We start from the raw sequence: 144,179 nt of genomic DNA, 5'->3' as shown, positions 1-144,179 counted from the left end.
GTCTCCTCCCTTCCTAAGGTCATTCAGCTACCTAGGATAGGGGGGGGATGGATTGATCAGAGAGTGGAGTTCTCGAGGCTCCCGAACCAGTGCTTCATATGCAGGCAGGTCGGTCATCTGGCCAAGGCCTGCCCTCGCAGGAGACCTCGACCCTCACCACAGCAGCAGGCCCCTGATGGCCCGCCCACTGATGCGGCACGGCAGGCTGCCTCCGGGACACCTGCTCAGGCCACAGAGACCTCGGAGTGGCAGCCTGGACAGGGGCGCCGCCGAGGGAGACAGCCACAGCAGCACGCCTAGAGACCGCTGCAGTAGCAGCCACAGTCTCAGCCTCACTGGGTTTCCGTGAGGAACAGCTTTGCTCCCCTCCAGGAGGAGACACCTGCAGCGACGACTGAGGACCAGGAGATGCCAGCACCCCCTCTTCGCACCCCCACCCCCACCCCCACCCCCACCCCCGTCTCCTCCCACCGCCTCGCTTCCACCTTCGCCTCCTCCCGTCCCCGCTCCGGTTTCGGCAGCGGCTCCCTCTCCACCCCCCTCGCCCCCCCCCTCCTCCCCCCCCTCCTGCCTCGCCTTCCCGGGAGACCCTGGCAGTCCCTTGGCGTTCGCCCGCAGTCCGGAGGGCGCTGAGCACCGACCTCGCTCGCGCACCACAGAGGAGACCTACCATGCCGATTCGGGCTTCACGGATATCATCTATCCGCAGTCGACTGAGTCGCCTCGGTGTTAGACAGCGATCGGAGGCTTTCGATTACGCCTTCACTCGGCTTTTTGGAGCAGAGGGCCCCCATGAGCCAGCACCCATTCGAGTTCATGTAGTGATACCTCCGGCCCGCGGGGAGGAGGCACTTGATTCAGCGGTGGCCTTCTCGTTCCCTCTATGTGGCCCTTGCTACCGGGAGTGGACTCTAGAGCTCGCTCTTAGCACTTTGAAGACTCAGGCAGTTGAGTTTTCTCATCATGTGAGCGATCTGGAGGTGACAGATGTGATAGGCTGGCTCTGGGAGTTGGCTCATTTTTTCTTGGATCCCGGGAGTGTGGATGCCTCTGGGATTCGTCATTTGGTCGTGCGTATAGTGGCTGACTTAGCACGCGACCCTGGATATGTATGTATACACGAGGTTGCTCTGTCAGAGCGGGAGGCAGTCGCCATGGGCCACAGCCACTGGCGCCTGATCCGTGATTCTTGCAGTACACCGGGTGGGCAGATTTGCAGTCGCTCGGATGGGGACTACTCTCCATCCAAGCCGCTTGCGAAGGCCCGCCGCACGGCTGAGACAGTTTTGCATGTCACTGAGGATCACTGATGCATGGCAGCATGGGGCCTTCTCCCGCTCTCAGGACAGTCTTAGTTTCTCTCGGTAGGATCGCCGACAGGGAGGGACTAATCTATCACGGATTGATCGCTTTTATGTGGGCGACTGGTTAGGGGAGCGAGGGGGCTCCGTCGGCATTCTCGCTGGCACCTCATTTTCAGATCATGCGCCAGTTATCCTGACATTGGAGGAGAGGACACGGGAGCCCAGCTTGCAGTTGAGGATCCCAGAGAGGGTACTTACAGATCCCCGTCTCGCTGAGGACATTGAGAGGATCTGGCATGATAGTCAGTGCTCTGTCAGGATGCAGCAGGCCAGTGTGCCCAGGGACTCATCGAGCTTAGCTCTTTTCTGCACGCTGCAGCTCTGACACGGCTGGGAGAGATTCGCGAGCGGGAGCATCGGCTGAGACGCAGCCTTGCTTCGCTACAGCACCTGCAGGAGCAGCAGCCTGCATGTGAGTGGGTGGCGTCACAGCTGAGCCAGGCACGCCAGGAGGTTAGAGAGGCAGAGGAGCAGAGACATGAGTTTTACTATCGTCGTCAGGCCTCTCAGTGGACGTAGCTTGGTGATAGACTGACTGGGGAGTTTTTTGAGATCACTGGACCCCGCCATGCTCGGGCAGGAGTCCGTCAGCTTGGTAGACCGGATGGTTCGGTAGCTATTGAGCCCGGGGAGATCAGAGCCATTGCCACTGCATTTTATAGAGACCTGCTTTCAGCGGAGCCAGCCACTGAGGACAGAGATGCTTGCAGACAGACTGTGTGGGCCCATGTGCAGAGGAGGGTCACAGATCGTATGCGTACAGTTCTTGGTGCGCCTCTTTCAGAGATTGAGCTTGCCGAGGCCTTGAGGGTCCTGCCGCGACATAGTTGCCCAGGGGAGGACGGACTGACGCCGGCCTTTTTTATGCGCTATTGGGACCTTTTGGGGCCAGTCCTCCGCAGGGGCTTTCAGTATGTTTTGGACACTGGGGTGATGCCACAGAGCTTTTCAGAGGGCTTGATCTTTCTTATCCCCTAGGGGGAGGGAGTATCAGATGATATTCGGCATTGGAGGCCTATTACGATTCTCAACACTGTCTACAAGGTCTTGGCAAAGGCCTTGAGTTTGAGAATCCAGCCCTTTTTGGGGGAGTTGATTCATGCTACCCAGACAGGGTTCATCAAGGAGCGCAGTATCCTTGACAACATCTTTACTTTCTGGGAGGCGACGGCCCGAGCTAGATTTCTTGGCGAGGACTTGGTCGTGATGCTTCTCGATTTTGAGAAGGCATACGATAGAGTTGATTGGAGTTTCTTAGAGGGCACTATGCTTCGCCTGGGCTTTGAGCCAGGATGGATCAGAGGGGTGGCGGCTTTGTATTCCACAGCTCGTAGCCAGGTTTTGATTGCAGGAGGACGGGGGCCGAGTTTTGAGCTGGTCAGATCAGTCCGGCAGGGGTGTCCCCTCGCCCCTTTTCTTTTTCTCTTCTTTGCGGAGGCTATGAGCATGTATTTGACGGCAGAGGAGGTTGGTTTGAGAGGACTCCAGCTCCCAGTCCGGGGGGGAGGACCTGCTCGATGCTGAGTTTGCAGACGACATGGGCTTATTTTTGCATGGCCAAGAGGCAAATCTTCTTCGGGTAGAGCAGTCGCTCCAGGTTTTTAGTGCAGCTTCGGGAGCATTGATCAATTGGCGCAAGACAGTGGCCTTTTGGATCAGTAGTGCTCCCACTCCGGCATGGAGCCCGGACCCCGGTTTTAGATGGATTCCTCCTGGCACAGCAGTGCGGTATTTGGGATGCCAGATTGGACTGGATTTGTCACCTAAGCAGCAGATTGCCCCGCTTCTTCTGAGCATTCGGAAGAAGCTTTTGTATTGGAGTACAGCTCGACTATCCTTGGCTGGGAGGGTGGTGGTGGCAAATAGGGTGCTGCTAGCGACCATGTGGTACATTACGTCTTGCTGGATCTTCTCGAGCTCTTGCATCAGCCAGGTACAGAGGCTGATCAGGAACTTTCTTTGGTCTGGGCGGGACGGTCAGCGAGTCCGGGCAAAGGTTGCATGGGCAGTTATTACACTTCCGCTGGCTCAAGGAGGCTTGGGTATTATAGATCCAGTCGATCAGAGTAGAGCCTTATTGGGGAAGCTTATTGTTCGGGGGCTGCTTCCAGGCGCTGAGCCTTGGAAAGAGCTTCTCTTGCAGCGGCTGCAAGCTCGGGCTCCCCCAGCAGGGGGCACTTGGGCACCAGAGATTCGCTGGATCTTCATAGAGATGAGGAGGACAGGCCTCAGTAGAGGATGGGAGGACAGATTTGCTTTGAGTATCCTGAGAGCTTGGGAGCTGCTGAGATCGGGGCTCTCTCAGCGACCTCCTTCTTGTGTTGAGGAGCGGGCCAGACAGCCGCTCATCTGGAGCCCAGCGGTTCGCATAGAGCAGGGTCATATGCTGGGTTCTCGGCCTCGTCTAGCCTGGGGACCTTTAGCGGCAGGCCCAGCACGCAGTTTTGGAGACTGGCAGACCTTCTACAGTCTCCCAGAGGAGATCCAGGTGGAGAGGCTGAGTCTCTTCAGAGGGGGGATGATATTCAGGAGGCACTCACAGAGGAGTGGTTCACGCCTTTCGAACCAGTGGCCCCACGGTGGATGGGAGCCTTTACTCAGTTGGAGATCCTGATTGCTGTCAGAGCTTGCACTGAGGATGGCAGATGCCTCTACTATGAAATTCAAGATGAGGGCAGACTTCAGAGAGTGGAGGTGGAGTCGCCTTTGGTTGCAGAGTGCACCTTTCAGAGGATACAGGTAGTGGCCGCCGCTTCTCGGAAGTGGCATATTGACCCCGACCCTGTTGATGTGCTCCCGGATTGGCGCATATGGGCATATGCAGCGCGCCCCTTGGCCCGGCTACAGTGGGACCCAAGGGAGTACGAGTGGCATGATCCTTATGCATCCCTTGAGGCGCTCCCAGGTGCTATGAATGAAGGACACTGATCTGGCAAGAGCCTCTACTACGATTGGTGGTGCTCCCATCTCGGCTCGGATAATCTCATGGGGTACCGAGGCCTTAGCCCGAATCATCCTGGAGATCATGGACACAAGTGGTCTCTCCATCGATCTCCATCCATCGTATGTGCGTCCTGATCAATTGTGACGATCTAGGCTAGGCCCCCAGATCTGTACTCCATGTAGCATAGCCGATGTGACCAGCGTATCAAAAAGCCACAGCTTAGTGTGTGGCTCCTGAAACTATACGTGTGAGCACATCCTCTCTAGACCTCCTAGTGCTGCATATCCTCTAGTCAATCTGGCCTCTGCTGCCCCCCTCATGGAAAATGTGGGCCCAGTGAACACCACTCCAAGATATGTGTATGAGTCAACATACTCCATTGTCTCCTCCCCATATGTGAAAATAGGCGCTGATCTCCAGACCCACTGAGCTGTAGTGTTAAACACCATAACCTTGGTCTTACCAAGGTTAACTGAGAGCCCATTGTCCTGTGCATAAGCATGTAAAGTATCCAAGTGCCTCTGTATACCCTCTGGTGAGTCTGCTATAAGCACAATATCATCAGCATATAAGAGCAGAGGTATCCAAGTGCCAGCCAACTGGGCTCCTATGTCTCCTCGTGTCCAAATATAATTAGAGATCTCATCAATGTGTAGTCCAAATAGAGTCGGAGAGAGCGGGCAGCCCTGTTTTACCCCTATAGTGGAGTGTACTGGCTGGGAGAGACCCTCTGAAGTCCGCACCTGCCCAACTACTGTATCATAAAGTGCCATAATACCCCAAATGAATGGAACCCCCAAGTCTTGCAGCCTGCGCATTGTGTCGAAGGCCTTGCGGAAATCCACAAAGCCACAGTAGATCCTCCTCCCATGTGCTCTGCCCTCCTCAATGATAGCCCTGAGGGTAAAGATATGATCCAAAGTAGAGAATCTCCTCCTGAAACCGGCCTGTCCCTGAGCTCGGACCCCTTGTCTCTTTGCCCATCTGCTCAACTCATGCTCAAGAGTAGAGGCATATAGCTTGGCCAGCAAGTGACCAATCATAATGTTGCGGTAGTTAGTCGGCAGGCTCGGATCTCCAGACTTGAGTACCAGCACAATCGTGGAAGTACTCCAAGTCCCAGGAAACCCCTCACACATGGCTCTATTAAACATGAGAGCTAGCAAGTCTGCAATCATATCTCTAGCATGTATGAAATGCTCGGCTACAATGCCCTCATGATCCTGTGCCCTCCCTGTATGCAATCTGTTGATGGTCCTCCTTACCATCTCTGCTATGAAGAAGGTAGAAGTGGTTGGACAAGGGTCTGGAGGGTTTGGTAGTGGTGGCTGCTCTGGTATTGTGTAGAGGGAGGCTGCATACTCGCCCCATGTATCTGGAGAGGTAATGGCCGGTGCACTCTTAGCAATCTCCAGGCCTCCCCAAAATCCTGACTCAAAAACAACTGATAGATATCTCTCTCCAGCCGAGCTAAGAATGCTCTCTTCTTCCGCCGAATGAGGGATCGGAAGATGATGCGTGACTGCTATATGTAGTAACACCTGTGGCCACCTCTCTCTGTAGCCGGGCTCTGAGCTCCCTACAGTCATCATCATACCAACTATTCTGGGGCATGCTCCCAGGACGTGGTCGTACTGTGGGCTGCGTGTGTGGGAAGGCCGTCGCTGCAGCTGTATGTAAAGCCTATGTCAGGATTTGTGTGAGCTCTGCTAATGGCCTGTGTGGATCCTCTGCACTCAACAAGCTGTAGATCTCTGCGGTGTATACTCCATCAGTCTCTCTACAGAAGGTATATCTCGGGTGATAGGAGGACTGCCCAACTTGGTGGGTACTGTAGTGGAAATCCACCGTAAAGGAGAGAAGTGCATGATCCACCGTAACTCCGATGGGCCTGGGGCCAATCGCAAAATCCTGGATACTCGGGATGAAGGTTGGCGAGGCTAAAACATAATCCACTGTGCTAGCCCCATGTCTGTGTGGAAAGCAAGTAAAGCCACTGGCAAGTGGATACCTCTCTAGGCCATTTAAAATGGCCAGCCCATGTGCAGTCCCCATCTCCAAGAGGTATCTCCCATACTCAGCACACTCCACCTCATCCTGTGATCTCCGGGTCAAACACATCTCCTCCACATCTCTCTCTCTCAACATCTCCTCCGAAGTGTGAAAGAAGGAGGTTCGGTACTGAGTCGTTCGAGCATTAAAGTCCCCAAGTATGATAACATCTCCCTCCCTGGAGAACTCCCATATGTCCTTATCTAGAATCATATATCGAGATTGCCCCTTGGGTGCTGCATAATGAGATGTGCTGGGTGGGAAGTAACATATAGCAATGTATAGGGGTCTACCCTCACTCTGACCCACATGTACCTCGCACTCTCATCACGGCGCATAACATGGATGAGTGGCTGAAGCTCCTCTCTAAAAAGAACTGCAACTCCTCCGGATCCGCGACCACCATGCTTCGAACGGGCCTCCTGTCTACAAGTCGTCTCCATCTGTATCCCGCCACTCTCGGTAATGTGTTGCCTGGGGCCTGATGTGTCTCTGAGTAGAAGATGATGTCCCTATCTCTGAAGCTATCCTCAAAGGCCCCCACATCCAGTCTCAATGCTCCATTGCAGTTCCATACTGCAAGTCTTAGACTGGTCCCATAGGTCTTGCACCGTCAGGTGGTGCGTCTCTCTAGTATCACCACTCTGCCTCCTCTATAAAATGCTAGCTTCCCTTTTTCTCTGGCTGCCCTAATCTCGGCATGCACTCCCTCATATGTGCTAGCTGTGCCAAGGTGAGGTCATCTCCTAAAAAGATGCCCGTTTTCTTAAGGGCGGAGCGCTTGGCCAAGAAATCGTTCTTGGCCTCCAAGGTGGGAAAGCGTAAAATGAGAGCTCTCTCCTCCATTCTTGTCTTTCTTGCCCACTCTCCAAGCCCCCGTGTGTGTAGGCCTCGAAATGCCCATGCGTGTGTATAAATCTTTGGCTTCCTCCTCTACATTGTCACCGTCCTTAAGCCCCGTAATCCGCACATTAAGTTCCCTTATCTTTCTTCTTTGTTCCTCCTCAATGGTTAGGTTGATAATCTTCGAGGTAGATGTGCTTTCGGCCTCCTTGTTCTTACCTTTCTTGACCACTTCTATCCATTTCTCCGCTTTATCTACTTGCTTTTGCGTCTTCGTGAGCACCTCCACCCACGAGGAGGTCTCCCGGGCTTTCGTTTCTTCTCCCTCTTGAAGTGTTCTCACTTGGGCCTTGATGGTGTTCAGCTCCTCCATCATGACGGGCTGAATTTCACCTTCCTCGAGCTTATGTTGAGCACATGCTTCTTCTATCTCTATCTTGAGATTTGCGATCTCTGCATCTTGGGCTGCTATCTGCGCTTCAAGCTTCTTGACTTTGTCAAGAAGGCTCCGGTTGACCATATTAATTGCATTGTCCATCTCTTTCTTGTGTTGTTGGATGGCTGCCTTGATCAGGTCTTCAATGTCCATCCTCTCCATCTTGTCTTGGGCTGAAAAAGGCTGGTTTCGGGTTAAAAATTAATTAACCCTTGGCCATAGGAAGAGCTCTGTGCTTGTCTTGAGCGCTTCCCACAGAGAGAGAGGCCAGAGGGGGCTGTTGCGAAGAGAGAGAAAGATAGGCAGTAGGCGGGGGAGAGAGAGAGAGAAAGAGAGTTATGTTGCTGCCTTGGGGGCCTGAGCAAGGGTGGGTGGGTGCGTGGGTGGGGAAAGGGGAAAGAGGGGCGAGTCAGCAGGCGGGAGAGGGAGGCGACCTAGGTTCGAAGCGAGAGAGGGAGGCGACAGAGGTCAGCAGGCGGGAGTTTTCTTTTGACTTTGTACACCCACTTTGTGCCAATTACATGCTTGCCTTTAGGCAATTCCACAAGATCCCATGTATTATTCTTCATGATAGAAGAAATTTCAGCTTGCATAGCTTGCAACCAATGCTCATTCTCATGTGCTTCTTCATAAGAAGAAGGCTCTTCTGAATCAAAGAGACCACCCATTGCGAATGCAGACTCCCCACGATGTACATTCAAGGCATGGCTGGAACTAGCCCTTGTTCTACCTGTGAGTGGAGCTGCAAGTTTGCTCTCTTGCAAAGTTTTCAGCAACCATCTTGGCACTGACTTGGCTGTGTCTATGGCTGTTTGCTCTTCCCTGACAAGATCTTCCACTTCTTCCACAGAAGGGGGCTGAATGGCTGTCTGATGGTACTATTGACAGGTACAAAGCAAGACTTGTGGCTAAAGGCTACTCCCAGAAAAAGGGAATAGATTATGAAGAGACTTTTGCTCCTACTTCGAGAATGACCACAATAAGATCAGTGATTGCATTGGCTGCCCATAAAAGATGGAAAGTGCATCAATTGGATATCAAAACTGCATTCTTAAATGGGGATTTACAGGAGGAAGTATATGTAAATCAGCCCATTGGTTTTGTAGTTCCTGGTGAGGAACATAAAGTATGCAGGTTGCACAAAGCATTGTATGGGTTAAAACAAGCTCCAAGAGCTTGGTATGATAAGATACATGCTCATCTAACTAGCCAAGGTTTTGAGAATAGTTCAGCTGAAAGCACATTGTATGTGAAGAAAACCGATGCCGATATTCTCATAGTCATCTTGTATGTAGATGACATGCTCATTACAGGTACAAGCAAAGCACAAATTTCAGATTTCAAAGCTGATTTGAAAGCTGAATTTGATATGTCAGATTTGGGGCCTTTACACTACTATCTCGGCATACAGTTTATGCATACAGATGATGGCATTGTTATGCAGCAAACTAAGTACATAAAAAATTTGCTAAAAAGGTTTCACATGGATGAATGTAAGCCCATTTCTACTCCGGTAGAACCAGGTGTACGGCTTACTATGCATGATATTGGAGAGCCTTTTGAGGCTGGCCTTTATAGCCAGGCAGTGGGATGCCTCATTTACTTGTGTAACACGAGGCCAGACATATCTTTTGGGGTGTCTTTGTTGAGCAAATTCATGCACAGCCCAGGCACAAAGCATTGGCAAGCAGTCAAACGCATTTTTCGATATCTTAAGGGTACCCTGGATCTTGGTTTGTTCTATCCCAGGGGGGGCAGCTTGCAGCTTTATGCATATAGTGATTCAGATTGGGCTGGTGATTACGATACCAGGCAATCCACTAGTGGGAATTGTTTTTTTCTTGGCAGCTCATGCATATCTTGGTTGAGTAAAAAGCAACCCACTGTTGCTACATCTACTTGTGAGGCTGAGTACAGGGCAGTCTTTACAGCTACAGTAGATTGTGTATGGTTGAGGAGACTATTGGCTGATCTTCGTGAGTGTCAGCAGACACCCACCACCATTCTCACTGATAGCCAGAGTGCTATGGCTGTGGCACGAAATCCAGTATTTCATGCACGTACCAAGCACATAGAGATTCATTATCACTATGTCAGAGAGAGGCTACATGCAGGGGAGATCAGTTTATCTTATTGCCCTACACAGGATAATGTTGCAGATCTATTCACAAAGGCTTTATCTCGAGAAAAGTTTGAAGCTTTCCGCAAAGCTTTGGGCTTACTCTCATACAGAGAGTGATCTGCTACCTTGTACAGGTTCACACTTCCACTACAGGGGGGATTTGTAGGCATATGCTCACTTATAGTAGTGCTATGTGTGAACAGGGCTTAACCAAGGGCACTTTTTCTCTTTTGCAATCCTTTTTCTACATTCACTGATGTAGTGTCCAGGCTTATGGCAGTAGTGACATTTGCCCTTCTTTTTGGGCTTGTTTGCATCCCCTTTGTCAGACTTTTCACCACTAGAAGAGGGCTGTCCATGACCAGCCTTGCTAGACTGTTGTCCCCCATGCTTAAAGCTCTTTGCTTTACCCTTATCCTTGGCTGTAAATGCCTTTTCTCCACCACGGTTGCTCGATATGTTTGCTCTTGTTTGCTCTTCCTGCAAGAGTAAACCCACGAGCTCTTCAAAAGTGACGGGATCACCACCTCCTCTCATCGAGAGGTTGAGAGAGGTGTGAAAGCCCAAGTAGGAAGGCGGTAAAGAATGAAGAGTGTTGGTGACCATCTGTCTGTCTGGGATAACCTCATCAATGTTGAGCAATTGTTCTTGCAAATCTTTCACTTTGGTGAGATGATCTGCCATGGAGTCACCCTCATCCATAGAAAGAAGATCCAATTGCCTTTTCAAGTAGGCAACTCTTGCCTCGTTGCGTACCTGATACATTGCTTCCAATGTGTCCCATGCAAGCTTCGATGTCTTGCATGAACGAATGTGCGGAATAATAGTCCTTTTCACTGAAAGGGCTATCAATGACATAGCCTGTGCATCTCTAGAGTCCCATCTCTTCTGCTCTTGTGTGGGAGCAGGATCTGCATCAGGAGCTCTTTGAGCACCTCCCCTTTGAGGCGTGGCTGGCTGAATGGTATGTGGGCGTGTGTCATCACCACACACGATGCCCCAAAGCCCTTTGGCTACCAGCAAATTACGGATCATAAAACTCCAGAGGGAGTAATTAGATCCATCCAGCTTGTCCTCCTGGGTGAGCACACCAAATACATCTGTAGCATTCTGTGCCATGTCAACAAAGTATAACTGCAAGCAAACCAAGCACCAATGTGCACTGCCAGGCAACCAAATGTCCTGAGCAAATGTATGCCTGCAAATCAAAGCAAGTGTAAACCTGCACCAAATTGTCCAATTACACTCAATGTGTATACTTACGCGACAAATCGCAGCTGTAATGCCCAATTACATGCTCCAATCAGAAAATCCCCAATTTGTATGCACTCCAATCGCTTCAATGTGCATCTAATTGGCCAATTTTCACAAAAGCCCCAAATTTCTGTAAATGTAAGAGCTCCAATTTGCCAATTTTGACCTTAATTTTGAAAACCCCCAAATTTCTGCAAATAAGAGAGGTTCAATTTGCTGATTTTGACCTCAATTTCAAAAACCCCCAAATTTCATCTGCAATTTTCTTTTCAATCTGATTGCACAGTATTTGTTGTCTGCAAAATCGCCATATGACCTGCACTGCAATGGCTGCAGATTTTGTATTTGGATTTGATAAAAAATTTTGACAGAGAAATACCTCCAGGCAAGGGCAGCAGGCTTGGAGCAGACAAAATAGGAGGAAGTCGTTGCAGGTGGAAGTCGTTGCAGGTGGCGAGCAGGCGGAATGTTGAGTGAAGCAATGTTGGGTAGTCGAGGTGGTTTGCAGGTGTCGTGCGGGCAGAACGGTGGAAGCAGCACGGCGCTTAGGCGTCGGGAAATCAGCACGGCGTTGATGATGACGGGGCCCAGCTGCAGGTGTCGAGCGAGCAAACACCCGCCTGCAGCTTGTCAAGGCTGGTGCGAACAGCAGAGTCGACTGGAGTCGGGCAGGGTGTGCCGGCTGGCTGGGACCAGCGCGGATGCCTGAAGTCGACTGTTGGAGGATGGACGGCGGCCGGAGCAGAAATGTCGAGCGCTGGGGAAACGCCGGTGCCTTGAGTCGACGATTGAGCAGACGGGCGCTGAAACGGAGTCGGCCTGAACGGAGCCGGTCAGGAGCGACGGAGTCGTCTGCCGGCGGCTACTTCGACGGAGTGCAGGGCGACGACTGGGACGTCGACGGAACGGAGGGGCGACGGGCCTGTGCCAGTCGTCGACGGAACGGAACGACGACGGCTGTAGCGTTGACGGAGCTGGCCGGCGCCGGCTGCAGAGGAAGCGCCGCCTGTGAGGCTGGGCGGAGGAGGTGGGCTCCCCACTAGTGCCGCCCGTCTCTGGCGGCCGGACGGTGGAGCAACTGGACGGAACCGGCGGACGGAAACACAGCAGCGACGGAATCTGACGGACGGAAAAACGCAGGCGACGGAATATGGCAGCCTGCGGACGGAATTTCACAGAAATTTTTCCAGCAATAGTTCTCCAAGGCCAGCTCCCAGCTCTGATACCAAATGTTGGGTGTTGGACTCACACACTCACACACACAAACCTGCACTTTAGGGTTAGGTGCAAGGTTGAGAAGCTCACACACAGAAATGAGAGAGAGAGAGAGAGAGAGCCAAAAGTGTGGTATCCACAAAATGCAAGTCAACTCTTGCATGTGTGCCACATCCATATAATATAGAAGTACAAAATATTATATGTTGAGTGTCCTTTCACACTTGATGTCCAAGGGGAAAAACCACATGGGAAAAAGTGCCCTTGGTTAAGCCCTGTTCACACATAGCACTACTATAAGTGAGCATATGCCTACAGAGGCGACCCAGGTTCGAAGCGAGAGAGGGAGGCGACAGAGGTCAGCAGGCGGGAGGGAGGCGACCCAGGTTCGAAGCGAGAGAGAAACGGGAGAGGGCGGCGAGCAGGGGCGAAGGCAGCGGCTACGCACAGAGGCGCGAAGCGAAGCCGGCGGTGAGCGGGGGCGAAGGCAGCGGCTACGCACAGAGACGCGAAGCGAACAGGGAACAACGGAGAGAGAGAGAGAGAGAGAGAGAGAGAGAGAGAGAGAGTAGTCATGCGCCGCCTTCCACAATTAAGAGAGAAAGAAAGAAAGATATATTAAGCGTCTACTAAAGACCCAATGGGCCTATGAGACCAAAGTGATACAATAATGTCCATGGCATATCTCATCATGGAATGGAAAATAAAACAGAAAGAAAACATAAACATAGCTATCTCATTGGGGTGATATACCACTCTCCAAAATATCAAGCATGGGGCTAATGAGTATGGCTGAGAGGTCTCCCTCAGCTATGTCACGTGGAAAGGTAGCTCGATGGTGGTGGAGCATGTCTTGGATCTGGAGCTGATGAGGTGATCATGGCCGACACGGGGGTCGAGGGTGTCGGGCAGAGGCTCGGTCCGAGGTAACTCCTCTCTGGTGAGGTAGGTCCAGACCAGCACGTGGAGGGTCCACAAGATCCACTCTGTCGGTGTCCTCCACGTCTTGGGTCCGGAAGAAACTGGTGATGGTTGGCTGGTGAGGGAGGGGGCGGGGTGGTTGGGGCCGAGGCTCTCTCAAGAAGGCAGGAGGGAGGCAACCCAGGTTCGAAGCGAGAGAGGGAGGCGACAGAGGTCAGCAGGCGGGAGGGAGGCGACCCAGGTTCGAAGAGAGAGAGAAACGGGAGAGAGGGCGGCGAGCAGGGGCGAAGGCAGCGGCTACGCACAGAGGCGCGAAGCGAAGCCGGCGGCGAGCGGGGGCGAAGGCAGCGGCTACGCACAGAGACGCGAAGCGAACAGGGAACAGCGAAGAGAGAGAGAGAGAGAGAGAGAGAGAGAGAGAGAGAGAGAGAGAGAGAGAGAGAGAGAGAGAGAGAGAGAGAGAGAGAGAGAGAGAGAGAGAGAGAGAGAGAGAGAGAGAGAGAGAGAGAAATGAAATGAAATGAAATGATATATTAACGTCTTCAAAAGGCCAAAATGACCTATGAGACCAAAAAGGTTACAACAATTGGTGGATCTGATACAATGTCTGTGTAAGGAAAGCTAAAAACAACTAAACAACTAACTGAAACTGAAACAACTGAGGAAAAGTACGGTACCAGGAACGCCTAATGGATAACATCTAGGAGGAAAACTCCAGCAACAAAGGTAAGCATCATACACATCACTATCCAAAGATGTCTCTCATCGGTCGATGGCGGATATCCTCAATGTCCTCCATGGTGAGTACTCTGACTGGACGTCTCCCATGCCGTGCTAGTATGATCCTGATCCTCTGTTGTAGTCTCCGCCGGTGTCGAGATGGGCCTCTCATCTTGGGGCGCCTGGACCGCCCCAGCTCTATAGCCCGATCAATCAGTGTACCTCTGGTGCGGCTGTACTCTGGGGCTAGCTGCAATGCCTGCTGACCTGACTGCTCAAGAGAGAGAGTAGTCATGCGTCGCCTTCCACAATTAAGAGAGAAAGAAAGAAAGATATATTAAGCGTCTACTAAAGACCCAATGTGCCTATGAGACCAAAGTGATACAATAATGTCCATGGCATATCTCATCATGGAATGGAAAATAAAACAGAAAGAAAACATAAACATAGCTATCTCATTGGGGTGATACAAAACTGTCCATGGAAACTCATCATGGAATACTAAGAACATAAAAACATGGGAGCAACGTCAGCTCCGTGTAGATGGTATACCACTCTCCAAAATATCAAGCATGGGGCTGATGAGTATGGCTGAGAGGTCTCCCTCAGCTATGTCACGTGGAAAGGTAGCTCGATGGTGGTGGAGCATGTCCTGGATCTGGAGCTGATGAGGTGATCATGGCCGACGCCGAGGTCGAGGGTGTTGGGTAGAGGCTCGGTCCGAGGTAACTCCTCTCTGGTGAGGTAGGTCCAGACCAGCACGTGGAGGGTCCACAAGATCCACTATGTCGGTGCCCTCCACGTCTTGGGTCCGGAAGAAACTGGTGATGGTTGGCTGGCGAGGGAGGGGGCGGGGTGGCTGGGGCCGAGGCTCTCTCAAGAAGGTGTCCGTGTGTCTGCAGAGCTCCAGCAGGAAGAGGCCCAGGCAACGTTGGTCCTGGAAGTCAATGATCCTGGAGAGTGGACCGAATCCCTCATGAAATAGACAGTGAAACCTCCCGCGGATCTCATAGTATATTGGGCAGCGGCATATGTAATGCTCCTCCGTCTCAACCTCTGTGTGGCATAGTCGGTAGATCCTCTCCTCTCTGGGTCTCCGTCTGAGCTTCTTGGCTTTGAAGATGCGCTCAGCTCTACCTGTATCCACTCTAAGACGGTGGGATGAAACCCGTATCTGGCCAATTGCAATCCGCATGGCATGGGACATGTGAACAACTACTAGTCAAAATGGGGTACATGAGTACATGGATACATGAATACATGAATACATGAATATGGGGGAGTACAAAAGTGACAGTGAGTACAACAGTATATGGTTGGAGTGGTAATCATCCTAGGAGCTCTAGCATGGGTCTCTGCCGGATGGCCTGGATATCTGACATAGTGAGATGTCTGGTAAGACGAGTCCGATGCCTCGCAATGATGCTTTGAATCCTCCGGTGTAGGCACGGTCTCCAATGTGAGGATCTGCGAACCCTCGAGCGTCTAGATCTGCCCAATTGGATAGCTCTCTCAACTAGAGTCCCACGGGGTGCCCATTGTTGGGCTGTCGGCTGTGTGTCCTCCCGGGTAGTCCCTCTAAAGAAGTCAATAATCTGTCTCTGTGTGGACTCCCTACCAGTCGGGCGTCTGCTCCTGATAATGGACTCTCTGAGCTTGCGGATCTCCAGGAGATAAAAACCCAAGCATCGCTGATCACAATAGTCCATGACTATAGCTAGTGGTCCAAATCCCTCTCTGAAAAGGCAATGGTAGCGCCCTCGAATCTCATAATATGCTGTGCAGCGACAGATGTAGTGCTCCTCCGTCTCTGGCTCTATCCAAGAAATCTGACAAATCCGGTCCCCTGGAGGTATGCCTCTAAATCTGCCTGTCTCTATCTCTAACTGATGTGAAGAGGTGTGGATCTGCCCAATGGCGCACCTCAATCCATGAGACAGATGGGTATCCATGTAGCTCGGTCTAAGTATAAAGCCATCCTCAGTGGTGCGGAGAAGATAGTCCTTATTGGATAGTGAGACAGCATATGGACCACATGATGTAGCCACAACTTGATGGCATTCTTGTCGTCTAGAGGTGAAAATGCCTATTGGATCCTTCAATCCTACCCTCCTGTGAAGGGATGTAAAAGAATGGCTAGAAGGAATCTCGGAACCACACGTTAAACTAGAACATGAGCCAGAGGTTGAGACCTCACAAAAATTAAGAGAAGAGGGTAATGATCCTAAATTCATAAAAATCCTAACCAACCACTTTGGGGAATTACTACAAAAACAATGATATAAATGTGGCCATTCCTATCTACCACAAATCCTAGATGGTGGAGCAGGAGTGAACATTATCATCAAGAAAATGCTAGGAAAAATGGGGCAAATTGACCTTAGAATAAACAGACCTTGTCATAAACATGGCCAATACAACATCTACAAGAGCCATGGGAGTTTTACAATGTACTCAATTGAAAATCTTTTTGTTTTGCTATCATCACATTTGTTGTGATGAACTTCTTATGCCAACCAGATTCTTATGATGTCATACTTGGCAGATCTTTCATGAGGGAGGCTAGGTTGGGCTTTAGATCAAATATATTTACAAAAAGATGCCCAAGTCCTAAAGTTGGATTTACAAACTTTGAAGACTTACTCTATGGAGGGTAACCTCTTTTGAAATGAGTTTGTCATCCCATTAGTCGCACTACATCAGCACTACATTAGACTTACTCTATGGAGGGTAACCTCTTTTGAAATGAGTTTGTAATCCCGCACTACATCAGCACAGGTGTGCAAACAAAAAAATGTTCCAAACAAGGTTAAGGAGGAGGACATGAGGTATGCATCAATCCCATGTCCATCTTTTAGTGAAAATTGGATGCACATTTTGTCAACAATCATTGTATTCCCTAGTTGAGTAACCAAGTATATGGATTGGGATGCAATGAAGCACAATCCTTCGACTAACTAGGGGGACCTTGCATTAGTCCAAAAAAACTTTGATACAAATTCTAGTCTACCTATGGTGATGGCCATTTTTCATAATGATATTTATCTTATAAATTATATAGCCATGTATACTTATGCTTGACAACCCGTAAAACTTAAGTTTACCCCATGGTGTAGAGTACTAATGAACTCTAAAATTTTAGACGAGAGCGAAGACATGCTTGAGCTCTTTATGACTCCTAACCTTTCCTCCATCCTCACCAATTTTGAAACTCTCATTTACTCTTCCACGTCCTCTGGACCGTCAGCCTTTCCATACTTTCTCATCAGAGCTTCTCTCAATTTGCTCCAACTTCCTCTATCAGCATCAATTGCCTCATACTCAAACCAATCCAAGGCTGCATTCTCTAGCAGCAACAAACTCACCAGTTTCAACTTGTAAGCACCATCATCTATGTTGCTCCTCAAGGTAACCAACTCAACACTCCTCAGAAACACATTATCCCTTCTCACCTTTGAACACATCATACCATTGGCCTTGAGTTGAGCTTGTGGATTCCAACCTACTGACCAAAGCCCTTAATAAAAGCCTTCTAATCCTCAGTGGGGGCGCGAAACGATGTGTGGTGGCTGGGTGATTCTCTATATAGCACCATCAGGCACACAAGAAGAAGACACTATGGGATCGTAACATGGGGACACCAAAAACCCAGCTCCAAGGGCATCTATCAGAGTTGCACCTATCCCCAGCCTCCTCCTGACAACTTCGGACACCTCTAAACCCTCCCAACCTCCCTGTCTAGTCCAACAAATGCCTTCAGATGTCTTCCCAGGTTAGCACTCAACTCCAGCAACATCGACCTTCCACCTTCTAGCCTCTCTTGACTCCAGCTGACCAAAATCACTCCCTATTGATGTAGAACAGTCTGTTTTTGCCTCTGAATGGCTTTACTTGTTCCTATTCCAAGGTCCTATAAGATCCTCTACAATCCTCCAAGGTCAACTAACTTCACATCCACATCCCCAGTGCCTTCCGGACACTCTACCAACCCTCTTATGATCCCTTTCTAACTGATGCAAACTAAATTCTGCCTCAAAAATATGATGCAGAACTGGCTGACTAAGAACCCTCAACAAAAATATGATGCAGAACTGGCTGACTCAGAACCCTCAAACAACAAGAATAGAATCTTCTCCCACTTGTCCTTTGACGCCCTTAAATCCTTTGGCAGCTCTAAACTTGCAAGGATATCACAATACAAGCCCTCTATTGATGACTACAACTGACACACAGTTGCCTCCGAACGCCTATACCCGACCAAATAACTAAAATGACCTAGCTGATGCAGATTCTCTTTCCTATGTGTCAGTTGACACCTCTAGATCCTCAGACCACTCACACCACTCAAGGATCCAACCTTATAAGCACTTAGCTGACAACAACTGACTCATGGGGGCTGCCCCACAGAAACCCCATCAAACCACAAAGCCTTATGACTGTTGTCGGCTAACCTCTAACAGACTTCAAACACTCAACTGGGACTCAGGATCACTCTTCCCAAACTCAAACAAACTAGGACAAGCCCAATGTATCATTAGCTAATCATTCTGATGTTTAATTGACACATAATAGACTTTGTACCTTCACTCCTCAACTAATACAAACAGAGTCAAAACTGACTCATAACTAGCTCACCAGTCTTTAGATTAACACATATAGATTCACCACCATCATCATGAACTCAATCAAACACACTCAATCATCTCAACCAAAATATCAAAACAAAAAATGAGACCCAAACCATGTCTGCTTTAGATAGATCAAAATCACTTCACTGTCTCAAAAACAACCCTGAGACCTGGGTTCAAAAATGAAAGAACAAAACATCATAAAGCTCATGGATCCTCCACAGATAGATCCCGACGACAAACAGATTTAAATTTTCATCTTCAGTAGCCAACAATCGGAGAAGAAACTCATGAAGAGAAAAGAAAACTACAGAAGACACACTTTACTACAGCCACTTCACCTAGTGGCCTTTGAAGCCCACCCCCCTTTGCGTCTGTCGCTCGAAAATCATCTCTCTTGGCCTTCATAGAGCTGTCATTGCCTTGATTTTCTTCCAAAATCCTACGTCGCCTGTCTTCCATGATCGACCACACTATTTTTGTTTTTATTTTAGTGCACCTACGCTTTATCCTTTTAGCCATGCGCCATCTTTGCCACCTGGATTTCTTCTCACACCATCTTATGTGCCTTAGATTCACCTATGCATCATGCTTAGGAGGGGCTCATTTTGCTCCTCACAACGTGTATGTGATCTTGATAGGTAATATAAGCCCAAAATGGGGACTAGATGCTATGTTCAAAAGACCACTTTTGAAAATGTGGAATTACTGGAAGGACCATTATTTAGTTAGGTGGGGACACTTGTAATTGATGATAGCCCATACAAAGGCTTCCTGAGTTCTCAAGAGAATTTTCGTGGTTGGGAGGATAGTCCTTATTGTTTGATGATAGCCCATACAAAGGATTCCTAAGCCCTCAAGAGAATTACATCTATAAGCTTTAATGTTGAAAGCAAGAATGATCTTTTAAGTGAGGATCTTTTGCAATATCTTTATCGTCTAAATATGGCCAAAGATCTTCATGAAGTTATAAGGTTTAAAAAATTATGATCAAGAAGGTGTGCAAATTAATAATAATTACTTTCAACATGTGAGATCAAAGAATGGGAGGAGTTCAACACACATATACACTAAGCAAGTGGAAGATGAAATCTCATGCTCTTTACTCGGATACTAGGATGGTATTTTCAAACATAAAAAGCGGGACCTTTGGTAAAGGTGAAGGTAGAGATTCCTTTACATAGATGGAAGTAATGAGGAGATAGCCTTGAACCCAATGGTTATCTCTCATAAAAGGTGGATTGAGAAGATGCTAATGAGAGGGAGAAGCCTACAATTAAACATATTTAAGCAAGCAACCATCTAGTATACAAGAATCTAACACACTACAAGCAAGCAAGAGTAGAGAAGAGCGAGAGCTCACAAGTATTTTTATTATAAGGGTATGAATGTGTATTTTATTATAAGGGTATGAATGTGTATTTCTCAAAGTTAAAAAAAAACTTATATACTAGCTAGTGTTAACACTTGGCCGGTCATAACTTAAAAATAGTCCTGAGCTACTAGTCCTAGCCTTAAGCAAGTATATACACAAAGTTTATCACTTCCCCATTTTGCATTAAGGTCGGGGGAAGATTGCTTTATAAAGTCCAGCATGGGCATGCAAGAATCTAACACATACAAGCAAGAAATAGTAGAGAAGAGGGAGAGCTCACGTATTCCATTACAAGGGAACAAATGTGTATTGCTCTAAGTCAGAAATAGCTTATATATTGGCTAGTGTTAACACTTGGGCAGTCTTAAAAATAGTTCTAAGCCATTGGTTCTAGCCTTAAGCAAGTATATATACAAAGTTTTTATCACTTTTCCATTTTGCATTAAGGTCAAGGTAAGGTTGCTTTTTAAAGTTTGGCATCGACTTATAAGAATTGGGATTCTGTTACATGTAGGTAAGATGGCAAAGCACCTTACGGCGGCAGTAGGTATGTAGGTAAAACCATGTTAAGGTCAAGGAAGGCTACTTTATAAAGTCTAGCACTGACTTATAAGAGTTGGGATTCTGTTACATGTAGGTAAGATGATGAAGCACCTTACGATATGTATGTAGGTAAAACCATGTTAACCTGTGAAGTGGTTAACATACCCCCCTTCCTAATGCATTATCATAGAGAGGGCTAAGAAGACAAGACCAATCCATATGCTTTGATATCTATTATAATCGGTGTGATGAGAAAAGTCCACATGCTTCGGGATCTATTAGTGTGATCAGAAAAGTCCACATGCTTCGGGATCTATTATAATCAGTGTGATGAGATCAGTGTGATGAGATCAGTCCACATGCTTTGGGTATCTATTATAATCAGTGTGATGAGATCAATCCACATGCTTTGGGGTCTATTAGAGATAGGATTTGGTTGGCTATTGAGTTAGGATTCATGTCGAGGTTGCATGTGGTGTAATGTGGGTGAAAAAATGTTTGATGTGAGACCTCATCTCTAGATTTGTGAGCTAGTTGGGCCCATATTAAAAGGAAGGAGGGCCCATGGCAAGATTCATGTGTTAAGGCCACCTTCATTTAATTAGAATTTAATTAGCAATGCTCAGTGGTGGTTGTGAATGGTTTGCATGGTAAGTTATAATTCCCAAATCTCATTAGGAAACTATAGACTAGGTGGTTCTTCTTTGTTGCGCATCCTCTTGAAGTGCTCTAAGCCATCAAGCAAAACTTTAAAAGAACAAAACTAACCTCTACTGTAAAAGTTGCTCTATCTTGCCATCAACTATTGCTTCCGCCGTTGTGCATACTCCCCAGATTTTCGACACCAAGGAGAGAGCTACATTGGTTTTCCATCTGTCATCGAGGACATACCACTAGCGAATTTCCAATTTTAAGAGCTCATTACAATGGTAACTATAGCTTTTATGGGCGTTATGGTCACGAAGCTCGAGATTGCCGAGCATGCCTACAGGCTATTGCCAATACAACGAGACTACAACTAGCATTACCAGCACAGTAAATAAACGCTAACCCTCAGTCCTATAAACAAATCAAGTAATGATTGAACATCCCATGTAACAACTCATACCAAAGGGCATGCACCCAATGCGCCATTACCTCCACTAGTCTTAGGACCGCAACCACCTCCACTAAGGGTGACACCTCTTAATCAAGTAAGCTTAAAGGAGCCTATTAATTACCAATAATATATGAGGTGGATGTCAAACCCACCCCCCACTTCTTTGAGGATCCCACAAAGCTTTGTCCTCGGCTGCTATGGATAGGAGAGGGGGAGTGATGCCAGTTTATCAACTTGCTGCAATGGGAAGGAGCCGGGACATTAACACCACAACTAGAAGAATGTCTCTTCAATGTTGACATTTTTAAGGTCACCATCGAGTTTCAGAATGCCCTCTGTAGTTTTCTCAACCCAACCACGTGATACCCTCAAACATGCCATCGGCTACTTGTAACCATTGTAGCACAGATCATTGGATTAAGGACTGCCCCAATAAGATTGTGGGGTGACAAGTCCATAAACGAGATGCATCATCACACCCCTAAACATGATTGGGATAAGTAATCAAACTCAAAGGCAGATCCTAAAAAATCCTAGATCACACACCTTTGAATGCTATATCACCAAGCCCAAAACCAACATGTTCTTGAGTAACGATAGGTGGCCTCGATAGCAGAATCTAAGAAGAAGAAGGGAAATAGGAGAAAAAGGTCAGTTAATAATGGAAAAATGAAGGAAACCATAAAGACAAATCTTGGGATGCCTCAAGAGCCAGTCTTTATTAGGAACCTAGATTAGGACTTGGACTCCTTGGACACCAGGGCCGATTCTAAATAGGGTAGGGAAATACCTTCAAAAACTAAGATCACAGGAAAGGAGACCCCATGGGAGCATGTAATTCCTGAAACTAGATCACACATGACAAAACTTGACCCTCATAAAAGGAGATTGAGCAACTCCAAGAATTTAGTGATTTAGTTACGAAAACACAAGAGGAGCTTGAACCAAAACCCAAGCAAGTGAGAGTCTCACATACTATACACCCTAGTGCCTTAATGTCTACTATACTGAGATTCACAAACATCTAGATGTGCCGCGAGTGTCATCATGGAAGAGACCGAGGCCTCCACCTCTCATAGTTTGATCCATGATTGGTTCACGACGGACAACTACAATATGGAAACCCTAAGCCCATCTCGAAGATGGATTTTCTAATCTCACCGACACCTATTTATGGAAAGGAGGTCATGTATGCACCACTAAATATCCCCAAATTGTTAAACTTTATGAGGACTTTATGGCCTCACAAACCACTACAACTATAATCACCCAATTGAGTGGATATCCCAAATTGTTTGAAGCGATGAGATCTCTCCTTAATGGAGAACTCAATGTCGGATTACCACCATTGCTGACATGCATAAGGCACGTCCCCAATATATAGTGGAGACACCTCAAGTTGTACCTGAATCAATAGTCCTAGTGGAAGAAGAAAATACCAAATCTATGGTTAAAATTCCACTTAACAAACTAGGACAATACTTTGAATGTGATGAGTCTAACTAACGCACTACTACCAGTCACCACTAAGGGCATCATAGTAATGGGAGTCCTAGATGGTGGTGCAAGAGTGAGCATAATCACCAAGAAATGCTGGGAGAAGATGGCCAAGCCACATCTAGAAGTCTCAAACATCATTGTCAAAATGTTTGATGGGACTATTACCAAACCTATTAGGATGCTACAAGATTTAAAGATCAAGGTTCTCAAACATCAAGTTAAACATACCTTCATTGTTATGGACTTTTACAAACAACCCAAATCATATGAAATGATCTTAGGATGCCCGTTCATAAGAGAGGCAAAGATGGTACATGACTGGTCTAAGAGAATCATCAGGGTTGATCCTGTGAGACTGGCCGCGTACATCCATTGGGTAGTGGAGGGCTCTTTGAAAACTGTTCACACACAACCACTTATTCAACCCCATTGCAATATTGCTATACTTGTAGAGAAGAGACTGATGCAGGGAAGGATCTATCCCACAAGGATGATGACAAAAAAGCTATTAAGCCTAAAGATGATCTAAATTGGATACATATGATGGCAACAATCGCTAGCTGGGGAACCAATGGATCTACATGGGTTACACTTGATGGTGAGGAGCTCCCTAAGGTTGTGCCACTACGAATGATTTGTGCTCTATCTTTTGATACCGAGGGGATTGGATATAGTGAGCTTGAGTCCACATGGGATGACTCAAACTCAAGCATCAATAGTGGTGAGGAGTCAGAAACAGAGATTGAAAGTGACACCAACTCCTCAGTCACTACAAGAAAAATAGAGCTGACAACATCAAAAGAAACTATAGGGAGTAGCTCCAAATGTGATACGGATTTCCAATCTGAAGAAAGGGATGAAGTGCTTTATTAAGACGCTGTCTTAGGGAGGATGAATACTTATATATCATCGAACAAGAACACCAAGAGGTAGCTGGTGGACACTTCGCATGCAATGTTACGACTAGAAAAATACTCCAATCAAGCTATTGGTGGCCCATGCTCTTCAAATATTGTGCACTATTTTTCAAAGGATGCCAATGTTGTGCAAAGCCATAGAAGAAGGACATGATGCCACTACATCCTGTTAGAGTTAGCTAACCTTTTGAAAAATGGGGCTTAGATTTCATTGGCCCTATTAGACCTATTGCACGTGGCACACAAGTATGTTTCATCATTGTTGCCACAGATTATGTAACCAAATGGGCTGAAGCAAGAGCTTCACAAAAAGCAGATGCCATGGCGACTGCTAAGTTTCTCGATGAGAACATCATTACCCGCTTTGGTTGTCCTTTTAAGCTGGTGAGTGACCAAGGAACGATGTAATAAAAATTCCCACCACAACGTTCATGATCTCAAATTGCAAGTCCATACCTTACTACCCGCAAGTAAATTGACCCTAGTCTCTACACACTACCACTTTGGTGAAACCATCTCTAGCTATTATCTAGCCTCATAATGCTTAGTGATTATTACAAGTCTCTTTTTATCTTTTTAATTTTTTTAAATAAGATGATAAAAATAGAAAAGTTAGGCACCACCCTGCAGAGACCCAAGCAATGGCCCCAGAGACCTCATATAAGAGCACCTAAGAACCGCTAAGTACCTCTATAGCGATGGTTTTTTTAAAGCCCTTTATTGATAGATTTTTAACCACAAGGTCCCATCCCATGGAGATCAAGGCTACAGTCCCAAGTCTCCATTACTAAGAGCCAAAAGTCCTAACTAAATCGCAAATGGTGATTGTGTGTGTGTGTGTGTGTGTTGGGTATTTTTGGTTTGTTGTTTGTTTTTTATTTACACTAGTTTCACTTTCACAATTCATCTAGAAGGCTCTATTCTAACTAAAGAGGGCACACTAAGGAAGGTGTACTTGGCATACTCCTTTGGTATACTTTAAGGTCAATCTCAAAAAGGAGACCAAATCCTTAATGGTTATCCAAGTAATAACTAGAAAAGTGATAGACAAGTCTCATAGAACTATGCAAGCAAGCACTCAAACAAACACTAAATGGAGAATCATAAAAAATATTGAAATTGAAAACAATAGCAATAGTTGAGAATTGGTTAAGAATACACCTACAAGTGGGAAAATCTGGTCCATATCGAGGTTGCACTTCCATTGTAAGCTATAAATATGGATCTATTCTACGTGATTGCACCTCAACAACTTGTAAGTCAAACTCATCTAGCAAGCTCATCTCATCACATGACCATAGCTTCTCCGATTCGACATCACTAGGTTGATTTTCCCCCTCACTTGGGTTTTCTTCTAGTATATATGTCTTCTCTAGTAGTCAAGGCAATAGTTTGAGTGCATCCTCATTGTGACATGGCATGGGTAGTATAGGTAAGTGACCTAAGTAGCTACCACGAGAGCTAAGGTGTCTAGGAAATCACCCACCATGGTCTAGAAGGAATAAGGAGTCAGTAACACCATTCCATAGAATGATGGTATAAGTCCCATAAGTTCTATCCCTCCTCCCCTACACTACAAGCTCTTCTTATGCATTTCTCACTTGATAGGGTCCTCCCACTAGGTCAACTACACTCACTTTATTGTGTCGTTGTGGTGTCTCTCCTACCACAGACTACAATACACATCCTATAATGCCAGCATAAGTAGGACGTGCATAACATGCGACACTCACAAGTAAAACATGGTGCAAGGGGATGAAACTGTAGGTAAAACAAGTCCACAAAGGTGGCTCCACAACATCGCTCCCTTAGTGGTGCATAAAACTAGGGTGAGTAGGTCTAGAAAGGAGAAATACTTAGCTTTCCTTGATAGTACCACTCCAAGCAATCTGGGTCTAGAATAGGGTCACTCGTATCGATCCACAAAAAGTCCATGCTCATGGCCTATAGTCACAACAGAGTCGTACTTCATTCTCTTATTTGACATGTGCTCTCTCTCATCATCTTTTTTTTTAATGGTTAGTCGGATTTTTAGCATGTGTATAGTTGCTATTTTGCTGTACACTATTGGTGCAAGTTATATTGTCATGGGTTAGCTTTTTCCAATAGGGTCCCCCTTGATATGGACATGAACTTTATCGGGCAGCAAAATGTGGAGAGTAAAAGTAATGGTATTAGCATAAGTATCCCCTTCCTACTTTCTATCATACCTCGACCTCGCGGAAGGTATTGTAGGTTTTTTGTAACCATCCCTTCCAACTGTGCTCAGTGTTTGTTGGCTAGGAGCGCCCTTTGTTACTTGTCGTGGCATGTCAATTTCTAGTTTTAATAGCAGTAAAGTGCTCTCATAAGATCAGATGGAGCTTATGGGTTCTCCCTTATAGATGAGCAATGGAGTTGACATTTACGAGACGGCAAGGCAATTTGTACGCAATGGAGTTGACATTTGCGAGATGGCAAGGCAATTTGTACTTGAGTAGTGGGTCGCTCTAGGGAAACCAATGGGGTTGGTTGGGGCTTGGATAGCCAACAATGGTTTTGTAACATTTTGTGATGTAGAAGCTTCACCACATCAATCACCATGTCTTGTGTGATACGATTTCTCTTTGGGATCCAGACTTGTTTGGGCGTTGGTGGTGAAGGTTCTTTTATAATCGTTTTTCCTTTGTTGGCATTTGAGCTATTGAAGCCTTTATCCATCACTAATGAGGAGATTTGGGAATTTGTAAGTAGCAACAGTGAAATTAGTGGTATACATTTATGTTTTGGTATCCAAATACAATGGTTACCCTTGTAGTAGCCTTGAGCTTTTAATAAGCTTTTGGTTATCCATTTTGAGGTAGCTTGTAATTTGCACTTCTTGAGCTGATTATTATGTTGAGGGCCACTTGGCTTCATTGGTTGAGGTGTACAAATGGATAAATTTTGGGAACCGATTTCAAGGTAGATTTGGGTTGCCACATTTTTGTAGTTCATTGTATCTAGCCATCCTTTTGACGTGCAGGTGTTTGGCTTGTGGGGGTAAAAGAATAAGGATTTTCTTGAACAGTGGACACCAAAGTGGAGGGGGTTTCCTTGGATTTTGTGGAAGTTGAAGCTTCCTTCTCATTGCAGCTCTTGATAATAGTGAGAAGTGGCAGGGGTTGAGTAGAATGTTCAGCCATGGCTTCACCCACAGGAGACACATCCTGTCGACCAGTTAGTTATACATCCAGCACTTTCATCCATGTGCGACCAAGTATTACTGGTTCAAGTAATGTTCTTATAGGCATAACTAGAAAGTCTACCACTAGGTACTTGTTTGCCATCATAGTATGTCTCTATTTGTAGTAGCCCAAGAACCTTGGTATTCCTACCATGGATACCTTTCACTTTTAAAGAGGTATCTACGACTTGAGGTTTTTCAAACTGGTTCCATGCATTGAAGGAAATTCGATTGTGACTAGCCCTTATATCAAGTGATGCATTATAAAGGACTTTACCATAAGGGCTAGGCAATTGAGTGGATGCTTGTAGAGGTGCTATGTGCTCCTCTGTGTCCCTGAGTAGCATGTAGATGGGTTTTCATTTAGCATCATTGGATTAGTTTAGCGGCATGTAGAGGGATGTTCATCTAGCATTACATAAAAGAAAAATCCCTTACATAAGCATGCTAGTGTGTTTCTATTGGCCAAAAGGGTGGATCACTAATCGAAATGAAGGGGTTATGAATTGCCAACTATCTCCTCTAGCTTGCAAAATATTTCCATCAAACTGGCAAATTGTGGATAGCACATGACCTTGCTTTGATGTGTGCGTGAGGGAACATTGTTTCGAGGCAAGGACATACACTAAGGATGTTTACATACTTGTCACCCACATCTTATGTGAGAGTGGGCTATAGATATTCTCACCAATGCTAGAAAGAAGGGTCGTAAATGAAATTAAGAAATGGGCCACAGTTTTTTCATAGTGCTTTTTTTAAAGGAAGAAGATTGTAGGTATAAGACTAGCATTTACAACATATATATTTTCAACAAAAACCGATGATTTAATCGGTTAAGAACAATCACATTCCTACCAACGGAAGTTGTATTGTGTGTTCAAACCCTGCCCAACTTCCGGCGGTTATTTGGATGTACATATCCCTATGTGTGTAAGTGTAGGTGATTTGGTAGCCCACCCAAAAAAAAAGAGAGAGAGAAAAAGAAAAAGAACAATCACACACCTAACCTCAAGGGCGTTTCCAGGACCGGTAGTTCTGCCCACTATAAATAATGTGGGCGAAGGTAAGACGGTCTTGACAAAACCCAAGTGCAGGGTGAAATCCTGGTTACAAAAGCACAGGAAGGGCGAGATGCCCTTTTCAGTGGTACTACTATATATAAACCTATAACTATATCAGTCTGCCTTATTATTCGAAGCTCTACTCCCTCTGTGTTTTGTTGGGCGGGGAGGCCAAGGGTCTCAAGATGGTCTACTACTTCAAGGCGCGCCCAGAGGTGGGCGATTATGTCATCTACATGGGCCTTGACAAGTTTGAGAACGAGGATCTTATCAAGTATGGCATCCCGGAAGATATCTGGTGAGTGCCCAACGTTCACATACATGTTATTGTAATGATCCCTTGCTTTTAATTAATCTTCGCCTTGCCCACGATGTTTTTATAGCGATCCCTTGCTAATCTTGAACATGTCTCTGATGCTCTGAGTGAAGACCCTAATTTGTACAACAAACAAATGACCTCAGAGCTTGGATTCAAAAGACAATGGTAATCGATGGCATTACATCCGTCATGCACCATGATTTCTGGTGGGTTCATTGGGTTCCATGCCTTACTGATGGATGTCATAACCTTTGGCCTTACCATTCTTTAGAGTCTATGGGGGGGACTGCTTGGCTATGGAAAGGAGTGTTATTGTACGTAAACTTGCATTATGGCAGTAAACTTTAGGGGGACTCTGTGGATCCAAGGGAGTCACAGTTGTTTGGAGGGGAGTGGTGTTTAAACTGCAGAGCAAGAGTTACGGTGCCTTGAGGAGAAGAAGAACACGTCAAATAGGATGTGGTGCCAATGGGGTGAATTTGCATTCATGTTTGGATCTAAAAAATTCCTTAATTGGTTTGCATATTAGTAGACATGCAGAATTCTTTTGAAGTCTTCATTTAAGCTGTGGCCACTTGGTTTATTTGAGTTCTTTCTAGCTGACGCCATGCAATTTGTCTAACCAGCTATTTTATGTGTTGGTATGTGTGTTTATCATTGTGTGCGTGCCTGTGCATTCTTTAGGGCTAGCCTTTATCATGGTTGACTGTGCTGGAGATTCGATAGAAACTTAGTTTGATGGTTTATCAATGAAGATTTGTCTACTTCTGTGTCATATTCACATATTCTCACATGGTATCAGAGCCTCGTCGGCTCTCCTGCTCGGCATTAGACTTCACATCTGAGCCTTGTTGTCTCCTGCTCGGCTTTGGGCTTTGCATCCAGGGGGTGTTGGAATGGATTCTTGCCCTTTTGCTTCTCACGCTGCCATGTAGTAGTGTAATATCCCATAGTGGTTTGGGGTCTAATTATAGGGCTAAATAGCCCTTGGTCTCCGCTCATCCCCCACCTTTATGGTGGTTTCATGGGACCTGGCCGGTTGTTGGCCTCTGTCCGCGCGTTGCGCCTCCATTGTATGTGTGGTACTATGCGATTCTGCGTTCTTTCATCGGTAGCTCTCATTGATACGCTAAAAGATGTCAAGACTCGGAGGCAACGTTTTCACATGTCACAAAACCATGTCAGAATACACGGCATTTGTACGGTTCACGGGTAGGCGTCCCTTGCCCGTGAACTGGACACATCATAGCATGCAGTTACGCGAAAACAAGTCACGCGAAATTAGTTTCAAGCAAGCAGAGATGCATGCACGTGCATCATGCAATGGATATACCTCTCGTTCATAGAGCTTGCAAATAGCAAGTCTTCCCGAGCACTGAATTGGCTTAGTTGAAAACCTAAACTAGGATCCCTGACACTGGCTTCCACGTCCTGGCCACACTATGGGTTACACTGTTGGGATATATCAGAGCTTGTATGTGTGAACAGTCCCTTTAATGGCTGCAAGTGTGCTTTAGAGTATTCGCGTGTGAACCACCTCTTATAGGTGGATAAGCTCGCATTTAATAAGGGTCCAAGGGTTTGGTATATTGAAAGGGCTATATATGCAAAGGCCTTGAACTTCATTTTAGCCTCTATCAATCAACCTTCGAACTGCATCATCACCTCAGTCAACGGCGGCTACTCATCAGTCGGCTTAGATGTTCAACAATCACTACCCCAACTAGTGCGTTGCTCAACAACTCGACCACATTGCCTCTTTCGTCGATTCTTCTTTTTTAATTTTATTTTTTTTGCTAGTTGGTGCTCGTCAAACTGTTGCGTTGCATTAAGCATTTATATTAAGGCTTGCTAAGCCTTAATCTAATAAGGCTTTAATAAGCCATATTAAACGGCCAGCCTTCCTATTCGTTTTCTCCGTTGTCCGTTTGACACCGGCACCAGTTAGCCAGCATTATCATCGCCATCAACATCTCGGCCATGTTAGTAGGCACCAACGCTATGTTTGAGGTGAACCCCAACTATCACAAATTTGGGGTTTTTGTGAAATAAGGAAAAAAAAATTCAACATCTTGTAACCACAAAAATTTGGGGCATTTTTTATTTTCAACAAAATTAGCAAAATCGGTAAAAATTGAAGCTCCCACACTTAAAAAAAATTGGGTGTTTCTCTTTACATCAGAGAAATCGACCTAATTGAAGCCTGCAATAGCGAGAAAAATTAGGGCTTTTGTAAAAATCAACTCTCTACATCGACATTGAAGTCCTTGCAACAACATTATGGCTTTTAGCATTATGGCTCTATCAACCACTGCAATTGACAGGTTCTCTGGTGTTGGGTTCCCTACCTGGCATACCAAGATGTAGCTTCTCTTGATGAAGGAGGGTGTCTATCTTGTGCTAGATGCACGACAGAAGATCTCTATCACATTAGCAAATCTCTAGAGATTCCTCTCATCCCCCAAAAGGTATAATAATATGTCATGAGCAAACATCAAGCAAATCCTCCTGTGAGCGGATAACAAAGTGCAGCCTCTGTAAACCGGGCAGAGAGGAAACTGCTTATGGCCTTGGCTCTACAAACAAAAAAAGGAAGGGCATAAGAGGGAGCTCTATCGTACCAAACGAGAAAGTGTTAGCAGTCATCTCTTGTCTGTATATTTACACCAGGGCCTCTGTTGTGGGTGTGCTTGCCCGATTTAGGTGTTTTCTCATTTTTTCACACTCTCCATATTTTTTTTCTTGGTGTGGAGGGTTGTACGATTGCTCTACTGCCCCGAGGCTTTCCCGTGTATGTTGGCTGACTGTCCACTGCTGGCTGATAGGTGTCTACTGCTAGTTGACTGGAGGGAGCAGGTCGTGGGCAGTTATGATGGTTGTCGATTGTTTTTCAGCAGGCCGACTGGCTGCCTGGGGCCATATAAAATGGCCCCTTGCCCCCCACACTCTACATCTTGTATTTCGGGATTTTCTTGTGTATATAGCAAAGTTATACGTTTCTCTCTCTCTCTCTCTCTCTCTCTCTCTCTCTCTCTCTCTCTTAAATTAAAGGTGAACTTACAACCTTATAAAATTAAAGGTTAGAAAGGAAAGCTATTAAACCAACAAGTGCAATACACTTACCACCTGTTCACACGCAACAAAACTCATCAGAAGACACAGCAAACTTCACGACTCACTAGCAGGCGTCCTCGCTCAGTATGTGGCACGTCAAGCAGGCAAACACAAGAATACAAGTCATGCGAAAACAGTTTCAAACATGCAAAACATGAGTGCATGTGCAAATAGTATCATGGACATATCTCCCGTTCATGGAACAAGTACAAAACATCTGTCGGGCACAAAAATGGCACGACAGAAAACATAAATCCTGGTCTTTCTATGGAGTGATAGTCCCATAGGTAAAACACAGTTCCAGGCACGAGCCTCCCTATGGAGTGACAGTCCCATAGGCAAGACACGGCACAAATACTGGCTCTTCCATGGCGTGACAATCCCATGGATAGAAAGAACACAGTCCAGGTCATACACGGGTGGCACCAGTCTGGCTCCCGTCCATACAACACCATCCTGCTAACACACGGGTGTCACGAGTTTGGCTCCCGTCCATGTTAAGCAAAAATACTGGCCTCGTCACATGAGACACCGGCCTGGCCTCAAGTGAACAAGACACAAATCTGGAGATGGATCAAATGGTCGGCCTGTTGGTGACATCCCCCCGGGCTTCTAAAGAGTCGTCCTCAACTGAAAAGCCTCAAGATATGCCTGCAACAACTGTGGGTAGTCAATAAAATAATCCTCATTTACCTACTTTGCATCAATGGACAAATAATTCTTGAACTTCACAAGGTATCTCCTGGAAAGATTTCCTGCAGGTAGCTTTCGCTCCTTGTGAAAGACAATCTGTTCTGGCTGGAGGATCTCCTCAAGCTCATCAATCTCTGGCGGATCTTCTGTGACAGGCTCGTCAGGATCTGGCCCCACATATTTCCAAAAAAGACTCACATGAAATGCATTGTGAATCTTCCAATGACTAGGTAAAGCAAGCCTGTATGACACTTCATTGATCTTTTGAATCACCTTGAAGGGTCCATAATAGCGAGGAGAAAACTTAGGATATGATCCTTCTTGTCCTGGCCTCTTCCGAAGCCTGGCCTTCTCAAATTTCAGCAAAACCCAATCACCTTCTTTGACTTGCATGTCCCTTCTATGCTTGTCAGCAGCCATTTTATACTTATCTTGAGACCTTGCAATGGCTGTCCGCACTTGAGCAAAGGCTACATCGAAGTCACGAACATATTCATCAGCTGCAAAAATCTCATCCTTTGTACGAAGGATGGGTGGCAAAACCACTCTGCCATAAATAATCTCAAACGGGGACTTTCCCGTGGAGGCATGGATCGTATTGTTGTAGGCAAACTCAACAAGTGGAAGATACTTCTCCCATGCAGTCTTTTGATCTGCCACAGAACACTGCAACAAATCCAAGACGACTGAATTTGCAGCGTCACTTTGGCCATCCGTTTGAGGATGATAAGCTGATGAAAACTCAGGTTTAGTACCCATGTTATCAAATGAAGCCCTCCAAAAGAGGTTGGTAGTCCTGGGATCTCTATCCCCAACAATGGATTTAGGCATACCATGATGCTTGAAGATATTAGCAAGAAAAAGCTTTACCATATGATCAACTTTAATGGTTTTCTTGACGGGCAAGAAATGAGCTTGCTTGCTAAACCTGTCCACAATGGTCCAAATAGCATTATTCCCATGCTGGTATCAAGGCAAGTCCATAATAAAATCCATAGTAATACTTTCCCGAGGTTGCGAGGGGATAGGCAATGGCTGAAGCAAACCTGGAGGTTTTTGCCTGTCAAATTTCACCTTTTGGCAAGTAATACATGCACGTACATAAGCCTCAATGTCTTTACGCATGCTTGGCCAAAAGAAATATCTCTCAATCATGCGTGTAGTGGGCATGATACCTCTATGACTAGCATAAGGTGGAGCGTGACATTCCTCCATAACCTTTGGACGTAAATCCTTTACGACACATAGGCAATTATCCTTCATAAGATAACCCTCGTTGATAACATAAGAGGCATGTGAGTGACCAGCCATCAAATCAGTCCATATATGGCAAAAATCAGCATCCAAATGATACAAATCTCGCATAGCAGATAAGCATCCAAATGATACAAATCTCGCATAGCAGATAAGTCCCCATGAGAGGCCGCTGAGACTGCAGCCACATAAGGCCTCTTGGATAATGCATCGGCCACCACATTTTTCTTTCTCGGAGTATGCACAATCTGAAAATGAAACATGGAAAGAAAGTTTGCCATTCTCATCTCCTTCTCCGAAAGCTTTGTTTGAGATAGAAAGTATCTCAAGCTTTGATGATCTGTCTTGACTACAAATTCAGCCCCAAGAAGATAATGTTTCCATGTCTTTAAGGCATGAATTACAGCCAAGAGCTCTTTCTCATAGATATCCATATGAAGCTCAGCATCATGCAAACGACGGCTCTCGTATGCAAGTTGCAACTGCATGCTCTTCTCGATTTAGGACAGCCCCTATACAATCGCCACAAGCATCATATTCTACTACGAATGACCTTTGGAAGTCAGGAACAATCAATACAGGTCCACATATGATAGCATGCTTGAGTTGCAAGAAAGCATCCTGTTCTTTTGAAGTCCATTTGAAAGTGGTTTTCTTCTTTGTGAGATCATGTAGAGGGGTGGCTATCATAGCAAAATGCCTTATGAAACGCCTATAATATAAACATAATCCCAGAAAACTACGTACTTGATGTACGTTTTGCAATTTTGGCCAATTCCGAATAGTCTCTATCTTTGCAGGATCCATTGTTACTCCATCCTTGGATACAATGTGACCCAAATAATGTATCTCTAGAAGGAAGAACTCACTTTTCTTGGCATTAATGAAAAGTTTATGCTTCCGAAACTCTTCGAATACTGTGACCAAATGAGTTCTGTGTTGCTGCTCATTCTTGGAGAAAACCAAGATATTATCAAAGAATATACCTGTGAATTTGCAATGGGGTCGGAATATCCTATCCATCATACGATTAAACGTGGCAGGAGCATTGGTGAGATCAAAGGGCATCACCAAAAATTCATATAATCCAAAGGCTGTCTTGAATGCAGTTTTATGGACATCTTGTGGCACCACTCGTATTTGGTGATAACCACCCTTCAAATCAAGACGGCTAAAACAAGCCGAACCATCAAGCTTATCCGAAATGTCATCAATACGCGGAATTGGGAATCTGTTCTTGATGGTAAGCTTATTTAAAGCTCTATAGTCCACACACATGCGGAATGACCCGTCTTTCTTTTGAACAAGAAGCACAGGAGAGCAATAAGGTGAGGAACTAGACTGAACCAAACCTTTCTCTAAAAGCTTATTTACCTGCTTCATGATCTCTTCTTGTTGTGCGGCACTCACTCGGTATGCGGGTTTGTTAGGTGGAGAACTACCTGGCACAAGATCTCACCTGGCAATGCATCAGCAAAACAGTCGTTGAATGCATGAAGAAAATTCAGACTATCGTAAGTTATAGCATTCACACTTTGATGACTTGGTACAATGCTATCACAAACAAAAACCAAGTGCGCAGAAAGACTCTTTTTCATTGCTTTATTAATTTGGATGTGAGATACAAGTGGGATGGAATCCCCTTCTTTGCGAGCATCAATGAAATGCATGCGGCCTCTATGCATAAAAGAAATCATGTTGGTCTTGTACTCTTTGCGGGGATCAAGCCTATGATGCCATGGCTTGCCCAACAATACATCACATCCATTTAGTGGTGCAACTAAGAAATGTTCATTATCAAGGTAGCCTTGGATATGTATGCGCAACTTCCCTATCAGTGGGGTAATCTGCACCTCTTTACCAACAAAGGCAGCTTCGGCTTCAATCTGAGGTCCCATGTTCTCAACCTCAATACCCGGCAGCTGCCATTTGTATAGAGATGACGTTATCGGTTGCACAGTCATCAAACATGAATAAGGCGGGCTGATCCTTGATTTGACCCCAAGCCTTGCATACCATCCGCTCTTTTGCATCATGTTTTATGTTTCCCTGCGCATTGGGAACTGCATGTACATTAGCCTTGGTCTGCTTGTCCTCGTGATTAGGTTTGCGGTCAGGGCATTGTCGAAACATGTGCTCTTTGCTGCCACAAGAAAAACATTTTCCCTCCTTGGCATATTGCTCTCTTTGCTCCGGGGTCAAGCCAAATTTGTTCTTCTTTGGGCCCTGATCTTTAGATGAGGTATTTTCAGCTTTACCTCCCTTGTAGGTCTCCCGGAAGTTCTTTTTAGGTGGCTGTCCACCTTTTTGCAGATTTGGGACAGCCTTGTCTTTCCCCTTTGAACCGCCTTGATCTTGCTTAATTTTGAGCACCAATTGCTCCGTAGCAAGAGCAGAGGCTGTAAGCTGTTGCAAAGTATGTTTCGGGTGCAATTCAATGCCCGAACGATAAGCTGGTTGCAATCCGGAGCGAAACTTCCTCTTTCTTTCATCCTCAGTGATTTGCATAAAAGGAGTTCTCTCAAGCAACACTTTCCAAAACTTGTTGACATACTGTTGTACACTTTCATTCTCTCTTTGCTCAAGTCTATCCCACTTTTGGGTGAGAGTTTGCTTCGCATTTGGTGGCAAAAACTGAGCATAGAATCTGTCCTTAAACTCCTTCCAGGTGCAAATGGGATCTTTGGTGATCTTCAGCGATCCACCAATGAGCAGTGGTCCCTTTCAAAAACATGCTAGCATGGCGTACTTTAGACTTCTCAGTGAAGTCCTCATCGCTAAAAGCAATGTCAAACTGTGTCACAAATGCTAACACTTTGGAAGCATCATGCTCTCCATGAAAAGCATCAAACTTAACGGACTTGTCACTTGCTTTAAATTCCTTGAGCTTTCTGGCATGAGGCTCATGGTCCTATTTTTTTGTTTTCCCTTTATCCAACGGGGCAGCCCTATCTGCATGGGCTCCATGGGCCATCTTGGAAGTTTCATGAAGCACGGTGGCATGTGCTCCATGAACTTGAGAATCAGATGCATGTGACTTTCCTGCATAAGGCAATGTCTCTCCATGAGACAACTCAGAAGGCAAAGCTCTTCTAGTGGCAAACCTGTCACCCCTACCATGGGATACATGTCTTGAATGCATGTGACCATCATGCCCTCCATGAGCACTAGCATACATATACCTGTTAGGCTTTGTGCCTATGACGAGAGGTGACTGTCACCTCTTCCCTTTGCATAAAAGACCTCATGTGAAACAACTTGGTGTCCAAGGTATTACATTCCAGTAAGTTGAGTTTTACCTGGACTCCTACCTAGAAAATCTTAGAATGTCTCTTCCTCTTACCTTTGAGATGCACGATCTCCATGCTTCAAGCGAGGTGGATTTCTGAATTTCAGCTCTCCATCTTTCCCCTCTTTGATGTCACCTTTGTGGAGGAGATAGGAAAGTGCCAACTCCCTTGGCTTCTTGCCCACTTTCCGTGCCATGGACTCAAAAGTCACATCTACCATTGCATCGGCTTTCCTTGCTTCAATGGCACTTTGCACATGGGGATCTTCATGCAAAAATTTCAGCTCTTGCTCGTGTGCCTGCAAAAGCTCTCTCATATGCTCCAATTCAGTCCTCATTGCATCAGGCTCTTCTTCTTGCAGCAGCTCTTTTTTTATCGAGATGTCGGGGATTCCGTTCGCTGTTCCGTAGTGAAATTTCGCTTCTCCACAGCGTTTATAGAGCAGTGAAATTTCGCTGCTGAGCAGCGCTTTTAGCAATGAAATTCTGATGTACTATGAACAGAGAAGATAGCAACGAAATTACGCTGCTATTTTCCCTGCATGAAATTCTAGAGAGTTATTGGATGCTGAATTCTAAAAATACATGTCACATGCCCAGAGAAAATGATATATAGTTTTAAAAAACCATCCATTAAAACCCGTGGAGCCATGTTTCAAGCAAAAAAAAGAGATAATTGAAAACTTTTGAGAAGCAAAACAACGTCAAGATCATGAATCTATCCCATCTTGTAATAAATCCATATGTGTTGCTTCATCAATGTCCATATCTAATGGAAGCTCAATGAAAAGATGGGGTTCTATATCAATATAAATATCACTATCATGATCCAATGAAGCATTGTCATCAAGTGGTTCGCTCTCCTTTGAACGTCTACTTCGAATCTCTTGTATGGTATTGTATTCATCTCAGTTGTACATGGACATCATCTGGTTCATTGAACCCATGGAGCATTGTATTTGTTAAATACTCCCAATAATATATCATATATTGAGGGGGGGGGTCGGCCCGTTCCGGCCCAAGTGCTATCAACATTTCATTTCATTTCATTTTCATTTGTTATTAAGTTGTCCATTCAAATTGTGATATTTAAGTTGTGCTATTACGCGTGTGGGTGTCCAACGGAGTCTATTCCCAATCGACGGGATCGGTTTCATTGGTATCAGAGCACGGTTATTTCCCTCTTCTTAGTGGCGAAACGAACCTGTGTATTGGACACCCCGCTTCTAGCACACTTAACACAATGGACAGCCAAGGCAACCCTTTGGAAGTACCTAATTCGAGGGGCCCATCAAGTGCCTTGCGTGGTTCTGATGCTTTACAAGGAAGGCAGAAGCCCCTTGAGAGGGTAAATGATAGTGATTCAAAGGGACAACTGTCTCCTTCTCCCCTTCTCCCCTTCTCTCTTCTCTTCTCTCCTCTTCTCTTCTCTCCTCTTCTCTTCTCCTCCTCCTCTTCGCTTCTTCTCTCCTTCTCCCACTCTTCTTCTCTCCTTCTCCCCTTCTCTCCTCCTCCTCTTCTCCTCTTCTTCTCTCCTTGCTCTTCTCTTCTCTCTTTCTCTTCTTCTCCTCTCTTCATCTCTCTTTGGCTTCTTTCCTCATTCTCCAATGTCTTGATTATTGTGCAATTTCTCCATTCTTTTCTTCAATTTTGCAAAATTCACCCTTAATTAAAGCTAATTTGGCATCAAATCAAGTGATTTGCCCATAATGCCTCGCTGAAACAAGAAGGATGGCACCCGTGATGTATGGGAAGACACCATTTCATTCATAGGTATGGGACTTCCGGTACCAAGTGTGTTGTTTGCAAATATTGTGGTGATACCTTGCAAGGTAGTAGCACACGCCGCACGGGTGAGGGCTCATTTCTCATGGGAAGGAAAGCAACACATGGTTGCTATTGTGTGAATGAGGACATATTTTATGCACATGGTGGCTCGGAGCAAAAGTTATATGGAGTGCGGCCACTTTTGCGCACTTCATTACCCCGAGAGAGAATTGAAGAGATGGTTGAAATGGCAAGGCAACTTGAGGCTTCAAAAAGTCGTGGGGGAGAGGAAGCACTGGCCTCACGACCGAGAAGCACATCAAATGTGGGTACTCATTAATATTTTGTACTTCTATATTATATGGATGTGACACACATGCAAGGGTTGACTTGCATTTTGTGGCTACCACACTTTTAGCTCTCTCTCTCTCTCTCTCTCTCTCTCTCTCTCTCTCTCTCTCTCTCTCTCTCATTTCTGTGTGAGCTTCTTCTTCCTGCACCTAACTCTAATTTGCAAGATTCTGTGTGTGTGAATGTGTGAGTCCAACACCAACAATTGGTATCAGAGCTGGGTTGGGCTGCCTCTGCCGATTCCCGTTGCCAAACAGTCCGGAATTCCGTCGCCAAACAGTCCACATGTCACAAATCCGTCCAGCAACAACATTCCGTCCGGCAGAGCAAAAATTGCAGTCTGTCCGACAGAGGAACAAGCGGAGTCCGTCCGGCAGTGCACCAGTTGCTCGCAATCCGTCTGTTAGTCGACTTCGTCGGCGGTCGCAACCATCCAATCTGGGGAGCTCTCTGCCGCCCACCTCCCAGGCGTACGCCGCCTCCCTGCGCCGCCCGAAACCACCTCCTAGCCGGCGGCGCTAGTGGGGAAAGAACCGCCGCTGCCTCTCTTTGCCTCCCAACCCGGCGGCTGTACTACGCAAGCCTCCACCGCCGCCCGATTCTGCCTCCCTTGCTGGCGGGGTTAGTGCTGCGAGCCCCACCGTCGTCGCGCCCTCCGGCTGCGCCGCCTCTGCTCCTCACAGGAGCTCCGCCTGTAGTTCATTTCCGTCCAGCACAGTTCCGTCCGACGTACTTCCTCACACCGTCTGCAACATAGCCGCTTAGCCTACTGTACCTGGCTATCTCAGTTCCAGGTATTTTTATTTCAGAAAAAATCGAAAAGAAAAAATAAACAAATTTTGCAAGCGTCCTAGTACAGGTACAACAAATTTTGGGGGTCTGCTAAAATTCCCATTTGCAAGGAAAATTGCAGGAGGCAGAATTGCATTGAAATTATTTGCTGTAGAATTGCCCATGTTGTTTTGGTTGGATTTTGGGGGTTTTTCAAATTAAGCTCAAAATCAGCAAATTAAGCCTCCCCTGGTTGCAGAAATTTGGGGCTTTTGTGAAAATTGGGCAATTGGGGCTTTTCAAATTGGAGCATGTAATTGGGGATTACAGCGGTGATTTGTCACAAATGTATACACATTGTGTGTAATCGGATAATTTGGTGCAGGTTTATACTTGCTTCAAGTTGCAGGCAAAAATTTGCACAGGACATTTGGTTGCCTGGCAGTACACATTGGTGCTTGGTTTGCTTGCAAGTGTATTTTATTTTGTCGACATGGCTCAAAATGCTACAGATGTATTTGGTGTGCTCACCCAGGAGGACAAGTTGGATGGATCAAACTACTCCCTTTGGAGTTTCATGATCCGTAATTTGCTAGTAGCCAAAGGGCTTTGGGACATCATGTGTGGTGATAACACACGCCCACTTACCATACATCCAGCAACGCCTCAAAGGGGAGGTGCTCAAAGAGCTCTTGAGGTAGAACCTGCTCCCACACAAGAGCAGAAGAGATGGGGCTCTAGGGATGCACGGGCCATGTCCTTGATAGCCCTTTCAGTGAAAAGGACTATTATTCCACGCATTCGGTCTTGCAAGACATCGAAGCTTGCATGGGACACATTGGAAGCAATGTATCAGATGTATCAAGTACGCAACGAGGCAAAAGTTGCCTACTTGAAAAGGCAATTGGATCTTCTTTCTATGGATGAGGGTGACTCCATGACAAATCATCTCACCAAAGTGAAAGATTTGCAGGAACAATTACTCAACATTGATGAGGTTGTCCCAGACAGACAGCTGGTCACCAACACTCTTCATTCTTTACCACCTTCCTCTCAACCTCTCTATGAGAGGAGGTGGTGATCCCGTCACTTTTGAAGAGCTGGTGGGTTTACTCTTGTGGGAAGAGCAAACAAGAGCAAACCTATCTAGCAACCGTGGTGGAGACAAAGCATTTACAGCCAAGGATAAGGGTAAGGCAAAGAGCTTTAGACATGGGGGACAACAGTCTAGTAAGGCTGGTCATGGACAGCCCTCTTCTGGTGGTGAAAAGTCTGATAAAGGGGATGTAAACAAGCCTAGAAAGAAGGGTAAATGTCACTACTGCCATAAGCCTGGCCACTACATCAATGAATCTAGAAAGCGGATTGCAAAAGAGAAAAAGAAAGATGCAAGCAATGCAGTAGCAGACTCTTCTGATGACAAAGCACAGCAATCGGCTAATGTAATTCAGGAAGAGTACACATTTTTGGTCACATGCACTAGTGACACACCCAGTGCTTCAGACAATGATATGTCTTGCATTGCATCTGATAGACAAGATGTATCATGGTATTTTGATAGCGGTGCTTCGAGCCACATCACTTCATGCAAAGATGTATTTCAGCACTTGGTTTATGCTTCAAATGGCCACACTATATCATGTGCAGATCATACCACATATCCAGTAAAGGGAATTGGCAATGTCATACTTGTTGCAGCCAATGGTGCCAATATATGTATGAAAAATGTGTCGTATGTTCAAGGGATAAAGAAAAATCTGCTCTCCGTCGCAGCCATAAACGACCAAGGTTTAAAGGTTGAATTTGAAGATGGGAAGTGTTTGGTAAAAGACCCATCAAAGGGTTATGAAATAGTCACTTCTGGAACACGATACAAAGGCTTGTATAAGCTGGACAGCTATGACAAGCATTCTTATGATGCAAATACAGTGGTTGCCCACAGTCTTGCTATGCATGATGCAGAGCTATGGCATGCTCGTTTTGGGCATGTAAATTTTCAGAGTTTGATGCTTTTGCAGAAGCATCATATGGTTGATAATATGCCGCCTCTTGAGTCTCCAACAAGACATGTATGTGAGGGGTGTATTTTGAAAAAGATGCATCGAAAACCATTCCCCAAGGATAGGGCTGTTAGAGCTGAAAGTAAATTACAACTCATACACAGTGATGTATGTGGTCCAATGCGGACACCATCCATAGGGGGGCATCTTTATTTCGTCACATTCATTGATGACTACTCCAGGTTTGCTTGGGTTTACCCCTTGAAAGCAAAAGCAAAGGTGTTTACATGCTTTCGACACTTTGAAGTTTGTAGCAATGGCTGAAAATATGTGTGGATGTAAAGTCCAAACACTCCGCTTAGATAGAGGTGGAGAATACATGTCAAATGCATTCAAGGATTATACGCTTCAAAAGAGCATCAAACACCAATGTATTGTGCCTTATACACCGCAGCAGAATGGTGTAGCCGAGAGGAAAAATAGATCTCTCATGGAGATGACAAGATGCATGGTGAAAGCACAAAAGTTGCCTCACAATTTTTGGATGGAAACTATAATGTGTGCAACTCACGTGTTGAACTGGTGTCCAACAAAAGCTTTGAAAACCATAACACCATTTGAGGCTTGGTATAGCCGAAAGCCAAAAGTGGATTATATGCGTACATTTGGGTGTTTGGCATATGCACATGTGCCAAAACAACTCCAAACAAAGCTACATGATAAAGCAATGAAATGCATTTTTGTGGGCTACAGCAATGAGAGCAAAGGATACCGTCTTTATAATCCAACAACACGCAGGATTTTTGTTAGTAGAGATGTGGTATTTGCTGAAAATTCAGTACAGCCCATATACAGCTTGTATAAAACTCATGATACAGGCATATAGGACATGTTTGATGGGCTATTACCCATTGCAATTAGGGGGGATTCAGATCAGCCAGCCCCTACACACAAGAAAATCCTCATGTAGAACATGTGGAACAGCCAGCCATTCAGCCTCCTTCTATGGAAGAAGTAGAAGATCTTGTCAAGGAAGAGCAAACAGCCATAGACACAGCCAAGTCGGTGCCAAGATGGGTGCTGAAAACTTTGCAAGAAAGCAAACTTGCAACTCCACTCACAAGTAGAACAAGGGCTAGGTCCAACCATGCATTGAATATGCATCATGGGGAGTCTGCATTAGCCATGGGTGGTCTCTTCGATTCAGAAGAGCCTTCTTCTTATGAAGAATCACATGAGAAAGAGCACTGGGTGCAAGCTATGCAAGATGAAATCTCTTCTATCATGAAGAACAATACTTGGGATCTTGTGGACTTGGCGAAAGGCAAGCATGTCATTGAAACAAAGTGGGTGTACAAAGTCAAAAGGAAGTCTGATGGTACTATTGACAGGTACAAAGCAAGACTTGTGGCTAAAGGCTACTCTCAAAAAAAGGGAATAGATTATGAGGAGACTTGTGAATCCTTCTAATCAAGCAATGCAAGTTGGAAAGCAACCTCATTGATCTGTTTGATCACCTTAAAAGGTTCGTAATACCTGGTAAAGAGCTTAGGGCATGCTCCCTCCTTTCTTGGCCTCTTAAGGAGGAGTCTTGCTTTCTCAAATTTCAGCAATACCCAATTATTCTCTTTGATGTCCACCTCTCTTCTATGCTTGTCGGCAACCCTCTTATGCTTATCCTGTGAACAAGTAATGATTGTTCGCACTTGTGCAAAGGCAACATCAAGATCTTTGACATACTCATCAGTAGCAAAGATATCATCCTTCGTGCGTAGGATGGGTGGCAATATCACACTGCCATAAACAATCTCAAACGGGGCCTTTCTCGTTGAGGAATGCTGTTGTGTTGTTATATTGAGACCAATTTGCACTGTCTCCAAGAGAGTGTCCCGGACAGCTCGTGGATTGAGGCCCTAATGGGGGCGGCTTGGACAGAGGTGAGTTCCATCAAGGAGAGGAGGGTGGATTACATATATCATGCTAGAGCTTCCTTCTGGACTCAAGATGGAGACAAGGTCACTGGCGATTTCTTTGAGATCACAAGCCCACATAGGCGGAGGGATGGTATCCATAGATTGCTTGGCCATGATGGATTTATTGTCACTAATCCCCCTCAGGTTCGAGTCATTGCCAAAAAAAATTCAAGTCCCTTCTTTCTGGAGCCCTTCTTTCCAAGCAAGTGATGGACGCGAGGGATCGGGTAAGGCAGCACACCAGAGAGGTGGTCCCCCCCGCTCTACAGACCTTCTTGATGACACTCTTTACCTTAGAGGATCCAGTTGAGGTTCTGCAGGCACTCATTTGCCCTCGGGAGGATGGGCATCCAGTCTCTTTATTTCTTCATCATTGGGATCTCATGGAAGGTGGCTTCAAACCCGCTTCAATGAGATTATGACCACAGGTTCGATGTCAGAAAGGTTGACAGCCAGGTTTGATCCACTTGATTCCCAAGGAGGAGGATAGATTTGGAGATTCTGCAATGGAGGCCCATCATCCTCCTAGGGACCGCCTACAAAATCCTAGGCAAAACCATTAGTAGGCACCTTCAAGCCTTCCTTCCCGACTTGATTCATGCCACGCAAACAGGTTTTGTTCGGGATCGGAGTGTCTTGGACAACATCATCACTTTTTGGGAGGCGACTGCCGTTTGAGGTAGCAAGATTTGATAGTTCTTCTCCTTGGTTTTGAGAAAGCCGGCGACAAGGTGGATTGGGGCTTCCTGGAGGGGATTGTGTCGGATGGGACTCCCAATGGAGTGGGTGCGAGGTGTTTCTAGACTCTATTCAGCCTCACACTATCACGTGCTCATAAGGAGGGGGGGGGGGAGGTGAGAGATTCCCCCTTTCTGTCAGAATATGCAGCGGAGATGAAGACAAGATCTGAAAACACCTAGAGCAAGTGCACAGGAGAAAAACGCAAAAATGAGAGAGAAATGAAATGATATATTAACGTCTTCAAAAGGCCAAAATGACCTATGAGACCAAAAAGGTTACAACAATTGGTGGATCTGATACAATGTCTGTGTAAGAAAAACTAAAAACAACTAACTGAAACTGAAATAACTGTGAGGAAAAGTACGGTACTAGGAGCTCCTAATGGATAACATATGGGAGGAAAACTCTAGCAACAAAGGTAAGCATCATACACATCACTATCCAAAGATGTCTCTCATCGGTCGATGGCGGATATCCTCAATGTCCTCCATGGTGAGTACTCTGACTGGACGTCTCCCATGCCGTGCTAGTATGGTCGTGATCCTCTGTTGTAGTCTCCGCCGGTGTCGAGATGGGCCTCTCATCTTGGGGCGCGTGGACCGCCCCAGCTGTATAGCCCGATCAATCAGTGTACCTCTAGTGCGGCTATACTCTGGGGCTAGCTGCAATGCCTGCTGGCCTGACTGCTCAATCTCTGGTCGAAAGAAGTCTGTAATCTGCCTCTGTAGGTGTGTCTCCCTCTCTGATCCCGTCCCTCTCAAGAGACCCTCTCTATGTCTACGAAGCTCCAGCAAGTATAATCCGAGGCATCTCTGATCCTGGTATCTCATGACTCTAGAAAGTGGTCCGAAACCCTCTCTAAACAGGCAGTGAAAACGGCCTCGTATCTCATAATATACTGGACAGTGACATATGTAATGTAACTCTGTCTCTGGGTCCATCTGGCATAGCTGACAAATCCTGGCCTCAGTTGGTACTCCTCTGAATCTGCCAGTCTCAATCTCTAGCTGGTGTGAGGATGTGCGCATCTGACCAATAACACACCGTACCCCATGAGAAAGATGAGTATCCATGTAGCTGGGTCTAATCACAAACCCATCCTGCGTGAGCTGGAGAAGATGATCTCTATAGAAAGCCATCTTCGTACCAAGCTCCTGTGTCGGCTGTATCCATGTCCTAGTGTCCAGCTGAATCAAGTCCTGCCTGATAAGTCTGGTAATCTCTGCCCGTGTGAGAGGGAGGGAGGGTGCATCCAGGGAGTACTGAAATGGAGGTAGCCTTTCCATACTAAAGCCATGCAACTGGAACCAAGCTGTCATCTGTGCATACCAACATGATCCGTCTCCCTGTGATGCCAACTGTCGTGAAGACTCCAGGGCTAAGCGAGCATATCTGTCTCTAGGGAGAGCCCAAGTGCTATGTTTAAAGGAGACTGATCGAGTGAGTGCCTCTACCACCAATGGGGGGGCAGCCATCTCTGCACGGATAATATCATGTGGTACGGAGGCCTTGGCCCTAATCATCCGGGAAATCATAGAAACCAAGGGCCTCTCCATATGTCTCCATCCATCAGTGCTACCAGCTCGGTTGTGGTGATCCACTGAGGGTCCCCATATCTCCACTCCATACAGCATGGCTGAAGTGACCAAAGTGTCAAAGAGCCAGAGCTTTGTTCGAGGTTCGTGAAACTGAACCTGCGAACACATCCTTTCTAGTCTCCCTAATGCTGCATAAGCTCTGGTCAATCTGGTCTCCGCTGCTCTCCTCAAGGAAAATAGTGGGCCACTGAAAACCACACCAAGGTAAGTATATGCATCTGTTTACTCCACTGTCTCCTGACCATATGTAAAGGTGGGTACTGACCTCCTAACCCAGTGTGCTGTGGTGTTAAACACCATCACCTTGGTTTTACCAAGGTTAACAGACAATCCACTGTCCTGTGCAAATGTGTGCAATGCATCCAAATGACGCTGCATCCCCTCTGGAGAATCTGAGATCAGCACAATATCATCAGCATACAATAACAGCGGAATCCATGTCCCTGCTAGCTGTGCTCCTCTGTCACCCTCCCGCTCTACATAGTCCGAAACCTCATCCACGTACATCCCAAATAAGGTGGGAGAAAGGGGGCAGCCCTGTTTCACTCCAATAGTGGAGTGAACCATCTCAGATATACCCTGAGTAGTACGTACCTGTCCCACAACTGTCCTGTATAAAGCCATGATTCCCCAAATCAGCTCTGTGGGCACTCCCATCTCCTGTAGTCTGCGCATCAATCTGGCTCTCGGTACTGTGTCAAAAGCTTTGTGGAAATCCACAAAGCAACAATAAATCCTCCTGCCGTATAATTTGCCCTCCTCAATAATAGCTCTGAGTGTCAAGATATGGTCAAGAGTGGAGAAACCTCTCCTGAACCCTGCCTGCCCTGATGCACGTATGCCCTCTCTCTCTGCCCATCTACTCAACTCTTGCTCAAGAACAGATGCATATAATCTAGCCAATGTGTGACCAATCATGATGGTACGATAATTCCCAGGAAGCATGGGATCCCGTGACTTGAAGATAGGCACAATCGTGGACATATTCCAAGTCTCAGGAAAACCCTCACACATGGCTCGGTTAAACATCATAGCAATAAGCTCTGCAAGCATATCTCTGGCATGAATAAAGTGCTCTGCTACCAAACCATCATGATCATATGCTCTCCCAGTCCTCATCCTGTCAATAGCTTTCTTTACCATCTCAGCAGTAAAGAAAGCACATGTCTCTGGGCATGGCTCCGATGGGTCTGGCAAGGGCGGCTGTCCTGCCAGACCCATCGGGGAGAGAGAGAGAGAGAGAGAGAGAGAGAGAGAGAGAGAGAGAGAGAGAGAGAGAGAGAGAGAGAGTTAGTTATATTAACGTCCACGGGAGGCCGAATCCGACCTATGGGACAGATCAGGTACATCCATTTACATTCCACTCTGGGTATCGATGCCAAAGAGGCATAAAACTGAAAAAAAATAACTCAAAATGAACTCTTAAGACTCTTAAGAGTTTAAATTACAATGGGTTCTATTGCATCTAGTTCGAAATTGAGGTTCAAAATAAAAATAGCTATATTTCATCCATGGATGGATTTGCTCTTGAGGGGGGTGGGGTACGGAATTCTTTAATGATTGCTTGTCCTCCTCTGTATATTGCCCATTTGCCATTCTTTCTTGCTTCTTTAACTTTATTCAGCTCTGCTGATCTGTTCTTGAGTTGTAGCGGGGAGAGAGAGAGAGAGAAATGAAATGAAATGAAATGAAATATTAACGTCTTGAAAAGGCCAAAATGACCTATGAGACCAAAAAGGTTACAACAATTGGTGGATCTGATACAATGTCTGTGTAAGGAAAGCTAAAAACAATTAAACAACTAACTGAAACTGAAACAACTATGAGGAAAAGTACGGTACCAGGAGCTCCTAATGGATAACATGTGGGAGGAAAACTCCAGCAACAAAGGTAAGCATCATACACATCACTATCCAAAGATGTCTCTCATCGGTCGATGGCGGATATCCTCAATGTCCTCCATGGTGAGTACTCTGACTGGACGTCTCCCATGCCGTGCTAGTATGGTCCTGATCCTCTGTTGTAGTCTCCGCCGGTGTCGAGATGGACCTCTCATCTTGGGGCGCCTGGACCGCCCCAGCTCTATAGCCCGATCAATCAGTGTACCTCTGGTGCGGCTGTACTCTGGGGCTAGCTGCAATGCCTGCTGACCTGACTGCTCAATCTCTGGTCGAAAGAAGTCTGTAATCTGCCTCTGTAGGTGTCTCTCCCTCTCTGATCCCCTCCCTCTCAGGAGACCCTCTCTATGTCTACGCAGCTCTAGCAAGAAGCGTATACTCTGCTATATACACAAGAAAATCCCGGAATACAAGATGTAGAGTGTGGGGGGCAAGGGGCCATTTTATATGGCCCCAGGTAGCCAGTCGGCCTACTGAAAAACAGCCGACAGCCATCATAACTGCCCACGATATGCTCCCTCCAGTCGGCCAGCAATAGACACCTATCGGCCAGCAGTGGACAATCGGCCAGCATACAGGGGAAAGCTTGGGGGTAGCAGAGCAGTCGTACAGCCCTCCACACCAAGGAAAAAAATAGGGAAAAAATATGGAGTGGGGAAAAATGAGAAGCGTATACTCTGCTATATACACAAGAAAATCCCGGAATACAAGATGTAGAGTGTGGGGGGCAAGGGGCCATTTTATATGCCCCCAGGTAGCCAGTCGGCCTACTGAAAAACAGCCGACAGCCATCATAACTGCCCACGATATGCTCCCTCCAGTCGGCCAGCAATAGACACCTATCGGCCAGCAGTGGACAATCGGCCAGCATACAGAGGAAAGCTTGGGGGTAGCAGAGCAGTCGTACAGCCCTCCACACCAAGGAAAAAAATAGGGAAAAAATATGGAGTGGGGAAAAATGAGAAAACACCTAAATCGGGCGGGCACACCCACAACAGAGGCCCTGGTGTAAATATACAGACAGGACCCCCCCCCCCCCCAGCTCTTGGATGTGGAACCAACCCCAGTGAGCTAGAGAGCCGCCGGAGCATAGCCTGAGGTAGAGACTTCGTGAAGAGGTCCGCCACATTGTCCTCCGTCGAACAATAAAGAAGCAAGATGTCACCAGCCAAGATCTTCTCACGAACAAAGTGATATTGTATCTCTATGTGCTTGATCCGGGCATGGAAGACCGGGTTCCGAGCAATAGCTATACAGCTCTGGTTATCGCACTGGATGACCATGGGCTCCTTCTGTGGAAACCCAATCTCGCTAAGCAACCTCTGCAGCCACACAACCTCGCAAGCAGCACCACAAGCAACCTAGTACTCCGCCTCTGTCGCATGACAAGGCAATAGTTAGCTGCCTCTTATTGCTCCATGAAACCGCTCCTGAGAGCTGAGGGAAAAATTGTAGTCTGATGTGGATCTCCTCGTGTCTGGATCTCCTCCCTAATTCGAGTCACTCCAACCTTGGAGTCTGACTCCACCCATCAATCCCCCTCTTGTGTAAAAGAGTCCAAGATCCTTCGTACCCTGCAGATACCGCAAGATCCGCAATCCTGTGTCCCAATGAGACTTCAACGGCGTCTGCATGAATGAGCTCAACAGCCCCACAGAAAAGCTCAAGTCCAATCTGGTGTTCAGCAACCAGATCAATGAACCAACCAGCTTCCGGTACAGAGAGACATCAACTGGCTCACAAGGATCATTCACTGTAAGCTTCGTGTTCGGGTCCATCAACGACGTGATAGGCTTGCAGTTCTCCATCCCAAAGGCCTCAAGCAACTCGTGAACATACCGCTGCTGAGAGAAAAAAAAACCCCTCTAGGTCTGCCAAATCTCCAATCCCAAGAAGAAATGGAGTAAGCCTAAATCGGTCATCTCAAACTCATTTGACAAGGCAGCCTTCGTCACTGCAATGTGCTCCATATGACCGCCAGTGAGAATGAGGTCATCCACATAAAGGATGATCAACGTGACCATGCCGCGTTCTCGAAAGAGATATAAGTTGGGATCTACAACTGATCTCTGAAATCCAGCCCGTAGAAAGAAGGAATCAATCTTCTGATTCCAAGCCTGGGAGCCTGTTTAAGACCATAGAAGGCCTTCCGTAACCTCTAAACCATCCCCTTTGATCTTGGAACCTCAAAGCCTGGAGGCTACTCAACATACACCTCCTCCAGCAGGTCACCATTAAGGAACACACATTTGACATCCATTTGATATACGGGCCACCGCTAAGAAGAAGCAAGGGTAAGAACAGTCCGAACCGTGGTCATCCTCGTTGTTGGTGCAAAGGTATCCTCATAGTCAATGCCTGGCTGCTAAGCATAACCCTTCACCACAAGTCTGGCTTTGTGTTTGTCCACCGACCCATCTGATGTATACGTGGTCTTAAAGACCCACTTGACACCAATGACAGACCGTTTCGACGGCCTCGGTACTAGCTCCCAAGTGTTATTCTTCTCAATGGAATCCAGTTCCACCTGCATGGCTTTCCTCCAAGTATCCTGTGCAAGGTCTTCCTTGACGGAAGTGGGCTCTTTGTCCCGCATGATACGAGACATCAAAGCATTGTTTACCTGTAAAAGCTCCGCTGAATGACTTTCATCACGGACTCTGTGCGATCTTCGAGGTCCGTCCTCTGTGGTCCATTCGAAGGGAAGCTCCGTAACACCTGACTACTGAAGGGTGTCCACTAACCACCTGGGTACTCGAACAGAACGCAGAGCCTCCTGCTGCTGCGGGGGCTCATCTCCAGCTGCGGGCTCGACCTCCTCAACTGACTGGGGTTGTCCAGCTGGAACAATCGACTGGAAATCATCATCAGAATCCTTTGGGTCTCCAAGAAGTGGCAGCTCATCAATAGTGGAAACCGGAACATGCTCATCAAAAACCACATCCATGCTGACAACCACCTCGTTCCTCTCTGGATCATACAACCTGTGTCTCTTGGAAAGAGAGTTATATTCCACAAAGACAAGCTTTTGGGACTTTGAGTCGAGCTCCCCCCTCTGCTTCTTCGGAATGTGAACATATGCATCGCTCCCAAATACACGGAAATGGGAGACATTAGGTTTCCTGCCAAAATATGCCTCAAAGGGAGTCATGTTCGATACTGAAGTCGTTGAAGACCGGTTGAGGATATGGACAACCGTAGCCACAGCCTCTCCCCAAAGTGGACGAGGAAGATCGCGATGCTCCAGCATCGTCCTCGCCATCTCCACCACAGTCCTGTTCTTTCGTTCAACTACTCCATTCTTTGACGGCGAACCTGTATTGGCCAGCTCCCTCTTGATGCCATGCTCCGCACAAAATCTCATGAAAGCATTGGAAGAAAATTCACCTCCTTTGTGAGCCCGAAGAGTCTTCACTTGCAAGCTAGACTCTTTCTCCACCATTACATGCCACTCCTTGAACCGAGCAAAAGCTTTGTCCTTTTGTGAAAGGAAATAAACCCATATGAATCTGGAACAATCATCAACATGGAGCATGAAGTACAAAGAACCTCCCAAGGATGCTGTCTGCATAGGTGAACAAAAGTCAGTGTGTACCAACTCCAAAGGTTTCGAAGCTCGTGCTGCTTACCACGAATGCAAGAATTGCAGCGTCCTTGCTTGCTGCCAACATCTGGCAAGCCAACCACCATCTAGTCCGAGAAAGCTCACCGCAGCACATCCACATTCAAGTTGCCAAACTGAAAGTGTCACAAGTCACCAACCTGAGAACCTATCAAAGAGGAGAGTGCGGAGAGTTTGTATATACTATTCTCCACGCCGCCTTTCCAAACAACCTGGCGAGTCTCGCGGTCTCGTAGAGCAACAGAATGCTCCTCAAACTCCACCCGGAAGCCAGTCTTGCACACCTCATGCACTGACAACAGATGAAAACCAAGTGCGGGGATGTAAAGAACACAAGAGGAATGCTTACCCCCTTTGCCATCAAAAATGATCTCCATCCGGTCCTCACTGTGTATCGGTATGGTGGAGTTGTCGCCAATAAAAATGCGACCTGATTGCCGTTTCAGATCCAAAAAGAAGTCACGGGGAGGAGTCATGTGCTTGGAAGCACCACTGTCAAGAATCCATTCCCAAGTATCCTTTGCGGTGAAGCCAATGTTGGGGTAAAGGCATTATGCCCACCCTTATAGTGTGTACAAGCCCATAAGTTATAGTACATAGTACACTTAGTACTTTTAATGTACCAAGTGCACTATGTGTACTAGTGCAATATACATGTGTGTAGGGGAGTCACACACTCATATCATCATGAGTTGACTTATCCCCACAACTCTCTCTCTCTCTCTCCCTTGTTCTCTCTGTGTATGTCTCCCACATGAATTAACCTAACCCTAATTCTTCTTTCTCCCACACAACTGGTATCAGAGCTAGAGGGAGGTTTGCCCAGCCAATCAGGCGCATACCCAGAAGCTCCAACTCGTTGAAGAAAGCACGGTGACCAGCATCTGTCCAGTGGTGCTAGAGGGAGGTTTGCCCAGCCCAGCCAGCGTGGGCTGCCCATTAAAACTCCAGCCAGTAGCGTAACGAAGGGCAGGCGTGTCAGGCGCCACCCGAGCCGTCGACTGCAAGCGTGTAGCGCTGGGCGTAGATGCGCTAGGCGAAAGCAGCCCGGCGAAGCCGTAAGGGAAGCAACGCACAAGTGGGCAGCAGCCAGGCGTCGAGCGAGGAGGGGCACAACAAAGACGACTCAATGCTTGGCGATTCGCTGTCTTTGACTGCAGGAAGCATGCTCTGCCTTGTAGACGTCTCGCTATCGACAATACAGTAGAAGGATTCGAACACGTCTCCGTCCCTCGGTTCCCAAGATCGTTGTCTCTGCCGTGTGTGTGTCTGTCCCGACTGAGGAGTTATGATGATGAAGAGGACTTGGAAGACTCGGAGCTTCGCCACATGCGAGCGGAGCGTCTCAAGGAGCGCCTCACCGTTTCTGTGATTCGCATCGCCGAAAGCGAAGCTTAAAAGAGCAGCTGCGCCATTTCAACCCCGGTTATGACCGCTGTGGCCGACTTGACGTTCAATTATGCAGAGCAACTTGGACGAGACCTTGAAATGTTTGCACAACATGCAGGCCGCAAGTCAATAAACGTAGATGATGTGGTTCTTGCTGGTGCACTTAATTGACCCAGCCGTCTGTACCTGCACAGCAGCATCAGCATCAGCATCAGCATCAGCATCAATAGCAGCACCAAATTTTTCTTTCTGCAACAAAAAAATCAGAAATTACAAGGTATCTTGCTTCAATTTTTTTTTTGGGGGATTTGCAATTGAGCAAGTACAATCAATCAATTGAGTAGGTCCAGGTGCCGAATTGCTCAATTTGTGAGCAAAATTGGCAAAATTGGGTGACATTGGTCACAATCAGGATCAATTTGCAGGAAATTGGATGTCGAAATTTGGGGCTTTTGATGTAATTGTGCAATTAAGCACTCATACATGCTGTATGATGTGAGAAATCGCACATTTGGGCAAAATTGCAGCAAATTGCAGTGCAAATCAAGGGGCTTTTGTGCCGATTGGGTTAATTTGCATGCAGGCACTCGCATTTGATGCTGTGGATAATGTGTTGATGCCTTACAAGCACTCAATGTGCCTGTAAATCAAGGGGCTTTCATTATTTGGATGTATATGTGGCCAGGGGGAAGCATCGTGAACACTCTGGATGCCTTCATGTGCGCCAATGTACCATGTATGATCAGCAATTGATCTTAAATCAAGGGGCTTTTCAAGATTTTATGCTTGTTAAGCTTGGCAAAGCAGCAGGCAAGACATTTATGCCTTGAATCCTCAGAAATCAGCTTGCAGTCAAGGGGCTTTTGCCCAATTTCTGTTCGGGACTGTTGTATGCAGTGCTCGGGACTATAAAAGTCTGATTTTCACTCATTTGGACAGCCAGGAGAGCATTTATTGCCACTGTACCTGCTGGTACAGATTTGGCACAACTTTGTGCAAGTTTTGGCATGGCTGCACATTGATTTGAGTGAGCAAAAGGTTCATTTACAGCTGTTGTACTTGCCGGTACAGGTTTGGTACATCATTGTTGAGCAATTGGTACTGTTGTACAGTACTTTGGAAGGGCAACAGAGCACATTTAAGGTGCTGTCCAAAATCTGCAGCCCAAAATCTGCAGCAACCAGATTTTGGTGATTTCATCACATAAAGTGGGAGAAAAGTTGCATTCTTGCTTCCGCAGTGGGAGATAAAGCTTTGGAGAACAACTGAGAGCACTTTGTGTGCTTTTGGTGCAGTGTTTGCACATTTTGCAGGGAGTCAGGCATTGACAGGTTGCATATTGCTATGGCAACCACAGGTGAGAGCTCTTCATTGCTTCACATCAAGAAGCTTGAAGGCTCGCATAATTATGATATTTGGCAAACCCAGTGCTACAATGTGTTGCTCCAGAAAAAGCAGCACAAGCCTATCAAAGAAAGGGGTGTAATGCCCGCTTCTCTTACTGCTGAAGAGTGGGAAGATATGGATGAGCTGGCAAGATCTACTATCATGTTGTCTGTGTCAGACTCATTACTTTTCAGCATTCGTGAAGAGAAGACAGCTTGGGGAATGTGGCAGAGATTGCAGGACTTGTATGCCCAACAAAGTGCCTCAAGCAAAGTGTATTGGTTGAAGAAACTCATAGGTCTTCAGATGAAGGAAGGGGCGTCTATGACAGCCCATCTAAATGAGTTTAATGGTATTGTCAGCCAGGTCATTAATCAAAAGTTGGCAATGGACGATGAGTTCAAAGCCACTTTTCTGTTATGCACTTTGCCAGAAAGTTGGGACACATTCAGGACAGCCACTAGCAATTCGCATGCTATGCTGTCATATGTAGATGTTGAGGGTGCTCTTCTTCAAGAAGAGATGAACAGGAAAAACAACTCTGTTGGAAAGTCCAATGCAATGAATGCACGTGGGAGATCCCATCAAAGGGGAAAAAGCCAAGAACGGGGAAGGAGCAAGTCCCGCTCTAAAAAGGACTTGGAATGCCATTATTGTGGCAAGAAGGGACACATTAAAAAGCAATGCTACAAATGGAAAAATGATCAAAAAGAAAAGGGAAAAGGCAAAGACAAAGACAAAGATGAAGCCAAAGATGTAAAGCCAAAGGGCAAAAGTGGTGTCAAGATTGAAGAAATCAATGTGTCACATGCAGGTGGCAGTGAGGATGAGGCCAGTTTCAGCCTTGATATGGCCTTGTATATTATCATGTACATGCTGATTTTTCTTTTCCTTTACTTAAGGGCACTTTGCCTTTAAGTGGGAGGTTGTTGGGGTAAAGGCATTATGCCCATCCTTATAGTGTGTACAAGCCCATAAGTTATAGTACATAGTACACTTAGTACTTTTAATGTACTAAGTGCACTATGTGTACTAGTGCAATATACATGTGTGATAGGGGAGTCACACACTCATATCATCATGAGTTGACTTATCCCCACAACTCTCTCTCTCTCTCTCTCTCCCTTGTTCTCTCTGTGTATGTCTCCCACATGAATTAACCTAACCCTAATTCTTCTTTCTCCCACACAGCCAACTGCCTCCTCTCTCGAAGAAGATGAAGCATCCATGTCCATCATCTCTCTAAGTGCACAACGGCTAGAGTCTTTGCAACTGAAGCTGAAGAATCAACACTCTTCCCAGTCCGCTACCTCCACCCTGTGGAGAGTTCGTGAATCGCTCTTCCTGGTCCAAGCCCATGGGCACAAGCTCCTCCCATGTGATGGTTCTGAGCCTGCCACTAGTAATCAACGAAGAGAAAGGCTGAATACTGAGAGGGCAAATGTGAGAGCAATGTTATGGCCATATCCTCTGACGATATCTCTTTCCCTGCGCCTGGATAACTTCTTGCTGAAGAAACTGATTGGTGCTCGCTGAAGCTCCCGCCCTCCATCCCTGCTTGCGCTTCCTGCACATCTGCGCCCCCCGCCTACCTGCCTGCTTGTCGCCTTCTCTTGCCCCCCCCCCCCCCCCCGCCTGCTGTCGCTTTTGCGCCCCCCTCCCACGCTGCTCTGCCCGCTGCCCCTCCTTCTGCCCCCTCCGCCTGCTTTCATTGCTGCGCCACCCTCCCTCGCTGCTGCGCCCCCCTCCTCGCCTTCTCGCCCCCCCTCCTCGCCTTCTTGCCTTCCCGCCCCCCCCCCTCCTTCGTGCCCACCTCACCTCTGCAGCGCCCTGACCCCCCCCTCCGCCAGCATTTCTCCTCTCCGCCTCTCTTGCATGTAGCTTCCGCCCCCCCCTTAGGGCTTCTCCGTCACCATTTCACCCCCCCCTTCCCCTTTCTTGCTGACTTCCGTCCCCAGGGGGTTCTTTTTTCTTTTTTTTCTTCGGCCTTCGTCTTCCGCCTCTCCGTGTGCAGCTCGTTTCTTGCAGGATTTCCGCTTTCGCCTCGACTTCGCCTTAGCTTCAGACTCTGATGGAGACTCCTCCCGCCCCGCCTCAGAGGGACTCATCCGCAGCCCCCTCGCCCGCCCCTGAGGACACCCCCATCAGGCTTTCTCTTTCGCCGGAAGAGGAAGCGAGCCTCACCGCAGAGGTGGAACGCCTCCAGGCTCATTCCACCATCTGCCGTATAGTCGGCACTCGCCCCAGCAGAGGGGAGATCCGGGATCTTCTCCAGGCTCGCCTTCTTGCAGATGTGGGCAAGATCCTGGACGTACAGCTACTGGGCCGTGGACATTATCAGATCGAGTTCGAGACCGCCCAGAGCGTGGCCAAGGTCCTTGCCATGAGTCCCCTTGACATCAGGGGTGCTCGGGCTTTTTTTAGACCTTGGCAGCACGGCTTTGACCCAGCAGCGGCTGAGCAGGGAGAGCGCCTTTTTCATGTTACAGTTTGCTTCCCTGGACTTCGTCGGGAGTATCTTCCACTCCTCTCTCGGCTAGGAGCATTGGTGGGCTCGGTACTAGAGACTGGCCCCACAGCAGCTTCAGTGGTGGCGAGAGCAGCTGGGCTACCCTCCGTCAGAGTTTTGGTGTCTCCTCCCTTCCTAAGGTCATTCAGCTACCTAGGATAGGGGGGGGATGGATTGATCAGAGAGTGGAGTTCTCGAGGCTCCCGAACCAGTGCTTCATATGCAGGCAGGTCGGTCATCTGGCCAAGGCCTGCCCTCGCAGGAGACCTCGACCCTCACCACAGCAGCAGGCCCCTGATGGCCCGCCCACTGATGCGGCACGGCAGGCTGCCTCCGGGACACCTGCTCAGGCCACAGAGACCTCGGAGTGGCAGCCTGGACAGGGGCGCCGCCGAGGGAGACAGCCACAGCAGCACGCCTAGAGACCGCTGCAGTAGCAGCCACAGTCTCAGCCTCACTGGGTTTCCGTGAGGAACAGCTTTGCTCCCCTCCAGGAGGAGACACCTGCAGCGACGACTGAGGACCAGGAGATGCCAGCACCCCCTCTTCGCACCCCCACCCCCACCCCCACCCCCACCCCCGTCTCCTCCCACCGCCTCGCTTCCACCTTCGCCTCCTCCCGTCCCCGCTCCGGTTTCGGCAGCGGCTCCCTCTCCACCCCCCTCGCCCCCCCCCTCCTCCCCCCCCTCCTGCCTCGCCTTCCCGGGAGACCCTGGCAGTCCCTTGGCGTTCGCCCGCAGTCCGGAGGGCGCTGAGCACCGACCTCGCTCGCGCACCACAGAGGAGACCTACCATGCCGATTCGGGCTTCACGGATATCATCTATCCGCAGTCGACTGAGTCGCCTCGGTGTTAGACAGCGATCGGAGGCTTTCGATTACGCCTTCACTCGGCTTTTTGGAGCAGAGGGCCCCCATGAGCCAGCACCCATTCGAGTTCATGTAGTGATACCTCCGGCCCGCGGGGAGGAGGCACTTGATTCAGCGGTGGCCTTCTCGTTCCCTCTATGTGGCCCTTGCTACCGGGAGTGGACTCTAGAGCTCGCTCTTAGCACTTTGAAGACTCAGGCAGTTGAGTTTTCTCATCATGTGAGCGATCTGGAGGTGACAGATGTGATAGGCTGGCTCTGGGAGTTGGCTCATTTTTTCTTGGATCCCGGGAGTGTGGATGCCTCTGGGATTCGTCATTTGGTCGTGCGTATAGTGGCTGACTTAGCACGCGACCCTGGATATGTATGTATACACGAGGTTGCTCTGTCAGAGCGGGAGGCAGTCGCCATGGGCCACAGCCACTGGCGCCTGATCCGTGATTCTTGCAGTACACCGGGTGGGCAGATTTGCAGTCGCTCGGATGGGGACTACTCTCCATCCAAGCCGCTTGCGAAGGCCCGCCGCACGGCTGAGACAGTTTTGCATGTCACTGAGGATCACTGATGCATGGCAGCATGGGGCCTTCTCCCGCTCTCAGGACAGTCTTAGTTTCTCTCGGTAGGATCGCCGACAGGGAGGGACTAATCTATCACGGATTGATCGCTTTTATGTGGGCGACTGGTTAGGGGAGCGAGGGGGCTCCGTCGGCATTCTCGCTGGCACCTCATTTTCAGATCATGCGCCAGTTATCCTGACATTGGAGGAGAGGACACGGGAGCCCAGCTTGCAGTTGAGGATCCCAGAGAGGGTACTTACAGATCCCCGTCTCGCTGAGGACATTGAGAGGATCTGGCATGATAGTCAGTGCTCTGACCAGGATGCAGCAGGCCAGTGTGCCCAGGGACTCATCGAGCTTAGCTCTTTTCTGCACGCTGCAGCTCTGACACGGCTGGGAGAGATTCGCGAGCGGGAGCATCGGCTGAGACGCAGCCTTGCTTCGCTACAGCACCTGCAGGAGCAGCAGCCTGCATGTGAGTGGGTGGCGTCACAGCTGAGCCAGGCACGCCAGGAGGTTAGAGAGGCAGAGGAGCAGAGACATGAGTTTTACTATCGTCGTCAGGCCTCTCAGTGGACGTAGCTTGGTGATAGACTGACTGGGGAGTTTTTTGAGATCACTGGACCCCGCCATGCTCGGGCAGGAGTCCGTCAGCTTGGTAGACCGGATGGTTCGGTAGCTATTGAGCCCGGGGAGATCAGAGCCATTGCCACTGCATTTTATAGAGACCTGCTTTCAGCGGAGCCAGCCACTGAGGACAGAGATGCTTGCAGACAGACTGTGTGGGCCCATGTGCAGAGGAGGGTCACAGATCGTATGCGTACAGTTCTTGGTGCGCCTCTTTCAGAGATTGAGCTTGCCGAGGCCTTGAGGGTCCTGCCGCGACATAGTTGCCCAGGGGAGGACGGACTGACGCCGGCCTTTTTTATGCGCTATTGGGACCTTTTGGGGCCAGTCCTCCGCAGGGGCTTTCAGTATGTTTTGGACACTGGGGTGATGCCACAGAGCTTTTCAGAGGGCTTGATCTTTCTTATCCCCTAGGGGGAGGGAGTATCAGATGATATTCGGCATTGGAGGCCTATTACGATTCTCAACACTGTCTACAAGGTCTTGGCAAAGGCCTTGAGTTTGAGAATCCAGCCCTTTTTGGGGGAGTTGATTCATGCTACCCAGACAGGGTTCATCAAGGAGCGCAGTATCCTTGACAACATCTTTACTTTCTGGGAGGCGACGGCCCGAGCTAGATTTCTTGGCGAGGACTTGGTCGTGATGCTTCTCGATTTTGAGAAGGCATACGATAGAGTTGATTGGAGTTTCTTAGAGGGCACTATGCTTCGCCTGGGCTTTGAGCCAGGATGGATCAGAGGGGTGGCGGCTTTGTATTCCACAGCTCGTAGCCAGGTTTTGATTGCAGGAGGACGGGGGCCGAGTTTTGAGCTGGTCAGATCAGTCCGGCAGGGGTGTCCCCTCGCCCCTTTTCTTTTTCTCTTCTTTGCGGAGGCTATGAGCATGTATTTGACGGCAGAGGAGGTTGGTTTGAGAGGACTCCAGCTCCCAGTCCGGGGGGGAGGACCTGCTCGATGCTGAGTTTGCAGACGACATGGGCTTATTTTTGCATGGCCAAGAGGCAAATCTTCTTCGGGTAGAGCAGTCGCTCCAGGTTTTTAGTGCAGCTTCGGGAGCATTGATCAATTGGCGCAAGACAGTGGCCTTTTGGATCAGTAGTGCTCCCACTCCGGCATGGAGCCCGGACCCCGGTTTTAGATGGATTCCTCCTGGCACAGCAGTGCGGTATTTGGGATGCCAGATTGGACTGGATTTGTCACCTAAGCAGCAGATTGCCCCGCTTCTTCTGAGCATTCGGAAGAAGCTTTTGTATTGGAGTACAGCTCGACTATCCTTGGCTGGGAGGGTGGTGGTGGCAAATAGGGTGCTGCTAGCGACCATGTGGTACATTACGTCTTGCTGGATCTTCTCGAGCTCTTGCATCAGCCAGGTACAGAGGCTGATCAGGAGCTTTCTTTGGTCTGGGCGGGACGGTCAGCGAGTCCGGGCAAAGGTTGCATGGGCAGTTATTACACTTCCGCTGGCTCAAGGAGGCTTGGGTATTATAGATCCAGTCGATCAGAGTAGAGCCTTATTGGGGAAGCTTATTGTTCGGGGGCTGCTTCCAGGCGCTGAGCCTTGGAAAGAGCTTCTCTTGCAGCGGCTGCAAGCTCGGGCTCCCCCAGCAGGGGGCACTTGGGCACCAGAGATTCGCTGGATCTTCATAGAGATGAGGAGGACAGGCCTCAGTAGAGGATGGGAGGACAGATTTGCTTTGAGTATCCTGAGAGCTTGGGAGCTGCTGAGATCGGGGCTCTCTCAGCGACCTCCTTCTTGTGTTGAGGAGCGGGCCAGACAGCCGCTCATCTGGAGCCCAGCGGTTCGCATAGAGCAGGGTCATATGCTGGGTTCTCGGCCTCGTCTAGCCTGGGGACCTTTAGCGGCAGGCCCAGCACGCAGTTTTGGAGACTGGCAGACCTTCTACAGTCTCCCAGAGGAGATCCAGGTGGAGAGGCTGAGTCTCTTCAGAGGGGGGATGATATTCAGGAGGCACTCACAGAGGAGTGGTTCACGCCTTTCGAACCAGTGGCCCCACGGTGGATGGGAGCCTTTACTCAGTTGGAGATCCTGATTGCTGTCAGAGCTTGCACTGAGGATGGCAGATGCCTCTACTATGAAATTCAAGATGAGGGCAGACTTCAGAGAGTGGAGGTGGAGTCGCCTTTGGTTGCAGAGTGCACCTTTCAGAGGATACAGGTAGTGGCCGCCGCTTCTCGGAAGTGGCATATTGACCCCGACCCTGTTGATGTGCTCCCGGATTGGCGCATATGGGCATATGCAGCGCGCCCCTTGGCCCGGCTACAGTGGGACCCAGGGGAGTACGAGTGGCATGATCCTTATGCATCCCTTGAGGCGCTCCCAGGTGCTATGAATGAAGGACACTGATCTGGCAAGAGCCTCTACTACGATTGGTGGTGCTCCCATCTCGGCTCGGATAATCTCATGGGGTACCGAGGCCTTAGCCCGAATCATCCTGGAGATCATGGACACAAGTGGTCTCTCCATCGATCTCCATCCATCGTATGTGCGTCCTGATCAATTGTGACGATCTAGGCTAGGCCCCCAGATCTGTACTCCATGTAGCATAGCCGATGTGACCAGCGTATCAAAAAGCCACAGCTTAGTGTGTGGCTCCTGAAACTATACGTGTGAGCACATCCTCTCTAGACCTCCTAGTGCTGCATATCCTCTAGTCAATCTGGCCTCTGCTGCCCCCCTCATGGAAAATGTGGGCCCAGTGAACACCACTCCAAGATATGTGTATGAGTCAACATACTCCATTGTCTCCTCCCCATATGTGAAAATAGGCGCTGATCTCCAGACCCACTGAGCTGTAGTGTTAAACACCATAACCTTGGTCTTACCAAGGTTAACTGAGAGCCCATTGTCCTGTGCATAAGCATGTAAAGTATCCAAGTGCCTCTGTATACCCTCTGGTGAGTCTGCTATAAGCACAATATCATCAGCATATAAGAGCAGAGGTATCCAAGTGCCAGCCAACTGGGCTCCTATGTCTCCTCGTGTCCAAATATAATTAGAGATCTCATCAATGTGTAGTCCAAATAGAGTCGGAGAGAGCGGGCAGCCCTGTTTTACCCCTATAGTGGAGTGTACTGGCTGGGAGAGACCCTCTGAAGTCCGCACCTGCCCAACTACTGTATCATAAAGTGCCATAATACCCCAAATGAATGGAACCCCCAAGTCTTGCAGCCTGCGCATTGTGTCGAAGGCCTTGCGGAAATCCACAAAGCCACAGTAGATCCTCCTCCCATGTGCTCTGCCCTCCTCAATGATAGCCCTGAGGGTAAAGATATGATCCAAAGTAGAGAATCTCCTCCTGAAACCGGCCTGTCCCTGAGCTCGGACCCCTTGTCTCTTTGCCCATCTGCTCAACTCATGCTCAAGAGTAGAGGCATATAGCTTGGCCAGCAAGTGACCAATCATAATGTTGCGGTAGTTAGTCGGCAGGCTCGGATCTCCAGACTTGAGTACCAGCACAATCGTGGAAGTACTCCAAGTCCCAGGAAACCCCTCACACATGGCTCTATTAAACATGAGAGCTAGCAAGTCTGCAATCATATCTCTAGCATGTATGAAATGCTCGGCTACAATGCCCTCATGATCCTGTGCCCTCCCTGTATGCAATCTGTTGATGGTCCTCCTTACCATCTCTGCTATGAAGAAGGTAGAAGTGGTTGGACAAGGGTCTGGAGGGTTTGGTAGTGGTGGCTGCTCTGGTATTGTGTAGAGGGAGGCTGCATACTCGCCCCATGTATCTGGAGAGGTAATGGCCGGTGCACTCTTAGCAATCTCCAGGCCTCCCCAAAATCCTGACTCAAAAACAACTGATAGATATCTCTCTCCAGCCGAGCTAAGAATGCTCTCTTCTTCCGCCGAATGAGGGATCGGAAGATGATGCGTGACTGCTATATGTAGTAACACCTGTGGCCACCTCTCTCTGTAGCCGGGCTCTGAGCTCCCTATAGTCATCATCATACCAACTATTCTGGGGCATGCTCCCAGGACGTGGTCGTACTGTGGGCTGCGTGTGTGGGAAGGCCGTCGCTGCAGCTGTATGTAAAGCCTATGTCAGGATTTGTGTGAGCTCTGCTAATGGCCTGTGTGGATCCTCTGCACTCAACAAGCTGTAGATCTCTGCGGTGTATACTCCATCAGTCTCTCTACAGAAGGTATATCTCGGGTGATAGGAGGACTGCCCAACTTGGTGGGTACTGTAGTGGAAATCCACCGTAAAGGAGAGAAGTGCATGATCCACCGTAACTCCGATGGGCCTGGGGCCAATCGCAAAATCCTGGATACTCGGGATGAAGGTTGGCGAGGCTAAAACATAATCCACTGTGCTAGCCCCATGTCTGTGTGGAAAGCAAGTAAAGCCACTGGCAAGTGGATACCTCTCTAGGCCATTTAAAATGGCCAGCCCATGTGCAGTCCCCATCTCCAAGAGGTATCTCCCATACTCAGCACACTCCACCTCATCCTGTGATCTCCGGGTCAAACACATCTCCTCCACATCTCTCTCTCTCAACATCTCCTCCGAAGTGTGAAAGAAGGAGGTTCGGTACTGAGTCGTTCGAGCATTAAAGTCCCCAAGTATGATAACATCTCCCTCCCTGGAGAACTCCCATATGTCCTTATCTAGAATCATATATCGAGATTGCCCCTTGGGTGCTGCATAATGAGATGTGCTGGGTGGGAAGTAACATATAGCAATGTATAGGGGTCTACCCTCACTCTGACCCACATGTACCTCGCACTCTCATCACGGCGCATAACATGGATGAGTGGCTGAAGCTCCTCTCTAAAAAGAACTGCAACTCCTCCGGATCCGCGACCACCATGCTTCGAACGGGCCTCCTGTCTACAAGTCGTCTCCATCTGTATCCCGCCACTCTCGGTAATGTGTTGCCTGGGGCCTGATGTGTCTCTGAGTAGAAGATGATGTCCCTATCTCTGAAGCTATCCTCAAAGGCCCCCACATCCAGTCTCAATGCTCCATTGCAGTTCCATACTGCAAGTCTTAGACTGGTCCCATAGGTCTTGCACCGTCAGGTGGTGCGTCTCTCTAGTATCACCACTCTGCCTCCTCTATAAAATGCTAGCTTCCCTTTTTCTCTGGCTGCCCTAATCTCGGCATGCACTCCCTCATATGTGCTAGCTGTGCCAAGGTGAGGTCATCTCCTAAAAAGATGCCCGTTTTCTTAAGGGCGGAGCGCTTGGCCAAGAAATCGTTCTTGGCCTCCAAGGTGGGAAAGCGTAAAATGAGAGCTCTCTCCTCCATTCGTGTCTTTCTTGCCCACTCTCCAAGCCCCCGTGTGTGTAGGCCTCGAAATGCCCATGCGTGTGTATAAATCTTTGGCTTCCTCCTCTACATTGTCACCGTCCTTAAGCCCCGTAATCCGCACATTAAGTTCCCTTATCTTTCTTCTTTGTTCCTCCTCAATGGTTAGGTTGATAATCTTCGAGGTAGATGTGCTTTCGGCCTCCTTGTTCTTACCTTTCTTGACCACTTCTATCCATTTCTCCGCTTTATCTACTTGCTTTTGCGTCTTCGTGAGCACCTCCACCCACGAGGAGGTCTCCCGGGCTTTCGTTTCTTCTCCCTCTTGAAGTGTTCTCACTTGGGCCTTGATGGTGTTCAGCTCCTCCATCATGACGGGCTGAATTTCACCTTCCTCGAGCTTATGTTGAGCACATGCTTCTTCTATCTCTATCTTGAGATTTGCGATCTCTGCATCTTGGGCTGCTATCTGCGCTTCAAGCTTCTTGACTTTGTCAAGAAGGCTCCGGTTGACCATATTAATTGCATTGTCCATCTCTTTCTTGTGTTGTTGGATGGCTGCCTTGATCAGGTCTTCAATGTCCATCCTCTCCATCTTGTCTTGGGCTGAAAAAGGCTGGTTTCGGGTTAAAAATTAATTAACCCTTGGCCATAGGAAGAGCTCTGTGCTTGTCTTGAGCGCTTCCCACAGAGAGAGAGGCCAGAGGGGGCTGTTGCGAAGAGAGAGAAAGATAGGCAGTAGGCGGGGGAGAGAGAGAGAGAAAGAGAGTTATGTTGCTGCCTTGGGGGCCTGAGCAAGGGTGGGTGGGTGGGTGGGTGGGTCGGTGGGTGCGTGGGTGGGGAAAGGGGAAAGAGGGGCGAGTCAGCAGGCGGGAGAGGGAGGCGACCTAGGTTCGAAGCGAGAGAGGGAGGCGACAGAGGTCAGCAGGCGGGAGGGAGGCGACCCAGGTTCGAAGCGAGAGAGGGAGGCGACAGAGGTCAGCAGGCGGGAGGGAGGCGACCCAGGTTCGAAGCGAGAGAGAAACGGGAGAGGGCGGCGAGCAGGGGCGAAGGCAGCGGCTACGCACAGAGGCGCGAAGCGAAGCCGGCGGTGAGCGGGGGCGAAGGCAGCGGCTACGCACAGAGACGCGAAGCGAACAGGGAACAACGGAGAGAGAGAGAGAGAGAGAGAGAGAGAGAGAGAGAGAGAGAGAGAGAGAGTAGTCATGCGCCGCCTTCCACAATTAAGAGAGAAAGAAAGAAAGATATATTAAGCGTCTACTAAAGACCCAATGGGCCTATGAGACCAAAGTGATACAATAATGTCCATGGCATATCTCATCATGGAATGGAAAATAAAACAGAAAGAAAACATAAACATAGCTATCTCATTGGGGTGATATACCACTCTCCAAAATATCAAGCATGGGGCTGATGAGTATGGCTGAGAGGTCTCCCTCAGCTATGTCACGTGGAAAGGTAGCTCGATGGTGGTGGAGCATGTCTTGGATCTGGAGCTGATGAGGTGATCATGGCCGACACGGGGGTCGAGGGTGTCGGGCAGAGGCTCGGTCCGAGGTAACTCCTCTCTGGTGAGGTAGGTCCAGACCAGCACGTGGAGGGTCCACAAGATCCACTCTGTCGGTGTCCTCCACGTCTTGGGTCCGGAAGAAACTGGTGATGGTTGGCTGGTGAGGGAGGGGGCGGGGTGGTTGGGGCCGAGGCTCTCTCAAGAAGGCAGGAGGGAGGCAACCCAGGTTCGAAGCGAGAGAGGGAGGCGACAGAGGTCAGCAGGCGGGAGGGAGGCGACCCAGGTTTGAAGAGAGAGAGAAACGGGAGAGAGGGCGGCGAGCAGGGGCGAAGGCAGCGGCTACGCACAGAGGCGCGAAGCGAAGCCGGCGGCGAGCGGGGGCGAAGGCAGCGGCTACGCACAGAGACGCGAAGCGAACAGGGAACAGCGAAGAGAGAGAGAGAGAGAGAGAGAGAGAGAGAGAGAGAGAGAGAGAGAGAGAGAGAGAGAGAAATGAAATGATATATTAACGTCTTCAAAAGGCCAAAATGACCTATGAGACCAAAAAGGTTACAACAATTGGTGGATCTGATACAATGTCTGTGTAAGGAAAGCTAAAAACAACTAAACAACTAACTGAAACTGAAACAACTGAGGAAAAGTACGGTACCAGGAACGCCTAATGGATAACATCTAGGAGGAAAACTCCAGCAACAAAGGTAAGCATCATACACATCACTATCCAAAGATGTCTCTCATCGGTCGATGGCGGATATCCTCAATGTCCTCCATGGTGAGTACTCTGACTGGACGTCTCCCATGCCGTGCTAGTATGATCCTGATCCTCTGTTGTAGTCTCCGCCGGTGTCGAGATGGGCCTCTCATCTTGGGGCGCCTGGACCGCCCCAGCTCTATAGCCCGATCAATCAGTGTACCTCTGGTGCGGCTGTACTCTGGGGCTAGCTGCAATGCCTGCTGACCTGACTGCTCAAGAGAGAGAGTAGTCATGCGTCGCCTTCCACAATTAAGAGAGAAAGAAAGAAAGATATATTAAGCGTCTACTAAAGACCCAATGTGCCTATGAGACCAAAGTGATACAATAATGTCCATGGCATATCTCATCATGGAATGGAAAATAAAACAGAAAGAAAACATAAACATAGCTATCTCATTGGGGTGATACAAAACTGTCCATGGAAACTCATCATGGAATACTAAGAACATAAAAACATGGGAGCAACGTCAGCTCCGTGTAGATGGTATACCACTCTCCAAAATATCAAGCATGGGGCTGATGAGTATGGCTGAGAGGTCTCCCTCAGCTATGTCACGTGGAAAGGTAGCTCGATGGTGGTGGAGCATGTCCTGGATCTGGAGCTGATGAGGTGATCATGGCCGACGCCGAGGTCGAGGGTGTTGGGTAGAGGCTCGGTCCGAGGTAACTCCTCTCTGGTGAGGTAGGTCCAGACCAGCACGTGGAGGGTCCACAAGATCCACTATGTCGGTGCCCTCCACGTCTTGGGTCCGGAAGAAACTGGTGATGGTTGGCTGGCGAGGGAGGGGGCGGGGTGGCTGGGGCCGAGGCTCTCTCAAGAAGGTGTCCGTGTGTCTGCAGAGCTCCAGCAGGAAGAGGCCCAGGCAACGTTGGTCCTGGAAGTCAATGATCCTGGAGAGTGGACCGAATCCCTCATGAAATAGACAGTGAAACCTCCCGCGGATCTCATAGTATATTGGGCAGCGGCATATGTAATGCTCCTCCGTCTCAACCTCTGTGTGGCATAGTCGGTAGATCCTCTCCTCTCTGGGTCTCCGTCTGAGCTTCTTGGCTTTGAAGATGCGCTCAGCTCTACCTGTATCCACTCTAAGACGGTGGGATGAAACCCGTATCTGGCCAATTGCAATCCGCATGGCATGGGACATGTGAACAACTACTAGTCAAAATGGGGTACATGAGTACATGGATACATGAATACATGAATACATGAATATGGGGGAGTACAAAAGTGACAGTGAGTACAACAGTATATGGTTGGAGTGGTAATCATCCTAGGAGCTCTAGCATGGGTCTCTGCCGGATGGCCTGGATATCTGACATAGTGAGATGTCTGGTAAGACGAGTCCGATGCCTCGCAATGATGCTTTGAATCCTCCGGTGTAGGCACGGTCTCCAATGTGAGGATCTGCGAACCCTCGAGCGTCTAGATCTGCCCAATTGGATAGCTCTCTCAACTAGAGTCCCACGGGGTGCCCATTGTTGGGCTGTCGGCTGTGTGTCCTCCCGGGTAGTCCCTCTAAAGAAGTCAATAATCTGTCTCTGTGTGGACTCCCTACCAGTCGGGCGTCTGCTCCTGATAATGGACTCTCTGAGCTTGCGGATCTCCAGGAGATAAAAACCCAAGCATCGCTGATCACAATAGTCCATGACTATAGCTAGTGGTCCAAATCCCTCTCTGAAAAGGCAATGGTAGCGCCCTCGAATCTCATAATATGCTGTGCAGCGACAGATGTAGTGCTCCTCCGTCTCTGGCTCTATCCAAGAAATCTGACAAATCCGGTCCCCTGGAGGTATGCCTCTAAATCTGCCTGTCTCTATCTCTAACTGATGTGAAGAGGTGTGGATCTGCCCAATGGCGCACCTCAATCCATGAGACAGATGGGTATCCATGTAGCTCGGTCTAAGTATAAAGCCATCCTCAGTGGTGCGGAGAAGATGGTCTCTATAGAAAGCCATCTTCGTCCCCAACTCCTCTGAGGGCTCTAGCCATGTCCTCCTAGTGTCCAATTATAATGAGGTCTTGTCTGATGACTCTACTAATCTCAGAATGTGTCAAGGTGAGAGAGGGTGCCTCCAGAGAGTATTGGAAGGGTGGAAGTCTGTCTAAACTGAACCCGTGGAGCTCAAACCAGGATGCTATCTGCGCATACCAACATGAAGTGTCTCCCTCCATGGCTAGCTGATGAGAGGACTCTAAAGCAAGTCGTGCATACCGGTGTCGGGGAAGCTCCCAGGTGCTATGAATGAAGGACACTGATTTGGCAAGAGCCTTGACTATTATCGGTGGTGCTCCCATCTCGGCTCTGATAATCTCATGGGGTATTGAGGCCTTAGCCCGAATCATCCTGGAGATCATGGACACAAGTGGTCTCTCCATCGTTCTCCATCCATCGTATGTGGGTCCTGATTGACTGTGACGATCTAGGCTAGGCCCCCAGATCTGTACTCCATATAGCATAGCCGATGTGACCAGCGTGTCAAAAAGCCACAGCTTAGGGTGTGGCTCCTGAAACTGTACCTGTGAGCACATCCTGAAACCGGCCTCTGATAGAAAACCAGAGTGCGGTAGAAGCAATCACCCGTCCACTTGTAGTCTAGATGAGAAACAAAACACAGATTGGAGCTAGAGTGCCCAAATCTGAAAACACAGCGACACCTGTTGGCCCCAAAGCTTGGCGCCCCTTGCGGTATTTCTTTATTCAATTATAATAATATGAATGGCTGAGTACAACACAAAGACCAGCCAAGAGTTTACACCTGTAAGTCCAATCTGACGGCCCACAAATCCTTCCCAGCACAGAGGATCTATGCACACAGATCTGTGTCTTCAAACAACACACTGTGCCTCCCTCTGATCAGCCAAGATCACTAAGCAGGCCAGCCATGGGCATACATCTGGCATAACTCAAGTGCATGATACATCTTCTCAGCTCAAACACACATGTGCTGTCCAAACTCTGTCTCAACCCTTGTCAATCTGCCATACCCCTCCTCTCACAAGGGGCCAGATAACACATATCTGCAACAGACATCAAGCAGTAGAAAGAGAGATAGATGAACAGAAACAGAGCTTACCAAGTTCAGCTCGTGAAACAACACTGGAGGAAGCAACAGCACCAATCTGTACTTGCAGGCACTTGTATCCACAACCCTGCTTCACACGTGTGCTTGTACTTGCTTGTATCCTCCTCCTGATGTCCACTCTTATGCTGTCCTTGAAAATACAGATCTGAAAATCAGCACTGTACCCGTCTGTACCGCCTCGGGATACGTGCCAGGAGTTGTACTTGCACAAACCGTCCACTGTCCACTCTTCTACCTGCCTGTATCTGAGTTTACAGTCCTGTCCAGCCAGTTTACGCCACCTGCAGCAGCCTGCAGCAACTGTACTTGCTGTACCTGGCTGTCCGTACACTGTACGGCAGCCGTACAGTACTGTACTGCTGTTGTACCTGCTGGTACAGCCTGACCAGACCTGTGCGCAGAGAATCCAGCAGCAATTAACAGCCGCCTGTGTGTAGCGTGGACCAAGGAAGTGCCTGCAGCCTGTCCGTACAGGCTGTACGGCTGGTTTGCACAGGGAAAACTGCAGCAAAGAGTCTTCAGCAGTCGCCCTTCTCCTTCCACTTCTCCACGCTTGAGTACATGCGCTTCAAGTAACTCCACGATTCCCTCTTGTCCAAAAGCTAGAGAGAGAGAGAGAAGAGAGAGATACACTTACTCCAAAAGTGGAGTGACTCTCCCCCAAATTAATCCCTAGGGCCCCAAACTTTAATAAGTTCCTAGGGCCACTAAGGCCTAGGGGCAAACTTCAATAAACATTAAAACTTAATGTTTCTAGTTCCCCCCCTTCACACCTAGGGATGTCCACACATCTTAAACTCTGTCCGGGCACCCCCCATGTGAATCATAAAATATTCTGACTCTGCAACCACCATGCCCACACTTGTACTGTTCCATTTTCACAGGGCCATGACATACCCCCCTCTTGAAAAATGGCAAGCGTCCTCGATTGCATTCTGGTGATGCATCAAAATATCCAAAGTGAAATATACAATATGGCAAGATCAGCGTCCCAATCTCTCTGAGCCATACACATGTATCAACATTCACTGCAAACCAATGGCATAGTAATAGTCCAAGTTGTATACCACTGTGAACCATACATATCCACAAAAATCTCCATGTGACTAGTACACATATATCATAGAAGTCCCATAAACAGATGTACTGTCAGCCTCAGTACCTTCGGGTGAGTGAAAAACTGCACCAAGCGACCTCTAGATGTCATCTGAGCCTGTCTGTATCAAGGGAGTGGAGGTGCTACCCCCCTCTTGAGCATCAGGTAATGCTCCAAACCCATGCTCTGCTGAACCTGAATGAGCCACAATAAGAGTCGGCTCTAACTCAAAGGCATCGAGATAAAGCTGCAAAACCTGAGGTGAATCTGTTAAGTCACCTTCCTCCATCCACTTCGCATCCATCGGTGAATAGTTCTTGAACTTCACAAGATAGCGACGGGAAACTTTACCTCGTACCTTCCTTTCTTTATGTGCTAGTATCTGCTCTGGAATCAGAACCTCATCAAGTTCCTCAACTTCCGGCTGAGCCTCATCTGATACATCCTCAGGCACATCCCCACAGAAAGGTCTAAGAAGACTCACGTGAAAAGCATTGTGAATCCTCCAGTGATCTGGTAACTTCAAACGATAGGTTACCTCACCAATCTTTTCCAAAACTTGAAAAGGTCCATAATATCGCATGCTCAACTTAGGGAATAAGCGCTCTTTACCCTTCATTTTCTTGAGTCTAGCCTTTTCAAAACGCAAAAGAACCCAATCACCCAATGCAAACTGTAAATCACGTCTGTGACGGTCTGCGGCTTTCTTTTGCTTCTGCTGAGTTTTCTGGAGGGCCAACTTAACTCTCCGATAAGCTTCATCCAAGCTCTCCACATACTGATCAGCCTCAAAGATCTTATCCTTTGTATGCAAAATGGGTGGTACTTTCTTCCCTCCTTCTACAATCTCAAAAGACGCCTTGCCTGTTGAGCTATGTACAGTGTTGTTATATGCAAACTCCACCAAAGGAAGATACTTTTCCCATTGTTGCTTGTGCTCTGACACATAACACTTGAGAAGATCCAACACTGTAGAATTAGCCTCTTCTGACTGACCATCTGTCTGTGGATGAAATGACGATGAAAACTTGAGAGTTGTACCCATGTTGTCAAACAACCCTCTCCAAAACAAACTCGTCATCCGTGGATCACGGTCACTAATGATAGACGTAGGCAAGCCATGATACTTGAAGATGTTCGCCATGAACAACTTCACCATATGATCCACTTTAATTGTCTTCCGCACGGGAATGAAATGAGCCTGCTTACTGAACCTGCATATGATAGTCCAGATGCCATCATTTCCCGTTTGCGTCCATGGAAGATCAAATACAAAATCCATGGCAATGCTCTCCCAAGGTCTATCCGGAATAGGTAAAGGCTGTAATAACCCTGGTGTCTTCTGAGGGTCAAACTTTACCTTCTGACATACGATGCATTGCCTCACAAAGGCATCAACATCTCTTCTCAAGGTTGGCCAATAAAAGAAAGTCTCCACTGCTTTGACCGTGGCGTCAATAGCTCTATGACCTGCATACGGTGGAGCATGACTTTCAATCATAACCTTGAGTCGCAATGGCCTGGTAACACACAGTCTGCCATGCATCAATAAAAACCCATCTCTGAGAGTGTAATGCTCATGCCGCTGACCCTCAGACATCTGATCATACAACCTTTCAAAATCCTCATCATGGGCATACTGCTCTTTCATTTCATCAAGCTCATGATGATAAGCAAGTGAAACTGCAGAGACCTGTGGCTTGCGTGACAAAGCATCTGCCACTACATTCTTTTTGCCTTCCACATGCACAATCTGGAAGTGAAACATTGACAAAAAGTTTGCCCAACGCATATGCTTCTCTGAAAGCTTAGTCTGCGTGAGGAAACAACGCAAGGTCTGATGATCTGTCTGTACAGTAAAATCAGCCCCAAGCAAGTAGTGTTTCCAAGTAGAAAGAGCGTGAATTACAGCCAACATCTCTTTCTCATACACCTGTAAATGCTTCTCGGCATCTTGCAAAACTCTACTCTCATAGGCTATCACATGTCCCTCTTGCATGAGAACTGCACCAATGCTACTTCCACATGCATCACACTGGACAACAAAAGCCTTTCGGAGGTCCGGTAACACCAATACTGGGTCCGAAGTAAGCTTTTCTTTGAGCTTTTTGAATGCTGTAATTTCCCGATCAGCCCATCTAAACGGAGTTGCTTTCTTCATCAAAGCATGAAGAGGCGAAGCAATTTCAGCAAAGTGCCATATGTAACGCCTGTAATAGGAACACAATCCTAGAAAGCTGCGTACATCATGCACGGTCCTCAAAGCTGGCCAATTAAGTATTGCTTCCACCTTTGCTGGAAGCTTTTCTTTGAGCTTTTTGAATGCTGTAATTTCCCGATCAGCCCATCTAAACGGAGTTGCTTTCTTCATCAAAGCATGAAGAGGCGAAGCAATTTCAGCAAAGTGCCATATGTAACGCCTGTAATAGGAACACAATCCTAGAAAGCTGCGTACATCATGCACGGTCCTCAAAGCTGGCCAATTAAGTATTGCTTCCACCTTTGCTGGATCCATACGGACTCCATGACCAGACACAATATGCCCCAAGAAATGTATCTCCTGCAAAAAGAACTCACTCTTCTTGCCATTAACCACCAATCTATGGTTTCTGAGTTCTGCAAACACAATGGCCAAATGCCTTCTATGCTCTTCCTCAGTTTGTGAATGCACAATCATATCATCAAAGAATGTGCCCACAAACTCTCTATGAGGCCTGAAAATCCTGTCCATCATTCTGTTAAATGTGGCAGGCGCATTTGTCAAACCAAAGGGCATAACCAAGAACTCATACAACCCAAACGTGGTTCGGAATGCTGTCTTATGCACATCCTCGGGTCTAATGCGTATCTGATGATACCCGCTTTTCAAGTCAATACGACTAAAAACTGTGGAGCCCTGTAAGCGGTCCAAGATGTCATCGATCCTCGGTATGGGGAATCGATTCTTGATGGTATTCTTATTCAGCGCCCTGTAATCTATACACATGCGCCAAGAACCATCCTTCTTCTGCACTAAGAGCACAGGTGAGCAAAAGGGTGATGAGCTAGGCTGAATCAACCCCTTATTTAGAAGCTCCTGCACCTGACTCATAATCTCTTCCTGTTGGGCTGCGCTAACACGGTACGGCGGTCTATTCGGTGGAGTACTACCAGGAATCAGATCTATGGCATGATCTTCTGGCCTCTCAGGAGGTAATTCTCCTGGCAATGACTCGGAAAAACAGTCTTGAAACCCACTTAAGAAATCAGCCCTGTCCTTATCTAACATAGACAAATTAGACTTAGACTCATCATCCTGTGCATCCTTAACATGAATCAAATACGCGGAAAGATGCTTTTTCATTACTGATGAAATCGCTGAAGCGGATACAATAGGAACAGATTCCCCTTTGAGTTTTACATCCAATACATGCTCTTTCCCTCTATGAGTCAAAGTAATTTTCCTATTGTAAGTATCCACCACCGCATGTGCCCTGTGGCACCATGGCATCCCCAACAAAACATCACAGCCATCCGAAGGCATGATGAAGAACTCCTCGCTGTCCACATAACCCTGCAAGTGAAGCCGAAGCTTCCCAATGATAGGAGTAACGGGTTCTGCATACCCTGGACAAGCCATATTAGCCTCATGTAACGGCCCCATCTCCTCCGCGCGAATCCCCAATCGGCTAGCCAAATCTGGTGAAATGAAGTTGGCTCTAGCACCTGTGTCAAAGAAGATCAAAGCATTCTGATCTCTCACTTTGCCCCATGCCCTGCACAACTCTGTAGCTTCACCACCTAGCTGCTCCCCCACAAGATCAAGAACTAAGCCTGCAGAAGGCTTTGGTTTCTTTGGCTTGGGCTCTCCTTTATTGTCAGGATCCTTTTTGGACGTTCTTTTGGGACAATTGAATGACATATGCCCCTCTTCAGTACAGTAAAAACACTTTTGAGCATCTCTCAAAGCTTGTCTTTCCTCAGAAGTCCTTTTGGGCATTGGCAACTTCTTATACTTTGTCTCTGTAGACCCTTTAGCATCACGAGAAGCATGCGCAAATTTTTCAGCTTTCTTGCCCAATTTCTTACTGCCTTTAAATCCAGATGAACCACCTGTGAGTAACGCATTAGCTGTCATAGCATTTTCAATCATCTGTGACATGTTCGTTACTCTTGTCTTTATACAATAATCTCGTACCTCCTTGGGCAGCCCACAACAATATTTCTCAACCTGCTCAGATAATGGCACGGCACGATAAGAAGTCACTGGGAGTAGAGCTTCCCAAAACTTCTTGTTATAATCCTCCAAACTATCACACTTTGAAGCATCCAGCTTGTGCCATGCGGTCATAACATCCACCTCAAATGTAGATGTGAGCCATACGGAAGAGAAAACCTGTTTGAATTGGACCCATGTGGTGGGTGCTATGCCCTGCAAAAGAAGAGTAGACCACCACTGCAAAGCATTGCCCTTGAGAAAAGTGGGAGCTTTCCTCACCTTAGAGGACTCTGTATAATTCCCACCAGAAAAAGCAGCATCAAACTGCTGTAAAAAGGTAAGTGCCTTCAATTTATCCTTGGCCCCACTGAAAGTGTCAAACTTCACTGCAGCTCCCCCTTCCTTGTAATCCTTCGCCTTTCCCATAGGCGTTAGATTATCATATGGAAGTGGTTTCGTGAGATTGCTGCCCCCAACATTCATACCCATCATTGGATCAACATTTCCCATTCCCACACCAGGCATACCATACATTCCAGCCATGTTTCCAAACATTCCATTATGCATACCTGGCTGCATGCCACCAAACATATTGCCTTGCATCCCAGGTTGCATGCCTGCAAACATATTTCCAGCCATACCGGACTGCATACCACCATACATATTCCCTTGCATGCCAGGCTGAAAATTGGCTCCAAAAGGCCCATACATACCCATGCCTCCCTGAGGATAACCCCCAGTCATGGATTGAAACACCGAGCCACCACCAAAATAACCTGGATGCATGTTCTGCTGAGGAATAGGTGGCTGTCCATAGAAGGAACTCTGAGAGTTTGCACCATAAGCATGCTGCATATTCGGAAACTGGCCAAAAGATGGTTCCTGTGGGATGGCACCACTATGACCCTGAGGAAGATTCTTCGAACGAACCTTCTTCTTCTTTTTCTGGGGCTCTGTGCGAGATCTCAAAAATTCAGCAAATCTCTCGCTTTGTGTGAGCTGCATAAAAGTATCCATAACACTAGCCAAGCGATCTTTGAACCGAGCATCATCATCCTCTTTACCATGCACATCTTCTGGCTGTGTTACATCCTCATAAGGCTCAACATCTGCAGCCTGTTCTCCTGCAAAAATATCCTCAGATACATCTCTTTCAGGAGAAGTCTCTTGCTCTTCTTCTTCATGATAGAAGTACTCTTCCTCTGTATCAGACATGATTGCTGAATTTTCAGCGATGGCTTTCTTCAAAGCAACCACGAGCTCACCCCCTTCAGAAAGTTGATGATTGGTCCCGGGGACGGAACCTTGAAACCGGCCCCTGATAGAAAACCAGAGTGCGGTAGAAGCAATCACCCGTCCACTTGTAGTCTAGATGAGAAACAAAACACAGATTGGAGCTAGAGTGCCCAAATCTGAAAACACAGCGACACCTGTTGGCCCCAAAGCTTGGCGCCCCTTGCGGTATTTCTTTATTCAATTATAATAATATGAATGGCTGAGTACAACACAAAGACCAGCCAAGAGTTTACACCTGTAAGTCCAATCTGACGGCCCACAAATCCTTCTCAGCACAGAGGATCTATGCACACAGATCTGTGTCTTCAAACAACACACTGTGCCTCCCTCTGATCAGCCAAGATCACTAAGCAGGCCAGCCATGGGCATACATCTGGCATAACTCAAGTGCATGATACATCTTCTCAGCTCAAACACACATGTGCTGTCCAAACTCTGTCTCAACCCTTGTCAATCTGCCATACCCCTCCTCTCACAAGGGGCCAGATAACACATATCTGCAACAGACATCAAGCAGTAGAAAGAGAGATAGATGAACAGAAACAGAGCTTACCAAGTTCAGCTCGTGAAACAACACTGGAGGAAGCAACAGCACCAATCTGTACTTGCAGGCACTTGTATCCACAACCCTGCTTCACACGTGTGCTTGTACTTGCTTGTATCCTCCTCCTGATGTCCACTCTTATGTTGTCCTTGAAAATACAGATCTGAAAATCAGCACTGTACCCGTCTGTACCGCCTCGGGATACGTGCCAGGAGTTGTACTTGCACAAACAGTCCACTGTCCACTCTTCTACCTGCCTGTATCTGAGTTTACAGTCCTGTCCAGCCAGTTTACGCCACCTGCAGCAGCCTGCAGCAACTGTACTTGATGTACCTGGCTGTCCATACACTGTACGGCAGCCGTACAGTACTGTACTGCTGTTGTACCTGCTGGTACAGCCTGACCAGACCTGTGCGCAGAGAATCCAGCAGCAATTAACAGCCGCCTGTGTGTAGCGTGGACCAAGGAAGTGCCTGCAGCCTGTCCGTACAGGCTGTACGGCTGGTTTGCACAGGGAAAACTGCAGCAAAGAGTCTTCAGCAGTCGCCCTTCTCCTTCCACTTCTCCACGCTTGAGTACATGCGCTTCAAGTAACTCCACGATTCCCTCTTGTCCAAAAGCTAGAGAGAGAGAGAGAAGAGAGAGATACACTTACTCCAAAAGTGGAGTGACTCTCCCCCAAATTAATCCCTAGGGCCCCAAACTTTAATAAGTTCCTAGGGCCACTAAGGCCTAGGGGCAAACTTCAATAAACATTAAAACTTAATGTTTCTAGTTCCCCCCCTTCACACCTAGGGATGTCCACACATCTTAAACTCTGTCCGGGCACCCCCCATGTGAATCATAAAATATTCTGACTCTGCAACCACCATGCCCACACTTGTACTGTTCCATTTTCACAGGGCCATGACACATCCTCTCTAGACCTCCTAGTGCTGCATATCCTCTAGTCAATCTGGCCTCTGCTGCCCCCCTCATGGAAAATGTGGGCCCAGTGAACACCACTCCAAGATATGTGTATGAGTCAACATACTCCACTGTCTCCTGCCCATATGTGAAAATAGGCGCTGATCTCCAGACCCACTGAGAGAGAGATATCAGCTCTGCGCTTCCTGCAGCCCGACCTGCTGGCGAAGAGAGAGAAGCATAGGGACCTGCAGTCCTGCGCTTTCCCTCCTACAACCATTTGCAACTCGACCAACCCGCCAGTCCTCCCAGGAGAATAGCACGTATATCTGCTGCATCTTCCCGACCAGTCCTCCCTGCAGTGCTACCCGCTTTTCACCAGAGAGAGGGAATCCAGAAACGTGCTGTTCAGCCCTGCAATTCCTGCAGGCCAGCCCGCCAGCCCTTCCAAAGAGAAAGCACTCCTGTAGTTCTGCTGTGGCCAACCTCTCTCCAAAAAGCGTGGACAGCATGAGTTCAGCCCTGTGCACAGTCCAGCCTGCCCGTGTGCCAAGCGAGAGAGAGCACGTGCTGCCGCTTCAGCCCTTCAGCCCCACCAAGAGAAAAAGCACACACGTCAAGCTTCCAGCCCTACCTGCCAGGAAAAGCACACATAAGCTGAAGCCCGACTTCTCCATAAAAAGGATCTCCCCCCAAAAAGAGCATGGGGCCCCCATAATAGCATATGGCCACGATTCCTTTCCAAAAGGGGGTTTCTTTTATTTTTAGAGGTTTTTAAACCTTTGTCCCCTCCCCGCACGTGGGTTATGAAAGGGACTTTAATAATTCTTTTAGTTCTCTTTGACCCCCAAACTGATGCCATTCACACTGTCCACCATGTCCCCGTGCACACTTGCATAATGGCAAGAGAAAAACACAGGGTTGTAACAGAGCTGCCGATTAATTAGCCCCTAAACAGGCCCCCAAGACTGCTCTTCACTGGCTCCTTGTTTTCCGTGATGAAACCTCAGGCCATTGTTGTCCAGCTGCCTTCCCTCTTGTCCTAGCCTGTCATCCTCATAGGCATTTGCCTTAAGGACTCGGAAACCTTTTACAGGCATGCTTCTACATCATCTATGTGCATTCTTATGTCTCAGTCACTTCTGCTTAATGTGCTACCCACCATAAAATCACATGTCTGAAGTCGTGTCTAAAAAGCAAGTTTTTTTAAGTTAAACAAATGGCAGAACATGGAATAGCAGTTTAAAGGCTTCACATCAGGAACAGGGGGTACATGCCCGCAGTAGGGACTGAATAAGAATGCTGATGAATTCCTAATCAGTTTTTCAAAAGGCTGTGCTTGCAATTATTTGATTCACATGCTTTACATACACAAGTCATAGCATACTTGTTCGCATGTGATGTGTTTTTGAGTTAATAGCAGTACACACACAACTTCCTACTTTGATTTAATGGCAAGTCAAGATTGTTAGTCTTACCTTGAAGTTTTTGCTACAAGGAGCTACACAGTTTCTGACTTGCTGCTCTTGGTTAGGCAGGTTTCATGTAGACAAGCTATCCTCTGCACATGTCTATGTAAGGTTGCACAAGGGACAGACTATGGATAACATTAGTCCAGAACTTCTAGAGGATTGTGCGCAGCTTGTGAAAGCCAACTCAATTCAAGGTGATTCTCTCATTTCCGGTCACGCACAAAGCTTCTGTCTGCTTAATGTGAATAGAGTGATATGGGAGCTTGAACTAATAGAAAGGAGAGATGGGTTTCTTTTTGAGAAGTTCGTTTTTGTGCAGGCAACAAACTGAACAATCTGGATGTTGTTTATACACCTTGGTCCAACCTGAGGAAGACTGCATCCATGGATGTCGGCCAAGTTGGCTTTCACAATCCCAAACTTGTAAGTGAGTAGTATTAGGTCTTTTAAGGCCCTTTGCAGACACTTGTATGCTCAGGCTGATGGACCCTTCTTGACTGCTCGTCAGACTTGGATGGGGAATCTTCCCCGTCCAGCATATGGGCTTGGGCTTGTCTGTAAACACTTTAAGACAGAGTAGCTGTTGATTACAGCACTGCTAATTTTGTGCTACTAAACTCTAGTTTTTAGGGAGGTAAAACAGCTTTGAAGACATGGCTATGGTCCCAGGTGCGAACAGTGAGGGTTGAGAAGCGTATCAACGAAGTTGTCAACAGGTTGAACAAAACAAAGGTGGAAAGGACACCTGATTTGAAAGGTGCGGCAAGCTTCAAACATCTTTACTTTTAAAATTAGAAAGATTGGGATTACTGCTGTCTTTTATTGTATGATATTTCTGTAGAGCCTGTCATGGATGTCGTGGGTCGGGTATTCAGAGTCTCATGTGTGAAACAGCCCCTAAAGGTGTCAGTGTGTGTGTGTGTGTGAACAGCCTCTTATGGCTAGATATTATGTGTGAATGTCATAAGCAATGATGTCATAAGCTTTGCTATGTGTTATTGCTGAGTGTGTGACTTAGTCAAAAGATAAGGCTCCCAAGCCTATAAAAGTGCATTATTGTACTTGATGATCCTTCACATCAAGCTAATCAATAATCATTGTGCCATGCAATTACTTGTTTCTCTCGCTTGCCACTGTCAACACCTCTACAGTTCACCTCTCTTTCTCAGGAGAGCCTGCGAGATCTGGGACTATGCCCCAGAACAGATGGTACGATGACGAGTGCAGAGCCCTATACTCACGGCTCCGCATACAGAGAGCCTTGGGAGCCATCACAGAGTAGGAGTTGAGGAGAGAGATGAGGAGACTTACTCGCCGCAAAAGGCGGGCCTTTGCAGAGATACAGGAGCTAGAGATCTTTCATTTCTTCATGAGTAGAGATAGCCCTGTCTCATGGCGGCACTTCAGAGAGCCCCGGACACCGACACCTATTGCAGACCCACAGACATGGCACACATATGCAGAGGGCCTATACCATGCCCCACAGCAGCCACCTATACCTCAGCCACCACAGGAGCCTCGACCTACCACAGCTAGCTTCTTTACCCACTCGATGGTACAAGAAGCTATCCGCTGCCTACAGCATGGATGGGCCGCCGACCATACGGGCCTGCAGGGTGAGCATCTCATATATGCAGTAGATTCTTTGGCTCCTTTTCTTGCACACCTGTTTAACAGGGCACTAGTAGCAGAGGGTTTGCCTGCGGAGTGGACGATGCACACCATTGTGCCGATTCACAAAACACGGGATATGCTCGATCCGAGCAACTACAGGATGGTTATGGTTGGCCACGTGCTGGCCAAACTCTATGGTGCAGTGTTGGAGCAAGAGCTTAGCTTATATGCTGAGCGAGCAGGTTTACGCTCATTAGGGCAGGTAGGCTTCAGGAGAGCTTTCTCTACCACTGACCATGTATTCACTTTGAGATGTATGATTGATCAGGCCAGAGTGAGGAAGAGAAAGCTCTATTGCTGCTTTGTGGATTTCCGCAAGGCATTTGACACAGTACCACGAGAGAGGCTCTTTCAGCGCCTGCAGTCTCTTGGCATACCAGCAGATATGACATGGGGCATCTATGCATTATATGAGCAGTTTTGTGGGCGAGTCAGATGTCCAGGAGGTATGTCCGAGACTATTGCTAGCACCATTGGTGTGAAGCAAGGATGCCCACTTTCCCCCACGCTATTTGGGTTATACATTGATGAGGTGGCTGACTTCATTACACGGGGAGAGAGAGATGGGGTTGATTTAGCAGGTACCTTAGTACATATTATGCTTTATGCTGATGATATTGTATTAGTGTCTGAGTCTCTAGGTGGTCTACAGCAGCATCTACATGCACTCGATGATTTTTTCACCCAGGGAGGTCTTACTGTGAACCTTGGGAAAACCAAGGTTATGGTCTTTCATACATCGAGACAGGGCAGGAGTCAGTTGACATTGACTCTCGCAGGACACCAGGTGGAGGTGGTGACATCATACGTGTACCTAGGGGTTACCTTCTCTGCAGCAGCAGCAGCCACTCGCTTCACCATGGGTTCAGCAGCCAGAGCTAGATTGACACGGGGATATACAGCATTGGCTATGCTAGAGAGACAGTGCCACCAGGCGCATTTTCAGGAGCCTCGGACGAAGGGGTGGCTATTTGACACATTAGTCAACACCGGCATTGATGTATGGAGCAGCGGTATGGGCGCTGGCGGGTGCCTGGGGGACTAGGGCCTTTGAGACACTTGTTGATACCATCAATGCATATTAAAACATTTAAACATGGCCACAGCATGGCCACAGCCTTAACACATATCCATCATCACTTTGCATAAAACATAAAGCTGGACAAAACATCCACAAATGCTGAAAATGGAGCTTGCACGTGTGACACCGCATAGAGGCCGGAATGGGCCGATCTCCCCCTTGGAGTATTTTATTACCCAAGGAGAATAATATCATGTACAAGCTTTGAGGGCCTTACTCTCCCCACGGGAGATGCCGGATTATCCATATACAAATGCCATAACACAGCCCAACACGAGGCAACCAAGCCGGAACATAGGCTGTAGAAATGCCGAGCCAACAATATAATCCATATACCTCCGTGTGGGTACTGATTCTTCCCCAAAAACCACGGGTCTTCATGCAATAGAGAGGGTATAGTAAGTACAACTCTCCATTCAGCCGGTACAGCAGGTACAATGGCTGGTACAGCCGGTACAGTGGCTGGAACAGCAGGTACAGTGGTTGGTACAGCCGGTACGGTGGTTGGTACATCAGGTACAACAAGTACAGAAGTTGGTACAGCCGGTACAATGGGTGGTACAGCAAGTATAGAAGCTGGTACAGCCAGTACAAGGGTTGGTACAGCAGGTACAGTGGTTGGTACAGTCGGTACGGTGGCTGGTACAGCAGGTACAACATGTACAAATGCTGGTGCAACAAGTACAATGGCTAGAAATCATAATAAATGATTAAATACCCTTGCTCTCAGTATTTCTTCGCGAGATGGAAGCCTCCAAAACAGTCCCCAACAGCCGGTATTCTTCATGGGCAGCCTTCAAGTGAGAGAGAAAGAGAGTAGCCATCATTAGGGCAGCCTGTAAAACGGTGGTAGAGGCTAGTGTGCAGCAAGAGAGCCTCCATTAATGAAGAGAGAGGGCTCCAATTTATAGATTTGGGCCTCCCATGAGCTAAAATGGCAAGAGAAGGCTACAATGACAAGTGGAGAGCCACACAATAGCTGAAGTGACAAGTGTGAGGCCACTTGTCTCACTTTGATCCACTTTCTAACAAATGTCAGGCCACTTGTCTCACTTTGGTCCACTTTCTTGCCACATGTCCCAATCTAAGAGATGGGTCCTTCCATAATCTTTACCTCTAAAAATATGCCAACTGGTAGACATTCTGTCATAGGCACTTTGCCAACTCTTGGTTTCTGCTCAATTCCAGATGTAATGACGCGAACAAAATTTCCATCGGAGTCGGGCCAAAAATAGCAACTCTCCTAAATTTTAGGAGTGTGGTCCTTTGTATTCTAGGATAATCCCCCATTCCCAAAGCTTGTACTTTCCAAATATTTAAACATCCTGGAGTCCACCAGACCCCTTTCAGACTGGGAAATGTCGAGGCTGGTGACATCCTCCCTAGCTTCTTAAAAGTTGTCCACAACTTTAAGCTTTAAGCCATATATTCAAGATATAATCATGTTCCATCGAGTGGGCGAGACGAGACAGTCTCAAAAGTCCAATATAACTGAAGAATCCATGTCCCAAAGAAATGGGCGAGACTAAATAAGTCTCCATAATACCAATATCAAAATCATGTCCCAAGATAAATGGGCGAGACAAAAAACAGTCTCATAAGTCCAGATATCATAATCATGTCCCAAGTAAACGGGCGAGACAAATCAGTCCCATAAGTCCAGATATCATATATAATCCATGTCCCAAGTAAATGGGCGAGACAAAACAGTCCCATAAGTCCAGATATCATAATCCATGTCCCAAGTAAATGGGCGAGACAAAACAGTCCCATAAGTCCAGATATCATAATCCATGTCCCAAGATAAATGGGCGAGACAAATCAGTCCCATAAGTCCAGATATCATAATCCATGTCCCAAGTAAATGGGCGAGACAAAACAGTCCCATTAGTCCAGATATCGTAATCCATGTCCCAAGATAAATGGGCGAGACAAAATAAGTCTCCTGTCAACAAGACATCGGTCCACATGACCGTTGGCATAGACATAAGTCCCGTCATGTCCACTTTACCACTTGCACTCGGTGTTGGTACTCTGACCACACAGCTTGGATGAGAGGTGGGCTCAAGTAACAAGATAAAACAATCACTCGCAGGCATAGATAACCTGGTGTTCCATAAGCATTTCTGCTACACATAGTTTATAGGCATTTCGGCCACCAATAGTTTGTAGGCATTTCGGCCACCAACTCACACTACTACTCTCTCAAGTGCCCATGTTCCCTTCCATCTGCTCTCTATTGTTCCACCCACACATGGTAGAAACAATCTTCAAGAGAGCACGTAGGACAAGAGAACACTACACAGGGTATGTTGTGCTTGTCACTACCCTTTGAAGTGCCCATGTTCCCTTCCATTTGCTCTCTATTGTTCCACCCTCACATGGTAGAAACAATCTTCAAGAGAGCACATAGGACAAGAGAACACTACACAGGGTATGTGAACCATGAGTTTCATAAGTCCAATGCATCCCAAATAAAGGGAGCCATAAAGAATAATCCATCCGAGTAAAAGGGAGTCATAAACATAATCCATAAACCTGAGGATGGATCCAAATCCCTAGAAAAGAAGTCCAGGAATCCATAGACCTGTATACCATAATCCTTGTATACCATAACTCTTACCACATACTCCGTGCTAACCACACACCTTGGAGTAGAGGTGGACTTTATCCATAAAAGCATCAAAGATTTCTTCTCTATAAACTCGGACAGATTCGTCCATAGAAATTGCTTGTGAAGCCCAATATCTATATAAATCTCGTCCAAGAAAGAAATCTCCATGGATATAATCCATCCCAATAAAGGGAGCCATGAAAAGAATTCATCCCATTAAAGGGAGCCATAAACAATGTTTCCCTGAAACCATCTCAAGGCAAACAACAACACCTTTCTCCTTGCATGGCTATACAAGGGTTAAGTGAACATCAAAAACACTTCACCACAAAAGCACTAACTTTGCAAACTCAAAGTATACTTAGCTTTTCTTTGCCAGGTTGGTCATGAAGCCAAAAGAAATATCTCATCACCATATCCTTAAGATATCCTGAGATATATCTCCATATAGCTTGCCTTTAAGCTTGATAATATAATCCACAATATCCATATGGAAAGAGTGCTAAACGTGTGCACATAAAGCCAACTCCGTACTTCCAAGATAAATTTTGTGAATTCATAAATTCTTAGACCAAGCTGTCTATTGCCCATGCTCTTGCTTCATAGGCTCTAAAGTGGCTGGCCATGCTTAATAGCAATGATGGTAAGTGTGGTCCCCACTTGAGATCTTTTCTCTTCCTTATTGATAGAAAGAAGCCTCTGCTTCCAAGAAAGCCTATGCTCTGATACCAATGAAACTCGCGACGGGTGCCCAGGGGACTAGGGCCTTTGACACACTTGTTGATACCATCAATGCATATTAAAACATTTAAACATGGCCACAGTCTTAACACATATCCATCATCACTTTGCATAAAACATAAAGCTGGACAAAACATCCACAAATGCTGAAAATGGAGCTTGCACGTGTGACACCGCATAGAGGCCGGAATGGGCTGACCCCCCCCCCCCTTGGAGTATTTTATTACCCAAGGAGAATAATATCATGTACAAGCTTTGAGGGCTTTACTCTCCCCATGGGAGATGCCGGATTATCCATATACAAATGCCATAACACAGCCCAACACGAGGCAACCAAGCCGGAACATAGGCTGTAGAAATGCCGAGCCAACAATATAATCCATATACCTCCGTGTGGGTACTGATTCTTCCCCAAAAACCACGGGTCTTCATGCAATAGAGAGGGTATAGCAAGTACAACTCTCCATTCAGCCGGTACAGTAGGTACAATGGCTGGTACAGTCGGTACAGTGGCTAGAATAGCAGGTACAGTGGTTGGTACAGCTGGTACGGTGGTTGGTACAGTAGGTACAAGTAGTACAGAAGCTGGTACAGTCGGTACAATGGATGGTACAACAAGTACAGAAGCTGGTACAGCAGGTACAAGGGTTGGTACAACAGGTACAGTGGTTGGTACAGCCAGTACGGTGGCTGGTACAGCAGGTACAGCAAGTACAAATGCTGATGCAACAAGTACAATGGCTAGAAATCATAATAAATGATTAAATACTCTTGCCTTCAGTATTTCTTCGCGAGATGGAAGCCTCCAAAACAATTCCCAACAGTCGGTATTCTTCATGGGCAGCCTTCAAGTGAGAGAGAAAGAGAGTAGCCATCATTAGGGCAGCCTGTAACGGTGGTAGAGGCTAGTGTGCAGCAAGAGAGCCTCCATTAATGAAGAGAGAGGGCTCCAATTTATAGATTTGGGCCTCCCATGAGCTAAAATGGCAAGAGAAGGCTACGATGACAAGTGGAGAGCCACACAATAGCTTAAGTGACAAGTATGAGGCCACTTGTCTCACTTTGATCCACTTTCTAACAAATGTCAGGCCACTTGTCTCACTTTGGTCCACTTTCTTGCCACATGTCCCAATCTAAGAGATGGGTCCTTCCATAATCTTTACCTCTAAAAATATCCCAACTGGTAGACATTCTGTCATAGGCACTTTGCCAACTCTTGGTATCTGCTCAATTCCAGATGTAATGACGCGAACAGAATTTCCATCGGAGTCGGGCCAAAAATAGCAACTCTCCTAAATTTTAGGAATGTGGTCCTTTGTATTCTAGGATAATCTCCCATTCCCAAAGCTTGTACTTTCCAAATATTTAAACATCCTGGAGTCCACCAGACCCCTTTCAGACTGGGAAATGTCCAAGCTGGTGACACGCCAGGCCTTGCTACCCATTGGTGGACACAGATAGAGAGACCACAGGCCCTCATGATGGCACGCATGATACGCAGCAAACCGTCAGTACCTCATGACATCATTCGAGCAGAGTTTGCTGCGTCCCCTATGATGGTAGAGGCCATATTTCAGACTATATGCCTGCTAGACAGATTCAGAGAGATGCCACAGGACAGATTGTCATACAGAGCTTTTGAGGCATCTAGATAGCTGGCTGAGGCAGGAGACAGAGGATCATGGTATGCAGAGGTCACACATTGGTTCTCACAGCATGGCCTAGACATCGATCATCTACCACCATTCAAGTATGACAGGGATGCACCACATATCCGTCTCTCTCATAGTGAGAGGAACAGAGTATTGAGACAGGATTTATGGCAGCTCTATACACGAGAGACATGGATGTCGCCTACATAGCCTCTTCCACCGAAGATGCTATACTACAGAGATCACTTGATGAGTATCACTGATGATGGATTTATAGAGAGACCTAGATACATGGAGGGCTTTTTACCACACGCCTCCCGAGTGGCTATTGGTCAGCTTAGAGTTTCATCACACCGATTGGAGATTGAGACTGGCAGAGCAGCACGGATCCCCCGAGAGGATAGGGTTTCATCACACCGATTGGAGATTGAGACTGGTAGAGCAGCACGGATCCCCCGAGAGGATAGGGTATGCAGATTGTGCAGAGAGGAGGTGGAGAGTGAGGAGCATTATGTATGCAGATGCAGAGCATATACAGCCATCAGAGAGAGATATCCCATTTTATTCAGAAAGCCACATTCCCTACGCCAGATCTTTGAGGGAGCAGACCAGCGCATACTGGGGAGATTCATTCTAGACATACAGCGCCACAGAGAGACATCATTACAGGCTCAGACAGCTCCAGAGGGGGGACGACAGACACAGATTACTACATTTTTTCAGAGATCCATCCCACTCCCAACCCCCACACGGCAGGGAATTACTCTCCAGAGAGCAGAGACACTCAGAGCCCGCAGGAGACAGAGGACACCTGGCTTTCGGACCACGCCTATACCAGAGAGAGATGATAGAGATCAGAGCTCAGTTTTAGAGAGAGGGTGCGGAGCGACTGGCTCGCTTCAGAGCACACCCAGGCGTGTTCTTCAGGGAGCTGTGGACACCCCCTTCATTGATGTATACCATTTTATACCCCCAGTATGGTACAGGATGGAGCTAGCTAGGTTGCATATCATGATTGTATACTCCATGCATATAGCTTTGCATTCTCCTAGTAGTAGAGCTCCATCCCCTTCACCACTCATTGTACTTATTGCACACCCAGATTCAGCTTTTTTAGTTCAGTACTTTTTCATTTTGTTGGGATGACAGAGGATACCCCATGCAGGTACACCGATTTGTCTCATAGGCCGAGTTCGGTCTTTTGGAAGACGTTAATAAAATCTTTCTTTCTTTCTCTCTCTCTCTCCACCATGGTGTTTCACCCACCATAGCCATGGGCTGTCCAAAACCCTAACCTAGGCCCTATACCTTCAAATGGTATTAGAGCTAGGGTTTCTTGCACCACCCAGCTGATCTGCCTTCGACAACCAGCTCCTGCTGACCTGAATCGACTTCCTTGCCTTTGCCATCCTTGTGCAGCCCCGCCAGCAGCTTGGCAGCCACTAGCTGTCTCTTGAGTGCCCGAGCTGTTTGCTGGGGGCGGCCATCTGCACAGGTTCTTAACATCGCCTTGTCTGCTTGGCTTTCTCCTGCCGCCTTGCTTTGGCGACTTCCAATGCGCCACTGGTGCTACCGAGACTCTACGCAGATCTGCTGTCTCATTCTCCTCGCCTTCTGCCCTGCTCCAGCTGTACAACGCGTCAGGCTATGGTTCTTGCTGAGCCCAACTGCTGGTGCTGACGACGACGACTACTACTGCTGCTCTGCTTTGCAGAGTATAGCCCCTTTGTTGCTGCCTCATGTCAACCTTCACCAGGAACTCCACTCTCTCTCTCATGCTAGTTGTAGATATTATACACTTTTGTTTTACCTCAGTAGGAGTATTTTCCTTCATAGCTGTTATGGACTTTTTTAGTCCTTTTTGTCTTACTTTTGATGAGACACCATCAGCTGTGTACTATGTTTTGGTCTCATAGGCCACTTTGGCCTTTCACAGACGTTAATATATATATATTTCTTTCTTCTTTCTCTCTTCCACTCCATTACCTCCCCCCCCCCTCCTCTCACACCACCCTCTCTCTGCCACACATGGCAACCTCCCCACATAATGCCAGAGGGATGAAACGAGGGGGACTGTATACATTAATCCAGATTGTCCCGCAGGAAATCGATGCCAAAAGGGATCCAAAAAGTGCCATCACTCAAAACATGCACAAGCGGATACAGGCTATCAGAGACATTCTCAAACAATAGGACCAGGAAATTGAAGCTCTTGGGTTCAGAAATGCAAAAGCAATTGCAGCATGAAATAGTTACCTAGAAGTTGATATTGAAAGAGTAGATGGAAACACAGGTGCAGCAGACAGAGATAACTACAGTGAAACTGGAAATGCAAAGAGAGATGCAAAGCCAGCTGAGTGAGAACCTGAAATTATGCCAAGCAATGGTTAAAGCAGAATGTATAATGTTATGTATGCCTCAAATGAAATCATGTGTACAGGAATGCATGGGAGATGTGAAAGTGCAATGTATATAGGAATGTAAGGGAGAGATACAATCATGTGTAGCCCGATGCATGGGTGAGGAAAAAACTGAATGCATGGAGGACATCAAGAAAGCGGAAGGGGAACTATCAATGCAGGAAGCCTTGGTGCTTGAGATCGCCCAACTCAAAGAAGTGAATGGCAAGTTACAAGCTGATTTGGAAGAGGCTAAGAATGGTACTCAAAACCTCCATGTAGAGCACTAGAATATTGTCTAAAGAACTAAACAAATCCTTAAAGACTTCACTTTTGCGATAGTTTTAAGAACTAGTCAATTTTTACCTCTAAATGTGTTGAGGTTGCTAAAAAGGACCTCGACACAAATGGGTCAAGGTGGCCAGAAAACAAAAAGTTGTCATGCCCTCCAAAGATGCCATTATGACAACCACCTTGAAGAATAAAATCATAGAAAACATAAGGAACTTAGCGTACGGGTAGTGGGCCTTGAAAAGGGCCCCACCCTTAGAGATGATGCCACCATATTGTGCAACAAAATGGGAATTGCAGACACACCATTCATAGAGGCATTGCAGGTGGGGAAGGATGCAACAAAGAAACAACCCGTTATACTTAGATTCCCTGATAACACATTGCGGATGGAGTTTCTCAAAAAGGGAGTAACCCTTCGGGGCTCCAAAATCTACTTGGGAGATGACTTGACACAGATACAAGTAGAACACCGCAAAACCAAGGTAGGGTAGTACGGAAGGCAGGGAAATGGGCGGTTTATCATGATGGCAAAATTATCATCATAGATAAATGACCCGCATGACGGTGCGAGGACCATGGGACAAAGGATACACTCATAGTAGCCATGTGGAATTGCGATGGGACACTGTAGTTTGACCTACGAGGTTTTATGGAGACATACAGTGGGAGGCAGCTGGTTTTCTATACCGAGACTCATCAGAGTCCGAAAAAAGGTCTTGCAATGGTCACTAGATACACGTGGAAGTTAGCTTATTGAGGAGAAACCATGAATAATGGAGGGATTAGAGGACCGGGTGGAGTAGCGATACTGTTCAGAGACTATCTCAGCCCACCTCAAAGGATCTGGGACTCACAGCAACACAGAGAGCATTATTAGACATGGGTGCCGCATATAACTTGATTATCTTTAATGCCATGTCTAGATGGCCAAAATTTGAGGATTCACATGGAGGAGAAAGTAGTACATGGGACTACTTGATGGGCTCTCTAGCCTTCACCCCTTACATACAGGATTTCATCATACCCCTCCCCCAATTGGAGCTGATCATACATATCGTGCCTTCACCATCTCAAATCTCCCACATTTGGTGCCATATCCTATACAACCCTCCCGCTACACGAAGGTGCACTTCCATCATGATCTCGACAACATCTACAAGGATCACCTATGGGGTAGCCTCTCAGCCATTGACTTACATACCACCCCTGTTGCCAATGCCACCACCTAGCTCTGAGCTATCCTACATGAGTCAGCTCAAGCCACCTACCTGTGCCCCACCCATCAACAAAACCAAGCGTCTATTGGATCCATACCCCAAACAGCTAGTATGATCAAGAGTGCAAAGCCTACCATGTGTAGCTTCGCCATGACCCAGCAAGGGGCATTATCACAGCACGACAGGCACAATGGAGATCTAGGTGATTTACTAGGCGCAAGAAGCGAGTATTTTTGGCCAAGAGAGAGGAGTTCTACAGGTGTTTCTTGAATGCAGATAGCTTTGATTCATGGTGAATGTTAGAGCAGAGGAGACCCCCCACCCCCATTAGCGACCCAATCATATGGCACGGGTATGCCCAAGGGCATCTATGATGCCCCAGATCAACCCACGTTTAATACGTCACAGATCCCCCCAACTAGCTAGATCTTCGCTCTTCATGATGGACAGTGTCACAAGGGCCATACATAAGCTTAAGTGTGGGAAGGTGTCACCAACCTAGACATTTCCCAGTATGAAATGGGTTTGGTGGACTCCAGGACGTCTAAATATTTGGAAAGTACAAGCTTTGGGAATGGGGGATTATCTTGGAAAACAAAGGATCACACTTCTAAAATCTAGGAGGGTTACTACTTTTGGCCTGACCCTGATGGAAATTCTATCGTGTCTTTACATTTGGAATTGAGCAAATACCAAGAATTGCCAAAGTACCTACGACAAATGGGCTGCCAGTTGGGATATTTTTAGAGATAAAGTTTATTGGAGCTCTCTCTCTTCATTAAAAGAGGCTCTCTTGTTGCACACTAGCCTTTACCACCGTTACAGGGTGCCCTAATGATGGCTACTCTCTTTCTCTCTCTCTCTTGAAGGCTACCCTTGAAGAATATTGGCTGTTGGGGACTGTTTTGGAGGCTTCCATCATGAAGAAAAAATACTGAAGGCAAGGGTATTTAATCATTTTATTATGATTTATAGCCACTGTACTTGTTGTACCAGCCCTTGTACTTTACCTGTTGTACCAAACACTGTATTGGCTGTACCAGCCACCGTTCTTGCTATACCAGCCCTTGTACTTGCTGTACTAGCCATTGTACCGGTTTTACTAGCCAATGTAGATGTTGTACATGTCCTTGTACTTGATGTACCAGCAATTGTTCTTGCTGTACCAGTCCTTGTGCTCGCTGTACATGCTGTACCAGCCGTTGTACCAGTTGTACTAGCTCTTGTACTTGCCATACTAGCCATTGTACCTAATGTACTAGCCATTGTACTTGTTGTACTGGTTGAATGGAGAGTTGTACTTGCTGTACCAGCTCTATCGCATGAAGACCCGTGGTTTTTGGGGAAGAATCAGTACCCACACAGAGGTATATGCTTTATATTGTTGGCTCGGCATTTCTATAGCTATGTGCTGGTTGAATTTTATGGTTGCCTCGTGTTGGGCTGTGTTATGGCATTTGTTTATGGATAATCCGGCATCTCCCGTGGGAAGAGTACGGCCCTCAAAGCTTGTACATGATATTTTCTACTTGCGAAATAAAATACTCCATGGGGAGGGGTCAGCCCATTCTGACCTTTATGCAATGTGAGTTGTGCACATCTTTCTATTATAGTTATGTGGATTAAGTGGCATATGTGTTGAGAATGTGGCCATGTTTAAATCAACAAGTGTGTCAAAGGCCCTAGTTTCTTGAGCACCGGAAGTTACAGAAGGCCAGGGACCATGAGGATCTCCAAGAAAGCATCATACATGCATCTGATACCCTTGTCCCCTTTCTCGCTGAGCTTTTCAACACTGGCATATGTGAAGGCCTACCCCCCTCTTGGGCTACCAACACAATCTTTCTGATCCACAAAGCTCGGGATACCCTTAACACAAATAGCTACCGTACTATCATGTACCCTTAACACAAATAGCTACCGTACTATCATGATAGGGCACATCCTAGCCAAGCTTTTTGGTTCAGTCCTAGAAGTAGAAATCAGCAATCATGTAGAGAGACATGGCCAACGAGCCAGGGGACAGGAGGGGTTCAGGTGGTCTTTCTCCACCTTAGATCACATCTTCACTTTGAGGGCCATTATTGAGGAAGCCAAGCATAAGGGAAGACGGGTGTACTGTTGCTTTGTGGATTTCCGCAAAGCTTTTGAAAGTGTCTGTACTAACGCTATATGAAGAGTACGGGCACCTGGAGGTATGTCAAATGAGATCAAGAGTACTATTGGGGTGAAACAAGGATGCCCGATTTCACCCACTCTCTTTGGACTCTATGTTGATGAGATTGAGAACTTCTTTCACAGATTGGTAGGGGCTGGATCTACACTAGCTGATACACTAATAACCAACCTCGTCTATGCAGATGACATTGTCCTATCCCTGAAGTGGGCAGCTGGTAAATAGGAGTCTAGGGAAGTAGCAGCCTCTGACATGCACTAGAAGGTAGCTTTGTGGACCAGGATCAGGTCGGCTAGGTGTAGCAAGAGGTTTACTTGAGGTCGGCAGCATTTATACATTTTCGTGTCCACTGGAGCTGGCTTGGCTTCCAATGGCCTATAAAAGGAAAAGCATTGCTTCTTTGTAGGTATCTGACCCCATCCTTGGGGCGGGTTGAGAGCCAGTCTGTAGGGGTCTTTAGGTTACCTCTTTTGGAAGGCAAAGGCCACAAATTTGGTACAACTTTTTGTACTAAAAAATATACTGAAAATACAGCTCTCTTTCTCTTCTCTCTCTGTCTTTGTTGGTGACTTGCATCAAGGTTCCTATTCAGTTACTTGGGGATGAAAAAAAGACACAGAGCTTTTGTGCATGTGACAACAATAGTGGTAGGAAGGGATACCGTCTCTACAATCCATGCAATCAAAGGATCTTTGAAATTAGAGATGTTGTATTTGCTGAAAATTCAGCACAACCACTGGGTGAATTCACTAGACATTTCCAAAATGGCTCACATGATATGTTTGAGGGACAACTCCCATTGGGCATAGATGTCAGAGCAGACCAACCACTAGAAATGCCTAATGTACAGCATGCAGGTGCTGATAATCAGCCCATTGCAGACCATGCCATAGAAGACACAGTTCATGAAGAGCCTAGAACAATGCCTTGTTGGTTGGTCGGTAGCTTGCAGGAGAGTAAACTCTCAGCTCCTCTTCATAGCAGGACACGGGATGGTTCTAGAAATGCTAGAGAATTTGCAGATGTGGCGTGCATGAGTAGTCTTTATGACATAGATGAGCCAAACTCTTATGAGGAGGCTCAAGAGGATGAGCATTGGCAAGAAGCCATGCGACATGAAATCAATGCTATCCAGAGAAATAGCACATGGGATCTAGTGGGCTTGCCTCATGGCAAGAAGCCAATCGGTACATAGGGGGTTTATAAAGTTATGAGAAAGTATGATGATACCATTGTTAGGTACAAGGCTAGACTTGTTGCCAAAGGCTATGCCCAACAGAAAGGGATTATGATAAGACTTTTGCACCTACTCCACGGCTGTTCACTATTAGATGTGTTGTTGCTTTGGCTGCCCATCATGGATGGAAGATGCATCAGTTGGACATTAAGATAGCCTTTCTCAATGAGTACTTGGAGGAAGAAGTGTATGTGAGTCAACCCATTGGTTTTGTGGAGCATGGCCGATAAGGCAAAGTATGTAAGCTCCAGAAGGCTCTTTATGGTCTCAAACAAGCTCCCATAGCTTGGTATGAGAAGATAATACACTTATTTAGCCAGCCAAGAAACAGTCCAATTGAGAGCACACTCTTATGTTAAAGAGGATCATGGCATTGTACTTGTGCTCATACTTTATGTGGATGCTATTGATTGGGAGTAGTGCCCCCTTTTTCTTTTGTTCTTTGTTTTTCTGACCTTACTTGAGGGTTCTTGTAGCTTGTTCCTCTTTTGAGTGTTGTAGTCTGCCTTGAGCAGATGACTTTTTTGACTAATAGGAGCTTTTCTTGGGGAAAAAAGAATTATTGTTCTTATTCTTTCATTAACTTTTAAAACTAAATGTTATTGCAGCTGAAAGAGAATCATACAATGCTGCAGAGAGAGCTGAAAGAAAATCCTATTTGAGGGATAAGGTAGGGATTATGCCTTTCCCCCCCTCCTTTTTTTTTGGTGACATCAAAGTACAAAGAATTAAATTCATGTGTGGCCACTTATACAACCTTTTTTGTTATCAGAAACGGAGAGAAGAGTTGGAGCGAATAGAGAAGGATAAGCAGGCAGAAATCAGGAGCTACAAAGGGCTCATGGTATCAGAGAATATGACGTCTAACAAGGACCTGGCTTCTAAGGGGAAATCCCTTCAAGAATTGGAAGATGATTTCATGTGATAGTATAAGCAGGTATTTATGTTGTAACGCATGCATGGAATGAGACCATCATTATATGAGATGGCAGATTGGCCTAGTGGCCTGAGGAGTACATCTGGACTGGTATATCACAAAGAGGGCAGCTTTTCAAGTTTTAACTCGGAACTGCATGCTGTGTATGATTTTATCGTTTGCATCAAATATTTGGTGTAGGCTCATGGTAAAAAGTGTATCGGCAGTTGTGTGAGCTGATACTTTATTGTGCTTACTACTACTGGAATTATATGTGACTGCTACTCAATTGATGAAATTTGATATGGGATATGGTATTGATGGCTATCTGGTAATTCACATGCAATACTCAACCAGTACTAAGGCTGGTTACAGAACCTTGCTCGTCCCCTGACAGCAGTGATCCCGGTGTTGCAGCCCACCGTTAGGGATGGACGGGCAACCCTGCCTGTGCAACTTTTTTGCCTCCCTGCTGGTGGCAATGCTCTGTTACCAGCGTGGATTGTGTTTGGAACCCGTTGTGGCTGTTACTCAACTAGTATTAACATTTGAATTTCTAAGAATGTCATTTCTTGGAAGAAAAAGAGACTTAACAGACCAGAGAATTATGTAGGAGTTGATGATACCCAGCATGTAGTGAGCTGTTGTCACTCGTGCAAATATGTTTTTGTTGCTATTGACTCCTACAGGAAGGATTTGCATATTGCCATGAGTCTTTACAGCCCTAATGTTGTCTTTCCTTCGTAGGGTGGTAATGCAATTTATCCTTCTTCTTCTATGGAGTGTTTAAGGATGGACTAAGTGTTTGTGAGGGGACATGAGCTTTGCATTTGTTTTCTAAAGGTGAGAATGCTTGAGGAGCTGGATTGCTGCATGTGGGTGGAGATCGTCCAGCAAGTGGTTGATGTCGGTGGCCAAACAATTCTGAACCCAGAACTCCCTAAGAGGGAATCGTGAGCTAATGGATTACATGAACAATTTTAAAAAATATTAAGGCTCAACACGGTAGTATCAAAAACTTGTAAATTTATGTGTGGTTCCTTATCAAATCTGACTGCTTCCTCAGCACCACCGCCCGGTTTTGTCCATTCGACGCCTAGCAAAGCAGCTAACAGTGCTTTTCTGCCTACTGTGAGCCATCTACAGGTTACCGACTGAGGACTTGATTTGATATATGTATATATATATATATTTTCTTTGTGAGGCCTCTCTTTGAGGTTTGCTTTTGCTCCAGCTTGGGCATTGAGTCTACTAGTGATATCATTCCCTGAGCACTTGGTGTATAACTAGGGAATTCTTTGGACCTGGACTTTGGATTTGGATTTGGATTTGGACTTAAACTTGGACTTGGATTCACATATTGAACCTAGTACTAGCCTGGTGAGAGATTCTTGTGGGTCATCCCCTTGGTGTGCTTACAGATCTCGTGCTTCGACATCGATCTTGACTTGGATATTCTACATTGGCTTATATGTTTGCTTTGTATTCATTGTTGTAATGATCTTGGCTTGATAAGCCTATGGATTGTTCATGAATAAATTCTTGAAAGAGAGCGGGGCCTATTTCTTGCTCAATGTGGTGTACTGTGCAAAGTTTCCTAACCCCTTCTCTTTCTCTCTCTCTCTCTCTCTCTCTCTATATATATATATATATATATCTATATCTATATCTATATATATCTATATCTATATATATATATATCTATATATATATATATATATACATCTTTTGGATATGTGGTTGAGTCTCTCATGGCATGCCCTGCTGGGGTTACAGTGGTACCAGAAGAGGGTTTCTCTTGAAGAAACTTTCTTGTGGTGACAGAGCCACGTCGAGAGTTGAGAGACACCTGAAGGGAACAACTATGAGGCCGATCCAGGACTTCAGGATGAGAACCAAGGCTGTCGATCCATTTCTCATGAGACTGCAACCATGACATAAGCAGAGTACCAAGATTTTCAACAGTTGAGACGATTTCTCAAAGACGAAGAATTCCTTGCTTGGAGAGCCAAGAAGGAATATGACCATAGAAGGGCTCAAATGTTTGAAGATTTCATCAAGGATTAAGCCATCGAAGTCGAAGGAGTTGAAGCTGCTAAATTCTCTCTTCGGGCCAAAGGAGTCATTATTGCAGAAGGATCTAGAGCTACCCGTTATGCTTGTCGTGGAGGAGACATGGAGGCTATCCCTAGGCTCGTTCTCTCAGATGTAGCATCTTCGAGTCAAGTATAGGAAAGAAAGGCAAAGGAGCCTACATCAATTGGCATGATGGACTTCAAGCTGGGAGAGAAGAGCATCAAGTTTGATGCTTTTCATGTAAAGCAAGATACACAAAAAAGCATTATCTTTTGTTAAGCAGTTTGATGCCACTTTTGGAGGAGAGGACTACTTCGAAAAGTCAAAGCTTCACGTGGTTCGTATGCATTTGAAGGCTGTCGCCTTGAACTGGTGGTGGCTAAAGGTGGTACAACAACGGGCCAAGCAAAGACATGGACCGACTTCAAGATGATGTTCAACAAGAAGTTTCTACTTGCAAATTTTAAAGCAAACGTGGAAAAAGAGAGGGATGAGGTAAAACATAAAGTTGGTGAGAATGTGGCATCTTACCTTAACAACTTTTTCGTTGTTTCTTTGAAGTTTACTTCATATTCTCATATCCTACATATTATGGAAATGTGTTAAGTTTGTGAATGGGCTACAACCTAAGCTTATGCAAGCAGTGTATATAATTGGACCGAAAACTTTGGAAGAAGTCCAAGACAAAGCTTTACAAGCCGAGGCCTTGTACATGCCTTGGATGGATGGCAAAACAAAGAACGACGATCGGGATCCACCTCAAAGGAAGAAGTTTAAAGATTGATCCCATTAGGAGCCGAGTCCCAAGGGAAGAAGGATGGGAGTGGGGACAAACCCCCCTCTTTCGAAGAAGATTGTCCCTCAAGAAACGTGACGAATACGCCAAAGAAGGGAAGTGTTTCCAATGTGGAAAGAAGATACATATGGTTGCGAATCGACAAGCCAGTGTGTAAGAAGTTAGAGAAATCGGAAGATCATCAGCTTGACATCTTGAGAGGAAGCTCATCAAGAGGATTGTAGTGGATGCTATTCCATTGTAATTTTTTGAAAAAAAAAGAGGAAAGTCGTGGGAGTTTTTGTGGAACAAAGCTGATTTTATGCTAGTAAAGGATCATTGTTGATTATTCCAGATGTATTTGAAGTACATATATAGATGTCTTGCGATCAAGACAGATTCAAGAGGGTGGGATTGTACCTCTAGCTCTCTTTATTGTGTGTGTGTGTGTGTGTGTGTGTGTTGGAATAGAATTGATCATTATCTTCTTTTTATAATGGTTATTTGGACTTGCTCTACTTTGGGTGGCAATGATGCAAGATAACCCAAGGAGCAAGATTTGTATCTGGGTGGCAACGATGCTAGATGACCCATTGGATGACAATGATGCCAGATAGCTTGGACTTCATTCATAGTCGGGTGGTCATTGACTAGATACCCCAGCTAACTATTGATGATGGTCATTGCGAGTAGATAGCCCATATGATTGTATTGGAATTCACAGTCGGGCGATCATTGCAACCAGATAGCCCAGATGACTATTGGATTTCATAGTCGCGCGGTCACTGTGTGACCAAAAGGTCCACATGACTATTGATGAACTCTCGGGCGGTCCTAGTGACCAGATGCCCTTGAGGATAGTCTAAGCGGTTTCCCTCAAGAGCCAGCTAGCTCAACACGATTTTTTGATGAAACCAGACATGAAAATCCATGAAGAGGAGGATCTTTACTTGTGTGTTGCATATACTGATGTATGTTTGCATTTCTTTGAGTTTGTGCACTGTTTTTGATGAGTAGACAATGCTTGGATTTATGGCATGCGATAGTCCACTAGGCTCCAAACTACTTGGCCAGTACCTCGAATACCCAGTAGACGTTGTCGGGAGGCTGGGAAAAGAAGAAATGCCTCTATAGCTACCTACCCAGCAGCCTTGGAAGACACAACAAACATAAGGAGCACCACCAGCACAATGCTGGAAACAGAAAACTCTCAAAACACCACACAGAGACCAGAGAAAAAACAGCTTCAATGGCTCACATATCTCATTATCAAGGCCTTTTATCTGTTAGCAAGGCTAAGCCACTCACATATCATCAACACAAACCCTATTGTCCATTTACAAGGGGTCACATAAATTTTATCAATTGACAAGCTTCAACCCACTCTTCCTCGCACTCTCCTTTTATCACACACTCACAGCAAACAACTCACACACATTGCCCAAAGCTTTCTCTTGGTTTCACACGAGAGGCCTCGAAACAAGGCAACTACCACACCTCTTCCTCTGCAGCTGTGCTATCCGCCAGTCACCACAAGGCTCTCCTCTGTCCACTCTGTACAGCCACCCAGATGAGAGTTCTCCACGCTCACCACCACTTCAAGAGCCGCCAGCAGCAGCTCTCTCTTGCTATCGGCTCCAACCTTCTCTCCTTTGCTCCAGTCACTGCTACACACACTTCAAAGGTGGCTTTTACCCTCGACCTATCTCTGTCAGCAGCTGCGCCAGCTGTCTCGTAGGCAACTCTCACTTGCCATCCTTCGCACCCAGATGCCGTCACAAGTCACCAAAGCGGCTTCTCTCCTGAATGACCAGGGCGCCCCCGGCTGCGCTTAGCCACTCTGTGCAAGGCGGCCAGTCACACCACAAGGCTCTACGCGGCTCCTTTACCTGCCAGGCCCTCATACACCTTCACCTCACTGTTAGCTCTCTCTCTCTCTCTGTCTCCTCTCACCAGTGGCCACCTTCTCTGCTTTTTCCACACCGTCCTCTTCAGTATCCCCCTGGCCAGGCTCTTGTCTGCTGCAGCACCTACGCAAGGTGATCTTTTTCCTCTGCACACGGCTCCCCAGCAAGGCAGTCCTCGACCTTCTCTGCTTTTGCAGATCACCCCGACTCTCTCTTTTTTGCGGCCACTCTTCTCTCGCTGCAGAATCCCAGAATCACCCCCACAGCCTCTCCCCCCGCACAATCACTCGCCAGGCGTCTATTGACTACAAGGCGGCCACCCTTCTTTGTTCGCCAACCTTCGAGAAGTTGTGTTGGCGGCGTAATAAAACTCCACGTGGCCACTTCATTGCTGGCCACGTTGGTTGGTATTTTTATTCATTTTTTTAAAGCTTCAATGATGGCCACCAATGCCCTCTACATCACCTTGCTTTCCGGGTGAACATGCCACGCCCATAACCTTCCAAAATCACAAGAGCTGCCTACGGCCATAATCATCAGCATCATCATTACCAAGACACGGCCATTCTAAACCTGAGAAACCCTCCAAACTCAAGCATAAGAGCAATTCATATTTTGCTGGCGTCCCTTGTAGATTTCAATATTTACAGTCTGAATTGGGCTCTCTCCACATAACTAGCATATGTACATCTATTTCCACCATGAGCTCATCAAAGCCCCAATCATCGACATCCTCATGCTCATCCACCTCTTATTTACACACATCCAAGACACCTTGACGAATAAAAAGCTCATACAATAAAAACTTCAAGTCTCCAGCAACTGCTCCAAAGAAAAATGCATGCACTAAATCACTCCAAAGCCATTCAGTCTGGACACTTGCCAGGGCATTCAGGGCAAAGTTTTATTGCACACCATGCATCCCATATGTACACGGACTCAAAACACCTTTACAGAAAAATGCCTGACAACGCGAATGATGTATACTTGTTTGTTGACTAGTTTCCGTATAGTTTTTGCAGGAGGTAAGTATGCATTTATTTTATCTACCCTAACACATGTGACAGGCCATGAAGACGTACCATCAAGAACAAAGTCATCGGTCAAAGATAAGGCATAGAGATGTTGCCAGATGAGCAGATGACATCACAGATATGGGGAAAGACCAGATGCTTAAGCTTACCAAGACAGGGCTAGTATTGGAAACACATGGATGTACTTGGAACATATGGATATGCTTGGAATACTTGCAGTCCGTAGTTGAGGACAACTACGATATAAGAGGGAAGGAATGTAATTATTTGGCCTTCATAGCTCTATTTTACATCATGGAACCCTTGTTTGGACACTGGATAGATTGATGAAAGCATAGAAATAGGGACCGTGAAATTGGCACAAAAAAGCATCAATTTGATCAAAAGCATGAAAAAGCAAAAAGTCAAATTGGATTGACCGCGAGCTAGGGGGACCACTTGTTAGAGGAGACTGAATCGGACCAAAAAGCTAAAAGTCGCTTCTTCAAAAAGTAACTACAAGGCCAAAAAGCAAGGCCCTAAAGCCAAAAAAGCAAAGCATAAAAAAGCTGGTCATATTTGAGTAATATTTTATCATAAAGTGAAAAAGGACAAATGATGATAGCTGCTTTTTGATAAAAATCAGGATCCCCCCAAGTAGAAAATAAGTATGAACCTCTTCCTGCTTGGAGATTATCCTCACCTTCATCAACATCATCATCAAGAGGAAGAGGACTTTCATCTTCGTTGCCATCCTCTCCCCACTGCTGTAAGAGCAGGCTGTTTACACTGCTGTATGGAGCTGCCATTTGTGCCAAAGCCGCCATTTGCTTTTTCAGCACCATCGTCCTACCTCCTGCTGTGCATTGCTGTTGAACATGTTGCTGTGCTCCGACTCCAGCGTTGCAGCCAGCCAAATGCAACTAGCCAGCGCCAGCCACTAGCGCCAGTGCTGCACCTGTCCGAGCCACCTATCACGCCAGCCTGTGTGCTAGTTGTTCCAGCCGCCTGTAGTAGTGCAGCTAGCTAGTCACCAGTGTAGCCAGCGCCAGCCGCCTGCGCCATTGTTGCCTCCAGGCATCGGTGTTCTTTGAGACACCTGTGCCAACTCCTCAGCGCCTGCACCACCTGCACTTCCTTAGTAGAGCACCGCTCAGTTTTGTCCATTTGACGCCTAGCAAAGTAGCCAACAGTGCTTTTCTGCTACTTTGAGCCATCTATAGGTTACAGGATGAGGACTTGATTTAATATATATATATATTTCTTCGTGAGGCCTCTCTTTGAGGTTTATTTTTGCTCTATACATTGAGTGTACTACTGATATCATCCCCTAAGCACCTGGTGAGCTAGGGAATTCTTGGACTTGGACTTTGGATTCGGATTTGGACTTGCACTTGGACTTGGATCTAGATTTGGACTTGGACTTGGATTTGGACTTGGATTCAGATATTGGAGTTGGTACTAGCCTGGTGAGAGATTCTTCTCGGTCATCGTGTGGTGTGCTCGGCATCAGAGATCTTGTTCTTCGACATCTATCTCGACTTGGATGTTCTACATCGGCTTATCTGTTTGCTTTGTATTCATTGTTGTATTGATCTTGGTTTGATGCACCCTTGGATTGTTCCTGAATAAATTCTTGAAAGGGGACAAGGCTTGCTCCTTGCTTAGTGTGGTGTACTGTACAAATTTCCCTAACCCCTTCTCTCTCTTCCCCTCTCTCTATATCTTTTGGATACATGGTTGAGTATGTCACATAACACATCCTACTAGGTTTATAGGTTGCATGCGTTGAAGTTCGTTGAAGGTACTTGCAAGCTCGAGGGTTCTCCAGATGATGGGTTATACCATGGACATGCATGCACCTTCTGCCATGGTTTTGCTGTCGAGAGATGTACTTGGAGGGTTGGCGATGACGAGGTTAGTTATAGGTGCATGTGTATGTGCATGTCATGAGACGCCGAAAAGTGAAAAAATTGTGATGTCCGTAGTGATATAATATACAAGGGATGCGCATGGACAATGGACAGAAGGTGTACTTGTGCATACATCCTTCTTTAGCACAAATACTTCTCCAATTCAATTGCTTTCTTTGACTCTTGCTTGACATTTACTTGAAATTCTATTTCTTGAGGAGTCAAGATTATTACATTGTTTGGGGCTTGGTAGCGGTCTTTATGCATGGTGGTGTCTATAGTTACAATGGAGTTGGGCGGTCTATATGGCTCGAGAGATTTGGTGTTGTTGAGCACTTTGAATAGAGATCGGGTGGATTGAATGGGTGGTGTGGTTCAAGAGAGAGCCATGGAAGTTTGCTGTTGATTTGGGAAAGGTTTAGGCGATGATTCATACCATGGGATAGGTTTGCATCCACTGTGTCTTCCCAATCCATAAATGTACTTGGAAAGCTGTCCACGATAAGGCTTACTGCAGGTTTGTGGAAGAACAGTACCTATGTGTCTATTATATGCATAGCCTGTGGATATTGTAGGTGATGTGCATGGGCATTGGGTAAAAGGTGGGCCCTTGTAGAAGCAGCTTATTTTGGTGAAAACTCCAACAATCTGATTTCTTTGACACTTGTTTGCTTTCTTTGACTTTCACACATGGATTGAGATAGAAACTGAGGGTGGTCGATAAGGTGGGTGGGGATGAGATTGGGTTGTTCAAGAGAATGGAAGAATTCAGGACACCCAAGTTGGCAGGAACATTGGTAAATGCGAACTATGGGTGGCTTGCTGGACATCGCTCAAGAAACGAGGAACTACTATAGGGTGATACATAGAAAACTTACATCAAGGCTGAGGTAGATGTCATGCTACAAATCCCGGAATTTCAGGAGTACATGAGAGGCTTGTTGTTACAAGGAGGGAGCTTGGGAGGGGCAAACTTGGATGATGGCGTAAACAGAAACATGGAAAATGTCCCAATACCACCTGACCCAACAGTGCATATGAATCGACATGCTAGAACCACAAGGATATCGTAAATGCCTTTTACCCAGAGATTTGAGAAGTTTTTAGCCAGTTGTTGAGTTGTACCCTCTATCAAGGGACTGGTCTTCTTTAAGGTTACTGGCTCATGAATCGAGTGCCCTACCATTGATTCTTCAAATCCTTCATCCGCATCTGATTCTTCCTACATGATAGCTAGCTAGATGTGAGTATTGGTTATAGTTGGCTGTTCACCCTGACTAGTAGAACTACAACTTTGGCATGAGATAAAGTTATTTTCACATTCTAATCTTCCCAGTTGATAGCGCATCTATTTGTGAGCTATCCATGTTCAACTTAAAATGAACTCCTTGGTCATCTCACTTGCATTCATAACATAAAAATTACCTTCCAAGGGATTATTTCCAATGTAATATGAAGTAGTCAAAATACCCATGCAACTTGTGGTATGAACATTAAAAGAAGATAGGACCAAGTTCATTGATTGAAGCTACGGTCTACCTAAGTTTTCCCATACTTCATAAACTATTAAGATCTTGTTTGCACTTGAATCTACAAGATAAATGGAGTCCATGGACAGTTTTACTGGATTAGATTGGGAAGCCCAGCCCTAACCATCCTCATTCAATTTCTTCTTCTATCTCATCAGACGCTACACAAATAGCTTCAGCTTCTTTGATATAAATTCCATGTCTTCTAACCCTAGCTTTCTACTCTTGTTCCTTTTCTTCTTTTAGGGCTTGATTCTTCAGCAAGTTTTCATTATTTCACAAAATGGATCTCTCTTAACCTGTTCTTGGTTAAGGGCCCATGAATTTTTCTTAGTTTACTCGTATTTGTTAGTATACACTCAATGCCCACCTCTCAGCATGTATCTCACTTTGATGTATAATGTACATTTGTTAGGCCCCCATTATGAGAAGTAGCCATGGTGCATATGTCTTTAGTGGGAATCTCGGCTTAGACACTGATGGGGTCATTATTGCTATCCTGGCGGGGGTTCGGGGGCGAGAGCCCTCGAGGCGATGGTATGAGGAATATTCCCTTGAATACTAGGTCTATCATTAGTGGGTGGTGGTTGGTGGTCTCGGTGGACCACGTTCTTGATACGCGGGCGGTGACCGTGTCTATGCAGTGTAACCACCCTCGTTATATACGCGTCTACAACACCGCCTACAGTACTATATATGGACATGATTGCCATGAGCTAAGGTATCCAATGCTTGTGAGTATCCACCCCCTTCTACACTTCGTACATAATCCATCCAAAGTCTGTCTAGATCGCCATCTAAGCTCTACTTGAGAGCGCACGGGTGGACAGCACCATCACTTGTACCTCTTTGGTATAATCAGAATTTCAAATTCTCTCCATTGTGTATCTATTGCATTGTCTATTGTGCTTTGTCTTGCTACCTCTTTCCGTTGTGCCATATTCTTACATAGGAGTCAAACGGAATACCATCCAATGTTTAAAGCCATGCTAAGCAGCCAGAGTTTGTGAACTTTAAAATTATAAAGGGTCCTAAACCCAATAGTTCTAGCTTTCTCTTATTTTTCTTTACCACCCACATACATGAGTACTAGGTCACCCTCTTTGAAATCCTATATTTGACCGAGTGGCAATCCGATGCTCCAAAGCTTGGCGATCATTAAAGGCATTGGAGAGTTACGCTTGCAGATCCATCTCTTGATTGCATGCCTTAGCCTGTACCTCAGATACTTTGGCTCAGTGCTTCTCCCTCCATGGCTTTTATAGTTGTGTTGTGCAAACCTAGGCATCTTTGGTCTCCTGTCTTTGGCATTCAATCTACTATAGCAAATACTTGAAGTTTCCAACACTTTATTTTGAGACGCTTCTAGTAGTTCAATGCATAGATGCTTTTTTCGGAAGTGTAATAACTTTTACTAGAGGAGTGCCCAGTTTTGCAAACTATCTACATTGATGGAAAGTGTAATAACTTTTACTAGAGGAGTGCCCAGTTTTGCAAACTATCTACAGTGATGGAAAGTGTAATAACTTTTACTAAAGGAGTGGCCAATTTTGCAAACTATCTACACTGATGGAAAGCTTTTTTTTTCAGTAGATAAGTTTTGACTCTTTTGGTCACCCTTATCGGAGTTATGGATCAAGAGGTATGGCAAGTTAAGGTTTTCCTAGTCACAATTTTTTAAACAAAGGATATCTTGGCGAAAATTCTAAACAAAAACCTTTGATCAAATTGATCAGAGTTATGGATCAAAAGGTATACCTGTGGCAAGTTAAGGTTGTCTTAGTCATAATTCTCAACAAAACTATTAAAAGTGGTTTTTTTTCTTTCCACGCTTGGTAAAATGGAGGGTCAAATGAATTGAGATTTAGACAAGGCCACACATGCATGCTATCAATAATATGTACTTTAAGACTATGTACTTCAAGATTATTAAATCTTGTGCCAAATAGAGAATGGCAATCATTAATCTCAACATGCCAAAGTACCCCCTAACAAAAGTTACAAATTGGGAATTTTTAAAATAAGAAATTAATGAGGATTTATCTTAAATGCAATAACTAAAGAGAATATAGGAAGAGGGAGATTTTACTCCTTACGAGAAAACACACACACATAAGAGAGAGAGAGAGAGAGAGAGAGAGAGAGAGAGAGAGAGAGAGACATGAATGGCAGAATTTTCTTCTATCTTCTTCTTCTCTCAATCTAGTATATCATAAAGATAAGAGTATAAACTAGAAGGGAAAGTATTCTCCTACTAAAACATATAAGGTGAGTCCATAGTGTCAACCCAACTTTATTAGTTGACATTATAACTATGCCATACTCTAGTAATTCAAATGTTGCTGTGCACACATGTATATCAACCATAATCTCATTGAGCTTTTCACGTGTCATTTTTCATACCATCGTCGGGATGAATATCTTTTTCATTTTTTAAAATCTAAGTTTTTTAGTGGTTTTTAGATTTGGTTATGTGGAGAGGGTGGTTTTGAATTTTAAATTAGGGGGTGTAAGAGGTTTTTCCCACGTTTAGAAAGCACCCGTAATTCGAGTCCACTTGACCACTCGCTTTCCAGTGTTTCCAAGTGTTTAAATACTTTACCAACTTTGATGAGTTCAGTAGACTTAGCCTAACCACATCTAATCCCATGGGTTAGAGCCACCCGTCATCCATCATCCCGATTGTATTGAGAGGACACCCATGTCTGTCTGAGATGGGTGGCAAGGTCTTGGGCATGAACATTGCTTCGTGATAGAACTCAACACTCAGGCATCTACACAGTAAACCATGCACTTGTATGCATTACCTCTATAGGCATCCACAGAAAACAATTTTAAAGTGGAAACAAGGGAAAACAAGTAAAAACATGATTGAACAATCATGCATCACTCATGCATCCAAATTTTGGTAAAAACCATTGTAAGTTCAAAAAGACTTCCACAATCCTCGAGTTGCAACTTTGATTGTAGATCTTCCAACCACAAAGTCTAGGCAAGGTCTCCGAAATTCCATGAATAATATCTAGTTTCTTGAGATTACTTGAATTTAAAGAGAACCCTTATAGCTTTTCTAGCGTCATTAAAGGTTGAGAATAAGATCAAGACTAGGGTAAACCTTATAGTGGCTTTGAATTACTTAAGGCCATAACTTTTGTTGAATCATGGTAGGGGATTCTAGTTTCCCAACATATTCAATATCTTAGGGCTTTAGGCCTTTAAGACCTTCATAAAAAAATGTCTTATTTAGAGAAATATTACTTTATACTTTGAATATACTTAGGGGAATTTTTAAGGACTTGCAAAAGTCTCAATTGAATTCATAGATTCATTCTATTGGCCAAAAATGTTAGACATTAATACCTAGCTAGATTAACTAGATGCTTGGGTTTAACTACCTCTCTTTTCTCTCGTAAAACTTATCCGAATTAGGCTTTTATCTTCAAGGTCTACTTTGGTCTAATCTCTAGAATAAGTAGGGGAATTATGATTATGTATTTGGCTTAAAAACATAAAATCCCATAGCAGTTCTTGCCTTCTTACGGATTGAATCTAATACTTTCTCTCTCTCGGTTTAAAATGAGATCCACTTCATCCTGTTTTGACCCTTGATCTTGACTCAAAGAATATCTTCAATGATTTCTAAGGAAGAATTAACATAAGGGATTAAGCTTATAAACTTTCTAGAGAGATACTCAAATTATAGAGAAGTCTTCTCTCTCTATAACGATTCCAATATGTAACTTGTAGTCAATCTATCATTTTAATCCCAATATGTAACTTGTAGTCAATCTATCATTTTAATCCCAAAGATTCATCTTAGGTCAAGGGTCAATTCTATGAAAATATTCTATCTATAATCTAATTTCTAAAGAACTAACAAGAGCTATAGAGAAATCTTCTCTCTCTAGAATTATAACATCTTTCTTTATTGATTCCAAGGTTATTCCCTAAGATTTTAATCCAAAAATTTATGTAACAATATATAACTTGTAGTCAATCTATCATTTTAATCCCAAAGATTCGTCTTAGGTCAAGGGTTAATTCTATGAAAATATTCTATCTATAATCTGATTTCTAGAGAACTAACAAGAGCTATAGAGAAATCTTCTCTCTCTAGAATTATAACATCTTTCTTTATTGATTCCAAGGTTATTCCCTAAGATTTTAATCCAAAAAGTTATGTAAATCAAATTTTTCCATTATGTGAAATGGAATCCCTATACATATGTAGACTAGGTGCACGTTTTAGGTTAATAAATCTACCCTCTTAAATTTACTTATATTAAACCTAGAGAAATTTAAGGAAGTCATACCCCAAAACTCTCCAATCCTAGATTGGTAAAATTCTCTTTTAGTAGGGGGTAGGGGTCTCAGATTTACTATCAACACCTGGTTGTGAAAATGAAGCTTACAGGAATTTTACTTGGTTTCTTTCAAATGGTGCAGTAGATGACTCAATCTTATCTATTTGGATACCTAGATTATCCCAAGAGGATGATATGATAGTTTTTTCATTCGAGCATTTACTATCAAGTCATACTCAGCATGGGAGGCTTGCTCTAGCTTGTCATTTTGAGGAGCTATATTTTTAAACTTAGGAGCTATATTTTTCAACTTGGGTTAAGTGGAAGCATTGTTGGTTAACTCACAATACTATCAATACTTATTATAGTCAGGAATGATGATTTAGGAGAACATCTCTCTGGATAATATGATCCGTTTCAAGATGAGGACCGTAGCTCACCTTAGGTTATATGGACCTATGCTAGGAACCTTAGAACTTTTAGGTGAGGCTATCATGTTCTCAGTTTCTTCATCCCTCCTGACTCACAATTTTTTTTCCCTCCTGGATTTATGGACCGTGTCTATCACAAACAAGGAGAGAGCATCACAAGGCCATTCAGATGAGGTTAAGAAGAGAGTTCATGAGAGGGCTCGTGAGACAAGGAGAGAGTATCGTAAGGCCATCCAAATGAAGGTTAAGAAGAGAGTTCATGAGAGGGCAAATGAGTAGGATTGATGATATTTATGAATCTTCTTGTACATAAATAAACTTGTTTTATAATGAAATATAATATTTTTCTTGCTTGTCTATTATCTTTTGTATAAGTTTTATATGTGGAAACTTGTAGTAACGACTCAAAATTTGACATTCGTGCAAGATCAAGAGATTCTTAAGACCATGTTTCAGCATTTAGCCAATAATAGACCTCTAGCAGAAGATACCTTTTATTGGAGTTATAAAGAGTATTATTTTGGCCAATTGTTTCAGCCTCTTTTTGTGTGGAGATATATTTGAGATCAAAGCTAAACAAAGTTTAGTATAAAAATTAACATTGATTATTTACCCTATTATGCCTTTAACCTATGTTTAGCTATGATTATGAAAGGATAAATCTAGTAAAGGAATGTAAGATTTATGGTAGAAGACAATATACCTTAGATGCATATTTGTCTGGTTAAATCATCTGAGTATATACCTCCCTCACCATACATTTGTAATTGTAGAACCAAATAGATAGTTCCGTTTATTTAGAGAGGGTGAAAAATTCCCCAAGAATGTAATAGAGTTTTTTATGAAATAACAATGTTATTTTCTTTATTAAAGTATCATATTTTCAAAGCTTAAAATGGTTGTATAAATTATCAAATTTTCAAAGCTTAAAATGGTTGTATAAATTCTAAGAAAATTTAATTTTTCTTCAAAGTAACCATGAACCAACCAGGGAAATCTATCCATAATGTGGTGCTTGCTGTGAAGAATTAGGCATGACATTCACAAAACCTTGCATAAATCGTAACCTGCCCCATTTCATGGGTAAGCAAACAATCTGGTGTACAAAATTAGATAGATAATATGGATGAATGTTTTACATAGCAAGCTATAATGAGCACCAACAAGATGGCCTTAGCACATTTGAAGATTACTGGGACAATCCAATCTAGTTGGGAGAATCGTGTGGAATCAAATAATCTCAAATCAAAACCAGCTTAGGTATGAAGACCTTCTTCTATTAAAGGTTATGTCCCCCACATGCTATGAAGAAGATAACATGAATGAGACCAAGAAGCAAAGTCAATTGAAGCGTACCACCAACATACGTGGACCTTATTTGTTTTGCCTCACCGATCTAGACAAAGTTGGTTTTTTAAAAAGATTTATCAGAAAGCTTCACCCTCTCTTAGATACTACTCTTGTAAAGAATGCCAACCTAGATTCTATTTACTGAAGCAACAAGAATGGTAGATGACTTTGCTAAAGCCTGCCTTAGAGAAACCTCTCAGTGGAAGAATTTTCCTCTTTCTACACCAAAGAGAACTTCTTCTCTTTCTAGAAATCAAGAGAAACCTAACTCTAAGTGAAGAAAAAATAGAGGCTACAATAAAGGTTCTCAAAGCATGAGTCCACAAAGAGATGAGTCCCGAATAACAAATGGGTGACCACAGTAACTTCAGAGAAAGCAATCAAGAACCCCCACCCCAAAATTGTGGAAATTACGGAAGGAACTTCCGAACTTGTTTTGCTATGTCCAAGACCATTATTGTGGCAGACCTAGAAGAAGCAGAAGCTAGAAGAATTCATGTAGCTATTGAACATCATGATCAAAACCGATAATTCTCCATCATCCAAGCACCAATATAATAGACTACCAAGGTAAACAATTTAAGCTTCTAATTAATTATAGTATCATTCATTCATTCATATTTCCCAGCTTCTTGTAAAAGTTGAATCTAGAACAGAGAAGTATATAAGTTGAATTGGCTAGTGGCTTTTTGGAAATGCAGATTCAAAGTCTTATCTCTTAGATTAATTCTAAGGATGTACTGGCTTACCCAAAATTAGGCCGATATTCATTACAATAAAGGGATCATTACCTTTATAGATATCCATTGGAACAAGGTGCAAGGGAATGGAGTGACAGGGGCTTCTACTTTATAGCTTAAAAAGCTATCTAGAATGCTTAAGGGCCTAAGAAAGAAGCACGCAATTTATGTTATCAAGCTTAAGGGAATAAGAAAGAAGCAAGAAATTTATGTTATCAAGCTTAATCCAATTGGTAAGGAGTCAAATTTCAGTTGATACTAAGAGCACAACCAACCACAAAGAGAGTCTACAAGATGTCTGTTCCCGAAGCTATTGAAGTTAAGGAACAATTTAGGTAGCTCTTGGAACATAGAAGTTAATCCAGCCCAGTGTATCTCCTTGGGATGCTCCCGTGTATTTTTCAAAAGAAGAAAGATGGTACCTTAAGGTTATATATTGAATAGAGGATTGAATCACTTACAATAAAAAATAAGTATCCAATCCTGATGATAGATAAGATTTTGGACCATCTCTATGGTGCTCAATTATTCACAAGATTTTGGACCATCTCTATGGTGTTCAACTATTCACAAGAATAACAATAAAAAATAAGTATCCAATCCTGATGATAGACAAGATTTTGGACTATCTCTATGGTGCTCAATTATTCACAAAGATTAATCTGAAATCTGGGTACTATTAGATTAGAATTAAGGAACATGATATTCCAAAGACCACCTTCGATAACAAATACTCCTGTAACTTTTAATTGATTGATGCACAAGATCTTAAGGGAGTATTTGGATGACTTTTTTCTTGTATTCTTTGATGACATTTTGGTTTATTTGAAGAATGCTGCCAAACATGAGAAGCATGTTCATAAAGTTTTGTAGATCCTAAGAAAGCATGACCTCTTTGCCAAAAGAATATCTAGGATTCATTGTTTCCAAGAATGAAGTCTCAACTAATTTAGCATATGTAAAAGATGTCGCCAAGATTGCCTCCCCCCTAATACCTTCTCAAGAAGGATATGTTAGAAATACACCAAAATATCATGTGACATTAGGGATATGGGCATCCGGTCATTAGGTTTATAGCCAACTTGGTGTGAACACTCCAGGTGTGAACCACCTCTTAGTAGCTAGAGTCAAAAGATAGGGTTTAATGCCTATAAAAGGGTATTGTACTTGGTGGTTTACTCATCTCATTCATAATACAATCATCTTGTGTTGTTCCCATTTTTCTCTCTTGTGACCAAGTTTCTCTTTGTTTTCTCTCTCCTCCATTCACCATGAATTCCAACATGGTATCAGAGCCATGATTCATATGCGATAAAAAAACCTAGCTATGGTGAATGTGGTTTTGTTATCTTTGCACCCCCAGCCAATGGAGGAATGATTTCTTCTTCTACTCTCCATCATTGAATCTACAACCTCAAGCGGTTTCCTGTCTCCTAGGCGCAACACCTATGGCTTTCAATTCGAAGAGAACACCATTGCCGGTATCTGCTGATTAAAATGCACCTCTGTTTTTTGGGAAAAATGCAATGGTATCCTTCTCAAAGAAATTCAGTCTGATTCTGCTCGTCTCGAGGGGTTTTTGAGTGCTCTGCGAATCCGGCTGCAGCATTAGTTTCACGAATCATCGCTTGTATAGCAGCCCCACTACTGCAACTATGTGGGTACCTCAAAAAGCATCTTTTCAAAATCATGATTAATCTTTGATTAATTTAAGTTAATCATAAATTATGGGCTTCAAACTATAGCCCGTGGGGTGCTATTTCATTGCTTAGAATCTCTCTTGAAGAGAACTTGAAGAAGGGTTTCAATTGTAAGCTCCAAAGTGCTACCTTTTTGGCCTCATGATTATCAATCTTTCACTAATCATAGTGAATAATGATTGATTAAGGCACTAATATATGTGCATAATCAAAAAGGCATCAATCGTTTCTTCATCATGTGCTTCATGGATTATTTCTTCATTGATTTAATCTTTGGGAAGAGATTCAATGGATCGATCTTTCTTTCAATGTTTTGCTTCCTTCAAAGAGGGGTCAAGGGATACACCAACAAGTGCGTCAGTCAATGATGGTGAGACCACCACATGGTCTTTATCCTATGCTTCTTTAATGGAGCTACTTACATGAGGTCTTGAGAAGTCTTCTTTGATGCTTGTTCCAAAGCATATGTGTTCTTCATCAACAACCTCTTCATCTTTGAGAAGTACATCGCGTCTTCACCAAACTCATCTACCTCGGGAAGAACCATGCTCAGACTTCAAGTCTCATTAACATGGAAACAACGCCGCAAAAGGGCCTTCATCGGCATCAAGGGGGAATTCTTCGCAAGCTTTTAATCTATTTTCTATTTTATGTTGAGTCAAGGATTCTCTGCCTAGGTTGTCCCCCAAAATTTGAATCTTTTGGACTTTTTGGGTTTGTTATATAGCCTTGATGTTATAAAAGGCATAGGTGGCTTCCTAAACCAGCCATAACATGCCCACCTGTGGTTTACCCTTTTATCCTAAGTGAAATGTAATCATAACTAGATGTCTAGCATCTGTCTCATCATTGACTAGCATTGTAAACTACCATGAGTAGGACCTACGGGCACTTGGATGGTCATCATATGCAGCTTTGTAAAGCAATAACTAGAGCTAGCATTGGCATCATAGTAGCCATGGATATTTTGTTGAGGAAGGGTGTGAGAAATACACCAAAATATCATGTGACGACATTGGGGATATGGGCATCCGGTCATTAGGTTTATAGCGAACTTGGTGTAAACAACCTCTTAGTTAGAGTCAAAAAAATAGGGTTTATGCCTATAAAAGGGTATTGTACTTGGTGGTTTCTTCATCTCATTTATAATACAATCATCTTGTGTTGTGCCCACTTTGCTCTCTCTTGTGTGACCAAGTTTCTCTTTATTTTCTCTCTCTCTCTCTCATTCACCATGAATTCCAACAGAATATACCTTTAAGTAGCCTCTAATGTGTCAAAGGGCCTTTGATAAGTTGAGAGTTACCTTGGTAACTAGCCCAATGTTGAAATCAGTGCTAGAGTTTAGCAAACCCTTCAAGGTTATTACTAATGCAAGTGGCTTTGCAAATGGAGGAATTATTGTTCAAGATGGCCAACATGTGGCTTATGAGTCAAAGTGCCTTTGACAAGCTCAAAGTTGTCTTGGCAAGTGCTAAAATTTCCACCGTTTGGCAAACCCTTCGAGATTTTTACTGATGCAAGGGGTTTGTAATAAATGGAGGAATTCTTATTCAAGATGGTTGACCTGTGACTTATGAGTCTCGAAATTTGAAGCCCCATGAGAAAAATTATGCAGTTCATGACTTGGAACTTCTAGCTATTACTCATGTATTGAATTCTGGAGACACTACTTGCAGTCAAAAATTCACTCTGGTGATAGATCATAAGAGTTTAAAATGGATATTTACCGAAGGGATTTCAGCATGTGTCAAAGATGGATGCAAACCTTACAAGAGTTTGACTTTGAGATAAAGTACGAGTTTGGGAAGGAGAATGTAGTAGTTTCCACTCTTAATTGAAAAGTTTCTTTGTTAGTAATAACTATGGTCTCTAACCCATAATTTGTTTGTTGAGATGAAAGAGGAAATTACGACATATATGAGTTCTTTACCTCGATTATTGCTTTGTTGATGCAGGAGAGCAAGACTTCTCAAGAGTTAAGAAAAGTTCTTTCGATTATTGCTTTGTTGATGTAGGAGAGCAAGACTTCTCAAGAGTTAAGAAAAGTTTAGGGATCCAAGGTTAAAGATGGATGTTTATATTTTGATAATTGTATGTGTTTCCCTCAAAGGGTTAAATTCAAAAAAAAGAATCCTAGTCAAAGCTCATGACATCCTTATTGCTAGACATCCTAGATATGTAAAGACATTCATGGTAGTCAAGAGGAACTACTTAAAAAGGGTTGTACTAAATCATGTACGGCAATGCCTTACATGTGTCACATAAGATTAATGATGAAAGAGTGAAAATGCTAGGAAAGTTGCATCCCCTCAATAATCCTCATAAACTAGGAATTCATAATTATGTACTTTATAGTACTCTCTTCAATCTAGGCAATTGAGCTAGTAGACATCACATTTGATCACTTTTTTGGGCACTGAAGTCAAGGTAGAAAACTTGTGGACTTTTTGAGCAATTTGAGAGTCTTCACCTACTCTATAACACCTCTACATATCAATTTTCAAGCCTTATACTTGTAAGTTGTCTTCCTATGATTGAAATTTGAAATTTTAAAGTCTAGACTATACCTTTCTAAAGTTTGAATTTAAAAAGGAATTAATTAGTGAAAGGAATAAATTTTTATTATTATTTAACTTTTTGTATATAAACCAAAGAGGAGTAAATGATTATTTGATTATTATTTATGCCCATTTGACCACTAGACCTTTAGAATCTAAATTAAATGGCCCAATAAGGACAAACCTTATTGGGCCATTTAAATGATTTATGCCCATTTGACCACTAGATCTTTAGAATCTAAATCAAATGGCCCAATAAGGATAAACCTTAGCTACCCTATTAATCTATCTTGAAATTGAGAATATCTTCAGGTTATAAAAATTATTCATGGCAGTGTTAGGGTAACAACTACACAGAAGAAATTGGGCATATTTATGATATCTTTGGACTGCCTGGCTCAATTTATAGGGTTTACATCCACATCTAATCCAAGCCTCAATTTATAGGGTTTACATCCAAGCATCTAATCCCACTAATCTCTCCCTGATTAACTCCACCTCTTTTGCTTGAGACTCTCTACCTCTTCCCAGAATATCTCCACACCTCCTAAATCTCATCATGCTACCCTCTCTACCTCTTCCCAGAATATCTCCACACCTCCTAAATCTCATCATGCTACCCTTTATTCTCTCCCAGTAGATACTTCTCAACTTTTCATTGGTTCTCTCACATTTACAGATTCTCTCACACTTTTCACTGGTTCTCTCTCACTTTTCACTGGTTCTCTAGAGAAAGAATCGCGTAACTCTGCTCTATATACACAAGAAGATCCCGGGGTTGATACAAAAGTGGTGGGGAGCATGGGGCCTATTTATATGCCCCATGCATGCAGTCGGCCTGCTCTAGAGGCTTTCCACGACTGCATAAAGCAGTCGGCCAGCAGAAAATGCCTCCACGACTGCATGAAGCAGTCGGCCAGCAGAAAATGCGGCCTCCATACATCAATATCCTATTGGTTGGAAATCCAATAGCTTTCTCAACATAGCTATATTAGAATAGACCTTACAATAGAAATTGTGTAAGATTCCTCCAAGTAAAATGTCAACCTCACAAATTATCACAAATAAGAGGCATCAGTGGTGGCTCCCTTGGACTCAACATGACATATTATTCCTTGATTATGAAGGAAACATTCTACCTGCTAAAGATTCTATAATTTAAAGCTAGTACCCAGTGTTTTCCCAAGTTTCTAGTTTATAATCAAGTTTGGGCTCTATGTTTAAAAAGCACCCATAATTTAGGTCCACCCAACCACCTACTTTCTAGTGTTTAAATGCTTTATCAACTTTACCAGCTCTGTAGACTCAGCCTAATCCCATCCAATCCCATGGGTTAGCTACCCCTCTCCACTGGGCATATTGAGCTGATCTGAGACCATATACCTGCAATTAAAATTTCCTTTTTTGTTACGTATGCACGCTAAAGTGAAAAACAGAGTTCACACGCACTCTAATAAACATTTGTTTTTAGATAAAAGCTACTAGGAAAACTCGACATCAAACCAAAAATAATACATCATTCGCATTACATTCAACATTAGGAAGCATTTTAGTGAAAGTTTTACTCTCTTTTGTATTTTTTTTAACATAGACTTGATGTTAATTTTGGTACTTCCAATGAGTTTTTTGATATATTGGAGTAGATTAGAGTGCATAATTTTAGTGAGCATCATCATCAAGGAAAATCTAAAAAAAATCATAAGAAAACTCTTAAGCTTCACTAATTGCACTAGGTGGATTGGTTTTTTGCATTAGAAGAGTGATTAGTGAAGAGAAAGAGTAGAAAAAGAGAAAGAGAAAGAGGTTTTAGTGGTTATTGGGTTAATATGAGCTTACAAAGGGAGATTAAGAGTGCATAGAGTGTATGTTAATGCATTATTGTACCAAATTAACACATGAAACTCACAAAATTAAGGGTTCTAGATCTCTTTTGCATAAGAGAAGAGCCCATGTAGCTTAATTAATCATTAATTCACACATTAACCAATGCACATGCCTTAACACTTCATTGCTCAATCTAAAGATGTGTTTAATTATGTGAATTAATTAGTGAGATTAATGAAGATCAATGATTAATGATTAATTAAAATCCCTTAATCAATCTAAAAAGATAAAATTAATGAAAGGATTAGTCTTGAATTAATTAGTGAGATTAATGAAGATCAATGATTAATGATTAATTAAAATCCCTTAATCAATCTAAAAAGATAAAATTAATGAAAGGATTAGTCTTGAATTAATATCTAATCACTTTTTTTCACAACTCATTAGTGGTTAATCAATTAATCAATCTAAAAGGGTAAAACATTTAGTGAAAGGATCAATCTCAAATTAATCTCTAATCACTTTTTCAGAACTCATTAGTTGTGAATGAGCATTCAATATAAAGTACCTTGTGAGTTAGATATAATCCACTTATAAGATCCCTCTTATCTTGTATTTTATTAATGTAAAAAAATCATTACAATTTATGAGATGTTATAGAGAGAGAAAATATTATACTATGAGAGAAAATGACTTATATAAGGCCATAACTATTCACACACACTTAAACTATGGGGAGCCGGGTTCCCAAGGCTTATAAATGGTCTCTATTGCTCATATAATTTTTAATCTAATAACATGCATAAATTAGATTCATAAGGAATCCATTCTAGGTTGGAGTGAGAATCATCATAAATTTTTTGTTGGACCATATTCAGGCACCCATCCAAATTGTATATTTGGACACCACTCTTGGAGTGGGAAATTGCCATAAAGTTTTTATTGGACCATTTTTGGGCACCTATCCAAGTTATATACCATTTCTTCAAATATTAACTATAAATGCACATGGTGTCTTTGTCTTTGCTATTTCATGTAGAATTATAGTGGCAACTCCTGCTAACCCCAAAATTGGTTAACACAAGTCTAATAACATAGCTCAACTCTAGCCTAGCAATAGTCATATAGATCAAGCTACCCACCTAGAAAAGCTTTGTGTTCTTCTCCAATGGAACTAAAATAGGCTTACAATTATCATACCATACTTGGATAACATGTCCAAACCATACTGCCCCTATAAATAACAAAATGACATGAGGTGATCTCACCCACTCTATACCCAAGAAATACCGTAGAGCTCACCCAAATCCTTCATCTCAAACATCTACTTCAAAAGAATCTAGACATCATGTATGTTGACATCAAGTTATCAGTAATAATCAAGTCATCCACATAAATGACTAGCATGATCCCTCTATCTATCTTTTTCACATAAACTGAAAAATTGACATTGGATATTTAAAATTCAATTTAAGCATCAAATGACTAATAGCAAGATCCCTCTATCTTTATTTTTCACATAAACTGAAAAATCTACATTGGATATCTGAAATCCAATGGTATAAGGTACTCCTCAATCTTGTTTGACCATGATCTAGGTGCCTGTTTCAAGACATATGAGGCTTTGCATAACCTGCACACACCACACACACACACACACACACACACACACACACATAATCTGGATGTGCATTACTCCTTGGGAATGCTCTACTAAGAAACCCTATGTATCACGTGCATTCAAGGGGTATTTAAAAAACCCCTTACATGTGATTTTTTCATGAATAAAATGACTCCCTTTTTCTTTATGGACTTATGGGTTTTTTAAAAAAAAACCCCCCTTCTCTTGCAATATTTTGCAGTGATTGCCTACTAATGACTACATCAAGCTCTTATGCTGCTATCGACCATATTCACTGCCGCTCTTCTCCAAAGACCTCCTATAGCATGCTCTATTAGCATTCTCTATTAGCATTATACTGTGCAACAATTCATCAACTACATCAGCACTATACTATAGCTACGCAAAGGCCATGTGCCCTATTCATCTCAGCTAGAGCATCTACAACTGCTATGGACTGTCCTTTCAATCCTGCAAAGACGACTCCATGTGCCACCTTATCATGTTAGCTCCGTGCACTACTTTGTCTTCTGATTGGTGTCTGCTTCAACAATCGGCATTTGAGATCAAGTATATCTGCATCATCAACATCAATGTACAATAAGAACATGGAATTAGTAAGACAACCTACTGTGCTAAAAATCAATGATGTGCTGAATCAGTCAGACAACTTGCTCTACCGAACAGGGGCAGTCGAGGACCTATAACTGACAATCAGATGACTTGCTCTACTAACGGTCAATTACTTATTGTTTGATGATCCGATGACTTGCTATGACAATCCACGACTTGCTGCTGAGTGTTAACTCTGCTGATAGTCAATAGCCTGCTGTTGCTGGCATCCAATAACATGTTTGTTGGTTGCTGAGACAGTCAACAACCTGCTCTACTAGATAGTCCAACAACCTGTTTGCTGACACCTACTTTCTGGTCTGGTTTACTTTTTCGATCGGGTTTACTTTTTTTGGCTAGGTTTACTTTTATGGGTAGGGTTTACTTTTGCTGAATTAGCAGATGGAGTCCAAACACACAGTTAGATTTCAGAGTCAACTGACTGAGTTAGACTACTTTTATGATAGGGTTTACTTTCTATGAAATCAACTAAGAGAGTCTGAACACGAAGTTAGATTTTGGAGTTAGCACTAAGTCAGACTTTGGAGTCAGCTATCTTAGTTAGATTTTGAAGTTGGCTGCCTAAGTCAACTGTCAGAGTCAATTGTCAAAGTTAACTCTCGGACTCAACTGTCTGAGTTAGCTGTTGAAATCAGCTATTGAAATTAGATTTTGTTCCACATTTATTATCATGCATATCTATTTCTAGGAGGGCTCATTACTTAAACCATTTGGGATTAATATTTGCACTTATTTTTTAATAAAGGGACTAGACATTGCCTCTCTGAGGTAAGACCTTCCTTGATGCCTACCAAGATAGATAAAATTTGAAGGAACAAGATTTTATGGATGGCAGACTAAGATTAAATTTACATTAATGATAAAGGGGTGGTGGAGCATTGGCAATGGAACAGAGAAAAATTCTACTACCAAGGAGGGGGAAGCATTGTGGGTTAGTAAGGGTAAAAAAGCTATTGCAATAATAGCTTTGGGCTTGAGTGATTAGTCTATATCACATAGATGGAAGAAACACTTCAAATGAAGCTTAGGAAGAGTTGGACACATTGTTTGGTGCTCAAGCTAAGAGCCCCAAGATTAGCCTTCTAATTCAATTCTTTGAACTTAAGTTAAACAAGGGAGAGCCTCTTGCCTCTCACCTAAATCTGATTGAAAAGCCTAACCACACACCTTATAGGGATTAACTTAAATATAGAAGAAGATGTATGCATTACATTATTGTTAAAAAGTTTGCCCCATGAGGACTATGGCAACATAGTCACCACCCTCACCAAATTGCCATCTCTAAAACTAGCTGACATCACTGCAAGTCTTTTGGAAGAGGAAAAGAAGATCAAAAGGCAAAACACCACCAGCACCACTTTGCTTATATTCCAAGATGAAGCCTACTTCACAAAAAGGCACTTCAACAAGAGATCTACATCGAAGCTAACATTTAAAGACAAAGGAGAGAGTAAGTGCCACTTCTATGGGTAGTTCAAGAAAGATTGCTATACCAAGAAGAGGTTATCTACAAACCTGGTGGAGGTTGAAGATAAAGAAGAGCCTGTTGATGTTGTGACCTCTCATGAGGCCAATTTTTTTGACATTGATTGGGCCCTCTAAGTGCTCATAAGGATCCTAACTCATATATAAATCATATATGCCAATTGAATCCTCTCATTTTGTAAACCAATAGACCAAATTTTGAGTGAGATCATGTTGGGGTTAGGGTGTGGAAATGAGTTTACTTCCAATGTAACTGGGGTGAGTACAAGGTTTGGGGCATAAGAATTGATACAGGTGTGATCAAGCTATATAGCTTCCCATGGTACTACCATGCCAGATTTGAAGGTTATTAATTTGAGGGAGGAATTGTTGGATAAAATTGATGTATACATGGGAATGAGGGATAATATATGAAGCATAACCTTAGGGGAGTAGGTGCAAAGGTCAAATCTATAATCAGCAGTAAAACTCTCAAAAGCAAAATTGGCACAACTCGACAGGGAATCAAGTAGGAGAGAAATCAGGGTGAGGGAATGTAGCTGATTGATAGCTCAATTTACGGGCTGGAATCATGGAGAGAATATGGGAACATCTCAATAGTATCTTAAGTAAGATTAGGGTTACCTAATCAAATGTACTCAAAGCCCATATAATGAGGTTCATATTCATGAATAAAATAATCCTCACACTTTATATTATTATGTTGGTTCTCTATTAAATAATTTGCTTATTATTAATCACTGAATCATGTACTTGCTTAAAGTTAATCCACCATGATAATGCTTGTGTTTGATCCACCATGAACTTCAAGAGAAAATATTCTTTATATCCATGTGATGTAAAGACCAAGACCCTTTGTTTGCACAACCATAACAATGAGAGCCCTCATGGTTGCCATTCTCACAACTAGACTGAATGTCTCCTTATAGTCAATGCCATAGGTCTATGCATAACCCTTGCAACAACCAATCTTGACTTATAATTCACTAATTCATCCAAGTTTGAGTGACTTGTTGATAGATCAGGCTCAGGCGGCGCAAAAGGTTGATCTACGTTTTCCTTTCCTTTGTTGTGTGATACATGTGTATCTACATTTATCCTCAACTTGCCTGACTATGTATTGACAGTAGAACCAAAAAGTTAACAATCTTCTCACTCCATTCAGGCATTGTCTCCACCATGAACAGGGAAGTGTCAGGTAAGTCATCATCAACTCCCGTAGGAGCTTCACCATTAGGTATGCGAGACAAATGATTAGCCATGACATGTTTTTTGCTAGGTCTCACAATAACAGTGAAATCAAACTCAAGAAGAATCAATAACCATCGTGTGATTCTTCCTGTGGAGCATGGTTTGTTTACCATTTACAACAATGCTTGATGATCCACATAGAAAACAAACTTGGTAGCAAGGAGGTAATAATGAAATTTCCTTACTGCATATATCATTGCCAACCCTTCTCGCTCCGTAGTGGTGTAGTTCATTTCAGCATCGTTCAACTGGCGGCTGGCAAAGCTAATGGGGTAGTCTAATTTGTGTTCTCCAGGTTGAGTCAACACACACCCAATAGCAAAGTTTGATGCATCAATATGCACATGGAAGATTAAATCCCAGTTAGGCATTCGTAAGATTGGAGCACTCGCCAAGGCCTTCTTTAATAGCTCATATGCACGGTCACAATCTTCGGTCCAAATAAACTCGATGAGAAGCTTATACAATGGTCGAGCTATCTCAGCGAAGAATAAAATAAACCTTCGATAATAACCAACATGGCCCATAAAGCGTTGGAAATCCCATTTTTGGATACTATATGTCCTAGAATAACTCCGTGTTTAACCCAGAATTGGCATTTGAAAGGATTTAATGAGATGCGATATAATCTACACCTTTCAAATATCTTTCGTAAACACATCAACCAAGTGTTCATCCTCCCAAGAGGAATGAACACAAAGATCATCTAAGAAAGCTTCACAAAAGTCTCTTAGATATTCCTTAAAGGCTGTGTTTATCAATCGTTGGAATGTTGCAAGTGCATTGGTCAAGCCAAAGGCCATGACGCAAAAGGCAAACACTCCAAACTCCATGATAAATGCTGTTTTAGCTTGATCCTTGTGAGGTGAAAACAAGGAAGAAAACACAAGGCCTCTATAGCCTTCCACCTCGCAACTTTGGAATACAACAACAATATGTGGGGAACCAGAGACGATATCACACACGTCTCACCACATCTCTCTCTTATCCCACACAAATTCAAGCCAGAATATACACAAGCACCCTTCAATTCAAACCCTTAGATTCCCTTTCTTTCTCAACTCACTCAGCTCACCACGGCTGGCTATTCTTTACTTGGTTGCCCACACACCCCTTGCTCACAACACTTACACTAAGAACCACTTCACTCAGCTCACAACACTTACACTAAGAACCACTTCACTCAGCTCACCACGGCTAGCTATTCTTTACTTGGTTGCCCACACACCCCTTGCTCACCATACGCACACACCAGAGGTCCCTTTGCCCAGTCAGCTGCCTCCGCTTCGACTCTTCCTAGCTAGTCACGCCGCTCTCTCCTGTACAGTTGGTGAGGGCCCCCTTGCTTCTATGCCGTTGACACCATCATTTTCTCCTCTCTGCTGTCGACAAGTCCCTTCACTCTCCGCATTGACAGTCGCCAGCTCTTCTCTTTGTCCGTTGCAACTGGCGCCACCTCTTGCGCACACACAGAGGCCGCCCACCTTTACAGTCGCCAACCACAGTCGATGTAGGTGAGTGCATTAGCCGCCCAAGCAATCTACACCTATCCTCTGTCACCAACCACGTCCAAGACAAGCAAGGCAACCCCCTGAATCGGTAGCAGCACACCTCCCAGGCGACGTTGACACCTTCGCTCCTTGAAGTCTTCAACACAGCATCCCTTAGCCAATCATCCGCAGTACCAACAAGCGGCCCTTAGCTCTGCCCGCTCCACAAGAAAAACCCCGCCGTCCGTTAACTCTGCACTCTCCTGAAATCTCTTTTTGTCTCCAGGCGGGAACTCCACAAGAAAAACCCCGCCGTCCGTTAACTCTGCACTCTCCTGAAATCTCTTTTTGTCTCCAGGCGGGAACTCTCCGTAAGCTCTCTTCGCCAACCTTCTTGAAGGTTGCGCTGGCAGCAGCAAAGCAAGCGGCCAGCTAGCTCTTCTTTTGCTTGCCACTTGGTGGTGTTTATATATATATATATATATATATATTTAGAAGATAGTTGCCATGCCACAAACCTTCTTGAGTGTGCCAATCTAGGCCTTTATCAAGATCCTTTGTAACATCGGAATTCACACATATACTACATCTCATCACCTTGCAAATCATGCCCAAACACCCTATGATGTGGAGACACACAGATATTCCAAAAATCTCCACAGCGCATCCAAACATGAGCATAAAGAGCAAATTATGTTTGACTGGCATCCCTTGTAGATTTTAGTATTTGCAATTTAGATTGGGCTCTCTCCATGTAAACCAGCCTATGTGCATGCATCTCTACCAGAGGCTCATCAAAGCCCCGATCATTGACATCCTCATGCTCTTCCACCTCTTGTTTACACATATCCAAGACACCCTCTTGACAAATAGAAAGCTCATACAATAAAAAAACTTCAAGTCTCAAGCACCTGCTCCCAAGAAAAATACATGTACTAACTCACTGCAAAGCCATTCAGTCTGTACATTTGCTAGGACATTCAGGGCAAAGTTTTATTGCATACCATGCATCCCATATGTACACGGACTCAAAACACCTTTATAGAATTTTGCCTGACATACTTTGCCCAACCCCCAGCCTGCTGAATCATTCATGATCAGCAGTAAAAAGCATTTCAAGACCTAAATCCACATGCAAACACTGCCCTTCATTGGAGATCACATCTTCTAACACTACATCCTGTACAATCACCATCAAACGTGCATAATACTTCTTCAGCCTATATCCATTTACCCTGGAAGCATGCAAAGTCCCATCTAAATTTGCCAATTGATAGGTACCATTTGCAAATCCTTGCATCACCAAGAAAGGTCCCTCCCACTTAACTTGAAACTTCTTATGAAAGGAATTGTCCAACCTGCTATTATAACGTAATACCAAGTCATCCTTCATAATTCCTTTGCTTTTAATTTTCTTGTTGATCTTCTCCAACATCCTTGTCTGCATATCCTCATAATGCTTCAAAGCATTATCCCTGTTCAGCTGTGCTTCTTGTAAATATAACAGTCGCACTTTAAGGGCATCTTTAGGCTCTTCCAAAAGCTTTTCCAACATTTTAACAGCCGGTATCTCCACCTCAATAGGCAATAAAGCTTCTTTCCCATAAACAAGATGAAAGGGAGTGAAACTAGTACCAGTCTTAATTGCTGTCCTCCTGTATGCCCACAAGGCAGCAGAGGCAATTCCAGATCCCAATTCTTGCCTTGTCATTCTGTCACCTTGGATAAAATCTTAATCAATTCACCATTGAAACACTCATTCAAGCCATTACACTGTGGATAGTAAGGTGTGGTAAAATTGTGACTGATCTTCATCTTTGTACACAAATAGTCCATAAGCTCTGCTCTGAAACCTGGACCCTGATTAGAAAGCAATTCCAATGGCACACCAAACTTACAACAAATATCCTGATATACAAACTTTGCCACTTCCTTAGCAGTAATTTGTTTCACTGCCTTTGCTTTCGTCCATCTAGAAAGGTAGTCAACTGCAGTCAAGATGTAGCACTTCCCTCGGCTAGTAATAGGCAATGGTCTCACAGCATCAATTTGTCTCACTGCCTTTGCTTTCGTCCATCTAGAAAGGTAGTCAGTTAACTGCAGTCAAGATGTAGCACTTCCCTCGGCAATGGTCTCACAGCATCAATTCTCCATTTTTCAAAAACATCATAAGCAATAATTGTCTTCCTTATTTCAAGCCTTAATATCCATCTACTATGAGCTTGGCATTGTTTGCATGACCTGCACCAGTGATTAACATCCTTATGTACACTTGGCCATACATAACCTTCCTGCAATACTTTATGCAAAGTAATCTTTGAGGCAAAATGTCCACCGCATGATCCTTCATGGTTTTCCTTAAGAATTTTGTAGATTTCTTCCTTCCAAGGTACCCGTCGCATTATCAAGTCAATTCCCTTCAAATACAAAGCATCACCAACCATCACATACCTTGCAGCTCTCCTGATGAAACCATATTTTTTTGATTTTTCAATACCACTAGGAATCATCCCTGTTAACAAAAACTCCTCAACATCCTGTAAATTCTCCCTACCATAATAAAATGATGCATGAGCTTTAAGAACAAAAACTTCACCAATCATTCCCTGGGCTGCTTCATGAGCCTCCTCATTATGGCCTCGATCCACATGCTTAAGACTCCAAGCTTCAAATTCCTTCAACAAACCTTTAATCTTGAAACACATCTCTTTGAGTGACATATTCTTTGACTTCCAAACTCCCAACACCTGTTTTACAACAAGCAATGCATCTCCTCAAATGCGAATCCTATGTACACCATGCTTCAAACATATTTGTAATCCAACTTCCAAAGTCAGATACTCCGCTTCATTGTTGCTATGTGCATCCACCTTAACACCCTTCTTAAAAACAAGGCAACCCTGTGGATCATAAAGCACCAAACCTCCTGAAGCTGCATCATGGCTTTTCCTGTAGGAACCATCAAAATATAATAAGTGTGCATTCATCAACTCAACCGCATCCTCAACTGGCTTCTTGATGGTCTCCTCCTTTATAAGAAGAGGACTCTCCTTATATGTCAATAAATCAGCTAAGGTAGCCCTGGTACTCTCTTCCACCAAGAATGAGAAAGTAAACTCCTACAACTCAATCACCCACTTCATCATAGCCTTAGATAAATTTGTACCATTTATCAACTGAGGCAAAAAAGTGTAACTTGTCAAAAACACAAAGGGGCGAGGCAACAAATAGTTGCGGAACCGCCTACATGCATACATCACACTAACCATAACAAGTTCCACCTCTGATAACAACCTTTCTCTAGCAAGTTTTACTCTACTAGCACAGTAGACTGGTTGCATATAATGTGATTCTTTCCCCTTCTGTAACAACATAGCTCCAATTGCATCTTCACCTACTGAAGGGTTGACATAAAATACATGTTCCCAGTTAGGCGCCTGCATTGTAGGAATAGCACCCAACACCTCTTTCACTTTTTGAAAAACTACCTCACAGTCCTGCGACCAATGTAAAGGATCATGCTTTGCTGCCTGTTGCAAAGGATATAACAACTGTGAAGATAGAGAGATGAATCGAGCCATATACTTCACCTTTTTCACAAAAGTAGTCAATTGCCTTGTATTCTTTGGTGTAGGAAGAAGAAGACGAGACTTGACTTTATCAGGATCTGGATCAATACCATTCTTTGAAACAACATGGCCCAAGAGCTTCACCCTTGGGTGAGCCAAAAAACATTTTTTTGGATTTACTTGACCACCACACTCATCATAACACTGAAAAACTGTAGCCAGCCTATCACAATGCTCTTGCCTAGAGCTATATATACAAAAATCATCAATAAAATCTTTGACAAACTTGCCCAAAAAAGGAGATAATACCCAATTTGCCCTTTTCTGATAGTAGGCTGGCCCATTCGTCAATCCAAAAGGAAGGACTTTGTAGCAGAAACACCCCCAAGGTGTAATAAAAGTCGTCTTGCGCTATCTTCTTCTACAATCTTTAACTGAAAATAGCCTGAATACCCATCACAAACACTGTACCTTTCATATCTAGCTACAGTATCCAAGATCTCATCTAAGAAAGGTAGGGGGTAAGGATCCTTTTTTGTAGCAGCATTCAAGGGCTTGAAATCCACACATATACACCACCTGCCATCTTTCTTTGGACTCACCACTGTAGGACTTACCCACTCAGCTGTATCCACTTGTGTAATGAAACCTGCACTTAACAACTTATCAACTTCCTCTCTCAGGGCCTGCATTTGTTCTCGTCCCATCCTGTGTAGCTTCTGCCTAACTATTTTTACATCTTTTTTGAATTCAATCCTCAAATCTAGCCCTTTAAATCCTTGAATCTCCTTATAAGAGGTGATGAACAATTCTGGAAAATGAGATAGCATATTAACATACCTAACCTTTTCTCCACTCGAGAGATCCGGACTCAGTATTCCTTCAATCAGCTCCTTCTTCTTCTTCACTTCTATCTTTGGCTGCAGTAATTCCTCGATCACTTCATACGACCCTAAGGTATCTTCTCCCTTAGTACCCACTTCATGCACTTCTTTATCTTCATTACCTTGTTGCTCTGATATTAGGAAAGCCACATCTGCTTCTTCTTCGCTAGAAGCAGTAGTCAATGAATCCATCTCTGATTCAGAAGTACTAGTGGTAGTTTCCTCTTCACTCGAATTCTGTGGCCTCTCCCACACATCATTCAAAGATCTCCTACTATGCATCTCAAAAGATTTTTTATTACCCCGCTTATTATGCAAAGAAATGGTCCCATACCTCCAATCTTGTACTGCACCCACCACTCGCAACCAGGGTCATCCAAGAATAATTGGAAAAGCACCAAGACCTGCAGGCATCACATGAAAATCTATAGTAGCTTTAACATTAAAAGCTTCAATTTCCAACTCCTTTACCATACCAAGACATTTTACCTTTTGATGATTAGCCATCCTGATTCAAAAACCAGAAACCCCAGACACCCTCAAGCCTGACTGCTCCACACATGATTGAGTAATCACACAGATTTGAGCTCCTCCATCTATATAGGCCTGACCAAGGTTCCTACCTTTACTCCACACCTCCACAATAGGGCAAATATCTGGAATCTCTTCTAAAGATAGTACTTTGACTGACCTCTTCTTTGACTCCTTTTCCATTGGATTCACAAGTCTCTTCCATTGCCTTCTCAATTTTGGCACCATCTCCACCAACTGCCCAAAGGTGATGTTGGCCTTCCTATTCACCATATCAGATTTCAAGTTATAGCTGGTTTGCCCATCCCCCCACCAGTGGGAAGTCTAACACCTAGAACCTTCTACGAGGCTTCCGTTTCCTTTTGGCTTTCACATCTTCTCCTTCCTGTTGCTTCCCCTTCTTACGGCTGGGTCCAGCCACTCCCTTTCCTTCTCTTTCATCCGTTGTGCGCTTGCCAATGGGCATCACATCCCCTTCTTCTTTTACCTGAACATTCTCCAGAGTGACCACATTCACGACCTTTGCTTTCCCCTTCTCCTCAGCTGTGATTCCACTGGGGCCTGCTTGATCCCTGATATCAATACCATAGTCGTTTGACCTGTCAGGTAACTGTGAAGGTAGTGGGTACATATCACCACCCATCCGCTGAGGCTTATCACAATCTGTACTTAGATGCCCAAGTTCACCCCACAATTCCAGCATGTAGGGATGAAACGACGGCCCCTACCACCACGACCACGTCCATACCCTGCTTGTCCATCTCCCCCTTCTTGATTATTGCCTCTACCTCTACCACGTCCACCACCTGTACTTCCCATTAAACTTAAGCTCAAATTCTTCATAAGATCGACCATCTGTTATATATCCTGTCGTAATCCCTCATCAGAACCTACAGGGACCATAGGTACTCCTTGACTAACTTGTGGTACCATTTGCATAGCCTGGGCTTCAACGGGTTTGATCCTCTCAATCACTGCATTCATAGGTGTAGCCTCCACTCTACGAATCTCCGGCTGTGCTACAACTAGAATCATCCCCAGTTGATTCATCCATTGCAACTTCCAATCCTTTGATTTGGCAATCTCCACCGCATCCTCATAAGACCTGGGCTTCTTTAATTCCACCTTCCAGCAAATACTCCTCTTAAGCCCGGCTACAAACTTGTTTTTCTTCATCATGTCAGGAGGTACCTGGACTTCCCCTAAGGCCTTGCATAAAGTCTCCCACAATAAAGAGAATTTCTTCACATAATCATCAATTGATTCCAACTCACCCTGTATCAGAGCTTGCACCTCATGCCAAACCTTGTCGGGGTCTTCTACCTTCTTAAACCTGTTGCTAAGTGCTGTCTTTAATCCATTCTCAATCATATCGATACGTGGAACAGCAACCCTCAATGACTCCTCATAAGTTCTGAACCAGGTCCTTGCATCCCCTTTCAAGCAGATGCTCAGTAGCCACAACACCTGTACCGACTCATTGATGTGGTTGCTTATGCACGCAACCTCCATTCTTTCAAGGAACTCTGCTACATCTTCATTAGGACCACCAAAAAACTCTAGATAAGACATCATTTTAATCCCCAAACTTCACCTCAAATCCCAAGAAAAACACCTTCCCTGAAACCCTCAACTCCTGGGGCAAACACCCTTGTAAACTGAGAGAGAAAAAACCTGAGCTATCCTCAGTGGGGGCACCAAAAAGATGTGAGGTGAAAACAAGGAAGAAAACACAAGGCCTCTATAGCCTTCCACCTTGTAACTTTGGAATACAACAACAATATGGGGGCATCAGAGACGATATCACACACGTCTCACCACATCTCTCTCTTATCCCACACAAATTCAAGCCAGAATATACACAAGCACCCTTCAATTCAAACCCTTAGATTCCCTTTCTTTCTCAACTCACTCAGCTCACCACGACTGGCTATTCTTTACTTGGTTGCCCACACACCCCTTGCTCACAACACTTACACTAAGAACCACTTCCCTGCTCTCTTATCACCATACGCACACACCAGAGGCCCCTCTCCCCAGTCAGCTGCCTCCGCTTTGACTCTTCCTTCGCTGCTCTCCCCAGCTAGTCACCCCTCTCTCCTCTACAGTTGGTAAGGGCCCCCTTGCTTCTGTGCCGTTGACACCATCATTCGCTCCTCTCTGCTGTCGGCAAGTCCCTTAACTCTCCGCACTGACAGTCGCCAGCTCTTCTCTTTGTCCACTGCAGCTAACGCCACCTCCTGCGCACACACAGAGGCCGCCCACCTTTACAATCGCCAACCACAGTCGATGTAGGCGAGTGCATTAGCCGCCCAAGCAATCTACACCTATCCTCTGTCACCAACCATGTCCAAGACAAGCAAGGCAACCCCCTGAATCGGCAACAGCACACCTCCCAGGTGACATTGACACCTTCGCTCCCTGAAGTCTTCGACACAGCATCCCTTAGCCAATCATCCACAGTACCAAGCGGCCCTTAGCTCTACCTGCTCCACAAGAAAAACCCCGCCGTCCGTTAGCTCTGCACTCTCCCAAAATCTCTTTTTATCTCTAGGTGGCAACTCTCCGTAAGCTCTCTTCGCCAACCTTCTTGAAGGTCGCGTTGGCAGCAAAGCAAGCGGCTAGCTGGCTCTTCTTTCGCTTTCCACTTGGTGGTGTTTATATATATATATATATATATATATATATTTAGAAGATAGTTGCCCTGCCACACAAACCTTCTTGAGTGCGCCAATCTAGGCCTTTATCAAGATCCTTTGTAACATCGGAATTCACACATATACTACATCTCATCACCTTGCAAATCATGCCCAAACACCCTATGATGTGGAGACACACAGATATTCCAAAAATCTGCACAGCGCATCCAAGCATGAGCATAAAGAGTAAATTATGTTTGACTGCTGCTGGCATCCCTTGTAGATTTCAGTATTTGCAGTTTAGATTGGGCTCTCTCCACGTAAACCAGCCTATGTGCATGCATCTCTACTAGAGGCTCATCAAAGCCCCAATCATTGACATCCTCATGCTCTTCCACCTCTTGTTTACACATATCCAAGACACCCTCTTGACAAATAGAAAGCTCATACAATAAAAAAACTTCAAGTCTCCAAGCACCTGCTCCCAAGAAAAATATATGTACTAACTCACTGCAAAGCCATTCAGTCTGTACATTTGCCAGGGCATTCAAGGCAAAGTTTTATTGCATACCATGCATCCCATATGTACACGGACTCAAAACACCTTTACAGAATTTTGCCTGACAGTCCTCTACTGCAATTGTGATCTGATTGTAACCAGAGTACCCATCTAAAAAGCTATATGCCTCCTTGCCTACTACAACTCTTTCAAGCACATGTTCAGAATACGGCAAGGGGTAATGATCCCTTCTGGTGGCTGCATTAACCTTTTTGAGATCAACGCACACTCTGAGTTTCCCATTCTTCTTTGGTACGATGACTATCGGGGAAACCCATTCTGAGTGCTCAATAGGGTATATGAATCCACATTTTATAAGCTTTTCAATTTCCTCTTGTACAATCTTTGCATACTTAGGATTCATTGGGTAGGGACGTTGATGGATTGGTTTAGCAATGCTAATCATTGGAATCGTGTGTTGCACCACAGAGGGTGGAACACCCTTCATATCATGATATGTCCAAGCAAATATGTCTTTGAATTCCTTAAGAAGCTTCTTGAGTGTAGCTTCCTCCGTCTGGGTGAGGTCTTGAGCAATAAAAACTGGGTTAGACTCCTCACTTGGATCTGCTAGTTCTATCTCCTTAACTACTGTCGGGCCATCGTAGACACCGCTACTCCCATTGGTAGGCGTTCGTTGGGCTTTTGTGTAGACGACTTTACGTTCCCCTGTGGTAAATGATTTGAAATGCTCGGGTGAAGGATGTAAGTCTACCGGTTCCTGTTGTGCCAGGTTTTTTTCTTTTGATTCCGCCTCCTTTTGTTGTTGAGCTAATTCTTGGTTTTGCCGCCTTCTCACAGTACAACTTAGTTTTGGCTTCCCTTTGATTTCTAATTGGGCGATGTCATGAGGTTGCGGAATACACCACATGACATTTTGGAGGTATTGTCCCCAATTATCCGCTAACTTTCAATGAGCGTCAATAGCTCCTACATAACTAAGCCATTCTGCAGAAAGTGGATCTCTCTTTGTTTATTGTAGTTCGTACATTAGCTCGATAACGTTGTCGCTTATGTCTTGTTTTCTTCTTACCAAGTTTTTGATTTTTGTTTCTATTAGATTCGGACTCACTTGGTCGATCTTCACTTGTGTCCCCCTCACTCTCGGATAAACTGCAGGAGGTCTCTGTCCTAGGCCTTGAGCACGTTGCTTCCACACTTGGGTGAATATTTGATTCATCCCCCCCATTAGGCTTAGAGTCAGTTTCTTCTTGAGATTTAGACTCAGATTTGCATTGGTCAGAGTCTTCTACTTTCAGTGTCAGGGGAGTTTGCCACTTTTTTGCCACATCAGGAGTCAAGTGCATAACACCAATCATGTTTACTGGCACACTAACGGTGCCATATCTTGCCCCTCAGGTGTTACCCAACTTGTGCCTCTATTCCCCCATGTGTCTATGGTTGCCGCTAGGTGTACCCAATCCACATTATCTGACTCAGTCATACCCGGTAGGACATCCATATAAGGAGAATCTTTCCCATCATTAGTCTCTTTTTTGCATGTATAGAAATACTTTAATGGGGTTGAGTGAATAGTGGTATCCGATCAATTATCAATGATAACCTTGTTTCCTAAAGGATGTGCACGACCATTCTCAAGATCAACTCGAATGACAGAGTCCTGGAATTGTAGGTAGACATGGTTTTTCGACTAGTCATGCACCATTTGTGCTTCCCTCATGAAAGGACGTCCTAAGATCATTTGATATGACATAGGATGCTTGGAGAAATCCATTACAATGAAGGTATGTCTTACCTTGTATCCCAGAACCTTGATCTTAAGGTCCCTTAACATTCCAATAGGTTTAGCTATGGTTCTGTTTGCCATCTTAACCACTATGTTTGTGACTTCAAGGTGAGGTCTTCCCATAGATTCCCAACAGTTTTTAGTCACAATGCTCACTCTAGCACCACCATCAAGGATTCCCTTTAGAGTTAATCCCTTGGTAGTAATGGGGAGGGTTGCGTTAGATTCGTCACCTTCAAAGTACTGTCCCAACTTGTTAACAGGTATTTCAACGACCGAGTCTTCATCTAGGTTGGGTTGTAGATCCCAATGTTCCCCTTCATCTTGAAGCATGTCGGGTCTATCCTTATTTGCAAATTGTGGTAACCCCGCCTTCAGTTCTCCATTGAGAAATGCCCGAAGAGCTAAGAATAGCTCAGGATCTCCATATAACTTGGATATGATCGTGGTTCTGATTTCAAAGGACATGAAATCCATTAGTTTGGACACATTCAACGGTACTTTTTGAGATATCGGCCCCTGACTAGGGACTGGTGAAGATGGGATCACTTCCTCTTCGATGGGGTTAGGCATTCCCTCACTAAACATTCTTTCAAGCAAGGGTGTTTGCCCACTTCCTGATGTCCTATCCTCACTTTCTTCCTGAATGTCTTCCCGAATGATACTAGGTATAGCTAACGGTTTATGGCTCTTGTGAGATTGAACTTGTGTAGGAAACACTGTGTCTGGAATTTTGATTTTTCTAGGGTTTGGTTCCAGTTCTCTTTGTGTTTCTTCCACCAAACCCCTTAAGTGTTGCACTTGTTCAATCTCCTCTTCTGGGTTTGGGTAGGTTCCAATCTTTTTCTTGAGGGTTTTTGGCCCACTTGGCTTGTCTTTGGGAGTCTCAGTCAGTTTGGGTGGCCGAGAGGGCATTAGCTGACTTGGTTGTGGGGCCGGGGGAGTTTCCTTTTGTTTCCCTTGATTTATGTATTCGCTTGATTCTCCTTCGTTGAGCTCCCGAGTGGGTTCCTCCCTTAAGGTAGTGGCTTTGGTCCCCATGGTTTCTATTGAATCAGAATCATCTTTAGGATCATTCATATACACGGGGTCGTCTCGTGCTCCTATGTTAGTCGTTGAACTAGCCTTGGAGCTCGTGGCATTAAGCAATCTCTTCCGTCGCATTTTCTTTTTCTTTGCTCGAGCAATTGATGCAGTATCCCTCTCTTCAAGAATGTAGTTTTGATTTTGAAGCATTGACCGTGTGACTACATTCGCTGGGTACAACAGGTGTGGTTCCTAATGCCTCATTGGTGACCTCAACTAAATTAAATGGTGTAATCTTGGGTGCACTAGGATTATGTGGACATTGAGCAATCAAATGATCTATGCCACAACGATTACATGTAAGTACTGGCATTCTCGATGTGCTCCCTTGATTTGGTTGCATTTGAGTAGCGATCTTCTGTAGCCTATTAGGGCACTCCGCTACATGATGCCGTCCACCACAATCATAGCATTGAAGAGGTGGTCTCCTCGCCAAGGTATTAAGGTTTTGCCCTCTTGTGGCGAGAGTAGCAGCTTGATATACAGGCTTGACTTGCCCGAAATGATCCTCCATGTAGTACTGGGGAGTCATTTCAAACGTATCAATCCCATATGGAGCAGTGGGGTCTATCTCCTCTTCATAATCCTCACACGCACTATGTGACTCACAACCTATCTGGTTTATAGGGGTAATCCTTGGATGTGGAGGTTGCGGTCCTAACACTGGCGGTGGTAACGGCACAGACTAGCCTACATTTGGGATCCTTGGAACTATGTGTTGTGACAGTTGCTCGACCGGTGGTGCAGGCATCAATGCGGGTACTTGAGGTGTGTTTGACCAGGCTAGTGGTGCCTAATTTGCTAACATACGCTTAAGTACTAGGCAATTCTTAGATTGATGGCCATACTTACCGCATGCATTACAATTTCCATTGAATTTGACTCTGAATGTGGGACATTCACTCGTACTATGTAGTCCTAAGCAAACCGAACACCATTGTTGCTCTCTTCTTGGGTACATATGGCTATTTTGAGGAGCTTGATTACCCCTAAAGTATTCTTGGAGAGCCTTAGTAAGGTCAGTCACCACAGACATTTCGGATATCTTGGGCTCCTTGGCAATAGGTTTTACCGTCATTGGCTCGTGCCCAAATACTTGCGAACTAATAGATTTTGTCTCCGAAGACACCTTTTTACCTACAATCATCAAGTTGTCTTCTAACTAGATTGCATTGGCCGTGACTACTTCCCACGTCGTAAGACCTCTAATGACTAGGCCATTGTATATGTTCTCATGGCGCAATCCTCGGATGAATCTATTAAGCAGTTGGTTGTTATTGAAGCGCTCATTGGGAGTACAGCGAGAATTTAGATGCTTTAATCGACTAATAAAGTCTCTCAATCACTCACTGATTCCCCTTCCTCACGTTCAGCTTTTTGCAGTTGAGATGCTACTCCCCAAAGCACATCCTCATGTATGTATTCTTTCAAGAACAATCTCTTGAGAGTGGGATAGTGAGTACACTCTTCAACCCTCAAAGTTCAATACCAATCTCCGGCTTTTCCACTCAAGGTTAAGCCTAAGGCTTTACATTTATGTAGCTCATTGTGCTCTTCCAAGGAATCACACATGTGTTCAAAAACTTCAATGTGCTTCCTAACATCTTCGTTACCACTGAAGTTCTGAGTGAGCTTGGCCACTTGTACCGCCTTGCTTCTAGGTTCTCTCTCAGGTATGCCCCGCATGTTTTCCGTAATAGATCGTCCAATCGTCTGAGCAAAGTCTTCGAGATCACCTAGGTGAGTAGGCATAGCTGGTGGTGGCACTTCTGGGATAGCCTGGTTGATAGGAGTTGGTGTTGGTCTTGATATCTATGCAGCTAACGTAGGATATGATATGTGACTAGGCCTAGCTCCTCTTGGATAAGGGTCGTGATAAGGCGGTCGTGGAGCATACGCCATTGGCATAACAAGAGTTGGTGTTGGTCTTGATATCTATGCAGCTAACGTAGGATATGATATGTGACTAGGCCTAGCTCCTCTTGGATAAGGGTCGTGATAAGGCGGTCGTGGAGCATACGCCATTGGCATAACAAGAGGCGTGGGAGCTACATGAGCATGAGTAGAGATAGGTACATATGGTCGATAGGCACTCGCACGCACTGTTGTAGGTACTGTTCCACTAGGTAGCGGTGTCGTACTAACTACAGTGGTAACAGGTGCACTTTTTATCATGCTCATCATCGGGGTAGGCATTGTGGATTCCCTAATGGAAAGTTGAGCCAGGGTTGGAAAGCTAAAGTTACTGCTTGTGGGCTCAACTTGCATTGAGACTCCAGGCAAAACAACATACGAAGGGTCTATGGGACTCACCGAGGGAGTCTCCAATTATGACAGGGTTGCTTGTTTGGCCTTGCCCGTATCCGAAAATTTCAGAGGGCCAGTGGAAACTAGGTTCACTCCCCTATTTTGCCTCTCAAATTGGATAATTCTATGAATAACCTCACATATCATTTGTTGTTGCTCCTCTAGATTAGTGGCACTAGATATAGATCGTATGACTTCTAACCAACCTACATGGTATGTGTAACCCGTGTATAGGATAGTCAGAGTCTCCGTGTGTAGATCATATTCCCAATTTTCATTGAGAAATATCCCATCTAGACTTGGCGTGCCAAACGGTTCTCTTGAAGTGAACGCAATGTCACTTCTTATGGATTGACTTCTAGGGACCTCTACTTTAGGAAGAGCGTCCGAAGGTGGTAGCTCAGTAGGGCCTTCATTAAACAAAGTGGGTAGAATATCCACATGGACACTCTTTGGGAGGGTAGGGTCTACATGAGATGTGAATGGCGAATCTACTACCCCTCCTTCTTTGTTTACTTCGCTTGTCGCATGTTCAGAGCATGTAGCTCTACTAAAGGTCTCTATTAGACGACTAAACATGCTAGATCCAGGTTGTGGGGCCCAGACTGGCATGTTTTGGCTTGCCTCCTCAGGGTTCTTGGTAGGGTGCCCTTCCATGACTTCAGAGTCAGAGGACGAGTCACTAGCCGCTATTCGTGGATCTTGGGTTGCACTTCCTTGGGTTCCAACTGAAGGCCAAGATGTTAACGTGGAGGGATGGTGTGAGCTTGCGTAAACTGAAACACTTTCTAGTTGCTCAGACTCTAGCACCTGACCAGAGCGCAGATGCATGTGATGTGGGTACCCTACAGGCATTGGTAACTACCCTTGAAGCCCACCCAAGTGGTTTCTCGGGTGTTTTGCACCCCGTTTTTACTTGTTTTTGTATTGTTTTCAACCCGTTTTTTATCCCCTTACTTATGGTCGAACCTGGACTAGGGCGTGTGATAGCTCAAGACGAGCGTATCGTTCAAAGGGTCCTACTGTGCTGCTTTACAGCACAGTATTCGCCTATCCGGAGCTCCCGTGGTCCTCAGAACACTCTATTTGCTTGTGGGGGAAAGGTGAAGGCTTTATCTCACATGCTCACTCCACTCCTTGGGGGGGGGGGTGAACTACATATAGAGCTCCACTTCCCTTAAGCTTTCACTCGAAAGAAAGCTATGGAGGCTCACTCTTCTATATATATATATATCAAAAGACCGAGGCCAGGGCCGGGGTCGGGGTCGGGGGGTTGGGGGTTTTTTCTTTTCAAAATTTTTTTCCAAATAAAGAATTTCTCTTTCCGGTCCACGCGGGTTTCAGTTTCATTTTTTTTAATAAAGCTTTTTTAAATTATTTTTTAAAGGTTTTTTTTTCAAAAATTGTTTTCTAGGGTTTGGGCTTGGCCGCAGTGCCTTGCTGCTCCCACATGCGCCGCTGAGTGGAACTACGAGGGCAATAAGCCTCGTCCGTGTTCACATACACACACACACAGCGCAGAAAATAGAATGCCCACACACTGCGTGCAGACCAAAGATATAACCAGGCAGAAAACAAATTGCAGAAAACGAAAACGCCAACACCATACACACATTCACACCTCTCTATGCCTTTCCTATAATATAAATTTCACTTCACGAAGCCCAAGTTGCAAAACTGGAGCTTGGTGCAGGGCATTTCCCTGGCAGAGCGGCACCAAAAATGTGCGCTTTTACCGCACGAGTCGGAGATGGGGACTTGCCGAACACTGTATGCGAGCCACGAATGGTTGCAAGCATACAACCAAAAACTAGTAAGCTCAAACAGGAAGCAAAGGTGTGTCACTCACTGCTCAAACCGTCGTCGTGAAGGATTCTCGCGTTGCAGTAAAGAAGGAGCCGCCGTTCGTCGCTCTACCGCCTCGCCACCACCGTGTCGCCACACAGTGCTCGATCGCTCTCTCTCTCTCTCTCTCTCTCTCTCACATACGTAGGAGAAGGGGACCGAGAAGATAAGGCAAGAGCACACTTTGTATTCAACACATTGAGAATGAGAGTTTTAGGGTTACATTTGACTCTTATATGAAACCTAGCCGTTCACACATGGGCACCCACACATGGCCGGCCGATCCTAACCCTTATCCTGCTAATATTCAAGGTGCGCCTCTCATCGGCGATCACCCAATCTCTTTATCCTTTACATGTGGTGCCGACAAGCCCGGCCCATGACTCAGAATACTTAAATTAATTACATGACGTAAAACGTAGTACATCTCAATGTCCACATCATAGGTTAACAGGGGGTTACGCTTCTAAAGTGCTCGCACACACTACATTAGAGTATTGGTGAGAAGGACCCAGATTGTGTCATCAATGCCATATTGTCGGGACCCTTCCACTTAGCAAGAAGAGGCGTAAGAGTGTAGCTAGGCATCTCAAGACATTATGAGAGCTTGAAAATTTATCATAGATACTGTGTTTGACAATCAATGTAAATCCTTTTTATTAATATACAAGTGGGTTTTTTTATACATAATGTCTACATAAAGTTTGAATAATGTAAGTTTTCATGATATGAGAGAGAGAGAGCCATTGTGGATAACATTGGATTTCATGCATGTTTAGTTTGTGGTATCAGTAATGATTAATCTGGGCCAACTTCCCATGATGTCCCCCCCTGTCCTCTGACCACAATGAGTGTGTAGTTTTGTCTGGTTTAGCCAACACCCAGCTCTAGTTGATAGCAAGGCCTATGTGTATGTGAATGTGACTACTTGTAAATGCTTGTACATGACAATTGGAGGCCACCAAATACAAAAGGAGCCCCAACCTGAACAGGGCGACTTTTGTCCAGACAGGCTTACTGTTGTCTGGGTAGGCCGCTTCCTTGGTCCCTCGTCCACCATATCGAAAGCTCACCATTTAAATCGAACCGAGGCTGATCAAGACCTCGGCCGACTGTGCTACGCGAGACGTCCTCCGTTGACTCTCCATCAACCGTTGCAACTTTATCACTTAGGTGTCCACGACCTCATTCACAAGACGGTCAAAAATCTTCCTCAACATTCTTGACATAAAACAGTCATTTAAAAACAGGTCATAAATACAGTTTTTATAACGAACTCTCCTCTTTCCACATTGTTCCACACTCGCCGGGGGGGGGGGGGGGGGGGGTCACTATATGTAGAATACCCCTATCGCGTGCGTTCAAGGCCTATATTTTAAATCCTTTCTCTGTGAATTTTTTTATCCATATAATATCCCCTTTTCTTTATGAATCTGTAATTTTTTTTGAAAAAATTTTAAATCATACCCTTATGTAAATATATTTCTGTAAGTTTCATAAATTAAAAATATGCTTCTATTGAACGCACGTGATATTTACATTTTTTTGTGAGTGACCTCCCCCCGAGGTTCCACATCAATCCACATTACTTAATCCAAGTCCAATCATATGTATTCCTATCGTCCTTCATCCATTCTCATCCAATCACATCACATGCTCATCCAATCATATGTATTCCTATCGTCCTTCATCCATTCTCATCCAATCATATCATTTTCCAATCACATCACATTCTCATCTCACCACATTCTCATCCAATCACATCACATTCTCATCCAATCACATCACATTTTCCAATCACATCACATTCTCATCCAATCACATCACATTTTCCAATCACATCATTTTCCATCTCATTGTTGAAATATACAAGTGAATAGGGTGTGTGTGGGAACAAGCTCTTGGATAGAGGCTGTAAAAGAGGAGATATAATTGTGAAAGAACCTGTGAAAAGGTTAGAAGAATCTACTGGGAGAGAATAATGGGTAGCATGAGGGAATTTAGGAGTGTGGAGATATTCTGGGAGATATTCAGGGAAAAGAGAAGAGGTGGAGAGAATCAGGCAAGAGGTGGAGATATTCTGGGAGTGAATCATGGAGAAATCAATGGGATTTGATGCTTGATGTAAACTCTATAAATTGAGGCATAGCCCTAATGAGAATTTGCTGGTTTTTGAGTATCCATGCCTACATTAATCTATTTGCTAATTATTCACTAATTATATCTTAATCACTTGCTAATCACTTTGTTAATTATGTTGATTCTAGTGTTTGATCCACCATAGCTCATCATTATGCTCAAATTTCAACATGGTATCAAAGCCATGCCTAGAATCAACCAGGTTTATGAGCCCATTAGTTAATTAATTAGAATTAGTAGGTAATTAGTAAAAAAAATCAATTTTTAGTGAGTTTTTCACCTTCCCCTTCACCTTCCCCTTCACCCCCAGCCAGTGGAGGAGCTCTAGCATCTTGCACACATCAAATTTTTAGTGAGTTTTTCACCTTCCCCTTCACCCCCAGCCAGTGGAGGAGCTCTAGCATCTTGCACACATCAAATTAGGGCAAAAGCTTTTACCACTAGCTAGCTAACATCCTTGGCTTCAAGCCTATGCAAAAAACGCAGCAAACCGCCACGAATCGCTGATTTTCGCAGATGAAGGGGCGCCGTTTTTCTGAAGCAGAATGGAGATTTCTTCAAGCTCAGTTCAAATATTTCTAATTCCTCTTAGCCCAAGGGGTAATCAAGCATGCTCTACAAGCTGGTGAAGACAGAATTCAATTTCATTAAGTCTACATTGAGATCAAAGCTCTTCATCAAATCTGCAGGTGACTTTGGTAAAACAGAGATTAAGCTTTCATTATTTGGTCAAATCTTGTGTTTCTTGGCTTAATCCTCTACTAGACTCATTGCTATTGATGCCTTTGAAAGCATTTGAGCTCATTTGAAGTGGAAGGCACCAGATCTGGACTCCCTGCATACTCTGTTTTCTGCACACAAAACAGAGCATTAATTTGCTAATCAATGATTAATCAGTGCTAATCACTGTACTTTGGTGCAATTGAGGGTTCAAATTAACCATTAGGTATCTGATACAGATCCCTATAACTTCAGATTGCAAATCGGAGTTGGTTTGATACTCCAACCATCCCGTACAAATTGGTTACCCTTAATTTAATGTAATTTCTGGTGATTTTATGCTGATAAAATTGTTGTAATCATCTATTAAACACCAGATTGAGTTGTAAAAGGGTAGACACTGCCCTTGAATCTTGAATTTGGATCAAGAGGTAAGACCCCCTTCACATCACCATGAGTTCAGCACAGGAAATAGCCAAATTTAATAGGGAACAGTTTTATACATGGCAAACAAAAACCATGTATTTGCTGATGAGGAAAAATCTGTGGGGATTAGTTGAAGGGAGAGATGAATGCCCAGAGAGAGGGGAAAATGAGTGGAAGAGTAGGAATGAAAAAGCATTGGGACTTATTGCACTCAGTTTAAATGATGAAATCATTCATCATATCACAGGGATACAGTGGGCAAAAGATGCATGGGATGAACTCAATAAATTATTTGGTACACAAGCAAAAAATTCCAAGATAAATCTATTAATGCAATTCTACAAATTGGACATGAAGGAAAGTGAACCTTTAATCACACACTTGAACAAATATAAAAGCATTAAGCAACAGCTATTGGCAAAAAGGTAGAAGATGATGAAGCATTAGCTGTACTTCTGAAGAGTGTGGACAAAGGAGATTATGAAAACATTGTAGCAACACTAAAGAATGTACCTGAATTGAAGATACATGAGATAGAAGCAGCTCTACTGGAACAAGAGAGCAGAGGCAAAGAGAAGAAAGGGCTCGACTTAACAGCAGGAGAAAAAAAAGCATTCTTCACCCGAGGAGGATTCTCTCGAGGACGAGGACGAGGAAGAGGCAGAGTAGGAGGGAGGACCTTCACTTGCCACAAATGTGGAAAGCCAGGACACATGGCGAGAGACTGCTACAGCAAACCCAGTGAAGAAGGAACGACATCGGCAAACTTCATGGAGGCTCCAAGGGAAGTGGAGTCGGATCATCTTTTCTGAGAGAGAGAGAGAGAGAGACCCCACAACCCAATGTAACCTGCCCCAATAAAGTAAAACCACCTCTGAGCCACCGATGATGTAGGCCAAGTGGTAGATGTATGTGTGAGCACTTTAGTCAAGGTCGCGGGCACTTATAGTAGCCTTGGACACATAGAGAGAGAGAGTGTCAAGGACTATGGAGTTTAGGGACTTGAGACACTGGTCGCGGGCTATCAAGTAAGACGGAAACTTGATACAGGGTCCAGGTGTGCTAGGATTATTCACTTGAGGGGAGGTGTTGAAATATACAAGTGAATAGGGTGTGTGTGGGAACAAGCTCTTGGATAGAGGCTGTAAAAGAGGAGATGTAATTGTGAAAGAACCTGTGAAAAGGTTAGAAGAATCTACTGGGAGAGAATAATGGGTAGCATGAGGGAATTTAGGAGTGTGGAGATATTCTGGGAGATATTCAGGGAAAAGAGAAGAGGTGGAGAGAATCAGGCAAGAGGTGGAGATATTCTGGGAGTGAATCATGGAGAAATCAATGGGATTTGATGCTTGATGTAAACTCTATAAATTGAGGCATAGCCCTAATGAGAATTTGTTGGTTTTTGAGTATCCATGCCTACATTAATCTATTTGCTAATTATTCACTAATTACGTCTTAATCACTTGCTAATCACTTTGTTAATTATGTTGATTCTAGTGTTTGATCCACCATAGCTCATCATTATGCTCAAATTTCAACACTCATCACATCTTTCCACATTTATCCTCATCACATCTCATCACATCTTTCCACATTTATCCTCATCACATCTTTCCACATTTATCCTCATCCACTCGCATCTACCCATATCCACATCTCATCTACCAATATCCACATCTCATCACATCACATTCATTCACATCTCATCCATTCATATCTACCCTGATCCACATCACATCTATTTCACATCACATCTCATTTATTCACATCTATCTTGATTTATATCACATCTCATCTCATCCATTCACAAAACATATCATCCATTCACATATATCCTAATTTACATCATATCACATCACATTTATCCTCATCCACTCGCATCTACCCATATCCACATCTCATCACATCACATTCATTCACATCTCATCCATTCATATCTACCCTGATCCACATCACATCTATTTCACATCACATCTCATTTATTCACATCTATCTTGATTTATATCACATCTCATCTCATCCATTCACAAAACATATCATCCATTCACATATATCCTAATT

The 144,179-nt window shown here is 45.0% G+C and overlaps 1 protein-coding gene across 2 annotated transcripts; it reads left to right on the top strand.

The window, feature by feature from the left end:
* Positions 1-28,090: 28,090 nt before the first annotated feature.
* On the top strand, positions 28,091-95,388 carry LOC147608161 (uncharacterized). 2 transcript variants are annotated; one of them, XM_086789595.1, is made up of 6 exons: positions 28,091-28,497; positions 79,129-79,256; positions 79,382-79,485; positions 79,732-79,819; positions 94,756-94,817; positions 94,920-95,388. In XM_086789595.1, the coding sequence occupies exons 1-6, from the start codon at positions 28,385-28,387 to the stop codon at positions 95,070-95,072; spliced, it is 648 nt and encodes a 215-aa protein (XP_086645721.1). In that variant the 5' UTR covers positions 28,091-28,384; the 3' UTR covers positions 95,073-95,388. The 2 variants fall into 2 exon arrangements, with proteins under 2 accessions (XP_086645721.1, XP_086645720.1); XM_086789594.1 differs by having other exon boundaries at positions 28,208-28,497; positions 79,693-79,819.
* Positions 95,389-144,179: the final 48,791 nt, after the last annotated feature.

Source organism: Cibotium barometz, chromosome 54, assembly GCF_041138505.1.
Source record: "Cibotium barometz isolate CiBa-2024 chromosome 54, ASM4113850v1, whole genome shotgun sequence".
In the NCBI taxonomy this organism is placed as follows: Eukaryota; Viridiplantae; Streptophyta; class Polypodiopsida; order Cyatheales; family Cibotiaceae; genus Cibotium; species Cibotium barometz.
This window is presented reverse-complemented; position numbering and strand designations above follow the sequence as displayed.

What these genes read in the sequence shown, in the direction of transcription:
- LOC147608161 (XM_086789594.1), top strand. Translation starts at nt 28,385, where the DNA reads ATGGTCTACTACTTCAAGGCGCGCCCAGAGGTGGGCGATTATGTCATC. An exon ending in AAGGACACCTGATTTGAAAG is followed by an intron (nt 79,820 to 94,755) that starts GTGCGGCAAGCT and finishes ATGTTATTGCAG; the next exon opens with CTGAAAGAGAATCATACAAT. An exon ending in AATCCTATTTGAGGGATAAG is followed by an intron (nt 94,818 to 94,919) that starts GTAGGGATTATG and finishes TTTTGTTATCAG; the next exon opens with AAACGGAGAGAAGAGTTGGA.